This window comes from Crinia signifera, chromosome 1 (assembly GCF_055691185.1).
Source record: "Crinia signifera chromosome 1, ASM5569118v1, whole genome shotgun sequence".
In the NCBI taxonomy this organism is placed as follows: Eukaryota; Metazoa; Chordata; class Amphibia; order Anura; family Myobatrachidae; genus Crinia; species Crinia signifera.
The window spans coordinates 188,179,151-188,323,329 of NC_139217.1; the positions used below are offsets into that span (position 1 = coordinate 188,179,151).

The following is a 144,179-nucleotide window of genomic DNA, read 5'->3' on the forward strand; positions in this document are numbered from 1 at the left end:
GGTAAATTTACTAAGATTGGAGTTCTATTGAAAATGGTATGTTGATGATAGCAACCAATCAGATTCGATCTATTATCTTCCAGAAGGTGCTAAATAAATAAGATGTAGGGTGCAATGTAATAGGATGAAAGATTCAGAAAGTGAGAAATTTAGTTAGAAATCTCCAGTTTTTTTAAAGCGGCAACATTTACACTGCAAAATCAAACTGGTTTGGAGGAGCCTTTATTTATTTTGAAGGCATAATAAATCTGCCCCATTGTTTGGTAGTAGTGGGACCCCATGCTCCTACAGCAGGATATGGGGAATGTAGACCTTACTGTGAGTAGGACATTAAAGAGTGAGAGGGGAGGATACAGGTGAACATGTCCATCAATCCTGTAGAGGAGATGTGGCAATGGGGGGGGGGGGATGTTGCTGTAGGAGGAGAGGAGTAATGAAAAGGCAGAGACAAGGGAAAAGGGGAAAAGTCCCAAGGTGGAACCAAAAGTGAAAATAAGTGAATGAGATGAACAACAGGAAAGGGACAGCCAGGGAAGATGATGCAAGAGCTTAAAAATAGGATGAGGAGAAGGAACAAAGCATACTGTAAATAGAACACGAAAAAATCAACCAGGTCAGCTGCACCAAAATAGAACAGCGAGCCTGGGAGAATGCGATGCACAATGTGAGCCACTGCAGAATAAGTAGACACCTGAAAAAGAGAGCTCCAAATCAAATGTAACTATAAATGTAATGATTAATGGTTATTAATATACCGTATATACTCGAGTATAAGTCGACCCGAATATAAGCCGAGGCACCTAATTTTACCACAAAAAACTGGAAAAACTTATTGACCCGAGTATAAGCGTAGGGTGGGACATGCAGCAGCTACTGGTACATTTCCCTGTATAATAATACCAGGACACAACAGGCTGCTCCCACTGCCTAATAGCAGGACACCACAGGCTGCTCCCCCTGGGACACCACAGGCTGCTCCCCTGGGACACCACAGGCTGATCCCCCCTGCTCACCCCTGGGACACCACAGGCTTTTCAACCTGCCTTATAGCAGGACACCACAGGCTGCTCCCCCTGGGACACCACAGGCTGCTCCCCTGGGACACCACAGGATGATCCCCCCTGCTCACCCCTGGGACACCACAGGCTTTTCAACCTGCCTTATAGCAGGACACTACAGGCTGCTCCCCCCTGCTCACCCCTGGGACACCACCAAATTCAATTTTGACAAGAATACACTGTAATGTGCACATAGACGTGGTACACAGGAGCTGACAGATGCAGAAGCACAACAAGCACAGACACGTCCACACACACACCAGAAGCACATTCCTCTACTCATCCACTGAGCCCTGTCATTAGCAATATCACACTGGGCATTACCCAACACTTATTTGTTCTATAAAGTCTTATTACAGGCACACAGGAATATCACCACAGTGATGGCAGGCACACAGGTATATCACCACAGTGATTACAGGCACCCCCTGCAAGGGACACCGCACACGGAGGGGGGAGGGAGCAGCCGCCGCTTACCTTCTCCAGCGTCCGACTCCAGGGGGTTTGGGGTGCGCCGGTGACTGGCTCCATGGCCTCCGCCACTGCCCTGCCGTCCACTTCGCTGCCCGGCTCCACTTTGAACAAAGGCGCGGCTATGGCAACATGGCCGCCGGCCTCCTGCACTGAGGACATGTACAGTGCAGGAGGCCGGCGGCCATGTTGCCGGTAGCCGCGCCTATGTTCAAAGTGGAACCGGGCAGCGAAGTGTATGGCTGGACGCAGGGCAGACGCCACTGACTCGAGTATAAGTAGAGTGGGGACTTTTTCAGCTAAAACAAAGGCTGAAAAACTCGGCTTATACTCGAGTATATACGGTAGATTGTAAGCTCCACTGGGGCCGGGACTGATGTGAATGTTCAAATATTCTCTGTAAAGCGCTGCGGAATATGTATGCTCAATATAAGAAACTGTTAAATAATAAAAAATAATAACGGGGACTGTTGGGCATGGGTAACATAAACTCACATAAATTGTGTTCCAGTAATTCTCCTGCGAGCTTCAAAGGATGAAAAACAACGTTCCTATCTTACGAGGAGCGTTCCTCTTCTCCGCCTTAGGATAACTTTATGTGTGGTGACCACTGTGCATTCGTATCTTCTAAATCAAACGGGTGTTTGACCCTTCACCACACTCCAAACCAAGGAAAAGATACCATACATCCCTTGTAAGGGATTGGCGTCTCCTCTTCTCCGAGCGAAAATGTGTTTCTCAAATTCACTGATTATTCAGACACTTTTTTTTTCCACAATTTTTTCTCCATGTGCCAGAAGACCACATAGGAACATAATAGAACCAAATATAGTGTAATACAGTTTTTATTTGCTCACAATAATTAAAAGATGGGTCTGAATAACAAGTATAAAAAATCATAAAATATGTTTAGAAATTTCTCTATGTCAAAGATGGTTAGTGCGCCGTATATGGGAATTCAACAATTACCGGATGAGGTGGAGAACTTGATGGAAAAAGTTCTCAAACGTGCATGATATGTGAAGGTCCCGGAAACTTTCACCTCAGGCAAGAACACCAGAAGGTACCGGTAGGAGGTTCCCCAAGTCGGCGTCGTCAGGTAAGAACCAACGCGTTTCAACCGCCTGCTGCGGTCTTTATCAAGGATGTAAAGCTGTAGTATGTATCTCCCTATTTAAAAGAGTAAGTATCCAATCAAATGGGGGCACTGTTTAGCGCCAAAAAACTTTCCGGCGTATTCACCGGAAGTTGTCATCACTACTTCCGACCCACTTCCGTCATCTCAGGCAGGGCATCCGTGCCGCACTTCCGGTATTGTCTCAGACGTACGGGAATAATACAAAGCATGTATCTGTTGTGCTCTCTCAAATGGACGGTCATCCAAATTAAGTTGCAGAAGGTGCAGATGCTTATGATTCACGGTGTCCATTGCCATGATTGTAATGCGTGCGGATATATAATGTGCGGAGAGTGCAGGTGTTTCTGGATATAGTTTCCTCCAAGAAATACAGATATAGAATAAAAAAAGGAAATATAAAAGGGGCATAATTAAAATCCAGATACATTCAGAATAAATAAGTTACAACAATAAAAACATCGAGATATAATAAAAAAGACTATAGGAACCATTTGATCTCAAAGTCTTTGTTGAGACCATGCGGGTGTAAAGTATTAAGATTAAAAATACATTTCATCTCTTCTTTTGCCAGTTGAGATACTTTGTTCTTTTTTCTTGGGTCATCTTTAATTTCTTTGATGCCCAGGAATCTGACAATATGGTTCGAATTAGAATTATGAGCAATTTTAAATTGCTGAGACAGGCTGTGAGTGTCAAGACCTTTTTTAATATTGTTAAGATGTTCCGTTATACGGGTCTTAAGAGGTCTTGACGTGCGCCCTATATAAAAAAAGGTTACATGAACATTCAACATTCAAGAAAAATGAATTATTTTGTTCCATTCATCTTTAAATTTCTCGGTGGCTATTTCGAAGGACGCCTGTTTGTCAATAATCAAACCCTTGGGAATTATGTCGTGTGCTAAATACTTTTCACGTTACCCCACGGCCAATATTAATAAATTTGAGAGCTTTGTGGATGTACATAAATTTGTACGTAAATTATGTTTAAAAATGTTTTTTCTTAGTAACAAAAAAGATACTGAAATAGAAACTGAAGAACCAACTACATCCAGCTGCTTCAAACCTAAGTCAATCTTTTATCCATCCCACATTAAGGGTAATTTTATTGAAACTTTTAGTGCACTGGTGGTGGAAGACATAAAAAAAGTTTCCACAAAAAAACCCCAATATAATCTAACCAAAAAGGAAAGACAAGCCCTGAAAGACCTTAGTAACAATAAAGAGATAATTGTGAAGCCGGCCGATAAAGGCGGTGGTGTTGTGGTCCTAGATAAAAAATGGTATACTGATGAGGTTACTAAACATTTGGGAGATCAGGAAACCTACCTAAAAATTAGATCGGACCCCACCGTAAAAATACAAGAAAAAATGACAACATTACTCAATAAATACAAAAATATGGACATTATTAATGAAAAAGAATTTAAATTCCTCAACATCTCTGAACCCATGATACCAGTCATATATTTATTACCAAAAATCCATAAAAATCCCACCTGCCCTCCCGGACGTCCTATAGTGTCCGGAATAAATTCAGTTACCGCCAATTTATCAGAATTCACTGATCATTTTCTACAGCCCCTTGTTCAAACTAACCGCTCCCATTTAAAAGACACCTGCAGCCTTCTGAACCTTCTACCCACGGTCCAGTGGGAGACGGGATACTATCTAGTAACTGCAGATGTCAAATCCCTCTATTCTATAATCCGGCATGATAAAGGACTTAGAGCAACTACTAAATATCTGGAGAAAAGTGACCTGGACCCCCACCTGCAACATCTGCTTATAGAAAGTGTAGACCTCATTCTAAATAACAATTACTTCATGTTTGATGGTAATTTCTACACCTAGAAGGTAGGGACCGCGATGGGTACCAGGTTCGCTCCAAGCTATGCCAATATCTTCATGGGACTCTGGGAAGAGGAACATGTATGGAGTGGGCATGGTTTTGGGGCGGACCTGGTATCCTGGTCCAGATATATCGACGACATCGTCTTTATATGGAGAGGGAGTGAGCCCAATCTAAAAGCTTTTTGTGACCACTTGAATCAAAATAATGAAAATATTGAACTAACATTCAATATCAGTCAATCTAGCATTGATTTTTTAGACATCACAATATTTGATAACAATGGACACCTTGAAACAAAAACTTATACAAAACCCACCGACTGCCTTTCTTATATACAGAGAAACAGTTGTCACCACAACACCTGGCTAAATGCCATTCCAGGCGCCTTAGACGCAACTGTGCAGATACTTCTTCCTATATACAACAGGCAAATAAAATGGCAGAAAGATTTGTCCAAAGTGGCTATGCTACTGAGACTATCTCTCGAACCCTGAAAGAGACAGAAAAAATAGATAGGGAAACCCTCTTAGACCTAAACAAATACTAGATACATCACATGAAAATGAAGATTTTAAGTGGGCTTTTATAACTAGTTTTAATGCTCAACATAAAATCGTTGAAAAATCGTTCAGAAAAAACTGGAAAATTCTATTAAAGGATCCGATTATAGGCACCCATTTGCCAAAAGTACCAAAGTTTATTTATAAAAAAGCACCAAATATTAAAAACAAATTAGTAAGAAGTGCATTTAATACAGCAAATCCCAGTGGTAGAATTCGTACGAAGGGTTTCCACAGATGTGGTCTGTGCAGAGGTTGCCAGACGATCAAAAGCAGAGGCCACTCAAAAACTACTGAAGTAATAATAAATGGAAACACTTTCCCAATAGAAAACTTTATTACATGTAACACTCCCAATGTCGTTTACGCCATTGAATGTTCATGTAACCTTTTTTATATAGGGCGCACATCAAGACCTCTTAAGACCCGTATAACGGAACATCTTAACAATATTAAAAAAGGTCTTGACACTCACAGCCTGTCTCAGCATTTTAAAATTGCTCATAATTCTAATTCGAACCATATTGTCAGATTCCTGGGCATCAAAGAAATTAAAGATGACCCAAGAAAAAAGAACAAAGTATCTCAACTGGCAAAAGAAGAGATGAAATGTATTTTTAATCTTAATACTTTACACCCGCATGGTCTCAACAAAGACTTTGAGATCAAATGGTTCCTATAGTCTTTTTTATTATATCTTGATGTTTTTATTGTTGTAACTTATTTATTCTGAATGTATCTGGATTTTAATTATGCCCTTTTTATATTTCCTTTTTTTATTCTATATCTGTATTTCTTGGAGGAAACTATATCCAGAAACACCTGCACTCTCCGCACTTTATATATCCGCATGCATTACAATCATGGCAATGGACACCGTGAATCATAAGCATCTGCACCTTCTGCAACTTAATTTGGATGACCGTCCATTTGAAGTAGTGATGACAACTTCCGGTGAATACGCCGGAATTTTTTTTTGGCGCTAAACAGTGCCCCCATTTGATTGGATACTTACTCTTTTAAATAGGGAGAGACATACTACAGCTTTACATCCTTGATAAAGACCGCAGCAGGCGGTTGAAACGCGTTGGTTCTTACCTGACGACGCCGACTTGGGGAACCTCCTACCGGTACCTTCTGGTGTTCTTGCCTGAGGTGAAAGTTTCCGGGACCTTTACATATCATGCATGTTTGAGAACTTTTTCCATCAAGTTCTTCACCTCATCCGGTAATTGTTGAATTCCCATATACGGCGCACTAACCATCTTTGACATAGAGAAATTTCTAAACATATTTTATGATTTTTTATACTTGTTATTCAGACCCATCTTTTAATTATTGTGAGCAAATAAAAACTGTATTACACTATATTTGGTTCTATTATGTTCCTATGTGGTCTTCTGGCATACGGAGAAAAAATTGTGGAAAAAGAAAGTGTCTGAATAATCAGTGAATTTGAGAAACACATTTTCGCTCGGAGAAGAGGAGACGCCAATCCCTTACAAGGGATGTATGGTATCTTTTCCTTGGTTTGGAGTGTGGTGAAGGGTCAAACACCAGTTTGATTTAGAAGATACGAATGCACAGTGGTCACCACACATAAAGTTATCCTAAGGCAGAGAAGAGGAACGCTCCTTGTAAGATAGGAACGTTGTTTTTCATCCTTTGAAGCTCGCAGGAGAATTACTGGAACACAATTTATGTGTCTAGTACACATTACCATTTGACAGTTCTATTTTGTGGTATGGGGTTACCACACGTGTTCCTGTCTCACCTGCAGACCTACAGCGCTTAGATCCAGTCCACCGTCCCCCCATTTCCATAAACTCACATAAGACAGTAATAAATGAGGAATAGTGATAAATATGAACATGATGCAGTATAAGCCTGAAGCAGCAGGGAGTGAGCAGCACACTGTGTAGGTGAGCAGTTCCAGCAGTGACCTAGACCACTTTAGGGACTGCAGCCACAGGGCCTGTCTGAAGTATATAGGTGGTAGAATAAGTGTACATGTTCCAAGCACCCTCATCGGAAGAATCAATTGTGGGAAAGCTTTACCTAGAAACAATGTTAGGATCTTTAGCTGGAAAAATGTGGCAGAAAATTTTGGAGGAGCCAGAGGTGAATTATTCTTGGCCTCTGCAGCACACTGTGGTTATGAGTAAAAAGCACATCACCCTTAGTATTACAACACGCAAGCAAACATATAAGAAGCTTACCAAACTGTAGCTCTTATTTACTACATTCCTTACTAGCTGACCCACCCGCCGTTGCCCAGGAAAACCGTGGGTTTTTTTTAATTTCCAAAATTGCTTATTCTGTGCCAATACCCAAGATTGTAATTTGTTAAAACATCCACCATAATGTTAGAATGTGTTTGCATTGATACTCAATGACAGCAATTAAATTAGGTATGATGTTTTTGATTGAAACAAACCACTCCTGACTTGATAGTTTGTGTGTGTTGATGAATTCCACATTCTCTCCTAAGATTTAGCACCTATGATGTATTTTTTTGGGGTGTGTTCTGTGTGTTTGTGTGTGCTGCACTGTTTTTGTGTGAGTGTTTTAGTGTCTGTGGGTTTGTTGTACTGTGTGTGTGTTGTGTTATTTATGTGTGTGTGTTGTGTTGTGTCTATCTGTCCAATGTGTAAGTGTGGGAGGTGCGCTATAGATATGTGTGTAGTGTGCTGTGTGTAGTGTGCTGTGTGTACCTGTGCAATGCATACCTCCCAACATGACCCTCTCCAGGAGGGACACAATGCTCTGCTCCTGGCCTTCCCTGGTAATGTATGATTGCCATCACCTGTGTTGAAGCACCTTTCTTGTCAATTAACCTGTTCAACACAGGTAAGGTGACCAACTCATCCCTTTAATCCGGGACACATATTAATTACACAGGTTCTGTGGCAGTTTAAAACCAGGTGAAATGGAGTCTTGAGGTGTGGCAGTTTAAAACCAGGTGAAAGCCAGCCACAGAACCTGTGTCATTAATATGTGTCCCGGATTAAAGGAATGAGTTGGTCACCCTAAACACAGGTGTTGACAAACATACATTAAGAGGAAAGTGCAGGATCAGAGTATTGTGTCCCTCCTGGAGAGGGTTAGGTTGGGAGGTACTGTATGGCAATGTTTAAGTGTGTGTGTGTGTGTTTGTATGTATGTGTTATTTTTGGGTGTGTGTTATAGTGTATGTGGGTGTTTGTTGTACTGTGAGTGGTGTGTGATGAGTGTGTGTGTATGTGTACAATGTGTACATGTGTGATGTGTGTTATATGTATATCCCAAATTATTGCTAATTGTTTAAAGCCTCCACCATAATGTTAGAATGTGTTTGCATTCATACTCAATGACAGCATTGAAATCAGGGCCCTTATTCTGATTGATGCGTACTTTCCCGAATACTTTCGGATAGCGTGTTTCCGGCGTCTGCGCATGCGTGGGGAATGCAAGGCGCATGTGCCAAGCATTGACTCCGTACCTGTTCGTGCTAATCCCGTACAAAACTGTGCACTGCAATCAGTCTGGAAATATGGGCGTATTATGGGCGTCATGCGGAATGACACATGGGCGTAGTTTCAAAGTGGGCAAAACTGGGTGGAAACATGGGCGGACACGGGGGAGTACACTTATGTTGGGGGGCGTGCATTCGGATAGCACTCCGAATGCACGCGAACAAAACCGATAGAAATGTGCGGTGTCCATAAGCAAGTATTGCTTTGCGGAAACCACTCGGTCCTGCGGTAGGCGAACGGAACGCCTAATGACTACAAGCAGTAACAGCTGAACACAATACAATCGACTCCTTTACTCATTACTCACTAATGGCACGCTTGTCAGTGCTTTAATTGAAACCATTGCTGCTTCAAGGAACCTTTACTAAACACACACATATGCTGTACTTGTCACACACTTTTAAACTGCTAAGAATGGACATGACTGAATATTAATACTATCAATACACATGTGTATTCTACATGTACTAATTAAACCACACAATTTTGGTGAAATAAATAAATTTATTTAAATACATTTCCCAGACACTGACACTGTGAAGCAATAAAAAAGCAAAATAAATAAATACCAAAAAGCATGGCAGGAATGTACATAAATAAATTATAATCGAAAATAAATCTAATTGTACTCATTCATAACCACAGCAGAATCATTTGGAACACAAAGGGACTTAGCAACATCACTTCAAGTACAGCAGACAGTAATGGCAGGCAAAAGAGGGCAACAGGGGAACCAAAAATGACATTTGAAGCAAGGGCTAATCTGGTTACCCTCAGCACGTGATTGGACACAAGAAGCTGACACACACAGCACAATGAAAGAGTTGGGACCACATAACGGTGGAGATTAATGCAGCCACAAGTTCATTTGCGGCCACGTTTGCCCTTGGTAGGCTCCTTGGCCTGTGCAGCAGCTCTTCGGCCACGGACAGATGCTGGCCCAGGTGGAGCAGATGCTGGTGAGGGGGTGGATGGTCTACCCCTCCTGCCAGCAGGGAGTGTTGCTGGTGGTAATGCACCAGAAACGGATGACATTAGGACCCTATTGCTGTCAACTAGCTCCACCATAAGCTCATTATGGTGGAGGAGGAGATCATTTTGATGCGTGGCTTGCTCGGCCAGCACCTGAACACTTGCAGCCATGGCCTGATGCGCCTCAGCCATGGCCTGCATGCTCCCAGCGATGGACTGCTGGGTGCTGGCCAAGCTCGCCATGATCTCCTCTGTCCTACGCATCCGTTCTGATGCCAACTCTCCCTGCTGGTTAATGTCTCCAAGCATCTGGGCCAAGCTGGCATAATCGGCTTGGACCGATGCCTGCTGCTGCACAGGCCTACCACTGGGGCCAGGTGGCACGGACTCCTCCACCTCCTGAGAAGAGTCTTCACCAAACAGTGGGGTGTCTGTTGAAAATGATAAACACAATTAGGACACATTCTAAGATAATTACTTCCACAATCTTATGGCATGACAAATATTTACCTTCCACAAAAGACGCAAACACTTCAGCTGGGGCCTCGCTATCCATGGTGCTCACCCCCCTGACCTCCTCAACTGCAACACAGCACTCGGCCATCAACTCCAGGGGGGTGAACTGTAGGCGTGATGGCATGGGCCCGGCCCCAGATCTCTGGCTGTGTTCCCACCGCTTGGTCATCTTCCTCTTCAGGTTGGTTTTGAAGTCGTGCCACCTGCAATGTAAGTTGACATATTAATACATGTCACTCCAGATGTTTGCTGTTGCAGCCATTGCTATGTGCTACATATTACGACATGTGCTTAATGTCAAAAACATAACATTACATTCAACTATGATATCAACCCTTACAATACACATTCACACTCACCCTACTATAACTCTCAACTAAATAACATGTCAATCATGTCTGTGTATCGTACCAACCTCACCGGCCATTTGCCAAATCCATCTAAGCATGAATTCAAACATTACTTGTCTATTACTGGCCACATGTAACACAAAACAACTTGCCTCTTCTTGATGTGCTCCGCCTCACGAACTTGTGGCGCCACTTCATTAATCTCTGCAGTTATGTCTTCCCAAATCTTCCATCTGCGTGTGTGTGTCAGCCTCTCCGGTGGACACTCAATCCAATCACGTGCTCGCGGAACCAGGATGGCAAGCTCCTGTGCTTCATATGCCATATTTCTGGAACTTGGTTCCTCTGTTGCCCTCTTTTTCCCCTGGCCACGGCCATGGCCACGCCCACGGGCACGTGTCGCTGTACTTGAAGTGCTGGCCATGGTAGTATCTTGTGAAGTCCCCGGTTGTGTTCCAAATGATTCTGCTGAGGCTGCATATGAGGCAGCTGCAGGTTGCCCTGCTGTTGATGGGCCAGCTGCAGGTTGCCCTGCTGTTGATGGGCCAGCTGCAGGTTGCCCTGCTGTTGAAGGGCCAGCAGCCTCATCATTTCCCACTGCCTGCCTGTGCAGTGGCACATAGGAGGTGCTGGAGTCCATCCTGGAAAACAGTTGCTGCAACTCCTGGTCCACCTCAGATTGCGATCCAGACATGTTACCAGCAACTTTGTCACATTCTAATACACCTTTATATACTGTTTGTGTATCCTGTTTGGCGTACATCAGCGGCAGCTGCGTTCCGTGCGCGAGCGTAACGGCCGCCTGCGTACGGCGCGTTTTTTTCGCGCCGCATACGCCACGCCCATAGTTGCGGAAATTCCATTGTGTAAAACCTGGCGTAACTTCTACATTAAATATCGGTCACCAATTCTAACATTGCATAGAATCTTCTGATACACCTGTGAGTATCGCACAATATACATGCTATTTGGGATTGTTCATGACTACTGTGGTATTGTTGAGTTTGCTTGAAATCTAAAAGTAACCCAATCCCTTAGAAAATCCAGGCCACAAGTCATGCAATACTCATCAGTAATGTTATAGACAACACATGTGAGAGGCCTATAAATAGTGGATTGCTGCTTGAATCATTTGTCTCCAGATCTGTAGTTGTCAGGGTCTAAGGTAAGCTCTTCCATGGTCCTTGTAGATATGATATCCATTAACAATGTAAGTGTATTAATGTATGCACCATTGCCTCACTGACTACAGATTGTTGGGCCAGCAAAGGCTTTGTAGCATTATTGCAACATGTCACATGTTCACTATTTCACTCACAGGTGTTAAACCTGTGTGTGTCCATCTATTGCAGGACAACATGTCCCAGCAATAGGTGAAATGTCTCATAGTACATGATGTCGGCAACAAATGCAGACACCTATGATACTCAAGTAGTGTTTAGTAGTTAGATGTTGTAAGCATCTGTGTGTTTAGGACGGTGTGTATTGAGTTCATATTATTGTTACATCATTATAGAGTCAAATGGATATTCGTGACTTCACTGGGCGGCCATCTATTGTACGTATTGAAGCCTACAAATATATTTGTTGTCGGATATGGCCATTATGTGCATAGGTGCATCATTATTTATGTTCATTTATTTATAGGTTGCTGAAGCAATGATGGCTTTCATGGCTAGAAGGCTAAGGGCACTTGCGGCTCTCCCCACTCGTCGCCCAAGGAGGCCAGGACGTGCTAGAATCTATCGCACACGGGTGACTCTGTTTGGTATGCCCGATGATGAGGTACTTACTAGGTACCGGTTACCGCCACATGTCATTCTGGATCTTCTCTCGTTAATTGAGAGTGATCTGGAACCTCTTCACGGGATCACGACAGCAATTCCGCCTCACACACAGCTGCTGGCGGTGTTGCATTTCTGCGCCTCAGGATCATTCCAACAAGTAGTGGCAGTACTTGCTGGAATATCTCAGCCGGCCTTCTGCCGAATCCTGAGGCGTGTGACGTCGGCCATGTTTAGGCGCAAGGGGCACTTCATGGCCATGACATTTGCCACCGAGACACTTCGCAGAAGCCAGCAGGCCTTCCATCAAATTGCTGGCTTCCCTAATGTGATAGGGGCTGTGGATGGCACCCATGTACCATTTGTGCCTCCATCACGAAGTGAGAAGATATATAGGAACCGGAAATTGTTCCACTCACTCAACGTGATGGTGGTATGTGGCCCATCCATGGAAATTCTCGCCTTCAACTCGAAGTTTCCCGGAAGTGCCCATGACTCTCATGTTATCCGACAAACCGGGATTTGGCAAAGACTACAAGAGCTGGAAGGCCGTGATGCGTGGGTTCTGGGTGACTCCGGTTACCCATGTACGCCCTGGCTACTTACGCCGTACAGCTCCCCAGCACCGGGCCCACAGGAGGCATTCAATCGGGCGCATGTTGCCACCAGGCAAGTGGTGGAGCGCTCAATTGGCCTTTTAAAGGGTCGATTTAGAGTGCTCCACCGCACTGGTGGTGACTTACAGTATGCGCCTGAAATGGTGTCGAGGATCGTGGGCCTGTGTGTATGTTTTCATAACATTGCTGTGCGGCGTGAGATACCCTTTGATAAATGGGAGGTTCCATCTGAGCCGCAAGATCCGCCCATGCGCCCATCCCGCGCCCCTGAATGCCGGAGGGGATACCAGCTGCGGGACTCTGTGGTGCAAAGATTCTTCAGGTACATTTTATATAGTTGACCAGAACACACCAATTATTGTAAAAATCACCCCTTCAAATAAGTACAGTGTGTTAGTTGTCAGTCTTACAAAACGACAATTAGCCAGCCTGCCCTCCTAATGGCAAAGAAATAGGAGATATTTATCATATGTGCTTAGTTTTGGTGGAAGTACAATATAGGTGCTCATAATTATTCCTTGTGCAAGGGATCTTATGTGTTTGTTATATCTTCATTATTGTAGTTGATACTATCACTGATGTCTGGTGAGTACATTGATTTATTCTCTTTTTAACACATGTATGTTTGTTATGTGTTGATGTATGATTTGTTTGCAGATATATATATATATATATATATATATATATATATGATATTTGAATTTATTAACATGTTTAGACATTTCAAGTAGGAGCCAGGCAGGCAGGCAGGCAGGCAGGCAGCGCTGGTGTATAATGGTGGACTCAGGATACCTGCACGTATGTGTATGTGTCTTTTAAACATAAATGTACGCATACACATAGATGCATAGAGTAAGTAATGCGAAGTACAGCTATGCGTTGCCAAGCTATAGCACGCGTTGCTTGGCGGTGCGATGCGTTATTCGATTTGCAAAGTGCATACACACTGTGTTTTATATATATTAGATTTGTTCATTGCCATACATCAGCACTACCGTTTTTAAGGCATGCGAATTTTTCGCCATTTGTGTTGGCGCAGAGACGCTGTTCATGTAAAGATGAACAATAAAGTTATTAACACAAATAACTGTGATAAACCAATTACAGCACATGATTGGTTGATTGATGCCAGTGCTAACATGGCGGAGACACGCAGAGCAGAGCCATTTTCGCCTGCGGAGCTTCGGGCACTGGTCTCCGTCATGGAGACAAGGCTGGGCCGTGCAGGGCCCTTTATCACTAATGGGCAAAAGCGGCGAGCCTATGCTGCGGCAGGGCGCCGCATTTACGCCCGCACCCGGGTGCGGAGGAGCATCGCCCAATTAGAGAGGCGCTGGTCAGACCTCCGCAGGCGCCAGCCTGAGCTACTGCAGGAGATTAGGAGGGAAATAGCTGTTTGTGAGTATTTTCGCTATGAAATTTCGCACTTACATCATAGCATATATAAACAATAAAAATTGGAGAATGTTAAGTGGGTGTCCATGGGTTTAAAAGTCCATAGACTGTTATGTGTGCTTCTTCCTGGTTAACATGCAGTCATGTGCCTTTTATATATAATTACATAGCATTATTGATTCTGATGCATACAATGTGCCTGATGTAATATGTGTTAACCATTGATAAATGCAAGGGTTGTAATGATTTAACAAATTACTAACAATCACATAATAACTTAAATGTCAGATTTTTGAGTCCATTAACAGTAAGGAGCAACTTTCAAGCATCGTTTTCGATCATTATCACCCTTCCATGTATCTCTTGTTATGGCTTAATACATGTGCCCCAATGACCCTACATTGACAATGATGTTTGTTTTCTACCACACAGCATGAGCCCGAGCACGACAGGCACGGGAAGAGGCCGAGGCAGCCCAGGCCGAGGAGGAGGTGCCTGAGGAGATGCAACAGGCTGATGAGGAGGTGCCGGAGGTGGTGGAGGAGGAGGATGTGGTTGTGGAGGAGGAGGAGCAAGTGCAGGAGGAGGTGGTGGAGGAGGAGGATGTTGTTGTGGAGGAGGAGGAGCAAGTGCAGGAGGAGGTGGTGGAGGAGGAGTATGTTGTGGAGGAGGAGGAGGAGCAAGTGGTGGAGGAGGTGGTGGAGGAGGAGGAGGTGCCTGAGGAGGTGGTGGTGGAGGATGTGGAGGAGGTGTTGGTGGCGGAGGAGGATGTGGAGGAGGTGTTGGTGGCGGAGGAGGATGTGGAGGAGATGTTGGTGGCGGAGGAGGATGTGGAGGAGGTGGCTGAGGCGGTCAAGCCTATTGAGGAGGCCAGGATTGTCCAGGAGTCGGCCGATTCAGAGGGGGAGGAGGCATGTGAGGCGGTGGAGGCAGAACAGATCGGTATGTATACATAATGCATCATTCATCAATTAGTTGTACTGGTATTTGTTATGTAGCACTGGTGAGGATAAATTTTGTTACAATACTATTAATACATAACACAAAGTGGGTAGCTACAGATACAGGTACGGGTTAGATGGGGTGTCCAAGGCATCCCTTTCATCCAGGACACATCTTAATTACACAGGTTTGTGGGATGGCTTGGAGCTCCATTTTGACTGCCACATAACCGTTGTAGTTAAACAGGATCCTGGAGTAAAGGGATGAGTTTATCATTTTTGGATTAAATTCACCTGCTGCAAGCGTAGATTCTGTCCCATCATATAGCTGAATATAGGTTTGAGGTGAATGATATTTATAAACTATATGATGTATGCTATAAATGGAGTATGGCCAGGCCTGCCTTAGAATGGAGTCACAAGTTGTCAGTGTCCCTGGAGCCTCCTCTACCTAAACACCCCCTGTGGTTCAGATTGTTTTTTTCCCCTCACAGAATTGTAGGTTGGTTTAGACTGAATTATGATTTTGAGGATGTGTACTGTGCATTCCTGACATTTGCATAACTCCCATGCCACGAACCATCACTGAACTTAGACTGAGGAGATTGTGACAAGTTGTTATTGACGGAGGACATGACATGCTTGTCATTGGTTAGTCATGGGTGGGTTGTGAATCAGAAGAAACACTATGACTGTTAGGTCTTCTGCAGAGTAAAGGGTAGAGGGACAAAAACACAGTATTAATTAAATAAGTTTGCATGTATGTATATATGTTTGTGTCATATATATTTATCTATGTGTGTCTCTATCTCTCTACATATATATATATATATATATATAAATATATATACATACATGTCACCTTGCATTTCTTCGATTTATGTAGCAGTATGTGAAATGTATGCATGAATATCATGACTAATTTTTGCCCCTTTGACATGCCCACAGATGCCACAACACAAGAAGATGAGGGTGTTCGTGGGGCCCTCATGCGGATGGGCCACCATTTGCAGCTGCTAATTGCAGACCTGCAGGACCTTAGGGACTTGCTACTGTAATTTTATTTTTTTATTTTTTTATATTTAAATGTTTAAAAGTTGACTAAATAAATATTTTATGCAAGTTCGAAGTTGTTGGTTTTCTTTGCACATTAAACAGTATATGTGTAGATTGGTTATAATATTTTACACAGGGACAAATACAAACCATTGCACTTCAATTGATGTAAGGGTTAATGTGTGCAATGGATGTGTTAGGCATGGTTTTAAGTATATATTGGCATTTAATTGATTCCAATTACAAATAAACTTTTTTTTATGAGGATAGGTAATTGAATAAGTGGGTCATGTGATGTATTGCAGAATAGACATAATAGTGGGTAGTTTTGCGTAAATACACCGCTTCCGTGCGGACGCCCCGCTTGCCATCCATTCGGATGCGGTATCACCGTGCATACTCTGTAATACCGTGCAGAATCTGAGTGTGTCCACCGCACATGCATGGTTTGTATGTCGTCCATAAACACGCCCTGTTCTTAAAGAGTGAGTCCGTCCGAATGCGGAGGACACGTGGGCGTTTCTACGGACGATGGCCGCACGCTGCCGCACAGCGTGGCGTGCGGCCCGCACCGTAACAATTCGGGAATATCCGCACCGATCAGAATAAGGGCCCAGGTGTGGTGTTGTTCTTTTGTCATCTGTTTCCCAGATCATCAATCTTTTTCCCAGCTCATCAATCAAGGCAATTTGAACATTGGTGTTTTTAAAAATTAAGTGGAATATCACAAAAATGGGTCTGAGGAGCACACCAACTGGTCCAGTGGTAATTTGTTGCCGAATTTGTCTGAGTGCTACTGTATCACCACACTGCGACAGACACCCACACACATTTTAAAATTTATTATATAGACTAAGTAATCTCAAAAATAAACTTTAAAGTGGGCTAAATGGCAATACAGAATGCTCAATGTATTCATTATACAACAATCCAATTTATTTCATTGTGCTATAACTATTACAGTAACCTCATCATAGGAAATAATAGGACACCTGAAGCTTAGGAAGAAAATTAAATTTTTTGTCCCTATGCATTGCCAAAAATACAGTAGACCTGGCAAAGGTCCTACATCACAGGTAAGTGGTAACAGGTCCTAAGTGTACTATTGGTCATGTCTTCAGCTAATGGGTGTCGGATGACTCACCGATAGTGGGGATTCCGGTGGTTGTTTCTCCGACATCAATATCCGGTCAAGAACCCGACCCCATAGAGGAAGCAGTGCGGCAAGTGCAGTGAGCCCACAAGGGGATTGAATGTGCTCGCACCCCTTTCAGGCTCCTGAATCTGATGTTGGAAAAACAACCATTGGTATACCGTCTGTCGAAGGGTTATACCATACCCCCAGTTAAAAGACTGGCACATTCTGACTGTGCTTGTATTCTGAGCCTTAGAGGCCAGAAAGCATTTGAAATCTCACACTAAAAAAAGCACACATGTCCAGTGTACAGGGGCAGGGAATGTATATGTCACAAACCTGGCTATTCTTGTATCCTGTCAGATATCTTCCCTTTAGTCTGCAGCATTTCTGAGTTTCCCCAGTATTGCTCCCTACAGATTGCAGTAATGCTGCTAAGCTTCAGTGAGAGACTGTGTACTGCTGCTGCATTACTGATTGGACACCTGTGAGACCTCTGACCAGCTATTAACCATTTGGTTGTCTTTTTGCTGAAGCTGCTGGCTCTCCTATAAAGCCCAGTTGATTTCATACTGAGATGTTCCTGGTTTTGCAGCTACCACCTGGCCAGTTAACCAATCCATGCAAGGCAAGGGGGTTAAATATCCTGCTCAAGGAACAGGAAATTGCCTTGAGCAATGTCGCTGACCACCCCTGTTGCCTGGCACCCTGCTCTGTAACTTTGTTACCACCTGATACAATTCCTGGATTCTGCTTCCCTTATCCAGTGTCCTAACTGCCATTTTACCACAGCCGCTATCCGGTCATCTGCTGCTGTCTGCCAGCTGCAGCCACCATCTGCTCCACTGGGTCCAATCCAGCCACAGTACCCGCTACAGTACCTGCTAAACCACTCCACTGGGTTCAGCCTAGCTGCAGTACCTGTTACTTGCTTCACTGGGTCCATCCCAGCCACAGTACCTGCTACCTGCTTTACTGGGTCCAGCCCAGCCACACTACCTGCTGTCCCGCTACCATAGCTGTTTGTGGGTTGTCCAGCTCTATCTGGATTCCAGACGCTATTATCAAATCATCCACCACCTGGTTCTCCGCCACTACAAGCATATCAACCACTATCCAGATTCAGTCACTTTTAATGCATTATCTTCAACCCAGTTACCAGATACTTTAGTTGTGTTCCAGTGTCCCTGGATTATGTTACGTTGCCAAGTCGGCTATCCTGAGTTTCCTTAAGTTAGTTCCAGTGTCCCTGGATTCCGTTACGTTGCCAAGTTGGCTATCCTCAGTTTCCTTACATTAATTCCATAGTCCCTGGATCCTGTTACATTGCCAAGTCGGCCATCTTGAGTTATTGTTATTTTGGCATCCCTGGAATATAGTATCAGTCTGGGTTCTCAGAGTGGGATAGTCCAAGTACAACCAGAGAGTCCCAATTTGCTGTTAAGAATGACAGATGCTTCCTAGACTTCCTTTAGACTTTTGCAATTTTTTTCTCCAAAAATTCGCTCATTTTCTGAAAATTGCACATTTATTGGGATGCGATTTGCGCTGAAAATCACACACATTTTGCCACGAAAATGGCACATTTTGACCTGTCGATTTTTTTTCTCACACTTTTTTGCACCCAGATGTTTTCCCATTATAAAGTATACAACTCACAAATTTAATAGGGTGCGATATTTGGTAAACGTTACTAAAATACTCAAAAACAAAAATAGACCAGTTTCTGACTGGCGAATTTGACAGAACAATGCACAGATTGAGTTCTGTGTATGGTTCATGGTTCTGTGTAAAATGTAAACATTTTTTTTAAAAATGGCATGGGGTCCTGAGCATGATCAGTCCCAGGCTCAAAGAGCGGGTCCTGGTTGCCATTGTTGGAGATGATAGTACCATACTCCATTCCTGATCAGATATATCCCCAATATCTCTACTCCAATCCCTTCTGTTTTTATCTACGTGGGTATTTTTAAGCTTATTAACCAGCACTTTATATATTCCTAAGACCTTCATCCTATTGCTAGAAGCTAACATTCATTTAACCGGTGATTCTTGTAAATTAACGTCTCTACTCCCATAAGTAGCATTTAAACCATTCCTTAACTGAAGGAATCGGAAGAACATATTTCTATCCACATTATATTATTTTACCAGCTGATCAAATGACTTTACATTACCCCCTTCATATACCTGTCCTATATTTTCTATGCCAAATCTCCTCCAGCATACCTTGATTTAATTGATTCTCATACTATTATCTATCTTTTTCCCTCTAATGGCCCAACTTGGTGTTTCCGGGTCAACACCGTCATATTCCATTAATTTGTTTGCAATTTCCCAGATCTTTTTGCTTGCTTGATCAATGATTTATCGGTTTTACCTCCGGTGTTGTCTAATAAAATTTGTTTTGGGGAGTATCCCTCCTTGGCCTGGCTCACTAATTCCATTAGGTTTTTATCACCTTCTCCTGTGATCAATCCCCTTAGATGCCACAGTTGAGATGCCACATAATATAATTTAAAATGTGGGAGACCCAGTCCCTCCTACTTTTTACTTCTAATCAGGGTGTCTATTTTTATTTTCGCCCTTTTATTCCTCCAAATGAATGATGACATTATGCTATCTATCATTTTAAATATACTATTTGGAATGTACATAGGAGATTGATGAAATACATATAACATTTTGGGCAGAACCACCATTTTTATTAAGTTAATTCTACCTGTTATTGATAGAGGGAGTTTCACCCGGGTTTTTGATTTAAGCAAAGGTTCTACATTCATTTTGACAAAATCTTCTGTACTATTCGATATGTATACCCCTAGATATTTCATGCTGTCCACCCATTTTAATGTCCCTTCATGCACACTATTATGGGGACACCTCCCTCTAAAAGGTATAATACTGGATTTGCTCCAGTTGATTTTAACACCTTATACTTTCCCAAATTCTTCTAAGCTTGACAAGACTATTGGAATTTTAACCAATTAATCAACATGTCGTCAGCATACAATTATATTATTTGCTTATTTCTTCCCCCCTTCCCTTGACCCAGACCACTCAAAGCCGGGTTTTGTCTAAGTGCACACGCTAGGGGTTCTATTGCCAAGTTGAACAAAGCAGGGGACAATGAGAAACCCTGCCTTGTTCCTCTTGCCAACTCAAAGGTTTCCGTTACAAATCCATTCAACTGTATTCTGGCTCTAGGAGCACCATACAGGGTTTTTATCCAATTAATGAATTTCTCTAAGAACCCAAATCTTTTTAATACCGCCCATAAATACTCCCACTCTATACTATCATATGCTTTGGCTGCATCCAGCGATGTAATAGCTGACAGTTCTCCTTGCTGTTGTTCAATTTGTGTATTCACATAAAACCTTCCAATATTTATTGCAATAATTTTATTTCTATGGAACCCCGTTTGATCTGTATGAAAATTTTAAGAGTTACCCCCTCTAACCTATTGGCCAGCACCTTAGCCAACATTTTGGCATCTGTATTAATTAGCAAGATTGGTCTGTATGCTTCAGGTAGTCTAAGATCTTTATCCTCTTTTGGGATCAACAGAATAATGGCCTCACTCTTTGATTCTGGGAGTTTTCCATTTTGCATACTTTTATTAAGCATCTCTGTCAATTTGGGGGCCATTATATTACAAAATTTCTTATAAATTTCTGATTGTAATAGGTTGTTCTAATATATCTCTATCATCCCTACGTAGACTAGGTAACTCTATCCCTAACAGGTAGTTATCCATTTCCACAGATGTGTGTCCTAATGTGGACGCATCAAATTTTTTAAAATATTGTAGGAAGGCATTTGCAATTTCTGGCATGGTGTCTACCACATTCCCATCCCCCGCATCAATTTGTATTACGTTGTTTGGTATTCTATCTCCTCTAGCCAAGTGTGCCATATAACTACCAGGTCTATCATATGTTATATATTTATTATGAGCTAAGAACGATATTTGTGCCACAGCCTGTGTCTGGACTTCATCCATCCATTCTGCATAAGCCTTTAGCCATTCTTCTTTTGCTGCTTCTGTTCTATCTTGCCAATATTTACTTTCCAGTGCTTTGCTAGATCTCTCCATTTCCACACTTTTTTCCCTGGTCCACTTTTTAATCGGAGCAATTCTTTTAATCAGTGATCCCCTCATGATTGCCTTCCCTGCGTCCCACACTACCTCATATGGGGCGGATCCTTCATTATTATTAAAATATACCTCCAACTCCCTTATAACCTCCGACCCAGCACCCATCTGTTCCATCCATGATGGATGACATTTCCATAATTAATACCTTTATGTAGGTTTTCTTTAATATGGACCATGATAGGTGCGTGATTGGATATTCCCCGGGGCATATATTCCAATAGCTCAATTTGAGAAAATAGAGTTCCGTCCATAATGGCCATATCAATACGAGACAGTGAATCATAAGAATGGGAGTAGCATGAATAGGTCTGTGTCCTGGGGTGTCTCCCCACAACCAATCTCTCCATCCTTTATCCTCTATGAATTTATGTACTGCCCATAACCGTAAGGAGTTTGTATATTCTCCCGTGTTTACATGGGTTTACTACGGGTACTCCGGTTTCCTCCCACAATCCTGAAATATACTGGTAGGTTAATTGACTCCCACAAAATATGAACCCTAGAATGTATTTGTGTGTGACGTGTGCATGTACATGTGGTAGGGAATATAGGTTGTAAGCTCCACTGGGGCAGGGACTGATGTGAATATGTGTGCACTATATAAGAAACTGTTAATAAAATAATAAATAAAAAAATATACTTATGTTATGTACATACATACTTACATACATACATACTTACTTACATACATACTTACTTACATACATACTTACATAGACACACAATAGATGCAGGAAATAGAGCTATCGCACTAGGGACCTTATTCTGATCGGTGCGTACTTTCCCGAATTCCTACGGTGCTGTCCACACGCCACGCTGTGCGGTGGCGTGCGGACATCGTCCGTAGAAACGCCCACGGGTCCTCCGCATTCGGACGGACTCACTCTTTAAGAACAGGGCGTGTGTACGGACGACATACAAACCTTGCGTGTGCGGTGGACACGTACAGAATCTTGCACGGTCTTACCGCGTAAGCACGGTCTTACCACGTTAGAACGGACGGGAAGCTGGCCGTACGCACCGATGCAGAGTATTTTCGCTAAATACAACACTTTTTTACTGAGTACACACAGCGATCACATGACCCACTTAGGCAATTAGGCAACCTCATTAAAAAGGGATTGTTATCTATTTGAATCAATTAAATCCTAATATATACTGAACCACATTCCTAGTACATTCATTACACACATTAACCCTTACAGCATGTGAACCTAACATACATCTATATACACTATTTACATTTTGCTTATTTAAAAGATTTTAAACAAGTTACACATATACTTTCCCATTTTAAATAAACACACAGACAACTTCGAACTGTAATAAACAATTTATTTACAATACAATAATTATTGTTAATTGAAAAATAAATAAAAATTACATCTCCCCATCAACTAGCTGGTCTAATTCCACCAGCACCTGCCGCAAGTGGCCTCTTATACGTAAGAGGGCCCCCCGGAGACCCTCTTGTGCTTGGGCTGGCTCATCTGTGGACAAAATAAAAATTGAAAAATTACTAATGATATTCATGCATACATTTAACATAGTTATACCTAAATTTTAAACATGCACCGTGACAGGTGTGTGTGTATATATATATATACGAGGGGGGGGGGGGGGAGTGCGGCACTCGGGACTTAGATCCAAAAAGACGACAAGATCACACAAAGTGTTTTTCGTGACGTTTCAGCCGGTGAGGCTTTTATCAAACAGCTTACATAAAAGACAGTGTACACTCACCTCTATTAATAGAGCAGTCTCATGAGTTTGTGCGGGAACAGCGGCACCTAGGACTCCACCTCTTCTCGGCGGGTCTGTGTGACGTCACTGGTCAGGGAAGCCGTCGTCTTGGAAACAAGACAACGGAATGGGTGAATACATCATTATGATGTCTCTGTTAGCGTGCAAACACGTAACAAGTGCTGATTGCTAAAATCGTTATTTGTATAATGAAAAGATAATAAGTAAAAACATAGTGAACATGGGGCTAATAATGTGGCTGCTGTCTGTGCTCAAACTCATGTAACTCTTTACGCAAAAAACTGCATAATAATGGGCCAAAACATAAACAAAATTGACAGCATTAGCCTAGTTAAAGTGACAGTGCTTATAAATAATGATATATAGAAAAACAACAGTTACTATAAAAGTGAATACAATGTATAAAAAATTTGTTAAAAAGGAACAAGAATAGCTGATTTCCACCTGAAGAAACTTTGTATAGAACTGTTTCTTTATAATAGCCTAACTGGAGTGCCTAGATGTAAGCTTATACACTCCTATAGTTTAAAAATACGTTATAATACGGTGGATATGGAAAGGCTGCTACTAAACTCAATTACATGATGATCTCTAATAAGGACATTTCTATGATTATGAGCCCTGTGACAAAACAGTATTAAGTGGAGCTGCATGATTCCTACAATGACGTGATATTATAAAAAGCAATGCAAGCTCAGTTGCTCGTTAAGGCCCTTGGGGGCCAACGTGTTCAGTTTAAATATCCACCTGGCCTCTAGCTGGAGAAGTTTTCTACCTCTATCACCTCCCCGAGAAAGGGGGGGAATGTGGTCAATGATGGTATATCTAACCGAGGCCAAAGGATGTTGGAGTTGTGCAAAATGTCAGGCCAGCGGTTGGTCACTAGTACCTTTCTTAATTGCTGCCCGGATGTATATATAGACACATATATAACTATATATATATGACACATACATCTATACATACATGCATACATACTACATGGAAAGCCTGTTTTTTCCCCTCTACCCTTTACTCTGTAGAACACCTCACAGTCATAGTGCTCCTTCTCAATCCAAACCCACCCATGACTAAGCTCTGAGAAGCATGTCACGCGCTGCACCAATCCCAATTCTGCAAACAAAGTTCAGTGTCTGTTATATGATGGAGCGTGGCAGGGGAGTTAGTCAACTCTCAGGAATGCTCAGTACATTTGTGCAATCAAGCATGGCTTGCCTGCTGATGGTCTGCTCCATAAATCATTGTCATAATGCCAGTTAGGTGAAGCTGCAGCACTAACCCACTCCCATGCACAAAATCATTACTAAGACCAAATCAACACACAATTATGGTGCCAAACATACATGCAGACCGCAGGGGGTGGTTAGCTACAGGAGGGCCCAGGGGCACTGACCACTTGTTACTCCAGTGTAAGCCACGCCTGTCCATACTCCATTTATGCCATACTGAATCTAGTTTGGTCAAATTAATCACCTGTAAACTCTACTCACCTATATGAGGCTACAGATTGTACGCTTGCAGCAGGGACGTGTAACCCTTACATGAGCACGTCATCCCTTTCTTCCAGGATACAGATTAACTACACTGGTTCATTGACAATTAAAATCGACCTGAAAGCCATCCCCACAACCTGTGTCATTAATATGTGTCCTGGATAAAAGGGATGGTTTGCCCACCCTATCTAACCCCTAAGTGTGTCTGTTGCTACCCAGTTTGTTTTATCACTTTATAGTATTGAAAAACACAATTGAATCACCAGTGCTACATAGCAAATAGTAGATGACAAAAGGATAAATTAATCCTTATGTATACATACCAATTTCGGCCGCCGGGACGACCTCACAGGCCTCAACCTCCTCCTCTTCCTCAGGGGCCTCCTCTGGTGGCACCTCCTCCTCTGGTGACACCTCCTCCTCTGGTGGCAGCGCCTTCACAGCCCACCCCTCCTCCTCCACTTCCTCTGCCGATCCCGTGCTGTGTTTGGGAAAAAACAAAAAATTGCCAATTAGGGGTCATTTGTATTAAGCCTTATCAAGCTATAAATGCAAAGGTTATAAGTACAGATAATTGTACAGGCAAACAGCTCCTTAGTGGCCTTTACAAAACACAGCCTGTAACATGGCAGGTATGCTGTGACATTTGGCCCATTGCAAGCATCACAAACATTAATCCTCCCCACTAACATATTTTATGACCATTACAGGGTGTCAAACAGGAAGTAGCACACATATACTGTATGCCATGTTTAACTCATGATCAGGCTGGTGACCTTATTGGCTTAAATAATGTCATGTAAGCAATCAGGTACAAATGGACATTTAATGTATAAACACTCACATCTAGCAATACTGACCCTGATTTGCTGGAGCAAATCCGGCTGCCGACGCCTCAGGTCTGACCACCGCCGCTCCAGCTGAGCGATGGTCCGCCGCACCTGTGTGCGGGCGTATATGCGCCGGCGGGCCACCGCATAGGCATTCCGCTTCTGGCGGTTTGTGATAAATGGGCCCGCCCGCCCCAGCCTGGTCTCCATAACGGAGACCAGTGTCCTCAGCTCCGCAGCTGAAAACGGTGCTGCTCTGCCATAGGCCGCCATCTTAGCAATGGCACAACTCAAGCAATCATGTGCTGTCATTGGTTGATCAGAGTGATATTTGGTATTAACTTTATTGTTCATTTTTACACTAACAGCGTTTTTGCGCCCAAACAGACGGCTAACCCATTGCATCGCAAACCCACACTTGCTGTACCTTTGCATAGTTTAGCAGACCATGCCATTACTTACTATCTCCTAAACAGACAGTGTAAAATAAGATGGGAAACCATTACATATAATCTATTACATTCACCAAACATGGGTATAAGCAACAGGTGAAATAGTCTGCATCACTAGCCACTTACACCTAACTCAACACGGTACTAAACAGCTATTTTATATTGAAAGCTATGCAGCAGAAACATAGCAAATAGTGCCAGACCCTTTCCCAATATTAGGCCATGCTGCCATGTGTACACTTACCTTCTACTGGGCCATACTAGAGAGGTGGAATGAAAAGAAGCTAGCATCAAGGCTGAATTTGGAGAGCTTTCACATGTGATTTTGATGCTAGCACTGATTACTTGTGCCTAAGTGGTGGACTGGATTTACATATGGAATGGGTATTGTCATTTGTACTACATACCAAACAAGTGCACAGTACAGATGTACATTCACATATACATTTCATGTCTGACCTCAGTTTTATTGGGTCATTGGTGTACAAATCTGCATTTACCTACTAAATCAGACTTACTCAGTTTGCCAGGTTTTTTTCAAATAAATTTCCGCAGCTAGGGGCGAGGCCTATGCGCCGCACGGTTGATGCTGCCGTACGGAACGCGGCCGTACGGAACGCCGGGTGTCGCTGATGTACGCCAATTACAGAAATAGTATATAAAGGTGTGTTTGCCAAATGCAATGTTGTTGCACACATGTCTGCATCTATATCTGAGGAAGAGCAGGAGTGGAAGGACCTATTTGCACGCATGGACTCCAGCACCACCTATGTCCCCATCAACCCAGACCAGGCATTAGGGGAAGAGCAGCCAGATGGGCCATCGACATCAGGCCAATCGGCAGCTGGCCCATCTTCAGCCTCAGCAGAATCATTGGGAACACAGCAGGTGGCTTCCCAACAGAGTAGCCTGGTCAGCACTTCAAGTACAGCGACAGGTGGCCATGGCCGTGGCGGTGCCAGTGGCAGTGGCGGTGCCAGTGGTCGTGGCGGTGCCAGTGGTCGTGGCCGTGGCCGAAATAGGGCAACAGAGGAACCAACAACCAGAAACATGGCATTCGAAGCACAGGAGCTTGCCATCCTGGTGCCCCGGGCACGGGATTGGATCGAGTGTCCACAAGAAAAATTTGACACACACAAGGAGATGGAAGATCTGGGAGGACATAACGGCGGAGATTAATGCGGTGGCTCCACAAGTTTGTGAGACGGAGCATGTTAAGAAGAGGCAAGTTCATGTGTGTTACATTTGAGCAGTGCAAGAGCAGTAATGTTTACATTAGATATTAGACAGGGGCGGATCCAGGATAAAATGACAGGGGGGGCACCATGATAAAAAAGGGTTTGGGTGGGGGAGGTGCGGTCTTAATGGTGCCAGTGCACATGCTAAGAGAGCGGCAGGAGAGGGTGGGAATGGAATTAAAAATAGGCCCTGGCATTTAAAGTACGCAGGCCCACCGTGGCGACAAAAGTAAAGGATGTAGTTGTGCGCGCGCCAAAGGCGCGCTCCGGAAAAGGGTGTGTGGCCACTCAACAGGGGGCGTGTCAACACCATATAAAACTTCTACACATTATGCAACAAAATACTAGACCCCATTATACTTGCCCCTTACACATGATGCCAAATGGAATGAGCCAAAATTGACATAATGCCACATGGATTGAGCCAAAATTCAAATAATGCCACATGGATTGTGTCAAAATTCACATAATTCCACACGGATTGAGCCAAATGCAAAAAAATGCCCTACGGATTGAGCCAAAATTCACATAATGCCACATGGATTGAGCCAAAATTCACATAATGCCACACGGATTGAGCCAAAATTCACATAATGCCACACGGATTGGGAAAAAATTCACATAATGCCACACGGATTGAGCCAAAATTCACATAATGCCACATGGATTGAGCCAAAATTCACATAATGCCACACGGATTGAGACAAAATTCACATAATGCCACATGGATTGAGCCAGAATTCACATAATGCCACACAGATTAAGCCAAAATTCACAATACACTTCATAAACAGGGACAATGTCCACCAAAGGCTCGCATTAAATATTTAAACCATAATGTCCATTACACGTTAAGTTACACGCCATTATGTCCATTATGTGTTATGCCAAACACCATAATGCCTATTAAAAATTATGCTACATAAGTGCTGCTTCTCTACATGCTCATTGCCAAGGGTTCCATGCTCATTGCCAGAGGTTCCATGCTCGTTGCCATGTGGTATTACATGGTCATTGCCAAACGGGAATACATGCTCGTTGGAAATGGGGGACAGCCGCCGCCAGGCAGAAGTGATAGCCACTGACAGTGGCAGAGCCTGGCTGTATTCAGAGCACTGCAGGTCCCGGCTATTTGAAATAATACCCCTTTCACACCAGAAAATGCATTCCCAGGTTGGCCCCTTTTACACCAGCCTAGTCTCTGCATTTTCTGGTGTGAGGGGGAAAGAAAACCACCCCTCCCCCCTTTAACCAGTTATCTCATTTAACCGGCTATATCTTTGGAACCAACTGACCCATTTACATGAGACAAGTATTATATTGAAGAACTTTTGAGTGGGCTTTGAATGATTTTGGTTCAGTGAAACTGGAACGTTTGGTTCCAGAGTAATCTGCCCTCAAAGAACATGAACAGCCATGAAATTACATTTCAAAAATAAAAAAATCGGTTTACATGCAATATCTCTGGAACCGATTGACTGATTTGGACCAGCCTGGTATCATATTGAAGGCCCAGCGATTTGGAACTAAATGAAATCAACCACAAGCTTCTGTGATGCCATGGCGGGAACTGGCAGCCGTCGGAACCGGGTGGGGGTCGGAATTGCCGGGTCCCATATTATCCTATGGGGAAAAAACGTTACAGGTTTGCCAGGCGATATCTCCGGTTCCCGGGGGGCTAGAGACACGGGTCTGGGCTTGTTGGAAAGCCCTGGTCCTCAGCTACAAAATAAAAATGACAGGGGGGGCACGTGCCCGGGTGCCCCCCCCCCTGAATCCGTCACTGATATTAGATGGAGTTGGTCAATGGGCGGTCACGTTGCTTGGAGGCACAGACATGTTTGCCATGTCATTGAATTGATAGTTATTGTAGGCTGAGTGTGAGTGTATCTTCTAAGGGTTGGTTTTCAAATTTAATATAATGTAAGTTTGGTGTCATGAGGCACATGTATTATGTTGCAGATTGCAATGGGTGCTACAGCAAACATGAGGAGTGACATGTATTAATATGTAAACTTTGATTGCAGAGTAATCTGCCCGACTTCAAAATGAACCTCAAGAAGAAATTGACCCAGCGGTGGGAACACAGCCACACCTCTGGGGCTGGCCCCATGCCTGGAAAGCTGCAGCTCACCCCCCTGGAAGAGATGGCCGAGTGCTGCATTGCAGTCGAGGAGGTCCGGGGGGTGAGCACCATGGACAGCGAGTCCCCAGCGGAAGTCATGGCTTCTTTGCTTGAAGGTAATTATTTGCCATGCCATAAGTAGCTGGTTCTAATTTTGCATGGAATGTGTGGTAATTGGAATGTTCTCTTTCACCAGCATCCCCACCGCTTGGTCAAGAATCACTTGAGGAGGTTGAGGAGTCTGTGCCACCTGGCCCCAGTAGCAGGCCCGTGCAGCAGCAGCAGCCAATGTCCGCGGCTGAATTGGCCACGTGGGGGCATGTGCTTGGCAATATTCAGCAGCAGGGAGAGTCGGCATCAGAGCGGGTGGGACCGAGGAGGTGTTGCAGGGTTTGATCAGCAGCCAGCAGACTATCGCTGAGAGCCTGCAGGCTATGGCTGCCACCCAGCAATCAATTGCTGCTAGCCTGCAGGTGCTGGCTGATCAAGCCCTGCGGCAAAATGACCTCCTCCTCCGCCATAATGAGCCTAATGTCATCCGTTTCTGGTGCATTACCACCATCAGCACTCCCTGCTGCCAGAGGGGGAAGACGATCCACCCCCTCCCCAGCATGTGCTCCACCTGGCCCACCATCTGACCGTGGCCGCGGCCGTGGCAGAAGAGCTGCTGCACGTGGCAAGGAGCCTGCCAGGGGCAAACGTGCCCGCAAATGAACTTGTGTCCGCATTAATCTCCACCCTTATGTCTTCCTAAATCTTTCATTGAGCTGTGTGTGTCAGCTTCCTGTGTCCAATTCCGTGCCGAGGGTACCCACATTTGCCCTCGCTTCGATTGTCATGTTTGGTTCCCTGTTGCCCTGTTTCGGTTACCATTACTGTCTGCTGTACTTGAAGTGTTGGTGCTATACTTTTGTTGTGAAGCCACCTGATGTGTTCCTAATGATTCTGCTGTGGCTATGTATGTCAAGAATACATGGATTTTTTATCTATTATTTAATTCTCTTCCTGCTATACTACCTTTCATTTTGTTGCAATTTATAAATAATTTTATAAGTTCCTTTAATAAATGTTTTTTTGTTTCCCCCAAATGTGTGGTTTAATTGATACATGTAGAAGTGACATGTGTATTTGTATTATTAATATTATGTTGTGTCCATTATTTGCAGTGTAAAAGTGTGTGAAAAGTACAGCATATATGTGTGTGTTTAGTAATGTTCCATTTAAGCTGCAATGGTTCCAATTGAAGCAGTGACAAGCGTGTAATTAACAAGTAATGAGTAAAGTAGGTGATTGTATTGTGTTCAGCTGACATTGGTTGAGGTGCGTCCGTCCTGATTAGGCGTTCCGATTGCCTAGCGCATGACCGAGTGGTGTCCGCAAAGCAATACTTGCTTATGGACACCGCATATTTCTTGCCTTTTTGTTTGCGTGCATTTGGTGTGCTGTCTGAATGCACGCCCACCAAAATAAGTGCACTCCCCCGTGTCCGCCCATGTTTCCGCCCAGTTTAGCCCACTTTGAAACTACGCCCCTGTGTCATTCCGAATGACGCCCATAATACGCCCATATTTCCCGAGTGATTGCGGTGCACATTTCTGTACGGTATTAGTGAGTACAAGTACGTGGCGTTCCCCACGCATGCGCAGACGGCTAAAAAACGCACCAACCAGAATAAGGCCCTAGGTCTTATTGTTCATACTGTATAAAGATACAAGAGGCCCCTCCTTTATAATTATTCAGCATCCATCAATGCTTTTATTGAGGGGGTGCAACCCCAGACAAGGGTTGTAGGTACAGAAACACAAGAAAGAAAGAATGTCTGTTCGTGGCGCACTTGGGGTACAAGAATATAAAATGTAACTTTTAATACATTTCAATAAAATAGATTTTTTATTTTAAAAGGATACAGATTGTGTCAAGGAAAATAAAGTGTGATAAAATAAAATTAGGCTGTGTGTCGTTTAATTGTTTCAGAAAATGACACAATCTGGACCCCACAGGCTGATCCCCATGTATAATAACAGGACACAACAGGCTGTTCCCCCTGTATGATGTCAGAACGTCACAGGCTACTCCACCTGTATAATAACAGGACACCATAGGCTGCTCCCCCTGCACAATAACAGAACACCTCAGGCTGCTCCTCCTGTTCTCCCCCTGTACAAATGCTATTTACATGAGGCTGTGAAGCTGATTTGGGATGGACACCGAGGCTGCCTGCAGGCCTGCAGCCTCATCCCGACAGATGCCCCGCCCTCTGTAGCAGCTTGCTGCACAGTCTAGACAAGTTCTCAGTGCAGGAGGCCGGCGGTCATTTTCCTGAAGCCGCGGCTGTACCCTCCTGCAATGAGACAGGTCTTCAGTGCAGGAGGCCATGGCAATTTACCGAAGCCACGGCTATATCCTTAAAGCCGCGGCCAGTGCCACTGAACAGACAAGAGTCCCAGCCGTCGCCAGCGGCAAGCGGGAATCAAATTTGGCCCACCTGGCCATCGGCCCTTCTGGCAATTGCCCACAGCTTAGGGGGCCCATCTTCCCTCTCAAAGTAAAATGTGCTATATAAATGTGTCACCATTGGGTGGACAACATTGGGTGGACATAGGGGCCCATTAAATATCTTTGCTTTGGGGCCTACAAATACTACCACCCTGGGTAACCTCTATATTGTGCCCAAAACAACTGCCTCATCTGGTACTTTTGTGGGTGGGATTTGTAATCTATTAAGTTTACTGTATCAATAAAAAATAACTGAGATACCCCTGCATTGTGCTCATTGTATACGTTTTCCATGTGTTTGTTTTTCCGTGCTAAAACACTAAACTGCTCTGCAATGTTTTAAATTATGATTTTAAAGTGACTTTGAGTCTTTCTGGAGAAAAATGCAAAATAATTAATAAGAAGAAAAACAAGAATAATTATTGTTCTTAATCATGTTTTGAGCTTTAATATATCATTTATCAGTATACAGTAAGAAACATAAAATCAAACAAGGACATGCACAAACTAGTTCCAGTATTTAATCATTTACAGATGTTGGGAGCGGCCACACTGTTAAATTATATTTTTAGGTTGATTTTGCAAATTGCAGCTACAGCTACACCGAGGAGAAACTACTTTTTGACTGAATCGATATGGCCACAACTGGAAAGGTAAGAAATCCATGGTTTGGTGATTCACTAAAAAGGAATTGTAGACATTAAGAAAAGTAGCATTAGACAAAAAATGTTGTGTAGAGAAGTTGCTGTGAGAAAAAAAACCCATCAAGATAAATGCTGACAGGTTAGTGACAATCAGAAGCTCGGGGTGACTGTGTTCAGTTAAACATGTGAATATGTTGGGGTTGATTCCGTGGGTGCCGGACAGTTTCCTGACAGTCATTACCCCAACGTCGGGATCCCAACAGTCAAAACCCTGACACTCGGGGTCCCGACGGCCACCGGCTATTCTCCCTCGTGGGGGTCCACGACCCCCATAGAGGGAGAATAGAATAGGTTGCGAGCGTAACGAGCCACCGTGCCTGCAGCATGGCGAATGCAGCAAGCCCGCCAGGGTCTTTGTTGCGCTCGCCCTGCTGTCTGAGCCCGGCCAGTCGGGATCCCGACATCGGGTTAATGACAGTCAGGATCCCGACTGTAGGGACCATATACCACACCTGATTCAGTATGGTGTGCAAAGCAAAAAAACGACATCGTCCAAATCGACGGGTGTACACTGCTTTAAAATAAGCAGAGATTTAGATTTTAGAGGGAGTATCCAAACACAAATCTAACTAGCACTTTCAGAAGCTTTCTAGTATTTGTGGGCTTTGTGCACGGCATTTACCCTGCATGCAAATATAAATAAATATATCAATAAATAAATATATTCTACAACACTTGCACTCCTTGCACTGTAAAATGGTTTGCAGGTAAAAAGCTACTTACTTTGTTAACTTTGCTCCCAACTTAGTAAGCCCCTTTTTGTCTAACAAGCCTGCGACATTATTTATTTATCTTTATATAAAAGAATAGGTTTATTTGTTTGTGTGAGAATACATTCTACAGCTCTCAAGGTGATGCTGCCAAATCTGACACAGTTATTCGGTATGAGGAGCGATACTGCATTTACGCGAACTGTGACTAACAGCGGATATAAAAAGAAAAAAGAAAAAATAGTCTGCGCGTCCAAAAAGATGCTGCTGGGCACCCAGTAGTACCACCTACTACAAGATATATACTGGAAGAATAAATCGGGGTGGGAACCCTGCGCTTCCTATTGGGGTAAACAAACTTATTGAAAGGAGATGTTTTCCTTTCCGTAATCTTCTTTTGTAAGGGATAAGTCTTGTTCTTTAGCTTGAATTCTTCAATATGGGTCACCTCGGAAAAAGAAAAAAAAATCTAATGGTGCAGATTTTCCTGGATACTTAGTGCACACACGACATTGAATAACACAAAAGTGAGGGTACTTGTACCGTGTGTGGGCCTCTCCTTTAGGCCAAGAAATTAAGCATAGGTCTGGGGTCACTTGGAAGATTCAGGGGATAGTTTCCTTTTTAGGTCCTGTTTTCTCGTTTCCTCAGAAATATATAAGGGAAACACTCATAGCGTAATCAACCAATTTATTAATAAACACACAATATAAGATATAAAAACAAACAAACAAAGCCTGGTACCGTGTCTGGCCTTTCACAAGAGGCCGGTTTAGGAGCATATGGGGGGGGGTTCAGATGTAATAACCCGGGTGGACCCCTGCATAGGTTCTCCAAAAGCTGATCCCGGTGTATAGGTTTCCAGGCAGGTTCCCAGGTGCCTCAAAAAACACCAACGCGTTTCGACTGTCAGAAGTCTTCCTCAGGGTGTGGAACCTGGGAACCTGCCTGGAAACCTATACACCGGGATCAACTTTTGGAGAACCTATGCAGGGGTCTACCCGGGTTATTACATCTGACCCGTCCTGCCTGTCAGCCACTAGTGAACCGCATATAATATATGAGGTGTGCCGATATATACCTCGTATGAGAGATACAGTGTCTGACGTCAGACTTAGTGTCTTCTCTGCTGCCATCCAAGCCGGGTAAATGAGGCAAGTGCACATGTGAACACCTCACATCTTATTTCACAACGGCGAGGGAGATCTAGCCCTCACGTGTGCATGTCCCATTGCTATTAAAAAAGATATAATGAAATGTAATCGCTGTCAACTCAGAAAATTATTTAAGAATAAATATTGCACAAGCAAAATGTTAACATAAGGTACAAAAAGTACACAGTAAATAATAAAGTATTATGTGGGAAAAATAAATGACAAAACCACCAAAGTAAATTATTAGTAACCAAGAACAAATAACAGCAATACAAACATACACAATGGACCTTATTCAGGTCTGTCCATTAGAGGCACTTGTTTGCACGGGAACCAATGTTTCTTCTAGGTGCATGCGCACTTCTGCACATGTGCATGCACTTGCTGTGTGCAGCCATGGCGAACAGAAGAAACCTTGTGGGGGGGGGGGGGGACGTGGGGCAACGGGCTGCTTCATTACCATATGGAAATGCCCAGCATTTCATGGGCGTTCTCATGAGAACGCTTGGCCGTCTCATGGTAATGAGGTATGACGGACAAGCGGGGGGCGAGCAGCTAATATGCCAGACTACTTCCTCCCAAGCAGACACGTATCTGTACATATGCGAGAGCCTTCACCATCATTCAATGGTTGGTGACCATCGAATGATGGGGCGGATCCCAGCAGGCTGCAAATTGATGTTACTTTGTAATGCACAGCGTGCAAATTTGTCTTGCAAATAAGTGGCGGCCAGCCACCATTCCCAAGGCAGGGTTTTGTGGAATCAACAAGAATAACAAGAGTAACCCCCAATAAAACAGATACAGATGTGTCCAAGTACATCGTGGCTGCGTTGCGCATAAAGTGCGCTATGCAAATCGCGCATGAATCGCGCCTGCTCCTTGCGCTATAGTCCCGTTATAGATCGCGTTATTAATGTAACGTAATCTTGTAAATGTAACCTGCAATTACACTCATTGACCACCAGATGTCACTTTTCCCAAACAGTACATCGCATGCGTAAAAATCTCTTCTACAAAACAGTCAGGCTGCCACGACTTTACACTACAGATTTTGTCCTTACTTTACGGACAGAGTTCTTGTATTTTATTTGCAGCTGCAGTTACGTACGGTCATTTATGTAATTGGTATAGAAGCCATGCTAACCTTTGCTATTGCTGGATGACTACTTAAAACATTATTTGAGGACCTACAGTATCATACGGAGCATGTCATACAGTACGTACTGTACTTTACGGGGCATGTCTTGTATTGGACGTTGCTGTATATCACACACCAATGGAGCGAAGAAAATCACAGGTAACAGTGGCCTAGCAGGTAGAGGCACAGCTACACTATGACAGTAACTAGCCGTTCGATCCTCAGTTGGTTACAATTTATTTTCATTTTTTAAACGTACTTTTTTTTTTTTTTATCAATAGTTACAGTATTTGGTGCTTAGCTAATTCCTTCTGACTTTTCCACAAACAAAAATTCACAATGGCAGGCTGCCATGTACACGATAGTTAATACCCATACATACTGCGCTACAGAGAACGTTTTTTTTTTTGCAAAATAGATTTCGCTGTTCAGGTAAAAGTCCTTGCTTTGAGGACCGTGTTTCGGGATTAAATTCGCTTCTCCAGCTTTTCAAGGCTACACATGAGCATCTAACACTATCTGTATGTATGTTGTGAGAGGCAGAGAGGAGCTTGTATTAGGAGGAGATGCAGGTCCTGACATGCCACATGGAGTAGTCTGGGGTTGCTCCAAGGTAGGTAGCTCTTAGTTCAGATATACCAAGTAAGGAGCCATTATCATGTGGCTCCTTGCTGACTAATTGTAGACCCAATTTAGGGTAACGGTGGTGTGGGGTGCGGGGCTCCTGGACTGGTTGGGCTGGGTGGCTTTAATGCAGCATGCCCTTACATTCTATTAACACTTTTCCCTCACTAACATTATCTCTCTCTTATTTTAATTACATTTCATTTATCTCTCTCTTTATGTATAGCTTCGCCTTCCTATCACTAATTATTAACACTTAGTATATCACTGGCATGCTGCACTGGGCCTCCTAGCTTATGATAGTTTTTGGGGTGCCACACCCTGCACCTAGATATAGCGCTAGGGACCCCCAATATACAGAGAAGCCTTGACCCGGCTTGGGGGCATGTCATACACCTGCGCAGGTATATGTAACCAATATCTCTGAATTCTATTATCATGTAGTGTTCAAGATTGGTTACTATTACTATTCAGTGTGCTGGAGGAACCAATGTCAAGGCTACACATGTCCCTGGTTCAGAGTGCTACTGTGTGAACATAGAAGCCATGCTAACCTTTGCTAAACAATCAAGCTGCCACGACTTTACACTACAGATTTTGTCCTTACTTTACGACAGAGTTTTTGTATTTTATTTGCAGCCGCAGTTACTACGGTCATTTATGTAATTGGTACAGAAGCCATGCTAACCTTTGCTATTGCTGGATGACTACTTAAAACATTATTTGAGGACCGACAGTATCATACGGAGCATGTCATACAGTACGTACTGTACTTTACAGGGCATGTCTTGTATTGGACGTTGCTGTATATCACACACCAATGGAGCGAAGAAAATCACAGGTAACAGTGGCCTAGCGGGTAGAGGCACAGCTACACTATGACAGTAACTAGTGGTTCGATCCTCAGTTGGTTACAATTTATTTTCATTTTTTAAACGTACTTTTTTTTTTAAATCAATAGTTACAGTATTTGGTGCTTAGCTAATTCCTTCTGACTTTTCCACAAACAAAAATTCACAATGGCAGGCTGCCATGTACACAGTTATTGCCCATACATACTGCGATACAGACAACGTTTTTTTCCACAACAATAGATTTCTCAAAACTCAGACACAGACCGACACCTCAGACAATAAGATGTTGATTGCAGTCATACAAAATACAGTATGTTAATTGCAGTCTGCCTTCCTTTTGTTTCCCTGCTATTGTACATAATTCAAATGCACCTATCAGCATTTAGCCGTTAAGGTTTTCCTTTGTCTCTGCCAGCATAAATTCAGCTACAGACGCTAAAATTGTCAAACTACTGTATCCAGTTTGTTTTTCTGCATCTAAACCGTGTAGAACTGCTACGGATCGTCTCTTCATCTCTTGCCTGTATACAAGCATGAGATTGTACCTGTACACCTGGACTATTCATTCTGCTGAATCCAAAGTCAAGTTGTTGCTGCGTTCCTGTTTCTACCAAGCTTTACCATCATACTGCCTTCCGCAAGAACAGTACAGTATCTTCTCGCTGGAGCAGTAAGTACAGTACATTCATTTGTACATTTTGACTGATTGCTGCATTACAGTACACAGTAAGCAGCCAGGCTCCTACGAGGACAAAATGGTCCCTGCGCGGAAGCGCTCGGTTCCCACCTTGTCCCTGAATGAACCTGTTTCCCTTCATTCCCTACTGTTCAAATGCACCCGGTGCAGAATACTGTATACAATCGCCTGCTGTGTATGGATGGGCCAGAGATTAGCGATGAGATTAGCGTTAAGAATACTGTATTCAGATACTGCAAGCTGCCGCTATGGTTGATGTAATAGTGTAATTAACGGATTTGTTTGCAAAACTAGGCATTCCTTAATGGACTGTTTTGCAGACTCATTTCGCAGACTCAGTTACTGTATACAATAGTGATATCGTGATTTTTGATGGCTTCCATGTTCAGTACAGTGCAGCAGAGATAGCGCCATTTAGAATATTATACAGTGTGTTAATATTGCCTGGTGTGTATTGGCCAGAGATCTTCGACTAGCGATGACAATACTGTATTAGTGTAGGCTACTGCAGGCTGCTACTATGGGTATTGTCCATATAATCTGTGCTAAATACTAGATCACTCCATAATACTGTTGGTGTAATACTGTGAATAACGTAATTTTTCCTCAAACGAGGGGACCAGTGTTTTTCGCATATTAACGGACTATTTTGCAGGCTCAGTCAGTAGTAGGAGCACATGTGATATTGTGATTTTCAGCCATGTTGGGAATCGACATGGCTGCACAGTGCAGTAGAGAAAGCACCATTTAGAATATTGTACAGTGTGTTTACAACCTTCCGTGGTAAATTTGCTAGGGCAGGATCAACTACACAGAACGTCGGTTTTCCCTCCCCCTTACTGTACTGTAAAGCAAGGACTTTTACCTGAAGAGCGAAATCTATTTTGCAAAAAAAAAAAGTTCTCTGTAGCGCCGTATGTATGGGCAATAACTGTGTACATGGCAGCCTGCCATTGTGAATTTTTGTTTGTGGAAAAGTCAGAAGGAATTAGCTAAGCACCAAATACTGTAACTATTGATTTAAAAAAAAAAAGTAAGTTTAAAAAATGTAAATAAATTGTAACCAACTGAGGATCGAACCACTAGTTACTGTCATAGTGTAGCTGTGCCTCTACCCTCTAGGCCACTGTTACCTGTGATTTTCTTCGCTCCATTGGTGTGTGATATACAGCAACGTCCAATACAAGACATGCCCCGTAAAGTACAGTACGTACTGTATGACATGCTCCGTATGATACTGTAGGTCCTCAAATAATGTTTTAAGTAGTCATCCAGCAATAGCAAAGGTTAGCATGGCTTCTGTACCAATTACATAAATGACCGTACGTAACTGCGGCTGCGAATAAAATACAAAAACTCTGTCCGTAAAGTAAGGACAAAATTCGTAGTGTAAAGTCGTGGCAGCTTGACTGTTTAGCAAAGGTTAGCATGGCTTCTATGTTCACACAGTAGCACTCTGAACCAGGGACATGTGTAGCCTTGATAAGCTGGAGAAGCGAATTTAATCCCGAAACACGGTCCTCAAAGCAAGGACTTTTACCTGAAAAGCGAAATCTATTGTTGTGAAAAAAAAGTTCTCTGTAGCGCCGTAGTCTTAACGTGGAGCATAAGTCACCCTGTGGTTAAACTATGTATAACCTGGCGTGGTACATAACGCAGAACATAACGCAATATACAACTCGCGAGTCAGAGCCCTCAAAAGCGCGTTGTAAACCACGATGTACCTGGCCACATCTGTATGTTATTGGCATGTTTTCATTATATTTGTTACATTTTATTCACAGTGCCTTAAGCCTAATTCCATTTGTAACGCCTTTTGCCAGTTTTAAAATTAAGGTCATGGGGGAAATGTAATAGGATGAGAGATTCAGAGAGTGAGAGATTTGGTAAGAAATCTCCAGTTTTTCAAAAGAGGTAATCATTTACACTGCAAAATCCAACTGGTTTTGCAGTGTCAATGATTGCCACTTTAAAAAAAACCTGGAGATTTCTTACCAAATCTCTCACTCTCTGATTCTCTCATCCTATTACATTTCCCCCATATCTGAAACACACATAGGGGATGTGATCTTAGTGAGATTAACAATGTATATAATTCCTTATGGAGGTCCTTGGTGAGTTCCTGTACTGCAGTAAAAGCTGTGGGGTAAATTTACTAAGATGGGAGTTCTATTGAGGTATGTTTTTACAGGCAGACAAGCTGTGCAACTGCACAAAGTGTCCACATGGCTCATCTTCTGTCGCTATTGCTGCTGGGGTAGCCTCCCCCAGCTCACCTGCCGGCTGCTCGCAGACAAGCCTGGCTCCTCAGTCATGGGCATTACGGTACAGGACATAATGTGTAATGGGCATTACAGTGTGTGGCATAATGTGTAATGGGCATCACAGTGTGTAGCATAATGTGTAAAAGGCATTACGTTTAAACAGTGTATATTGAATTCAGTATCCAGTCATAGGCTTGAGGGGTGATCTGTGTGGCCTACTGGGTCACTGTGCAGGCCTTCATGTTTATATGTTACTGTGGGGCCTTTAGCCAGCAAATTTAAGCGTAGTAGTACAATGACCATTCCTGTGGTAACCAATGCTGGTCATGCAGGTTGAAAAAGTGGAGAGTAAGGTAGCTGCTAGGCCACATACTTTTTCCTGCTAGGACACATCCATTGTAAGTAGGTCACACCCATTGTAATTAGGCCACACCTTTTTTTGGGCATGCATTTGTGTGGCGTGTGCAGTTTCTTCAAAGTCAAATTGTCTAGGGGGATACTATTTTAACTGGGGCACTGGGAGCTGAATTTTCCAGAAACGGTCCTGGTTCTATTGAAGTTAGGAAGTTGCCCATTGCAACCAACCAGATTCTACTTTTGTTTTTTTAGCACATTCTATTTGGTTGCCCATAGCAACATCCCATCTTAAATATAACTCCCATCTTATATGGAGGAGTAGTGTACGGTCAGGAATCGGGTCCCTCTGGGGTTATATTTACTAAGATGGGAATTCTATTAAAGATGGGATGTTGCTATGGGCAACCAATCGGAATCTACTTCTTATTTTTTTTAGCATCTTCTAGAAGATAATAGATAGAATCTGACTGGTTACCCATAATAACATCCCATCTGAAATAGGACTTCCATCTTAGTAAAATAATCCCCTCTAATTCTTGCCGCTTGTTACGTGCGGAACCCGCTAATGCCTGTAGGATTACTGATTCTGCTTCCTCCACCCGTGTCAGTGTGGGGCAGGTGAATGCACATGTCTGAGAGTAGCTATCAGGGGATTGGTGGTCGGGCAAAAGCGTGAGGAGATGCTGAAGAGGTGGCAGACAGAACCGGAAGTGATGCAACGATGTTCATCTCCACGACAGTAGGAGACTTCTTCCTCTTCCTCCACCATTACCAATATTACTTTCAATATTACTTTTGAGTACCCTGAACCGGTCTGCAGCATACCCCCAGGTGTACAAGTTGCCCAGGTTGGGAACCACTGTTGTACACAATCCATACTAATACAACTTACAACTATACCACTAAATAAGGTCAATATCATACTGTATGTACCTCTGCAAAGTGAAGTTTCTACATTTACTCATCTCTACAAAATAAAATATATATTTTTTTTTTTAATGAAGTGATGGAAGTGATTTTGGAGAAAATAATATTGAAAACCATTCCATTATGCTAGAACCAATAGGGCAGGAATTCCCAGCCTTAGTTGGCCAGCCACCGCAACCTGCTTGGAAAAGGTCCAGACCGAGCCCTCTTTTTGCTGCGTCGACAAACCACATAGTCACTCGAAATGGAAATGCGACTGCAGTTTGAGCCTCTTGCATGCACACTGCGGCAGCCTTGCAGAAGTGGAAAAATTGCTTAACCCTTTGATTTATGTCAGCGCTGTTCAAAATATCCGCTAAAAATGCCAGTGTCACTCACATTTGTTTTATCAATTTAAATATAAAATGTTGCTTAAAAAAGATTATATTTCCTATATAACCTAAACGCTACAGGTCATTATGATGAATAAAAATGTTTCCTTGGCAATTTTCACAACTATTTTGACAAAGTCACTTGACACTCAGAGGGTTAATATCGATTTTCACACTTCTACGATTCATACTAAATTGGGCCCCCAATTAGTACATCAGTTATTTTGGTTTAACTGTGCAGAAGCCGGAATATCACTAAAGGTGCAGAATAGTTAGATATCAAGATACAGTATCAAGAAAGGGCGATCCTGGGATAAAAGCTGTACGCCAAGCTGCCAACACAGGGGATGTCACTTTGTACACAGAATACAGAAAAGGATAAGTATCTTTGCTACAGGTGTATAGGATAAACATTATTTTCAGTAAGATAAAAAAATATATATTTAATATAGAATTTCATAAAAAAACACAATTAAATATTATAAAATATTCATCCACATGGTCAGAATCCAATAATTGTTCAAAGTAGGTAAAATTTTTTCCTATTTTGCCCTAAAGGAGGTATGGCACTTGGTATGAGTGTGCTTGACAAGCACAGTCAAAAATTAGGGTGGTCAAACCCAATATATAGGCACAAAAAAAGGAAGGTACGACTGCGCTACAAAGTTGCAAACATGTGGCAATAAATAATATGTTTAATATACCGTACTAAATAAAGACAGTTTAAAAATTGTAATCAATAAACATGATAAAAAAATAGATATTGTGGTGTGCACTTATTTCTGCTGTTGCAAAGGATACATTTGAGAAATCAATAGTCCCCCTCTGAGTCCGCCAGTACTGCCAGTCCCTTTTGGTTGTGGTTCTGCAAATGAAAAGGGGGTAGGGATGGTGGTCCATTTGGAGTGTTGTGTTTGCCCTTTGAGGAGGTGGTGTACCTCCAAGAAGAGTTCCTTTTGCCGAGTTGAAGTGGACGCTCTACCGGCCCTTTATGGAGATGGCATACCTCCAAGAGGAATTATCTTGCTTCCGCAGAATAAATGGTACCCAGGAGACAATCTTGGTATTGGCAAGTGTCCCAGATGGTTGGGGTGACCTCATGCAGTAGGGGAGCATGGATGTGGTGCTCCCTTAAAAGGGGTATTGCATAAATGTTCTTCAGTGGGAGAGATGTGGATTCTCCAGGGTGCAAACAGCTTAGCACACACACACAATGACAACTTACGTGTTTCGCACCTGCTTGCAGCTTATTCAAAAGTGATTTGATCTAGTCAGTAATGGTGTTTATATACCTTTGTAATTAACATTATGTTGCACACATGGTACATCAATTAGTATGTGGGAACTTTAAATTTCTACTAAAACAATTACATAAATATATATATATATATATATTTATATTTAAAAATATGTAGGAGACAGACTTATTTGAAACTAGTACATATTTCTTAGAAAGCGCTATTCAATAAAAATATATAAAATTTATAGGAAAATATATAAACAATATATGTAAAAATCAACAATACAAATACTTAAAGAAATATTTAAAACCATAAACTAGTCATTAATGCGATTCTGCTGCATATATAGCTCAAAAGAAGGGGATCAAAGTCCGCATTTTGTAGAAATTTCAGATAACATAGCATGCAGAGTTTCCCTCAGAAATATTTGCCCAAGTACTGTAATTTAGCGTCCAATTTGATTCACAAGTGTAGCATATGTACTCCTCAGGGTAACCTGGTGATGTGTCCCAAATTCCCCATAAAGGGAGTCCATCCAGAGAAGTGTGCTGTCAGCTAGCACAATTGGTAGAAGTTACTAGGGCACAGTTAATACAAGCTTGTAAATGTGCTGCGGTTTTTCCAGCACAAATAGCGGTACCTCTCACCTGTCCCTGATCGGCGGCCCTCAGCCTGGTACCAGATGCATGTACCGCTGTGCGGTCAGAGAGTTTATGGAGGGATCTGGATATCAGCCGGCACCGGCTGCTGTGTAGTGGAGAGCCTTCATAAGCAGGCAGCTCAGGAGTCCAGCGTGACAGGTGAGGCTTAAAAAAGGAGATCGCCCAGCAAAGTCTGTGACAACCAGAAAGTGAATTTGCTGGCACCAGAACACAAAGTAAGGACCACACTCTACGCGTTTCTCCGCCCTAGGTCCTGGCGGTTTCCTTAGGAGGTTTCTCCTGCATCTAAATATGCAATATGCAATAGTTTAATCATAAACTACATGTATTATTTGAATTATTTGCATTCATGTTAATATAAAATTTATTTTGTCCAGGTAATCAAATGCCGGGCAGCAGTATCGTGGGAACTGCATAAACCCTTAAGCATTGAAGAGATAGAAGTTGCTCCTCCAAAGGCTCATGAAGTTCGTATAAAGGTGAAACAAACTTTCCTTTTAAAATTAATGTCTCAATAGTAGTTTATTTATGAAAGGGAGGTTCATAACAAACATGCAGCATCAGTGCCTGATTAACCAATAGGCTGACTAGGCTACAGCCTAGGGCTGGGGGGGGGGGGGATCTTACAGATGACAGCTGAGGAATAAAATGAAGGCCTCATTTATTCCATGCTTGTTAGCTATCACCTGTCCCAGCGTACTGTGGGTGGTAATGTTCTTATGGTGACTGCCAGATGGATGTGCAAATGTAACTTACTGGAGGAACCATTACTTTATGTTCATTGTGCTACAGTGCCAGCTGGGCAGCCTAAAGCCAAAGCCTCCTTCACACGCCACAAGCATTAGATCTTACATGCCAGTTGTATAACCTTCGTTACATTCACATGGGCAGTAGGACTGGTGAGTCCCTGAGTGATCATACACGTGTGTTTAGCAACATTACATGAGAGCTACATGTGTATTAGCCTAACACACCTGGAACCTTTAATCAGGCCCTGTGCATTATAAGGCTCTTTTACGCCATTTTCACATTATTTTAGTTTCACATCAATGTATGAAAGGGTTTTTGGAGCATTTTTTAAGAAAACCTGATCTGAACCATTTAATTTGCATTTGTTTAGTAAGCAGATCACATTTCCCATACTTATAATGAGGAAATGTGATACAACCAAATTTCACTAAAAATAAAATGTTAAAAAAAAATTGCATTGAGCCCTGTGATAATAATGCCAGATTCAGCTGACGAATCACAAGGCCCGATGAGCACTGTTTGAAAGTTGGGAGGTATATTATTGATAACAATAATTATAACTTGTGCAAAGACATAAACAGTGACATAACATGTTACTTGTAGTACTATGGTATGCGTTTTTACTGCCTCTACCTGACCATATTTTGATATTCTTTATTAATAGATACTATTTTCTGGAATATGTCGCACGGATGACCATGTAATAGAAGGGGCCATAGAAAACCAGAAGTTTCCAGTGATTTTAGGTCATGAAGCAGCTGGTATAGTAGAAAGTGTTGGTGAAGGAGTAACTACAGTCAAACCAGGTAAGAACAGCAATTGTAATAGGAAAATTCAATTGAATTTTGATAAAATCTTTATTGGGATCAAAGCAAATGAGAAGACCAAGTCAGTAACTGTAAACCTGTAACATGTAAAACCATGCTGACCTGCAGGTTGGGAGATGCAAAATGTTCACAGAGATTTAAATATGGGAGGGGAGTGTCCAAACTCAACTCTGCTGGCTGTGGATGTTTAGTTGCGGAAGCCTTCCGCAGCATGTCAGAGGACACATCTGTAAACATAAAGCTGTCCAGTATTTGTGGGCTACAGGGAAAAACAGCCAGTATTTACTAGAGATGTGAGCTTTGGATTCCATGAAAACAAAAACCACATGAATTTCCAGGTTATGAGTAGATCCAAGTCCCACATCAGATTTCCTCATATGTTTGCACTCAATATAAGTCCCTCCCTCATGCATACCTCCCAAATTTGGGAGCAGTGGAGTAGGGACATTTGTGCGTGCCTTTGTCATGCGCCCAAAAATAGGGGGCATGTTATCACATTCAGGGGCGTGGCCTGTGATTGTGGCACTCCTCTGTCTCAGCAGCGCAGCGGGTAGCGGCGGGACTCCCATCTGCCCCCCTTCCCAATGCAGGACACTGCCAGCCCTGGTTGGGACGCGGGACAGTCCCAAAAAAAGGTCTGTTCCGCAAAAATCAGGACAGTTTCACACAAAAGGCTGGAGTAAGAGGGTGTGGTGCTGGTTACAATGTGACTGTGATTAAGGGCTGTCACATACAGGGGTAGAGGTATTAACCAGTGATAAGGGAGAAGAAGTGAGCCAGAGGAGAAGTGGCCCATGGCAACCAATCAGCTGTTCTGTATAATTTTCTATTATGCAAATTACAGATGTTACTTCATTGCTGATTGGTTGACATGGGCCACTTCTCTGGCTCACTTCTCCTGCCTTATCATTTCTTAATACATCTATTCCACAGTGTCATGTGGCTGTGGGCTGCCACTGTGCTAGTGTCTGTCATCAGTGAAGAGCAGTTGTCTACAGTGTAAGGGCGAGATGTACTAAAGGGAAAATGCGGTAAAACCCCCGTTTTACCGCATTTTCCTATGTACTAAAACCCGTTCGCCACGTCACCGCAGGGCAGGGTATCACCACCTTTGGGTGGCGATACCCTATAGAAGCCTATGGGCTTCTTTTCGCCGCCCGCCGCGTCGCCGCAACCCCGCCGCCTCGCCGACCCCCCCTTTCCCCCCTCCCTTGGGCTTACCTTCTTGCAGGTCCTCCTGGACCCCGGAAGGTAAGCCCTTCCTCCCCCTAGCAACGCAGCCGGACGTCCTTCCGGCTGCAGGGGGAGGAGGAAGCGCCGGGGACAGCTTGCTTAGCTGTCCCCGGCGTGAGAAAGCTGCAGAAGCCGGCTGGGAGGTGACGGAGACCCCCCGCAGACCACAGTACAGGTATCGCGGGGGGCCTCCGTCACCGCATCGCGATGCCAGCCGCATATGTTAGTACATATGCGGCGGCATCGCGGCGGGGGGGGCGCGAAGGGCGGCGATGTATTTTAATACATCCCGCCCTAAATGTCAATAAACATTAAGGGCTATGGGCTACAGTGTCATTTTCAATAGAAAACTGTGGGCTACTGCACTGTCTTCAAGGAAGGGTTGTGGGCTACAGTATGACTGTCAGTGAAGATTAAGGCTGTGGACTACTGAGTCAATGTCATCAGTAAGGGTTGTGGGCTGCAACACTGTGACTGTCAGGGTTAGGCAAATCATTATTATTATAAAAAAAAAGTGTGTATTCAGGACAGTTAAAAATAATGTTCAGTAGGTGTTACTGTAATTTACTGCACTATGGTATGTGCTGCTTTCAGGCTCTGTGCAAAGGACAAGTTGGACCTTATTTCCCAGGCAGCTCCCCGGGAGGACTCAAGTACGATTAGGCACTTGATCTGCTAAGTTTTGCATGTGATAACTCGCTTGCGGGGACCTGCAAGCAGACGAAGCTGGGTGGGTGGACGTTGAAAGCAGGGCAGGGGGAACTGGGCTGCAGGATAATAAAAAAAACTTACAAATGAATGGGCAGCCACTGTTTGGCTGAGAAAGCTCTCAGCCAATCAGCGGCTGCTTTTGTATTTGCATGTTTTATTTTTAATTAAAAATCCTCCTGCATCCCCCCCGGCCGGCTCCCTCAGCCTGGATCTGGATCGGCGACAATGGGGGAAGCAGTGGGGACCCCTGCCAAGCTCCGTTGCCACGGGGCGTGCACGCGTCTTGTGCGCACGTGCCCCTGACAGTAGCCGGACGCTGGCGGGGGATGGCGGTAGAATCGCCATCCCCTGCAAAGATGTGCCTGGCTACATCTGTAACTCTGCTAACTGTGAAGAATCACTTCCTTCAATGTGTTTGAAATATCCTTTATTCTTACCTTAGGAGATGCCCACCTGTCCTTTTCATAGACCACATTGTAAACAGAGGACCTGACAGTTCTCTGTATTGATGCATTTGTAGATAGTAACAGAGGGGCAGATTTATTAAGCTCGGTGAAGTGATAAACTGTCTGGTTTTTATCACCGGCCAATCATCTCCTACCTGTCATTTTTCAAACCAAGCCTGTATACAGGTAGGAGCTGATTGGCCAGTGATAAAAACCAGACAGTTTATCACTTCACCGAGCTTAATAAATCTACCCAATAGTAACATAGTATTTACGGTGGAAAAAAGGCTTTAGTCCATCGAGTTTAATCTACATCAGGTGACTTGTAACTACTGACTTGAGTAAGTCATATCTATAGGATTCCCTTAGTGGCCAAAAAGGTATCCAGTTTTGATTTAATTCATTAACAGCAGTTGTTGTAACCACCCGCACCAGCAATGAGTTCCAGAATGTTACTGTTCTAATGGTGAAGAATCCTCTTCTTAATTCAGTAAAGAATTTATCTTCCTTGAGCCTCAGTACATGCACGTGTGTCCTAAGTTTAGACCTGTTAGTGAACAAATCATCTCCCGGTTCCATATGATTCCCAATCCAGTATTTGAACGTACTAATCATACCACCTCTCAACCTCCGTTTCTCCAGTGAAAACATATTCAGCCTGGTTAGCCTATCCTTGTATTCTAGTGATTTAAGACCTTTTACTAGCTTAGTCGCCCTTCTCTGTACCTGTTCCAATTAATTTATGTCCTTAACCCCTTCCCGACATATGACGTATATATACGTCATATGTCGGTTGGGGGTGAATCAAGCCAGCTCACGGAGTGAGCTGGCTTGATAGAGAGCAGGTAATGGCTGTATATTACAGCCATGTCCCTGCTCTCACGGCCACGAGCGGCGAGTTCGCCGATCGCGGCCGTTTAACCCTTTAAGCACCGCGGGCAAAGCGCCCGCAGTGCTTAAATAGCTGATCGGAGGGGGGGCGCCCCCCTCCGGCGCCGATCGGGGCCCCCCGCAGCGCGATCGGAGGGTGCCGATCGGTTGCCATGGTAGCCAGGGGTCTAATGTAGACCCCTGTGCTGTCCGTGTATTCATACCTATTACATCCTGCCTCAGGCAGGATGTAATAGGAAGTGAAAAAAATCACTACGTTCAGCCATAGAGCTCTATGGCTGAACCTAGTACAGGCGATCGCGCCCCCTAGTGGTCAAGTACACTAGGGGGCCTTGTAGTAAAAGTAAAAAAAAAAAAAAAATAAAGTTTAAAAATAAAAAAAAAATAATAAAATATTAAAAGTTCAAATCACCCCCCTTTCCCCATTTCCCAAATAAAAATAAATAAATAATAAAAAAAATAAACATATTTGGTATCGCCGCGTTCCTAAAAGTCCGATCTATTAAAATATAACATTAGTTATCCCGCACGGTTAAAGGCGTAAACGGAAAATAATCCCCAACGCCAAAACTACGCTTTTTGGTCGCATCGCCTACCCAAAAAAAAATAGCTAAAAGAGATCAGAAAGTCGCCCATATCCCATAATGGTATTAATTAAAAAGTACACTTCAGCCCGCAAAAAATGAGCCCTCACCCAGGTCCGTAGGTGGAAAAATAAAAAAGTTATAAGCCGCAGAACATGGCGACGCGACGCAAATTCGAAAAACCGTAACATTTTCTATTTTTTTTTTTAGTGGTAAAATGTAACGAAAACTATATAAGTTTGGTATCACCGGAATCGTAACGACCCATAGAATAAAGATAACCCATCATTTTAAACGAACTATGAACTCCAAAAAAACCGTAACCAGCGCAAAATTGTGGAATTGCGTTTTTTTTTTTTTTTACCCCACATTGAATTATTTCCTGATTCCCCAGAATATTATACGGTATAGTAAATGGTACCATTAGAAAGTACAACTTGTCCCGCAAAAAAAAAGCCCTCATGTGTCTATATAGCCGGAAAATTAAAAAAGTTACGCTTATTTGAACACAAGGAGGAAAAAAAAAAAAAAAATTACCTTAAAAGGCAATGTCGGGAAGGGGTTAAGGTGCGGTGCCCTGAACTGAACACAATATTCAAAGTATGGTCTCACCAATGACTTGTAAAGAGGCTCTATCTATTAACAATTAATAATAATAATAATAATAATAATAATAATAATAATAATATGGCCACATCTATATAAAAATATGAAGTGTTGAACTTGTTGTAAAATGCTGTTACTCTTTTTCTAGGAGATAAAGTAATCCCACTGGCTCTTCCTCAATGTGGAGAATGCAGAAGCTGTGTTGAACCGGAGAGCAATGTGTGCTACAAATCAGAGTTAGTATTATTTTCCATAATATACTGTATATAATTTCTGCTTGAGACAAAAGGTCCGATTCACACCTGTTCACAGGGCTGCAAACTCATAGCCCTAACAAGTATCAAATGACAGCACACGCGCACGATTCGTAGTGAGCATGCATAAGGCCATCCTGCAAACATGGCCAGCGATGGATTTTATTTTGCGGGCCTATCGCAAGCTTATTGACAGCCATCCCCAGCCATGCACACTGGCAGATTTTCACTCTATCCAGGTGGTGACTAACTGATCGCTGATTCAGGCCCAAATATCCCTTGGTTCAGTCATACCACCTTAATTCTACACTTTCTACTCATACAAAGTTAGTAGGTAAGGCTGAATAAAGACTTGCATCCATCTAGTTCAACCTAGGTTTGATAGTTTATCCCTTGTTGTATAGTATGTTCTGAAATTATTAAAGACAGATTATGATTACTATTTGTACCCATGGATGTTTTTAACCAATAAATGTTTATCCAACCTTAATTTGAACGTATTTATTGTCTCTGCCGACACCACATCCCCAGGAAGATTGTTCCAAAGTTTGACTGCTCTGACTGTAAAGAAGTTTTTCCTTCTAAGCCTAAGGGAACAAAAAATGTTTTCTTCTAATCTAAACTCATGCCCTCACGTCCTAGATTCCTGTCTAGCAGTAAAAAGGGTGTTTGACAGTTCCTTATACAGTATTGACCCCTGATATATTTGCAAGGGCGGATCCAGGATAAAATGACAGGGGGGGCACCATGATAAAAAAGGGTTTGGGTGGGGGAGGTGCGGTGTTAGTGGTGCCAGTGTACATGCCAAGAGAGCAGCAGGAGAGGGTGGGAATGGAATTAAAAATAGTCCCTGGCATTTAAAGTACGCAGGCCCACCATGGCGACAAGTGAAGGATGTAGTTGTGCGCGCGCCAAAGGCGCGCTCCGGAAAAGGGTGTGTGGCCACTCAACAGGGGGCGTGTCAACACCATATACAACTTCTACACATTATGCAACAAAATACTAGACCCCATTATACTTGCCCCTTACACACGATGCCAAATGGAATGAGCCAAAATTGACATAATGCCACATGGATTGAGCCAAAATTCACATAATGCCACATGGATTGAGCCAAAATTCAAATAATGCCACATGGATTGAGTCAAAATTTACATAGTAACACACACGGGTTGAGCCAAATTTCACATAATGCCACATGGATTGAGTCAAAATTTACATAATAACACACACACGGATTGAGCCAAAATTCAAATAATGTCACATGGATTGAGTCAAAATTTACATAATAACACACACACACGGATTGAGCCAAAATTCACATAATTCCAAATGGATTGTGTCAAAATTCACATAATGCCACACGGATTGAGCCAAATGCATAAAATGCCATACGGATTGAGCCAAAATTCACATAATGCCACATGGATTGAGCCAAAATTCACATAATGCCACACGGATTGAGCCAAAATTCACATAATGCCACACGGATTGGGAAAAAATTCACATAATGCCACACGGATTGAGCCAAAATTCCCATAATGCCACATGGATTGAGCCAAAATTCACATAATGCCACACAGATTAAGCTAAAATTCACAATACACTTCATAAACAGGGACATTGTCCACCAAAGGCTCGCATTAAACATTTACACCATAATGTCCATTACACTTTAAGTTACACGCCATTATGTCCATTATGTGTTATGCCAAACACCATAATGCCTATTAAAAATTATGCTACATAAGTGCTGCTTCTCTACATGCTCATTGCCAAGAGTTCCATGCTCATTGCCAGAGGTTCCATGCTCGTTGCCATGTGGGATTACATGCTCATTGCCAAGGGGGAATACATGCTCGTGGTAAATGGGGGACAGCCACCGCCAGGCAGAAGTGATAGCCACTGACAGTGGCAGAGCCTGGCTGTATTCAGAGCACTGCAGGTCCCGGCTATTTGAAATAATACCCCTTTCACACCAGAAAATGCATTCCCAGGTTGGCCCCTTTTACACCAGCCTAGTCCCTGCATTTTCTGGTGTGAGGGGGAGAGAAAACCACCCCTCCCCCCTTTAACCAGTTATTTCATTTAACCAGCTATATCTTTGGAACCAACTGACCCATTTACATTTATATTATATATATTATATTATATTGAATAACTTTTGAGTGGGCTTTGAATGATTTTGGTCCAGTGAAACTGGAACATTTGGTTCCAGAGTAATCTGCCCTCAAAGAACATGAACAGCCATGAAATTACAGTACATTTCAAAAATAAAAAAAATCGGTTTACACGCAATATCTCTGGAACCGATTGACCGATTTGGACCAGCCTGATATCATATTGATGGAATTTAATGAAACCAGCCTCAAGCTTCTGTGATGCCAGGGCAGGAACTGGCAGCCGTTGGAACCGGGTAGGGGTCAGAATTGACGGGTCCCATATTATCCTATGGGGAAAAAACGTTACAAGTTTGCCAGGTGATATCTCCGGTTCCCGGGGGGCTAGAGACACGGGGCTGGGCTTGTTGGAAAGCCCTGGTCCTCAGCTACAAATAAATAGGGGGGCACGTGCCCGGGTGCCCCCCCCTGAATCTGCCACTGTATATTTGTACATGTTGAGCATGTCCCCCCTTAAACGTTTCTTTTCTAGTGTAACTAGTCCCAAATTTCTCAATATCTCCTCATAGCTTAAATTATCCATTCCCCTAATTAGTTTTGTTTGTTGCTCTTCTTTGGATTTTTTTCTAATCCTGTGCTGTCCTTTTTATAGTGTGGGGCCCAGAATTGTACTCCATATTCAATATTGGGTCCTTGTCAGAAAAAAAGCCTTTAAGTTATAGGTCTGAAATTGTGACTGTTGATTGGTATGGCATCAGTTATTTGCAAAACAAAGAAAATACTGTGGGCCAGATTCTCTAAGCTTCAAAAGTGATCAAATCCAGAGTGATAAACAGGCAGCCAATCAGCTCTTACCTGCCATGTCCCAGACTGTGTTTGAAAAATGTCAGGGAGGAGATGATTGGCTGGCTGTTTATCACTTTCTATTTTATCACTTTTGAAGTTAAGAGAATCTGGCCCTGTATCTGGAAATGAATGTAAAATAATATTTTTATCTATAGTAATGTTAAAGCTTTGACAGCCATTTTATCATATGTGACCACAGGAGGCTCGTCTTTCCCTGACAAGGTTGCTTTTGACGTGACTAGTCATACATGTCCACTGGGTGGCTGCCAATCTAAGAAGGACCTTAGTCCATCTGCATTCTTGCTCCCTCTCCAGTACATGCCATGTAGCATATCACTACAGAGATGAGCAGTCCCCAAGGAAATGTATTTCATTCAGTCCCCTGGCTCACAGTGTCCATCCAGCAGCTGCAGAGAGCCACAGACACAAGGGAAATGTAAAGCTGTGATGTCGCAATATCCTGAGTTATAAAAATATTGCTTTTAAGAAACAAACATTCTTTAACATATTTTTTTAACCTAGTTCAATCAAAAAAAAAAAATATTGAGAGTTTTTGGGAAAAAAAATATTAGCCAAATAATCAAAATAATCGAAAGCTTATGGGGGTTACACTGAGCATAGAAAAATTAACATTTAACTTTGCACATGGGGCAGATATAAAATGTGCAGCAAGAATTAGATTTGGGTTCAGCATTTGGAGGCTACTTGCAAAAGCTATCAGTATTTACCATGCATGTGAAAAAATAAATGTACAGTGCAGTATTTGCACCTTTTGTATTGCAACATGGTTTGTCCAGGTGTACAGTTACAGTAAATCCATTTTTGCTGTACTCCCATCACAGAATCAGCCATAAGGAATCATTGCAATGGAATGGCTGAGGCCTTTATGGTCTTTTCAACCAGAGTGTAAGGTCAAGAACTTAAACTACTGTATGGAAAGGAAGAAACCCAGTGAGCTTAACTGGATTTTTGTGAATGTAATTTCTGAAGACATTGTCAGTTTTTATGATCATTATATACTGTATGTTATTGAGAGAGAGAAATGTTTGCAGAAGTTGCCTCTACTCTCATACAGGCTTGGGTTATTTAAGACTGCAGTTTTTGGGTGGTTTGAGACTGCACGCTGTTGGAAGCTCTCTATACTGGAATTTGTAAAAAATCAGATGAGAGATTGGCAGCCTGCACATATAAAATGAGATTATAACATTCCGACTTGCGGAATGCTGGGAGGTGTGATTTGACTGTGGATCTATGAATAATGGCCCCCAGGGGTTAAAGTGAGGGGGAACAGGGTGGAACTGACCACCTCTAATGGTAAGGTGGAACATTTTAATCTCCACATTGGCCCTGCAAAGTAATTCTCACAGAAAATTATTCTAGTTTGCAGGGGGATGCCAAAAACCCTACCACTGGCCCTGTCTCTGCCTAATGGGGGGAGTGGAGGGGGTAATTAGTTGGCATAGAGAAATGAGTTCCCCCACCTCTGCATGACCACTTTAAGCCCTGATGGCCCCTATACAATTTTCCGAGATATCGCATGCAGCCTCGCATATGACAGAACATATACAGTCTGTTAGCATACTATGTATCATATGCGACCCCCAGCAGATCTGATCCGATGCGCACGCGACCATGCATCAGATCGGAATCAGAGGTTCAGCACATATGATTTGGGCACTTTTCACCCGATTTCTCGGCCCGATCCGTCGTGATAAGGTGCCCAAATTGTATAGGTGTGTTGGCACCTTAACTCCCTCTTGCCCAATGCTAACCAGTGTAATATCTGTTTAGAATACTATGAATGTATCTGAAACAGTGGTTTTACTAATCTCAATAAGTTAATTGACACAATTCTTATGGACAAATGTACTTCTTAGTTTTAGCTGTGTGTTATGTAAATAATTATTACTTAAATAGAGAGTTGCTATTTAAGTGTTTAATATGTTTCTATGTTCATATTGTGAGAAACTGCCAGTATCTGCTCAGAAACCAAACATAATATCAAAATTGGACTTTAATAACACTTTTATTCTTAAACAGTGTGGGCAAGAATATTGGTTTGATGTCTGACAACACAAGCAGATTTACCTGCAAGGGACGGGTGATTTATCATTTCGTCGGCATCAGCACCTTCAGTGAATACACTGTGGTGGATGAAATATGTGTGGTGAAGATACGTAATGATGCACCCCTGGATAAAGTCTGTGTGCTTGGCTGTGGGTTTTCCACAGGATATGGATCTGCTGTTAAGGTGGCTAAGGTAAGTGCCATTGCGAATAATATTTAAATGGTAAGTGTTGAGCCTCATTTAGGACAAAAGGTTTTGGTAGACCACAGCATGAAAGAGATTTACATCTTGCAATTTCTAATAAAAGACAGCAATTGCAGCATCTGAATGCAGTATCTGGCAATGTCTTTAAGGCAGTGATAAACTACAAGATGAAAGTCTTTCAAAACAAATTTACATCTTATAAGCAATTTTAAATAGACACTTTTTACAGATGTCTCTGTACGCATTGCGGCATGTGAAACATTGAATGGTGCATGCACCTGCCATCTATTTCTATTGCATGTGTGACTTTCAGCTATAAAACACTGCAGAATGCAGCAAGAAATATACTGTATCTGTTCAGATGTGGTCAAGAAGCCAAAGCTGCATTGTTCCTTTTCAGTGGTGAAACTGGGGAACAATAAGTGCAGCAGTCACCCCCAAGTGAAGAGAGATGCCCACTTAGGCCATTGAAATAATCTCCACTACTGCATCATAACCCCGATGCAAATGCAAGAAACATTGACTCCCTCAGTGTCTTAGTGGCTGATCAAAATAGAAAGGGGGTAGGGTGGTAACCTGTGCGCACTATTTTACTCTAGGAATATCTGCAGCCCTCTGTTGCCAAATATAAGAGTAACACCGACTCTTAGATGGATATGGAAAAAGGAGGTATCGGTCAACAGGCTAGGCGCACGATATTTCCAAAGTGGATATGATAATGATCTGGACCCACAGTTGGGAATTTTTACCAGAACAAAGATTTATTGTACATAAAATTTACAATTAAAAGTGCAAATGCAAAAGACAGGTGATTTAAAGTGCAAGTGCAACAGCAGTACATTTGATGATTTCCAAAGTGACAATGCATAAATATTTCAAAGTGCATTAACAATGGATACGACAGGGAAATCTGATGTCTTATCTCACCATTCCAGGGAAGTGCGGTGGGCTAGGTGCTATAGATGGTGGGTCCCGGGTAGCAGGAATGAAAGCACCACCGCACAGGCTTTGGATGGGGATACACAGGTATAACAGCAGAGTCCTCCCGTCAGAGCGTTGGCATCCTCATAACATGTTTCGGAATCAGGTTCCTTCTTCAGATGTGGATGCCAACACACTGAAGGACAGGGTTTTTATACCCTAGGTAATTGGCTAATCCAAATCACCTGTACAGCACACCTCCGTTTTTCAGGAAGTGACGTTTTTTTTAAAAAAAGTGCACTACAGAATCTTTTCCCTGTTTGTGCATGGAATACAAGTCCTCCGCATTTTAGTTCCGCTTAGATGAAAACATGAATGGACAGAACATCAGAGGATGTTTGCGCAGCGTCTGTTATCGTTCAAACCGGAAGTCGCGTCACCGGATGTGACGTTTGCGTTCCAAGACGCTTCCTGTTTGCGTTCCACTGCGGCTTATTTCGCTCACGGATGACAATACATAATTTCCACACTAAAAATTGGCGATTCTTGTTTATATTGACACCGGTGACCTTGCATCCTTCAATATGATTTATTCGTGTGAGGAATCTTTCAGCTTTAATTGGATGTTTCTTGTGAATCTCAAGTCTCCATTTTGAAAGCTGGCAGGTCAGCAGATTTGAGCAAAACGTCCTCTATGGCCACATCTATAATCTAAGCCCTACTTCATTCAGGCTGAGTCCATCCCTTATGTGGCCATAATTAATGTGCAGATCCGACAAGTTCCATATAAAATGAATAAAAAGATAAAACAAAGAATTAAAATACTGATAATACATATAATAATACAGGCTAAAATCAAATTAATCTAAAAACCACTTTAGCTCGAAATCAATATTGAGACCATGTGGTGTGAGGGTATTTAAATTAAAAATCCAGCGCATTTCATTCTGGGCGAGAAGTTTCTCCACATTTTTCTCTTTCCAGGAGTTTTTTGCGACTTGGATTCCTAAGAACCTTTTAATATGTTTTTCATTACTATCGTGTTTTATTTTAAAGTGCTCTGACACTGAATGGCTCATCAGGCCTTTACGAATATTGTATATGTGTTCGGCAAGCCTCACTTTTAAGTTTCTGGAGGTCTTGCCAACATATACAAGGCCACAGGAGCACTCTAAAAAATAAATCACGTTTCGGGTATGACAGGTGATGAAATCCTTTATTTTGTAAGTTTTTTCATTAATCCTGAATTCAGTATATTTCCTCTCAATGTTGATTCTTGTGGTAGTTTTGCACATTGTGCACTCCCCACATCTATGAAAACCTACATTTCTAGTACTCGGGGGTTTTTCTATAAGCGCACTCCGTACTAATTGATTTTTTAGGGATTTGGCCCTCCTATAGATAAAAGATGGTCTTTTCGGTATTTTTTCACCAATCACAGGGTCATCCTGAAGGATTCTCCAGTTTCTCTTTATAATATTTTCTAATTTTTTATGATGACTCCCATATTGACTGATGAACGACCATTCTGTTTTATTGTCTTGGGCTACTTTATTTTTTTCTATTAACAAAGTGCTACGGTCAACTTTTTCTAATTCAACCAAGGCTCTGTCTAGATTTTGCTCTTGGTAACCTTTCTGTTTAAAACGATCTTTCATATCCCCAATTTCTTTTTGGAGAATAATTGGGTCTGCACAATTCCTTTTTAGCCTCTTAAATTGACCCAAAGGTATGTTCTCTAACCACCTTTTATGGTGCTCACTTTGTATGTCAATATAAGAGTTGGAGTCAGTGGCTTTTTTAAAAATTTTTGTGCATATATGATTATCTTTAATATAAATCGTGAGATCTAAAAAACAGATTTCTTCCTGACTTGTTGTAAAGGTCAGGTTAATATTAAAATCATTAGAATTAAGGCTTACACAGAATTCTTTAAGATCGTTTTGGTTTCCCCTCCAAATAAAAAAGATGTCATCTATGAACCGCCACCAGCACACCAGGCTCGCCCCTTCTGTTCTATGTGCATCAATGGTACTAAGTTCCCAATGAGCCATGAACAAGTTGGCATAACTAGGGGCGAACCTGGTGCCCATGGCGGTTCCCCTAATTTGTAGATAAAAGGTTCCATTAAAATAAAAGTAATTATTGGTTAAAATAAATTTAATACCCTCCAATAAAAAATCTTTTAAGTTCTGGGAGTATTCACTTCTATCAAGAAACCATGAAACTGCTGTTAAACCTTTTTCATTTTCAATCACAGTGTATAATGTGCTGACATCAGCAGTTGCTAAAAAACAGTCTGAACTCCATTGGCATGTGTTGAGTTTTCTCAACATATCTCCTGTGTCTTTTAAATGGGACATAGTCTTTACCACTAAAGGTTGAAGATAGGAGTCGATCATTTCAGACAGATTGGAGGTCAAACTATTGGTCCCCGTAATTATGGGTCGACCTGGGGGAGCAGTAAGGTGCTTATGCATTTTAGGTAATATGTAAATAGTGGGAGTGGAGGGTGCTTCAATATTTACATATTCCATTTCAATTTTTGTTATGCAGCCCTTTTCCATGGCCTTTTTTGTGAGTTCATGGAGTCCCTTAGTCATATTTTGTAGCGGATCGCTCCGCAATTTTTTATATGTGGTTTGATCCTCTAACTGACGATCAATCTCCGCAATATATTTCTCTTTACTAAGTAGGACCACCCCCCCGCCTTTGTCGCCGGGTTTAATAATGAGATCAGGATCTTTTTGGAGATTTTCAATAGCTAGTTGTTCTTTTCTTGTAACATTTTTCTTTTTACTACTGGTCAGTTTCTTTATTTCCTTAGTAACAATGGAATTAAAACTATCTATATTGTTTCCCTTTATATGTTTCGGGTAAAACTTGGATCTCCTTTTAAATTTAGAGGTAGGAATTTCTTCCACATTGATGGTCTCTGTTTCCTCTGTTTTTTTTAATTCGAAGAATTTTTTTATGGTGACCTTTCTTACGAATTTTTGGAGGTCCACATAAATTTCAAAGGGATTAACATTTGACGTAGGGGCAAACTTTAAGCCTTTTTGTAATACTTTTAATTCTGTATCCGTCAAAGTGTGATTACTTAAATTAAAAACCTTTCCCGGTTCATTTAAGGTAACAACAAGGGGAGGGGTGACCTTTTTATTCTTTTTCTTTACTTTTTCTTTAACTGCCCAACAAAAAAGTCCAGTGATGGCATTTTGTTGGGTGACACATGGGTGTGACCCGCACAACTTGCAATTGTATCACTACACTTTAGCAACATGCTTGATCACAGGTTTAAGGCATGACATTCTTTCCAACTGAAAGATAACTTCAGAGATGTAAACAGCTGATTCTTGCAGGGATGGAAGTTATAGACAGTGGTCTTCTGGTCTGCATCCATAGGCAGCACATAAACGTGTGGGTTGCTCTTTCCATCACAGCACAGAATCTGTAGCTCCCTAAAGCCCCCTAGCCTTATTATACCACATATCCCCCTATTCATTTTATCATTACAGTAATACAAATATTAATAATAATAATAATATATTTTGTACATTTTGACAGTTGACACTAAGGGGCAAATTTCCTAAGAATCGTGATTGATGTGAACTTGTTTACCCTAGACATTTCAGGAACTCGAGGGAGTTTTGTTTCGCAAATCTCGGAAAATTTACAAAAAATCGTGAATTCAAGAATCATGTTTTTCGATGGTGTATGAAATCGAGATTTCTCCTACATGTTCCCTGTGTTTGCCTATGGAAAAAAATCTCCCTCACATGAAGCACTGTACAGATCAGTGAGATCCGTGAAATGCTTCTGTGTGTAAATGTGTAGAAAGTGTTAAAAATATACATAAAAATGTATGGGTCCCTCCACCCCCACCCCCTAAGCCAGGGGTGGCCAAACCTGTCCTCAAGATCTACCAACGGTGCATGTTTTCCAGGCAACCTGTGGATCTATAGCAGGAATGAATGCAGCATGTTTGAAAATGTGACAGTTAGTAATGACTACAGCTGTGCAGCAGCTAGGTGATTTGGAAAACCTGGACCGTTGGTAGATCTCGAGGACCGGTTTGGCCTACCCTGCCCTAAGCATATCCAGCCCTGTTCTCTTAGAAGCAATCCTGCTTCTAAAAATAAAAAATAAAAAATGCGTCCATACAATCAGCTGAAAACTGACATACAGTATTACAGGGTGTGTTTTTAAAATCTCACTTATATAGCAGTTCATCGGTTGGTACTTTATCTCTCACTACTGTTTCATTCTCCAAGTCTTAATACAGTTAGCCCAACATGTGTATCTAGCTATCAGACAATGAAAAATATATTGAGAAACCTACAACTGCTTTATGTACTGTGCTTATATAAACTCTAATGAACGGTCTTGAATTTATTGTTGCAGGTTGAGGCTGGCTCCACATGTGCTGTGTTTGGATTGGGAGGCATTGGTCTTTCTGTAGTTATTGGATGTAAAGTAGCCGGAGCTTCCAGGATTATCGCTGTTGATGTAAATAGTGATAAGTTTGTGAAAGCTAAAGAGCTAGGAGCCACAGATTGTATCAACCCAAAGGACCACCAGAAGCCCATTCATGAAGTGCTACAAGAGATGACTAACGGGGGAGTTCATTATTCTTTTGAGTGCATTGGAAACACTGATGTCATGGTTAGTAACTGAAAGAAGAATTTCACATTTTATTTTAACAATAATTAAATCTCTTTAAGTCTCTTTTTGCTAATTTAAGTATTGACATTTAACTTTACACTGTGCTCTAGGAATACACTAGACATATATATAGATGTATCCTGATGAAATTCTAATAAGAATGAAACGTTAATTACCTCCATTAGCATTGTTGTTTATGTTTCACCGCGAGTGCCATGCTATTCTGCAACATACATACCATCCTTTCTGGCAGGGGCACCGGGTGCAGTTGTTATTGTTGTTGTTTTTTTTGATCTGCGTACCTTCCGCAATGTGCAGGCGCGATGACTCCACAACGCTCACGGACGGTTCTTTCCGTGCGAAAAAACCTGTCCGCAAGAGTACAGTCATTGTGGGCGGCATATGGGCGTGTTGAGGGGAGCGGCCGAAATAATGAGGGAAACTGGGCGTAAACATGGGCGTACACGGGGGTGTGCACAAAAAATGTATGGAGCTACTACTACTCAATCGGCGAAAGCACCGTGCATTTCGGACACAAAACAGGCGGCCGCCACCGCCACCTCCAGACCACCCCTACAGATAACGCATGAGAGCGGACGCACTTGCTCCACTTGTGGCACTGAAGAGGAAGATGCTGCCGGTTCATCAGGTGCTTCTGTTTCTTATAGGATCAAAATTGAAACCAATGTCACCATCACATACACAAACAATCTCTCTTACCACAAACAATGCATTACTGTGACTTACCATCAAAAGCAGCAGCAAAGACCTCCACCGGGAGCTCACTATCCATATTGGATACCTTCCTGACCTCGCCCACATCAATCACATCCAACGAGTCCTGCTCCAGGGGGGTATATTCCAAACTGGATGGGATAGGACCCCTCCCGGTGGACATGCTGTGGTTGTACCGGTCAGTCATCTTCCTCTTCAGTCCAGTTTTGAAGTCTGACCACCTACAAATTTATTCAAAAATAAATCAACATGAGATATGTGCACCACTGTGCTAGTGAACATCATTACTATGTTACATTTCCTTTTGTGGGTGATATTATTTTTTTTATGCATACGTTTGACACACACACATTAATGTCTCCATTATGAGGCATTTCAGTGTCTCATCTCATTCATTAGGCCTCTAAATGCACATACATATCTCACTATGCAGAAATGACAGCAGCCATGGGCAAATTATCCACCTCCACCTGTTGTGAAAATACACATCCCACCATAGCTTGACAGTGTTGATATTATGGATTAATTTAACTATGGGAAGGCATGCTGGGATGTGTAGTTTCTCAACAGCTACATGTGCACAGTTTGGACGTCCTTGTTTCAGTAGCATCATATGGAACATGTTACTACAACTCTTTTTCAACAACACACTTTCTGTTGTCCCATCACATACTTCACATGAGCAGAACTGTGCCCATAACCTCACATCACACCAATGGTGCATGTTTCATATATTAATGTGGGTTATTAGACATGGTTGTGTTCACATGTGTCATTGAAGTGTAGCACTATCTACAAACACACCTTTCTATTATTCTCAAAACATACATGTAACATATGTACACACATATGACATTATCAGGGGGAGAAACACACTTGCTTTTCTTTTCTTCACTGATGCCTAATCCCTTCCCACTGTTGACACCTGGTTCACTTCCTCTGTGATTTTCTCCCAAAGCTTTCTCCTTGCACTGCCAACCGGCTTCCTGGTAGCCAATTATATCCATTCTCGTGCTCTGGGCAATAAAATTCTCATTTCTGCCTCTTGAAATGCAGGGTTTCTCTTTTTGGTGGTGGTATCCTGCTCAGTACTCGGCCTAGATGGTGCAGGTCATTTTCTGGTGGCCCCAGTTCTCTCACCATGCAGCTGCTGGGTCACACATGTTTGGAGAGATGCAACCTCTTGTTCTGGCTGGTTGCTTGGCCCTTGTGGTGCTGGTGGCGTTGCAGCAGTGCCTGTTAGTGAGGGGCCCCCTTGCTCTTGGGCCCTCCTTCTCCACTCCTGCTCCCTCTGCCTCAAAGTTTAAAGCAGGGATTCTGCTCTTGCTCTTTGTAGGGCGTCCTCGGCTGTGAAATCATCTGAGCTAGACATGTTTTCAGCAATTATGGCCTGCATCTGACTGGATATTTATATGGTAAACTCCCGCCTTGAACAAGGGGGCGTATATTTTTCCCCGCAATGTAGTAGCTAATTTCCGCCGATATTTCCCGCCGATATTTCCCGCCGATAATTCCCACTTAAATTACGCAGGTCTCAACGCACCTGAGCATTCACCTGTACATGCACATACACAGGTTGTTGACCATTGGGTGCTACATGGTTAAATGTGTGCACATGTCACTCCAATGATGAGTGTTTTCAGGTGGTCTCTGTTGGAGTACGTGTATGCTTTGTTAAACAAATTTAAAAACATACCAACGTTACAATGCTTTCCTTACATTTGTTCTGAGTAATAATTTGTCATACACCAACATGTTGTATGTGCGTTGTTATCAGTGTATGTAATAGTACATGGTTGCGTGTATAATTTTTCGCACACTGTATATACAGTACGTGTCTCCCTACATTAAAAACATAATGTATGTTATGGTGTGCATATCGGAACGGTCCGTGAAAGTTTTGATTCGCATACATATTGGTAATGTAAGATGGATTAATAAAGTTAACAATAAAAAAATTACCTTTTCGTCCAATCAGCAACCACCAAAACTTATATATGTACCTGCAATTAATAACTGCGCCATTGCCAATATGCCAATATGTCTTCAGCAAGGAGCTGCTGGAGTTGGTCCAAGTCATGGACCAGCGCCTGGGGCCCAGGAGCCCATATGTGTCAAATGATGAGAAGTGGCAGGCGTATAACGCTGCCCGCCGCTTAATCTACGCCCGGACCGGCGTCCGCAGAAGCCTGGGGCAGGTGGAGTGGCGATGGTCTGACCTGTGGTGGCAGCCAGTGCTGCTAAGCACAATTCGGCGCCATATTGGGCGATGTAAGTATATATTTACAAATATGTCTGCGTTTATTAGCAATGATTTCTGTAGCTTTTATAAATATGTGCATGAGTATGTGGGTGTATATGGGTGTATGTGGGGGGTGTATGTGGGGTATATGGGGGTATATGGGTGTATATGGGGGGTATATGGGTGTATATGGGGGTATATGGGGGGTATATGGGTGTATATGGGTGTATATGGGGGGTATATGGGGGTATATGGGGGTATATGGGGGGTATATGGGGGTATATGGGGGGTATATGGGTGTATATGGGGGGTATATGGGGGTATATGGGGGGTATATGGGGGTATATGGGGGGTATATGGTGTGTATATGGGGGGTATATGTATACGGTCTGATTTTGTGTGTAGCATATCTATTGATTAGCATGATAAATGTATTAAATATATCTTAAATGTTATGAGCATGACTAATGTGATTTTTTCTTTCCCCATTTTCATGAAACCCAACCTTCAATTTCTATACCATCAACATTAACATTTCAGTACGCGCCAGGGCACGCATGGCAGCCCGGGAGGAGGCAGCCCGGGAGGAGGCAGCCCAACAGGAGGCAGCCCGGGAGGAGGCCGCCCAACAGGAGGCAGCCCGGGAGGAAGCAGCTCGGCAGGAGGCAGCCCGGCAGGAGGCCGAAATGCTCCAGGAAGAGGAGGAGGAAACATTGGGGCCTGCTGGTGCCCACCCCATCTCCACCTCACCTTCCACCAGCCACTCCCCTACCCCCACTGACTCCCCTACCTCCACCCACTCCCCTACCCCCACCCACTCCCCTACCCCCATCCCCTCCCCACCCCATTTCCAACCCCCCTACAACTCCCCACCCCCAACCCTTACCAATCCCCACTCCAACCCACTACCTCTATCCCAACTCCCATCCCATCCCCCTTGCTCCTGACCCCCCCATCCAGAACCACAGGACACCCATCCAGCGGAGACCAGGATGGCACAACTAGCCGTAAGTAAATAATGTGCCTAATGTTTACATACACATTTCTACACATAAACAATCACAACACCCACATATGTGTATCCAACATCATCATTAGTTGCAACATATCACTGCAGTGCGACCCTGAGGTGTGGCCTGTCCTCCTCCAGGAACAAGGGTCCCCTTGGTGTATTTTTTGAGTGTGGGCATGCCTCACCCCTTGAGTAATTGACATAAAAGTACATCCAATGACATATCCTACAGTAGTGGTGTTGAAGTTATGTAGGCCCAGCTGTTGTGTAAGTACACTTCCCAGCATGATGTGCAACATTCATTTATAGATTGGTTTGTTAATAGTGTGTGAGGCCATGCGGATGCATGCTTTTCTAACTTAGGTGTAGGCCTATAATTTGTACAGCAATGGCCAACATTTTACTAAGTAAGGAGTGGTTAAGCCACAACAATGACATTACCCTTAAATAGCACAGGTTAATTGTGAGGTTACAGGTGAGTCCACCAGCACAAACCTCCCAATTGTGATACAGCATACATTCATCCAAGAAGGAGGAATTTATTTCATGGTATGTAATATGTACAGTATGTTTGTGTAAACATAATAGTATTTAGTACCGTGTTTACAGCAGGCCCATCTTCAATGAAGTTGAAAAATGTATGTGGCCTTCACACTTAACTCACAACTTCTTATGATGTAAAAATACAACAAACATTTGTGTATATTATATATTAATGATAATGATTCTTTTCCTTCACTACAGACACTGAACAGCACCAGGTGGAGGTGGCCTACACGTTGGGTGAGATCCACTTCACCATGTTATACCTCCTAATCCTCTTTGCCCAACAGGAGGACCTGATTTAATTTTTATCCCCTTTATTATATTGTTATTAATAAAAGTTTAAGTACATTTAGAAGTTGTCTGTGTTTTTATTTTTAAACATGTTAGAGTGTTTGTAAGGGCAAGTACATACAGATGTGTCATGTCACTTAAATATGTCATGTAACGTGAAGGGTAACAAATGAATGTGGTCTGAATGTGTGGGTTGTATGGTTAAATAAAACAGAGTGTAAAAGCATGATTGTTTGTTGTTGTTACATTCAAACATCACACATAGGTATACATGTTAAAAATGAGGAACTAACTAATTATGGCCATAATTTAGTACATACACACAAACACCAACATAACTTTTTTTTTAAGTAAAAGCAATGTGGGGACACATAGATAGTGATTTGTGATTAGCCACATTTGAACATAATAAATATACATGTAAGGAGGGGTAAAATGTATTTTTATTAGGGTGTTCATTAAGGTAGACAATTGAGGTAATAGAAAACAATAATTGAATGACAATTAGAATAATTCATTTAATTGCCTTAATCATAGTTGAAAGGCTAGATTAGCAGGGCCATATATGTGAAGGGTATGCCAGCGTGCACGGACGTATGCTCACTCTCACAATCGGTGACATACGCTGAGTTTTCCATTGAAAACAGGCGAGACCCGTCCGTGCGCGGTGGCGTACGCTCAGATTGCCGCAAAATGTCGGTGGTAAAACGGACGAGAGACGTCCGTAAACGGTGGCGTACGCTCTGTTGTACGCCAGTTGTCGGTGTCTAAGAGGTGATCCGTCCGTGTACGGTGGCGTACGCTCAAGTGTACGCCACTCCCATTTGTCGGTGTTTGTGGCCGTCCGTTTGCGGATGTTTTGTGGGTGGACTTTCGCTCACCGTCCGCGTACGGGAAACGTACGCTGATACAGAACGTACATACGTTTGGACGCCTGAACCAGAATAAGGTCCATTGTCACAATAGACAGAACAAAGCTAATTACTGTAGTTATTGTGAGTTAAAATAAATCATCATAACATGACATGTTATTTACATTTCTTACAGTCATATACTACAATTTTCCGGGCTCAGCTGCGCTGCCGCAGCGGGCTGTCCCAGAAAATTTCCGGGCATACCACTTTTTGCATTAGGTGCCCGCCAGTGCTGCTCCACTGGAGCAGCACTGGCGCACTACCTTTAGGGGTCCCCCCGTCACCCCCCCCCCTCTCTCCTGTCGCCCCCACCCCCTCCGGTCCGGCGATCATACACTGCCGGAGCTCCCCTGCCGCCAGCCGCCAATCACTATTTGTATAAGTGACGTAGGCGGCAGGCTCGGGGATGGTCGGCGTGGCTCGGGGGGGACTCGGGAGAGTTCAGGCACCCGAGTCCTCCCGAGCCACCGCGAAACATCCCCGAGCCTGCCGCCTGTGTCATGACTGACAGGCGTCAGGGGGAAGCGGCGGCAGGGGAGCTAGTGGCGGCAGGGGAGCTAGCTCCGGCGTACTAACGCCGGAGCAGAGGTGAGGGGGGAGCGGCGGCTTCCCACTATCTGTGGTGGGTTTTGCTGGGGCAGGACAATCCTGCCCCAGTAGGTTTGTCCTGCCTCAGCAAAACCTACCACTCAAGTGGTTAACAGTGTGATGTTTTACATAACGTAATATTGAATACTGTTAGTTAGTGGTGGGGGGGGGGGGGGGGGTGGAGTGGTTTTCCCTGTACCACTGTGGGCCAGTCCATCCCTGGACTCATCTGTAAATCAATGTCCTGTCTCTTTCGCTTAGACACTGGAAAGGGAAAAGATCTATCAGGGAAATTCAATTGCTAGCAGGGAATGTAAAAATTCTGCAGCCACAGGGTTTTAACATTTAATTGCAGGACTAGAAATAAGATGTAAAGAAATCATCACAACAGTTTTTCATGCACACCCACAGCATGTCTGATTTATCCTAAAATCTTGTCTTGCATTGGCACCCCATCGGCACCCTAACTGAGGACTAATTCATTTCAAATTAGTCGGTAATTACTCAACTACTGAAGAGGTGTCTTCTCTCCTCCAGGGTCCGAATCTGGACTCCTGAGCAGCCGAGTGTATTTGGGTGTATTTTGTGTGTTTGTGAGCATGCATGAGTGTGACCCCACCCCCTCGCTGTGTAGTGTTGCGCGCACACACACACACACACACACACACATCTTCCAGTAGCCCCCACACCAGTGTAAAGGAGGGAAGACCACTGGGAGCTGCAGAGACAGGTGAGTATCATCTCACACAGCAGGGTTTTCAGCTTTGAAATCTGAAACTATTTTCTTTAAATTGGATAAGGTGGCCATTAGGAGTGTGCATACCCAAGGTAATCCAATTGAGAGCTGATGAGAGAGCTATGCAAAGTATATTGCTAAACCTTGCTCCCATTTCAAATCCCCCTTTGACTGTAACATACAAGGTATGATACTGTAGATGTATCACTGCATGCTTGGCTGCATTTAGTAATGCTTTATGCATGTATAATAGTGATTACATTTGGGAAATGCCATCAAACACCCAAAAACTGTCGTTTTTTAGAGTTTTTTTAACTGCATTTTTCCATAGAACATCCAGCATTTTTCTGGTACTCTATGATGTATTTAAATAAAACATGAAGGAAAATAAAAAATTATAGATCAAACAAACAAATAATGCAGTATTGTATTTAAATATGTATTCCCACCTCACACCCCACCTAACAAGTTCTCTGCTGGTGCTAATAATTAAAGAAGTATAACGGACTACTCTGAGATATTTTAGCGAGGACCTCGGGGAAAGACTATTAAGAAAAGTGTTCATTTTTTGCTGATGACACTAAATTGTGTAGGGTTATAAAATCAGACAATGACATTGTCACATTACAGAGTGACTTAAACAAACTGGAGTATTAAGGGAATAAATGGAAGATGAGGTTCAATTTAGATAAGTGTAAGGTCATGCACTTTGGGAACAGAAAAACCTACAAACTTAATGGAGTTGAGTTGGGTGAATTACTAGTAAAGATAGATTATGGGGTGCAAATTAATGGTACACGTCATAGTACTCATTGTCAAGAAGCAGTGGCCAAGGCAAACAAGATATTAGTTTGCATAAAAAGAGGCATTGAAGAAAGGGATGACACAGTGATACTGCCATTATATAAGTGCTAGGGCCAGATGCACTAGATGCTTCATAAAGTGAATGGAAAATGTAAAACAACCAGCCAATCAGCTCCTACCTGTCATCTTTCAAACCCAGCATGTAACATGGCAGTTAGGAGCTGATTGGCTGGTATTATTATTTATTTACAGTTACTTATATAACGCACACATATTCCGCAGCACTATACAGAGAATATTTGAACATTTATATCAGTAGTTTATCACTCTTACCTTTTTTGAAGCATAGTGCATTTGGCCATGTGTGAGGCCCTACCTAGAAATCTGTGCTCAGTTCTGGGCACCTCGCCATATAAAAGATATTGCAGAACTGGCGAGGGTTCAGGGAAGGGCGGCCAAATTGACTAAAGTTATAGTCCTTGGACTCCAATGAAAGGTTAGCCAAGTTAGGTATGTTCACACTTGAAAAAAAAGGCATTTAAGAGGGGATATGATCAACATATTCAAATACATTAAGGGACAATACACTTAACTGTCAGGTGATCTGTTTACTATGAGGTCTATCCATAGGACACGTGGGCACTCCCTGAAGTTAGAAGAAAGGGGATTTCTTAACCAACAAAGGAAATATTTTTTTTACAATCAGGGCAGTTAGGAATTGAAAAACATCTGGCCCAGAGGGGCAGATGTATTAATCCTTAACAAGAGATAAATGCAAGGGTGATAAAGAGAGATAAATGTCCAGCCAATCACCTCCTAAAGGCCCCCATACACTATGCGATTTGGTCCCGATTTCACCCGATTCAGATGGCAGGGAAATCAGGCCAAATCGCATGTCCAGACACCCGGTCCAACCCGATGCGCATCGGATCGGAGTCGGGAGGTCAGACCGGCTGCACATAAGATTTGCTAAATCTTTTGTGCAGCCGGGCAGGGGACGCCGGAGCTTTGCTCCGGGAAGGTGGAGGGAGCAGGGTGGCTGGGATGCTGCGGGGTGGATGTCGGGGGACGCTGATAGTAGGGCAGAGGCGGGGGACAGTAACGGAGAGCAGGGCAGGGGGAGCAGGAGCTGTCAGTGCTGGGGAAAAAAGCCCATACAATGAATGGGCAGCCTGTGATTGGCTGAGCGCTCTCTTAGTCAGTCAGCAATTGGCTGAGAGAGCGCTCAGCCAATCACAGGCTGCCCATTCATTGTATGGGCATTTTTTTTCTCAGCACTGACAGCTCCCGCCACCCCCTGTCCGGCTCTCCGTCACTGTCACTGTCCCCTGCAGCGTCCCCTGCACGCTGCCTCTGCCTTTCTAGCAGCGCTCCCCACCAGCAGCCCAGCAGTGTCCCGCAGCTCAAAGTTTTAAATAGGATTTTCTCCCGCCGCTCACCGCTACACCGGACCCTGCGACGAGCGGGAAAATAGTAAAAATCCTATTCAAAAGACTGGGCGGCCGCTGATTGGCTGAGAGCTCAGCCAATCAGCGGCCGCCCAGATTTTGAATAGGATTTTTTTTCTATGCTCCCGCCGCTGCTGACTTCTCACGGTGCCCCCTGCCACGGACCCTCTCCTGCAGCCCCCCCCGGGCACTGCTCTCCTGCTGCTCCCAGGGTTTACGGGTTACATGTGATAAATCGAGCCGATATATCACAAAAATGGCACATCGGGTGCCAAATCTTATCAAGCTCCCCCGGGGAGCTGCCGGGGAAGCTCAGGGGAAATCGGGGCTGACTTGCCCTTAGGACAAATCGCCCTAGTGTATGAGGGCCTTAACTATTATGTTACATGCAGCGTTTGAAAAAAGTCAGTAAGGAGCTGATTGGCTGGATGTTTATCTCTCTTTATCACCCTTGTATTAAACTCTTGTTAAGGCTTAATACATCTCTTATGAAACGTGTAGGTTAAACATTTAGGGATATACAGTAGTCCAAGAACCTGTGAATGGAGAAAATGCTTCCCTTGAAAAAAGGGTGAAATCTATGGTCACTTAAGAAATGTATTAAAATGACAAAATATTCTAAATGTATTTTAATTATTTTACACTGTGTAACGTTGCAGTTTTATGAGGGTGTCACACACTATTTCTATTAACAATATATGGACTTTTTATTACAAATAACAGGGGTGATTCTGGTTGGTTTGCCAAATCAAACTCCTTCGTTAATGGACAAAACCATGTGCACTGCAGGTGGGGCAGATGTAACATGTCCAGAGAAAGTTACATTTGGGTGAGTTATTTTGTTTATGTGCAGAGTGAATACTGGCTGCTTTATTCTTACACAGCCATTTAGATTTTAATTTGAACACACCCCACCCAAATGTAACTCTCTCTCTCTGCACATGTTACATCAGCCCCACCTGCAGTGCACATGGTTTTGTCCATTAAAGAAGGAGTTTGATTTGGCAAACCAACCAGAATCACCCCCAACATCTCATAATACTTCTTAAGTAAAATCAGACCTTCAGAACGCGTTTCTCCGCCTGTAATAGTGCTCGGCGGCTTCCTCAGTTTGAGGAAGCCGCTGAGCAGTATTACAGGTGGAGAAACACGTTTTTGAGCTCCAGCACACTGACCCCTGTTGGCGTATTAGCGCTTTTGGTCTTTCATATCGTGGCAGCACCAACTCACAGAATGTGTCCGGAGTACATCTCTGGTAATTGAATGGAAGGACTCCTACCTGCGAATACATTACAAGCTTGAGGAGATTCACTTTATCCATCCATAGCTGCTAACTATACGGATATCATATTGCCTGAATCAAAAGGAACTTATATATTTACATCTATGAATCCTATTTAACCCGAGCCATCACTAAGCCTTATTAACTCAGTATATTGCCAGCAGTTTATGTTATATGTTGTTTGTCTTGTATGTCTTTTTATTGTTATGAAGTGCACTTCTATATTATGTAATTAGTCATTTTAACCCCTTCACGACATTTGACGTATATATACGTCATGGTCGGGAAGTACTTCCCGACCGTTGACGTATATATACGTCATGGCTTAAAACGGTCACTGCGTCTAGAGACGCAGTGACAGAGTGACGATGTCTGCTGTCCCCGACAGCAGACATCCCTCCTCGCCGCCCGGGGGGGGCAGGGATGCCTCCCCCGGTCGGCGATCGCTGTGATTGGCTGTTCAAATCTGAACAGCCATTCACAGCGTTTCCTGTGTTACCGGCGGCTAAGCCGCTCGGTAACACAGGGATCGGTGGTGATCGGTGCTGTCAAGTACAGCACCGATCACCACCGATGTGCAGACCCCCCCTCGAACCCGCCGGGCACTCACCCGGCAGCAGCAGCAGCTCCCCCGAGTCCCCCGGCAGCAGGCAGCTCAGCGCAGCAGCGCTGCCCTCCTCCCCCCTCCCCCCCGCAGCAGCAGCAGCAGCATCAAGCTGCACAAATAATAAAATATAGTTAAATTAAATATAAGTACTGAATATATATATATATATATGTATATATATACACACACACATATATATATATATATATATATATATGTGTGTGTGTATATATATATGTATATATATATATATATATATACACACACACATATATATATATATATATATATATATATGTGTGTGTGTGTATATATGTATATATATATATATATATATACACACACACATACACACACACACACACACACACACACACACACATATATATATATATATATATATATATGAAGATATTCCCGACAAATGACGTATATATACGTCATGGTCGGGAGGTACTTCCCGACCGAAGACGTATATATACGTCATGGTTTTAAACTGTCACCGCGTCTATAGACGCGGTGACAGTTTGGAGATGTCTGCTGTCCCTGACAGCAGACATCCCCCTCACGGCGATCGCTGCGATTGGCTGTTCAAATGTGAACAGCCAATTGCAGCGTTTTCTGTGTTACCGGCGGCTAAGCCGCTCGGTAACACAGTGATCGGTGGTGATCGGTGCTGTTAAGTACAGCACTGATCACCACCGATCGCCAGCCCCCCCCCCTCCCACCCGGCAGCCCCCCTCCCTCCCACCCACCCGGCTGCCGCAGCGCCAGCACCCCTCCCACCCCCTCGCCAGCCCCCCTCCCAAAGCTGGTGACCAAAATGGGGTCACTTGTGGGGGGGTTCCACTGTATTGGTGCTTCGGGGGTCTTGCTAATGCGACATAGCACCCACCATTCATTCCACCACCAAATATCACTCCTTCCCTTCTGAGTCCTGCCATGCACCCAACTGGTATTTTTTGGTCACATGTGAGGCATTGCCGTACTCGGGAGAAATTGTGGCACAGATTTTGGGGTGCTTTGTCTCCTTCATTCCTTGTGAAAATGAAAAATTTTGAGCCAGAACTGCATTTTTCTGTAAAAAATTGAATTTTTTTACAGAAAAATGCAGTTCTGGCTCAAAATTTTTCATTTTCACAAGGAATGAAGGAGACAAAGCACCCCAAAATCTGTGCCCCAATTTCTCCCGAGTACGGCAATGCCTCACATGTGACCAAAAAATACCAGTTGGGTGCATGGCAGGACTCAGAAGGGAAGGAGTGATATTTGGATTTTGCAGCACAGATTCTGGTTGAATGACCCCCGAAGCACCCATACAGTGGAACCCCCCCACAAGTGACCCCATTTTGCAAACTACACCCTTCAGGGAATTCATCAAGGGGTATAGTGTACATTTCAAACCCCCAGGGGTTTCACCAATTTTGATACAACTGAGCTGTGAAAATGAAAAATTAATTTTTTTCATTTTCACTGCCCAGTTGTACCACAATTGGTGAAACCCCTGGGGGTTTGAAATGTACACTATACCCCTAGATGAATTCCCTGAAGGGTGTAGTTTGCAAAATGGGGTGACTTGTGGGGGAGGTTCCTAACTTTTAGCACTTATGGTGCCTAGAAACCTACATGGTGCCTAAAAAATAATCTCATAAAAAGGAGGCTCCAAAATCAAGTAGGTGCTCCTTCTATTATGAAGCCGGTGGTTTGGTCACCGTGCACACTAGGGCCACATATAGGATATTTATGAAAACCAAAGAATTAGGGGAATCAATTTTTAGTCACATTTCTCTAGTAAAATGTACTGTGTTCCTTAGAAAAATGTATTAAAATTGCAAATCTGCAAAAAAAATGAAATTTTGAAATTTCACCTACACTTTGTTTTAATTCCTGTGAAACACCTAAAGGGTTAACAAACTTCCAAAATGCTGTTTTGAATACTGTGAGGGGTGCAGTTTTTGAAATGGCATCATTTATGGGGGTGTCTCACATACAAGTCACTCAAAGTCACATCAGAACTGACCTGGTCCCTAAAAAAATCAGTGTTTGAAATTTTCTTGAAAATTTGAGAATTTGCTATTCATATTTGAAGCCTCCTAGTGTCCAAAAAAATGAAAAGGAGGTTGAAATAATGATTGCAACATAAAGTAGACATATGGTCTTTGTTAGTTATTAACTATTTTGAGTGGTATTTTTATTTGTCTCACAAGCAGAAAATGTGACATTTTGCAAATTGCTAAATTTTCCATTTTTTCACGACATTTTGGTATTTTTCACAAAAAAACACAGACTGTATCGACCAAAATTTACCACTAACTTGAAGTACAATGTGTCACGAGAAAACAATCTCAAAATCACTGGGATAAGTAAAAGCAAAAAAAAGTTATCCCCACTTAAGTGAGACATGTCAGATTTGAAAAAAAGGGCTCTGTCATGAAGGCACAAACTGGCTCTGTCATGAAGGGGTTAATAAATGTACCTTATAAACATTAGCCTTGAATGATTAATTATTTGTCCTGACAAGACTGCGCTTCTTAAGGTGACAGCGACCTGATTTGGCCGAAGTCACTTATCCTTCTTGTTGTACCCTAGAATGGACAAATAATTAAAATATTTTGATAACTCTCTTTACTCTTCCACAAAATCATCCATTAAATGAGTATTAACATTAGGTGAATGCTTAATTTAGATCAGTTCTGGTGTACATAGATTAGGGATGTGCGGGTTCAGATCCTAGAGATCCGAACCCCCACAATGATCCGAGGCTGGCTCTGAGGAGTTCGATGGGTCCATTTTCCGAGTCCAAAACGAGGCCGCATGTGATCTTCCCGCTGTCAGATTCTCGCGAGACTGCGAGATGTACACTTCCCGGCACTCAGCGCCATTTTCAAACATGCTTGTGATTTCAGACAGCACGGATGTGTCCGTGCTGTCTGCTGACGAGGGGAGGGAATCCTGCAGAGGGGGGGGGGGGGGGGCTGCCAAGGGGGGTGATTTATGCATAGAAGGGACTGCTATAGAGGGAGCTGCATTATTTTAATAAAATAAAAAAAATTAGACCAGGGGAGTTGTCCGTTTTTTAATGAAAAGAAAAGAAAGTGTTTCTTTTTTTATTTTTACTGCAAGGGCTGTTAAGTGTGCTGTATCAGTCCAGGGTGAGCCAAGTGTGCTCTATATTTTTTATGGGGTGTTGCTAAGTCTGCCGTATATTATTCCAGGTGTGCTGCTCTTTTTTTTAATTAAAAGAATAAAAGTTTTTCTTTTTCTACTGCAGGAATGTCGCCACGTCTGCCGTATAATTCCATATGTGCTGTGTCAGTCCAGGGGTTCCGCCATCTGTGCCGTATAATTCCATGTGTGCTGTATCAGTCCAGGGGTTCTGCCATCTGTGCCATATAATTCCATGTGTGCTGTGTCAGTCCAGGGGTTCCACCATCTGTGCTGTATAATACATTGTGTGCCATCATGTGTGCTGTATCAGGTCAGGGGCACCACCATCTGCGGTCGTATAATTCCTGGGGTAAGCCAAGTCTGCCGTATAATTCATGGGGTGCTGCCAAGTGTGCTGTATTAGTCCAGAGGTGATGCTAAGTGTGCCATATCAGTCCAGGGGTGATGCTAAGTGTGCCATATCAGTCCAGGGGTGCTACTAAGTGTGCCGCATCAGTCTAGTGTTTTTGCCACCCACTTGTGTCGCTAATCATAGTTATCCAGCAACCTTTTGGCCTAAAAACAATATTGTGAGGTGTGAGATGTTCAGAATAGACTGGAAATGAGTGGAGATGAATGCTATTGAGGTTAGTAATAATAGTTTAGGAGCAAAAAAAAAAAAAACCCGAAAAGTGGCCGGTGCACATCCCTAATATAGATATAGGGACTATTTTTCTTTAATTTTCAAAACATAATATTACACTGAAATTCTTTTTTCTTTTAACTTGTAATAATCTAACTTTTAGTTATGTAATAGTGTGCTCCACTGCTGGGACAGCATCCATGCTCCCAGCACCGGAGCTCCAGCAGCAGGCAGGGGAGATGGAGCTGTGTCCCCAGCGGGACGCAGCTCCAGCTAGTGCTGGGATCAAAGAACTGATCCCGGCGCTGCCAGTCAAGGCGGGGAGAGGTGACTGTTTGTAAGAGAGCCGCCGCCCCCGGCATTTGAACAATGACGCCCTTCTGGAGCCAATCACGGCTCTCAAATTGGCAGCTAATAGAAACCGGCCATGGCAAGCCAATCAGCGCTCACCGCGCCGTACTTGGCCCCGCCCCTGGCATCTGATGTCAGATGCCGCCGGGAGGCGAAGCAGGAGGAGGGACCCACGCCGGCGGAGCGCAGGAGCTCCTCGGCTGAAGAAGAAAGACGCAGCTGGAAGAAGAGGACAGCGGCGGCGAGGAGAAGAGCTCCGGTGGAGGAGGCCAGAAGACGCCGGGATCAACAAAGAAAATTTATGGTGCCTTCTGCAGGAGGAGAAGAAGTGGCGCCGCCGCTGGCCAGGACAGGCCAGCGGCAGAAGAAAGAATATGGCGGCCAGATACAGAGAGGCCAGCGGTCTCTCCCAACACCAGGTAGGCGGCCCTTGGACCACCTACCCCTACCCTAGACCACCAGGTATCGGGCACTAGGCCCGTGGGTACTTTCAGGCCCCTCCAGCCTGTGGGTATTCTAGTCGGGCCCTCTCGGCCCATGGGCAATTAATGGCTGGGCACTAGGCCCGTGGCCCCATCACCGGGCACAAGGCCCGAGGCCCCCCATAGCTCGGGGCTAATTAAATCAGGCCTCTAGGCCTGTGCCTCAATCAGGCATTAGGCCTGTGGCCACAGGAAGGCACTAGGCCTGAGCTGCAGATAGGGTCTGTAGGATCGTAAGTGGCTTTGGCATTAGGCCAAAGTCACTCTAGTGTGGATAGGCAGGTGTTAGGCCTGTGAGTGATATTCAGGGCCCTAGGCCTGCAGGTGAGTAGGGAAGGGCTCTAGGCCCCATATTGTGGTTTCCTGTGGGTAGTTGGGACTAGGAGGTGGTCGTGCTCCGCGGCAGTCCCCTCAGTTCACAAGTAGTTAACGGGAAGCTTTAGAGTGTGCATACGCTGGCCAGCTCTAGGTAGGAAGGGAGAATAACAGCAAAGGTTAGGCAGAGGGTCGAAAGGATTGTTGGCAAATTCTTGTACTGTATTGTATGCTGTTTTCCGTGCAGGGCATTCCTGTGTAGAATTGTTAGTATCGTTAGTTTGTGTTGCACCACACACACGTAGTTAGTTTGAGGGCTATGTGATGTAGTTACCCAGTTACGTGTCACACTAGTAAGCGTTAGGCCCTGCACAGTGTTTTTGTGTTGTCTCCTTAGAGGGACCTGTAAGGGGCGTTTTGGAGAAGGTACAAGACGGTAAGTGTCATCTTGTCTGTCCATCTGTGTGTGTGTGTTCCTGTCTGTTTCCCCTTCCCCTACATACTGGCTTAGGGACTTCACACGGACGTGTGAGTCCCCTATCTAAACACCTGGGTGCGCAAGTGCCTATAGGTGAAACTGGGTGGCTGAGGCTCCGGCCAATGATGACCATTCACCCAGCCGGTGAAGGTCATGGCCACCCATAACCCCCTCCACATTCAACTCCCTGTGAGTTGACGGTGGAAGCTTCTTAACCACCCTTTTGTCCTGACAGTACGGCGATGAATACCGGGAGAGGAATCCATCGAGAAGAAGATTCATCGTCAGGGCAGCCGAGAGGGGGGGGGGGGGGAGTGGGTACTAATTACCCGGGCCCAGGCTTGCTGGAGGGGCCAAGCAGGGGCCCTGGTCCGACCACCTCCCTTCCCCCTCCATCCCTCCCAGGCAGAAGCAGCAGCACACACCTTCAGCATGTGCTGTGCTGATAACAGGCTCAGCATGAGCGTCTCAGTGACAGCATGATAGCTCATGCTGAGCCTGCTGTCAGCACAGCACATGCTGTAGGTGTGTGCTGCTACTGAGTTTAGAGTTTTTAGAGTTTTCTTTCACCCCTGTAAACATTTTGGGGGCGTAGCCTAAATAAGGGAGGTGGTCACACCTCCCACACTTAGACCACACCCCCAACATTTTACCGGGGCCCGGCATTCCTCTCGGCTGCCCTGTCCATCGTGTCCGGGTGCCGGAGAATTCCAGGACCGTGATTTGGCACGGCCTGAAGGTGAGAGGGTGCGGCGCCAGGTAAGTGGTCCGACGACACCTGCACGGCAGCAGGCACCACACCGCACCGCCACAACACCCATCTCACAGTTATGCACCTAAAATAATATACCAATAAACAACATCTTCTTTGGCATTCAGAGTATGGCATTTCCCACAAATAATATTACAATTACAATCCAAGAGAACATGAAATGGATTTTTTTTTCCCAGCTGTGTTTATTTTACATGCAAAGCAAGGTAAAGTACACTTCTACAAAGCAGTGATAGCCAGGCTGTAGTCTGACATTTACATGTTACTGTGACACAAGTAAATGATTTGCAAATAGTAGAGTCATTTAAGGACATCCTTTACTATCTGCAAATAGTATTCAGCATGTCTTCCATGCTAGTGGAGATGACAGCCGATAAAAGATTTTTATATTAATGTGGATTGTGTAGTAAAGTCTTTCAGCAATAGTTCACACTTGTCTTTTTTGCTTGCTATGACTTCTTACTGACACCTATGTTATAGTCAAGGTACTGTAGGAGGTGGCAGTAATAAATAATAACAAACTCTACAGAATGTAGTTCATCTAACAAATGTTTACATTAATAAGCATTATTCTTATTTTATAGATAATATCTGTCACTCTGGAGTTGCATTGTGTGAGTTAAGGTGCCCATACACTATGCGATTTTGGGCCGATTTCAGCACTGGAGGCCGGCCAGTCATTTGACAGGTTATTAAAATTCTAATACTCGCCGCTGCCCATCCTGCTGAACACCCACTAGCGCTCAGCACCCATCCGCCTTCCTGCTTCTCTTCACCGCCCGCTGCAGCACTCGCACCCCGCCCTCCACCCCGCTTCTCCTCATCGCCCGGCGCAGCTCCCCAGTTTTACATGTGATAAGTCACATGTGATTTATTACATGTAAAAAATGGCACATCGAGTGCCAAATCACATCCTCCTGGGGAGCTGACGGCGGCTCACTGGAGAATTGGGACCAACTTGTCCTTAGGACAAGTCAGCCTAATGTATGGGGGTTATTAGACATGCATATCTCCCAACATAACCCATTCCGGGAGGGACACAATGCTCTGTTTCTGGACTTCCCTCTTAATACAGGTTGAGTATCCCTTATACAAAATGCTCGGGACCAGCAGAATTTTGGATAACGGATTATTCCGTATTTCGGAATATTTTAATATTTCAATGATGTTTTTTTAAGTATCTTGCATTTATGCTGTATAAACACATAAAATACACACATATATATTTTATTACCACATAAAATACACACAAATATATTTTATTTGTTCAAAAAACAAGGTTTCAAAACATGAAACAAAATTTGTGTACTATCTCAGATACTGAATTTGAATGGCAAGCAATCATTTTCTTGCACATATATAGTGCCAGTTACATGTCATGTCCTCAGTAGTGCTGTTACATATGTCCCCAGTGAGTTTTTATCTTCACTTTCTGGAATGTATGGTTTTCGGAATAATTCGGATAACGGATATTCGGATACGGGATACTCGACCTGTACTTGATTGCCATCACCTGTTTAAAAACAGGTTGATTGATAAGAAAGGTGGCCCTTATTCAGTTCTGATCACAGTAAAAATGTGTTCTCAAAATTAGCAAAACCATGTGCACTGCAGGTGGGGCAGATGTAACAGGTGAATAGAGAGTTACATTTGGGTGGGGTGTGTTGAAACTGAAATCTAAATTGCAGTGTAAAAATAATGCAGCCAGTTTTTACCCTGCACAGAAACAAAATAAGTCACACAAATCTAAAGGCCCCCATACATTAGTCCGACTTGTCCTAAGGACAAGTCGGACCTGATTTCCCCCTGCAGCTCCCCGGGAGGGGGACACACGATTTGGCACTTGATGTGCCAAGTTTTGCAAATGATACATCGCATGCGATGTATCATTTGCAACTCCCGGGGAGCTGCAATGTGGAGCGAGCAGGGGGGCCGGGGACATCGAGGTGGCGGGCGGGGGATGCTGCAAGGCGGCTGGGGGGACGGACACATGCTGCTAGTAGTGCGGACGCTACGGGGGACACAGGCGGCAGTAACATAGAGCCGGGCGGGGGGAGCCGGGAGCTGTCAGTACTGAAAAAAAACATACAATGAAAACAAACCATACAATGAATCGGCAGCCTGTGATTGGCTGAGCGCTCTCTCAGCCAATTGCTGACAGGCTGAGAGAGCGCTCAGCCAATCACAGGCTGCCCATTCATTGTATGGGCTTTTTTTTTTTCAGTGCTGACAGCTCCCGGCTCCCCCCGCCCGGCTCTATGTCACTGCCGCCTGTGTCCCCCGCAGCGTCCGCACTACTAGCGGCATGTCCCCCCCCCCTACCCGGACGGAAAATGACAGCTACCTGCTCCCCCTGCCGCCCCCCCTCCCTCGCCGGCGTCTCCCGCCCCCCTCCCTCGCCGGCGTCCTCAGAGTCCCCACGGCTGCACATAAGATTTATCTTATGTGCAGCCGGTCCGACTCTGACCCGATGCGCACGGGACCGCGCATCGGGTCGGACCGGGTGTCAAAACCTGCGATTTGGTCCGATTTCACTGCCCGATCCATCTGGATCGGGTGAAATCGGGGCCAAATCGCATAGTGTATGGCGGCCTTAACTCTCTCTGCATATGTTACATCTGCCCCACCTGCAGTGCACACGGTTTTGCCCATTTTGATAACAAATTTGTACTGCGATCAGATCTGAATAAGGGCTGGTGTTTCATCACAGGTGATGGTAATCCTACTGTACATTACACAGGAAGTTCAGGAACATAGCATTGTGTCCCTCCTGGAGATGGTCATGTTGGGAGGTATGCACATACTGCCTGTCCTGCAGGCCAGTTTTTCTTGTTGTACTTGTGTTGTGGAGCTGATGCATGGATTTCCCCAAGATGGATCTTGTCAGACTACTACAACTCATCCAGTCAGAGTGCTGCTTGCCCAGTTGACCCTGCGTAATCTGTGACCTGTCACTCCTATGTAAACCTTCCCTGTTTATTGACTGACTGACAGAGCAATCAATTACATTGCTAAACTGTAGTTTATTTTTGTAACATCACTATTCCTGACTCCATTTAGTAGGCAGACTACAGTTCTTAGTTAATTCAGTACCTTTCATTGCTGGTTCTCATGCCTGCAAAACCTTCCAAATCACGACCAGTTCATTATCCACAATATCAGCTAAATTTCTATTCTTCAACCTACAGATTATCTGTTTTTAATGTAAAGGGCCCCATACATCAGCAATTAATTGTGACAATTTTCAGATATGGAGATGATTGCCACAATAAATTTTAGATGTTTGGGCTCCCCTTTTGGCAATCCCAATCAAAATCGCCAATCGATTGCTTAATCAGGTTTTTAAACATGTTTAATAATCTGGTATTATCTGCAGATCTTTTTTTAGATGTGTGGGCATTCCCAATTCGTCTTCTTCATCTATTTACATTATGAACAGCTGAAATGACAATCGATTGGGGCAATTTCCAGATATGAAGATGCAATCTTTAGATGGAAAAATCTGCCGATCACTGAAATAAATCTGTAATGTGTGGGCAAATTCAGATAGATTGTAAAATCCATTTATCTGGCCCAAAAATCTCAATATCTGGAAATCCATAAATTGTGATTGCTGATGTATGGGGCCCATTAGTCAATAGAACAGATAATCTGCCCTGCAGGAGCAGGGCTGCAGCTGGCCAGGATGCAGACCCCCCTGAGCTGCCACCAATGCTGGTCCCTACTGCTCCAGATACCCGCTGCTGTCCCCACATGTGCAGTAGTGTCCTCAGTACTGTGCATGCACTAGCCCCCAGCTTCTATGGGATGTCTCACCAGTAGCCCATAGACGCTAAATCACAACCTTGGCACCTGTACACTGCAGATGACAGACATCGGAACCAGAGCTAATGCAGCATCAGCCTCGGTACTGGGCATGTGCTGAGCACAGATTCTATGGACTACAGCTGTTATAACCCATAGATGCTTCCCGGAGGGAGAAAACACATCCCAATGGGACTGCCTTGGGTGACTGGCAGGTTGGACTTCCAATAGGTAGTCACTGAAAGTCACAGTAAAGCCAGTGCAGTTTCACAGACTACATTGGGCTCCACTTATTCAGAGCACAGTGGTGGATTTTATCTGGGGGGGCTGCAGTCCTGCAGCCCATAGACAAATACCGCCACTGATGAGGACTGTGTAACTTACCAAAAGAGAATTGTAAGTTGCATGTACAGGAAAGGATGCAAATGCAGAAAAACAGATAAGGTCATTTTAATTGTATTTGAAAACTTTTAAAATTTGACCAGACAATTGGTACAAATAATGTATGTCCTTGTACATTCTTGGGTGCACCAAACGGGTATTGAAGTTGTGGCATGTTAATATCACATGTTGTGCGCTAAGACGCAAAAAGCTCCAGAAGGGGTCTGCAACACAATTCAAATATGGGAGCCACACCCACTGCCACCAACTACCATTCCAAACTGACTCACTGGCAGTTGGTGTGTCTCCCCTATTTGAATTTTGGATTGTGCTGCAGCCCCTCCTCAGCAGCCACTGATTGTAACCATGAGATACTGTATAAGTGATTTCTCCTGCATTGCAAGGATGATGAATGGGTGTATTATCTGTTTGAAAATGTTATATGATGTTAAAAAGGTCATTAAGTTACTTAACAGGTCTTATAAATCACCCACTGAGTGGAAACTTTGTACCAGGTAAGTCAGGCTCCTGAAAAGTAAACAGGCTAATGCTACTTTTCAACAGTGCTTTCGAGAATGCAGAAACACCTCCCATTTTTGGAATACGATACTTTCCAACTGGCCCTACTACAGTGGGACAGTCCTGCAAGTTGCACCGTGCGTCACAGTGTCCCACCGGCAAGGGGGTAGTTGGGGGGAACCAGCCATCACTACTGCTCTGCTTCTGCAGGATAGCAAAGAATGTTAAATAGATGCCGTGCACACTCTCATCTGTACAGTGCACTTCGGGCAGTGCTTTGTATGCTCCCAATTTGCCAAAAATGGGGCTCGCAGCACTAAGTCACGCTACTGGAAGCTGTGCCCCCTTTTCAGAAAGGCCCGGCAAGTCCCGGTTTGCTAACTAGTATGGAAGGGAGGTATGGAATGTATGGAGTTGGGAGGTATGGAATAAGGATTACTAGGCAGAGTTTTCCTAAATACCGAATACCCATGTTGTACCCTTTTCAGAGGTTACATTTTTTTCCCTTTTGACTTTAATGCTTAGTGGGTTCTACAGTTACTGTGGCAGCATGTTACCCTCTGCGGTTTATGTACAAACCACGATTCATGACATTGTCATTTGCTACTATTATTTCTGTTTGTTGCAAAAAGAATAAATATAGTGAGTATATAATAAATACATATGAGCATCATGATGTATGGCGATCTTAAAGACAGGCACCCTTGTTAATTTACTTATACATTTTTGTGTGTCATTTTGTTAGTTTAGTAACTGCTTTCTGTCAAGAAGTCATTGTCAGGATTCTAACTGCCAGTTTCCCAACTGCCGGTTGAAGGTTCACACGTATTGAACTCCCTGTGCAATGGGCATTTTTTGTGTTTTGGTTTTGGATCTGGATCTCCAGTCATGTTTTGGATCTGGATTGGCTTTGGAAAACCACCCTCATAATATTGTTTAGGCCAATAGGTTGCACCGAGGTAGCTGGATTACTATGCTAAGCTACAAAAGTGGGCGGCACAGACACTGGACTGATACGGCACACTTAGCATCACCCCTGGACTGACACGGCACACTTAGCAGCACCCATGGACTGATACGGCACACTTAGCATCACCCCTGGACTGATACGGCACACTTAGCATCACCCCTGAAATGGCACACTTGGCAGCATCCCATGAATTATATGGCAGACTTAGCTCACCCCAAGAATTATACGCCACAGATAGTGCCACCCCTGACCTGATACAGCACACATGGCGACACCCATGGAATTATATGGCACAGATAACAGGACCCCTGGACTCATACTGCATACGTGGAATTTATACAACACACACGGCGGCACTCCTGCAGCACTCCTTTAATATAAAAAAAAGGTCCACAGGAACTATCCGGCTGATCTAGCAGCACCCCAGAATCTACATGACACACTTGGCTCACCACAGAAATTATATGACACACTTGCTCACCCCAGAATTTATATGACACACTTGGATCACCCAAGAAAATATATGACACACTTGCTCACCCCATGAATTATACAGCACACATGCAGCTCTCCTGAAATTATATGGGACAGGTGCAGTTAAAAAAAGCCCTTCTTTTTATTCTTTTAATTAAAAAGGGCAACACCCCTGTAATTATACATGACACATGGCGGCACCTCACAGTGGCAAATGCAGGATTTTCAGAAGGGGGTTTCCAGAGGGGCAGAGCAAAGCACGGAGATGGACACTTAGGTGACCCAGTATATGCCGGGTCAGTTAAAGTATTATAGATAGACCAAATGTATATAAATAATAATAATTAAAAAAAATTGGTACTTGTTTCCTAGCACGGCCACAATCGCGGGCATCGTGTGCCTTAACTTTAAGGCACACGATGCCCGCGATGCCCGCGATTTCCTCATAGGCTTCAATGTTAAAATATTTTAACATTGAAGCCTATGCGCGTCCGACGCGATGCCCCCGATTTCTCCATAGGCTTCAATGTTAAAATATTTTAACATTAAAGCCTATGCGATGGACCCGATTTGTCCATAGGCTTCAATGTTAAAATATTTTAACATTGAAAATGAGTGCATTTAACATAGGTAAAAATGGGAAATGGCCCAATATGGGCCATTTCTCATTGGGTATGGCCCCGGCATATGTGTGTAAAAAATAATGGCCCCCCATTGTGACCGCCACCCCCACGATTGACGCGAACCCGAAGCGTGGCGAGCGCAGCGAGCCCGCGAGGGGCAGCGGTGCGCGTCCTCCGACCTTTTCATTCCCCTACCATCCACGTCGGCGTGGAGTTGAGAATATAAAGTGTGGTGAGCGTAGCGAGCCACCAAGCCCGAAGCGTGGCGAGCGCAGCGAGCCCCGCGAGGGGCCGCGGATACCTGTCAAGGCCACGAGGGGCGTCCCTCGCGGGCTTGACAGGTATCCGCGTCCCCTCGCGGGGCTCACTGCGCTCACCACGCTTCGGGCTCGGTGGCTCGCTACGCTCGCCACACTATATATTCTCAACTCCACGCCGACGTGGATAGTAGGGGAATGAAAAGGTCGGAGGACGCGCACCGCCGCCCCTCGCGGGCTCGCTGCGCTCGCCACGCTTCGGGTTCGCGTCAATCGTGGGGTTGGCGGCCACAATGGGGGGCCATTATTTTTTACACACATGCCGGGGCCATAGCCAATGAGAAATGGCCCATATTGGGCCATTTACCTTTTTTTTCTATGTGAAATGTACTCAGTTTCAATGTTAAAATAATTTAACATTGAAGCCTATGGAGACGCGATGGACCCGATTTCTCCATAGGCTTCAATGTTAAATTATTTTAACATTGAAGCCTATGGAGAAATCGGGTACATCGCGTCGGTCGCCTCGTGTGCGTTTTGGTATGCACCCGACGCGACCGACGTGATTTTTTCCGACACGACCACCACGATAGAAATCGTGGTGGCCGTGCTAGGAAACAAGTACCAAAAAATTATTATATATATATATATATATATATACATACACACACACACACATACATACATACACATATACACACACACACACACACACACACATATATATATATACACATATACACACACACACACACATATATATGTATGTATGTATATATATATATATATATATATATATATATACATCAACAGCAGGGTAGACCCCTGGGCATAGCAATGTATTGGGGCACCTACCGATCCTCCAGCGGTAGGGGTGGGGGAAGCTTTGATGTCCCCCGGGCGGTAGGGGGTATTATATCAACCGCTCAGCATGTAGGGCCTGGATCAGTAATTTCAACTAATTACCCCTTTACTGCACAGATGGTGGGAGATGGTATGGGAGAAGGGGGCATTGGGTTGAATGAAGGGGCCCTAATACATAACTTCCAGGGTGGTAGAGGATGTTTAATAGTGGTAATTTTCTGGTGGGAGGACAGCTTGCTTGACTGCAGATATCTCCAGTTCCCAGAAATAGATTTCGGTACTCTTTACTTAGAAGGGCGCCCATCTCGGCCATCTCGGGCATTGAATGCACTAAAAAATCAGGTGCGATGCGACAGACGAGATGCCCGAGATTTCCCATAGGGAACAATGTTAAATGTCTCAATTGACCCGATTTTCCTGTTCAATGCCTCAATTGACCCAATTTTTCCATAGGAAACAATGTTAAATGGGCCACAGAGGCCAAATAGGCACCCTGAAGTGAATAATGGCCACCCGAATTGTTAACGCCACCCCACGATCAACGTCAACCCGAAGCGCGGCGAGCGTAGCGAGCCCGCGAGGGGCGGCGGTACGCGTCCTACTACCTTTTCATACCCCCACTATCCACGTCGGCGTGGAGTTGAGAATAGAAAGTGTGGCGAGCGCAGCGAGCCACCGAGCCCGAAGCGTGGCTAGCGCAGCGAGCCCCGCGAGGGGACGCGGATACCTTCACAGGTATCCGCGTCCCCTCGCGGGCTTCACAGCTGTCCGCGTACCCTCGCGGGGCTCGCTGCGCTCGCCACGCTTCGGGCTCGGTGGCTCGCTGCGCTCGCCACACTTTCTATTCTCAACTCCACGCCGACGTGGATAGTGGGGGTATGAAAAGGTCGTAGGACGCGTACCGCCGCCGCTCGCCACGCATCGGGTTGACGTTGATCGTGGGGTGGCGTTAACAATTCGGGTGGCCATTATACACTTCAGGGTGCCTATTTGGCCTCTGTGGCCCATTTAACATTGTTTCCTATGGAAAAATCGGGTCAATTGAGGCATTGAACAGGAAAATTGGGTCAATTGAGACATTTAACATTGTTCCCTATGGGAAATCTCGGGCATCTCGTCGGTTGATCGCACCCGATTTTTTAGTGCATTCAATGCCCGAGATGCCCGAGATTTTTTACTAACGATGCCCAAGATCAAAATCGTGGGCGCCCTTCTAAGTAAAGAGTACCTAGATTTCTTAGATTTTAATGGAATTAAAAACTAGAGGATCCCACCTGCCAAATGGTATTGGGGACTAGGGGATCAGAGTTCAGGAGGCAGAGCAATCTGTCAATGAGGATATAAAACTACATACCAGGTGTGTGGAGCTGGAGCAGTAACCAGCTGCTCGAAGGCTGATATCTCTGGTTCTGGGAAGAGTAGAGAAAAGCTTCTAGTGTTCCTCAAAGGGGGAGAGTCCCAGCTTTTGGAATATACCCTCAGAAAAACTCTAGGTCAGACAGAACCTGAAATATCTGACTCAGGGCGGGATGTATCAATACTCGCATTTCTGTAGTGAAGTGGAGTCCTTTTTTTCGTGGTGTTTTCGCTGGCTTTTTGCGGAGTTTTCCGCGTTATGTATGATTTTTTCCATCTCTTCTTAGGTCTGCGGTAATGCAGACCTCTGTCGGAATCTTTTCAGGTTTTTTTTTTTTTTTTTTTGCGCATGCGCAGATGCGTCCTGCTGCTGGCTGGGTTTCCCCGGCTCGCAGCGCTCAGCTTTTTTTGACTTATCCCTTGTATTGCTGGCGAACTGCAGTTGTGACAGTTCAATTATTAAAGTATAATGTATTTCCAGTGTTGTATTTACCTTATTGGGTTGTGCTGTGGGATGTATTTTACTTGTTGTATGGGAGGCAAGATTGGTTCTGTTTGGAAGGTGTGAGGCACAGATCATCAGGGCTAGGCAAGAGGCAGTGTGCCTCACACCTCACTGCCTCTTGCCTAGCCCTGATGATCTGTGCCTCACACCTTCCAAAAAAGAACCAATCTTGCCTCCCATACAACAAGTAAAATACATCCCACAGCACAACCTGTTTTAATAAGGTAAATACAACACTGGAAATACATTATACTTTAATAATTGAACTGTCACAACTGCACTTCGCCAGCAATACAAGGCGAATTATATGTAAGAGAAGCTGAGCGCTGCGAGTGCTAATACATCACACAGCGCTTTAGCTACAATACTCTGCAATGGGAGGATCTTTCACGCCGGAAACTCCGCGATACTTCAACCCGGCTGAGTTTTTTCAACAACAGGAAACGAAAAATGTAATCATACATCACGCGAACAAGTGGCGAAAGCGAAAACGGGATGTCAACGCCACGGTAAGCGTTGATACATCCCGCCCTGGAAGAGCAATTAACAGGCTTGGATGGGGACCACTGTTTGAAGTCAGATATCTCCGGTTCCCCAGGGCCGATTTTTAAAATTCTTGTACCCATGGAAAGAGGAGACCCTCAGCTTTCAGCCTAGGCCCCGTAGACTCCTGGGGGGGTTTCTGGGTACTCAGAAACCCCCCCTGCGTGCGCTACTGCCCCTGGACTGATAATGTACACATGGGGCACCCCTGGAATTATATAGCACACATGGCAGCACCCCTGGAATTATTCTGCACACATGCAGCACCCCTGGACTGATAACAGCCCTTGGAGTAAAAAAGGTAAATTTTTTCTTTTAAATAAAAAAAGGGCAGCTCCCCTGGACTAGTACTGGACACTTAGCACCACCCCATAAATTATATGGCAGACTTGGCAGGCAGCTCCCCTGAAATTATATGGGACACTTGTAGTTAAAAAAAAAACCTCCGTGTGCTTTTAATTAAAAAAAGGTCAGCACCTCTGGAATAAAATATGACACATGGCGGCTCCCCTGAAATTATACAGCACACATGGCAGAACCTCTGGAATTATATATGAAACATAGCAGCACCCATGAAATTATAAGGTACGCATGGGGCACCCCTAGAATTATACATGATACATTGCAACACCCCGGGAATTATATCCTACACATGGCAACACCATGGAATTATACGGTACACACGGGGCACCCTTAGAATTATACATGATTAATGGAAGCACCCCTGGAATTATATACAACACATGGCAGCACCCCTGAAATTATACACAACATATGACAGCACCCCTGCAATGATATACAACACATGGCAGCACCCCTATAGTTATACACCACACATGGGCCCCCCCTGGAATGATATACGAGACATGGGGCACCCCTCGAATTATACAAGACACATGTCAGTACCCCTAAAATTATACACAACATATGGCAGCACCCCTGCAATTATGTAGGACACATGGCAGCACCCCTAGAGTTATATGGCACACAAGGAGCACCCCTGGAATGAAATATAATACATGGGACACCCCTGGGATTATACACGGCACACTGGGCAGCACAGGAGTACAAAAAAATATATATATTTATTTATTTTTTAAATACACAGCAATCCCCATATAGTAGCTCCCAGCCCCCTTAGTAGTGCCCCCATAATAGTACCATTTTAGTAATGCCCCTCTAACAGTTTCCTCCTTAGTAGTTGTCCCCATAGTAGTTTTACCCTTATAGTGTGTACACACGGTTCGATATGGCTTCCGATGTTGACGATATCGTCAACATCGGAAGCCATATCGCATACATATCGCATACTGATTGTATGCATTGTAAGGGCTTCCTAGCCCGATGCGCGCTCCCGTTTAAGGAGAAATCGGAGGGGAGATAGAGTGGGCAGCACACTCTATCTAGCACAAATCGCAAGCATATCGCATGCATCGTATGTGCCTTGCGATATGCTTAAGATGCGATGTGCTATACGATTTCCAGGGCCCTGTCAGTCATCCTGTTGTTAAGTCAAAATCGCTTAGTCAAAATCTTAAGCAAATCTTAAGGCACATAGGAAATCGCATAGTAAATCAAATAGGAAATCGCATAGCAAATTGTATGGTAAAAAGTCAAAATCTTAAGCATATCTTAAGGCATATCTTAAGGAGTAGAGAAAAAAAGGGAAAAGTAAAAATCGGACAAAACATCGAACCGTACATCGGATCGCACAGAACATCGAACCGTGTGTACACACTCTTAGTAGCTGTCCCCCATAGTAGATTCCCCCTCAGTAGTTGCTCCCTTAGTAGTTGTCCCCCATAGTAGTTATTCCCCTTAGGTGTCCCCTGTTGTAGCAGCCCCTCTTAGCCCCTCTCAGCCTCCATTACAACCAACATGTAGCAATCAAGTGTGGGAATGAAGATGGAGCCGATGTCCAAGACTTACAGTATATGTAGTGCGGGTTTCGTGAAAATCCGACAGCGGGAAAATTAAGTTTGGGTGAGACCCAAACGTACTTGCATCTGTGCTCGGATTGCAGAGTCCAGTAGCGTTTGGATTTGAAAAATCCGACCGTGCTCATCCCTATTTCATCTCATGCCCTTGATCATGTCTAGCATGTTTCTGATGGTGTATTTTTTACTACTCAATAAAAAAAAAAATAGACGTAAACCTAAATTGCAGTTTAAAAAATAAAGCTGTCCAGAAATGTGGGCTGCCTGAAAAAAAAAAAAACAGCCAGTTTTTACCATGAATGCATTACAATAATAAAAGAAAAAAAAAAACATTCTCCTAATCTCTTCATGTGTCTTTATCCAGGTTTCTGCACTTCTATCTAGTCACTTCAGCGCTGGTACTGCAGTGATCATTGGATTGGCTCATGCAGATGCAAAGCTCACTTTTGATCCAATGCTGCTTCTCACAGGACGTACTATAAAAGGTGCTCTACTTGGAGGTATGTAAAGGTGTCTATTGCAACGGACAAAATGTTTTTGTTTTTGTTTTTTTGAAGTTAACAAGTGACTGTACTGACCTTTTCACAGCAAATATGATAGAGATCTAACACAAGATAGCACATACTGTCCATTTTGCTATTTTGCATCACATACACAAAGTGGGCCGACACGGGGTGGAACTGCGTTCCATCAGTTTAAATTTGAGGTGGAATGGTTCCTCCTCCGTCCCCCCACTGACATCCCACCAACCAACAGCAGCTGAGCTCCTCACTTAAAATGTAATGTTTGGAGGCATGGCCACGTCCCTGTAAAAGAATTGAAGAGGGAGAGAGATTACAAGCTGCTGCAGTTGTCTCTCCCCAGCTCAGCACATGGCACTGAGCAGCATGTGCTGAGCTGGGGTGAGAGTCTGTGCTGCAGCTGCAGCCCATCATCTCTCTCCCCACTGTCTGGCTCCCAGCAAAGGGGTTTGGGGAGCAGGGGTTGATTGTTCCCTCCAGCAGGGGTTGATTGTTAAATATATTAAGGTTAAATAATCAAGGCCTATCAATTGTGGTAAAGCCAAATTTTGGCTGTGGCTCCTCTATTTGCAATAATATCGTAATAACAAATAGCATCTTTACCAAAAATGACCACACATACACTTGTGTTTGGCATAAAATAATTGGTACGTTTCTCGGCGGCAGTTACGTAGTCAGCGTAGCGTCCCTGTCAGTATCAGCGTCGTGTTCCCGCAGCCAACGTAGTCAGTATGTTCGCGGCTAGTTGGAGCTTACGTAGTTAGCATAGTCAGTCAGTGTTACACAGTTAGCGTAGTCAGTCAGCGCTTATTACATTTTGTGGAAACCATTGACCATTTTAACCTGCCTGACATGACAGGTGTGAATGTGTTCCTGAAACCCCTTACTATCCACATCAGCCCAAAGCATGGCGAGGGGCCTCATTACGCGTCCTCCCAACCTGTTCATACATCCACTATTCATGTAGGCATGGAGTTGATTTTAAAAAGTGTGGTGAGCGCAGTGTGCCATTGAGCCCAAAGTGTGGCGAGCGCAGCGAGCCCTGCAAGGGGACGCGGATTACTTTACATGTATTCCGCAGCCCCTCGCGGGGCTTGCTGCACTTGCCACACTTTATAAAATCAACTCCATGCCGACGTGGATAGTGGGGGTATGAACAGGTAGGGAGGACGCGTAAAGCGGCCCCTCGCCACGCTTCGGGCTGACATGGATAGTGGTGGTTTGAAAAGGAGGCTTTTGCCAGTATGTAACATGGAACACTGTCAAATGTGTCCTTTATTGTGCATGAGACGAACTTGCGCCTGCATCCCCCTTTGTGTGCTACCAAACTACTAACACTGTCTACCTGAAGCGTATACTGGCAGGGTTGCCTTACCCTGCAGCAAGAATTACTGAGACGCACAATCGTCTGAGATGCTCGTGTGTCTCAGGCAGATAGAGCGCCTCTCCGCTGGCACCTGCATGATCGCCTCTCCGCTGGTGTTCGCCAGCGCAAGGGATCTGTTGGTTTACCGGCGCTGTGTGAGAGGTGCTCGCTAGGATTGCCAGGGATGCCGGGGACAGTACTGCAGAGACAGTACGGTGACTACGCTGCCTGATTGGGACACTACGCTGACTACGCTAGGCAGACGTTGGACTACGCTGACAACGTAGCTTAGCCTACGCTGAAAACGTAGCATAGCCTGTCGCCGTGAAACTACACAAGTACCATATATTTTGTTAAACTGGAAAAAGATGACTGGAAAGGTGCCGACAAAAAGCATTGATCGATCCGCGGCACATTCAAATAACACCAAAAGCAGCCAGTTAAGACTGTTAGGACTCCCTCTTGGGTTGTGGCACTAGCATACCCTGGTCAGTGTTCCATAACCATGGCTGGATTAAGGGCCTAATGAGCCTGGAGCTGTAAATGTTCAAGGGTCATTATAAAAAGTGGAGGGGTGAGGCTAATGGCATGTAGAGCCCATGCACTATAAGCCCCATTGTCTCCTAAATATGGTCAAAAATTGCATAATTTTGTATAGGACAATACAAATGCATTTTTAATACTTATGATTTATGTCCAACTATGTGGCTAGCTGGTGTTTGGTGATCATCATGCTGTCATGGTGATGGGACTGTTTTTATATTGAGGCCTGGAGCTTGCATCCCATTGTTAATCTGTCCCTTTCCACAATCACCACCTATGCCACATTCATATATTTAAGATAATACTTTTTTGCCAACACAAAGCTGCTCATGAATACTGCAGCACCCCTCCTAACACAATGTTCACAAAATACAAAACAATTCCATCAAGAAGAAACACAAACCCTCCTCGCACAAATGTACACCGGTGAAGCTACGCTTATTCAAACCTTAAATGAGGATGCTGTATAACACAACATCCAAAGAGCAAGACAGACAGAAATTGAAGCATGTATCATTATGCAGACACCTTTGCTCTGGGCCCTATACACTCAATAAGGTGTATCTCCAATCCAAGCTCCCACACCAGGCCAATGTCCTTCAGCTTAGAAAAACCCATCTTGACCTGCAGGGGCGGATCCAGACCAAAATGACAGGGGGGGCACATTAAATGTTTGGGGGAGAGGAGGGGGTGGGGTTATAACGGGAGTGGGTGTGTCCAAATATGTTAGGGGGTGTGGCCAAGTGCGCTGAAAGTTAGGTGTATTTGTGGTTGATGTACACTGCTGGAGAGGGAAAAGAAAAAAAGTGACTTTTTACACATTTAAAAAAAAAAAATACACGCATACACACAGAACATAGGAATTTCTTAGTAGAGTAATAGTTATATATCCAAGACCCTGAAAAGTAATGTTCCCAATATTTTTTGAAGGATCAATGACATAATTGACAAAAATGACTTTGAAACGATTTATTTTCAAAAATGTATATACAGCATACACAGACACATACCTTTCTTTGCAGAAGTACAATAAATGTTTCCTTTGACAAAATTTAAAATCAACATAATATTGAATGCTGCAAATAATGCTACTTTTAGTAGACACAGCAGAGAGGAGTGTATATATAAATAAAACAGACATTACTATAAAGGTGCATACACCCTGTACAATTTTTTTGATCAATTTTGTTCCGAAGGGACAAATTGTTAAAAAAAAAGCATTTAAAAAAAAAATAAAAATAGTACATTGTGTATGCACCATAAGTGAACATATGAAAAGACCATAATCATGTGAAGCTAGGAAAGTGATGATCATAACATACATTTTTCTATAGCCAAGAACCACCATTTTATCTTATATGTATAATAAAATAAAAGGGTTCCTGTTTTGCAGACTGCTGGAAAAAATGCTACAGTATATGTTAGTGACGCAGAGTATTTGCAGACAGCAGTGTTACATTATATAACTCCAAAAAATTACAAGTATTTTAAAATTGAAAAAGTGTTCTTGTGAAACTAGGAAAGTGATGACACCAATTATTTTTCATTCAGGCACATGTAACATGCCAGTAAACAGCTGTGATCATAGTAAAGAAGATTGCAAAATAAAGAAAAAAAAATGTCCAATGCACAGCAGATACAAACGGAATAAATATTTATTAGAATATAGAATATTATTAATAGAAGTGTATGTTAATATCTTCCAAATAAAGAATTACGGGGGTATTCAATGTTAGGGGAACAACTGTCGAGCAAGCTCGACAGTTGTGCCCCTGTCCCATTCTCGCTTTGCTCGACGTTTGGGATTCGTGTCTGCGAGTTGAGGCCTTAAATAGACGAGCTCCGGACGGGAGCTCGGCTATTTTTGGCTTTTACCGGCAGAACGAGCCCGACAGCTTGTGAATAGGGCCCTGCAGCCATCTCCCTCCTCAGGATATGGCTGCTGGAGCTCGACTTGCATTGAATATCCCCCTTAATCTGTTATTGCAATGTGGTAGTAATCCAGCAACACATGTAAATATCATATGGCAAGGAGTGGGAGCATGCACTCTGTCATCTTAGGACTGTCAGCGTACTATGGCACTTGCACTTCTGAACCAAAATCCTCAAATTATATCTAGCACTAGATTAGGATTATGCTAGTACACTAAGGTGTACATTAACCAAAGCATATTAAATAGTTTAGTTGTAGATAAACTTTCCTGAATGATCTACTATATGAATAATCTAAGAAATCATCTACTCTAAAAAGATATATTATTAATACCACTATGAGGGACACCTTTATGAATAATAAAATTTCTGGCACAAGAGGGTGATAAAATGAGACCTGCATTGAATGCATGCAAGGCTGGTTACACACTAGAGCGACGGGCAATCTTGCAGATGGGCTGGGCCCGGGATGATTTCTGTTCGCCCAGGGCCATGCAAGATTGTCTGTATAAACAAAGCATAGTGACGAGTGACAGAATGAAACAGTGTCATAACTAGAAAGTTTGCTCTACCAAGCCAAATCCATCACACACACATTCCCAAATGTACAGGCTCCAACCTCCATCACATACCTTCCCCAATCTACATGCTCCAAACTCCATCACATACCTAAGGTATGTGATGGAGGTTACAGCATGTAGAGTGGGGACGGTATGTGTGGAGGTTAGCAGCATGTAGAGTGGGGAAGGTATGTGATGGAGGTTAGCAGCATGTAGAGTGGGGAAGGTATGTGATGGAGGTTAGCAGCATGTAGAGTGGGGAAGGTATGTGATGGAGGTTAGCAGCATGTAGAGTGGGGAAGGTATGTGATGGAGGTTAGCAGCATGTAGAGTGGGGAAGGTATGTGATGGAGGTTAGCAGCATGTAGAGTGGGGAAGGTATGTGATGGAGGTTAGCAGCATGTAGAGTGGGGAAGGTATGTGATGGAAGTTACAGCATGTAGTGTGGGGAAGGTATGTGATGGAGGTTAGCAGCATGTAGAGTGGGGAAGGTATGTGATGGAGGTTACAGCATGTAGAGTGGGGACGGTATGTGTGGAGGTTAGCAGCATGTAGAGTGGGGAAGGTATGTGATGGAGGTTAGCAGCATGTAGTGTGGGGAAGGTATGTGATGGAGGTTAGCAGCATGTAGAGTGGGGAAGGTATGTGATGGAGGTTACAGCATGTAGAGTGGGGACGGTATGTGTGGAGGTTAGCAGCATGTAGAGTGGGGAAGGTATGTGATGGAGGTTAGCAGCATGTAGAGTGGGGAAGGTATGTGATGGAGGTTAGCAGCATGTAGAGTGGGGAAGGAATGTGATGGAGGTTAGCAGCATGTAGAGTGGGGAAGGTATGTGATGGAGGTTAGCAGCATGTAGAGTGGGGAAGGTATGTGATGGAGGTTAGCAGCATGTAGAGTGGGGAAGGAAGTGATGGAGGTTAGCAGCATGTAGAGTGGGGAAGGTACGTGATGGAGGTTAGCAGCATGTAGAGTGGGGAAGGTACGTGATGGAGGTTAGCAGCATGTAGAGTGGGGAAGGTATGTGATGGAGGTTAGCAGCATGTAGAGTGGGGAAGGTATGTGATGGAGGTTAGCAGCATGTAGAGTGGGGAAGGTATGTGATGGAGGTTACAGCATGTAGAGTGGGGAAGGTATGTGATGGAGGTTACAGTATGTAGAGTGGGGAAGGTATGTGATGGAGGTTACAGCCTGTAGAGTGGGGAAGGTATGTGATGGAGGTTACAGCATGTAGAGTGGGGAAGGTATGTGATGGAGGTTAGCAGCATGTAGAGTGGGGAAGGTATGTGATGGAGGTTAGCAGCATGTAGAGTGGGGAAGGTATGTGATGGAGGTTAGCAGCATGTAGAGTGGGGAAGGTATGTGATGGAGGTTACAGCATGTAGAGTGGGGAAGGTATGTGATGGAGGTTACAGTATGTAGAGTGGGGAAGGTATGTGATGGAGGTTACAGCCTGTAGAGTGGGGAAGGTATGTGATGGAGGTTACAGCCTGTAGATTGGGGAAGGTATCATACACTCTAATACAAAGCAAAGTGAACCCCACCCTCCTAAAGCAACACAACTCAATTAATACAGCCCACAAAGGAGTACACTCCTCAAGAAAAAAGTGCATTGCTCCGGCCACACACACACAGTTACTGACTGTACAGCACAAAGTGGAGGTGAACAGCATACATAAATAATATGACAAGAAAACCCCCAAACACAGCAGCAACCCCCCCAACAGCAGCATAACCTCCAACCACACACACACACCCATACAGCAGCATAACCCCCCCCCCCCCACACACACACACACACAGCAGCATAACCCCCCCCCCAAAAGCAGGCGCAGCATACCAAAAAAAAAACATGTCTTACTGTTATGTTTTTAAAGAGAGAGACAGAATTGGGCGGCACATGAGAAAGCCAAATTACAGACAGGCCGCGGCTCAGCAGCCAAACGGCCAGGGACAGTGGGGGACTACTTGGAAAAGTAGATGAGTGACTGTCAGTCAGTCACTCATCCAAGTCCCGGCTGTGACAGCACCGCAGCCAGCCAAACGGGCGGGGACTGGGGACAGCAGGGAGACAACAGGGCAGGGTGGAACGTTCACGCAGGGCAGGGCTGGAGGCCTGGAGCTGGACGGTCACGCAGGGCACTGAGGGAAAGACGGTCGCGCAACAGCAGATGCGCCGCTGCGCTCACAGTGACACTCACACAAAACTCTCCGGCTGAGAGACTCTGCGACGACGTCCTCCACCGTCTGGCGGGAAGGCGACGTCCGCGGATTGGCTCCTCTGCCCTGCACAGGTCAGGTGTAGGGCAGGCCAATCAGTTGTTCAGGAAGGGCGGGCTTACAGGCTGACTGGCAGCCAGCCCGGCCCTTCTACTGTTATATATATATACAGCGTCCGGGGCAGCTGTATAAATCGATTAAAAATGATTTAAAATAGTTAAAAAAAAAAAAAATCCACTAAACGACAGGGGGGGCACGTGCCCGGGTGCCCCCCCCCTAAATCCGCCACTGTTGACCTGCAAAATCAAATTTACCATGGACTTATAACAAAAATCACCGGGTAACTTGGAACTTATCAGTTAAAGTTTCGAAATACTTGAGCCGGACTGGATCAGGTGAACATAGAACAGGGCTTGGAAGCACTTGAGCCAGACTGGTTCTGGTGAACTTGTATTTTATTGTATTGTATTGTATTATGTGTTATGAAGTTTATATTTTCAACCAGTGCAGTTTTTAAGTATAGGTTTGGGTCACCTAAAACAAACTCTGCAAGAACAAAATGCTACGCAACCAACACCATGAACTCAACAAACCACAACACAAACCCATACTAAAATAATAGAAAATGGCGGGGGGGGGGGGTCGATTGAGCGGCCCATTGGATGGTAAAACACATCCTTAAAACAGAAAATAAAATAAAAATTATTGCGCTCAAATTCTCACTAGATGTGCATGATAATGCCATAGTTTCTGGTGAAAAAAATACTTGCTCTATATAGTCCATGCTACATACATCCCTTAAAAGGGATAGAAATACTCCTCCAATGTTCTCTCCGCACCAGATGATCATCAATGATCCAATTAGAAAAGTTAACAATAAAAATATCTGCTTCACATTAGTATAAAAACAATAAGATCCAACTTCCTGCAAAACATTACACACAGGGGCCCTGATTCTGATCGTCGCATTGACTGGCGTGTTCTCAAGGGGGACCGGTTATTCACTTATGCACATTTGCATGTGCCTTTGGAGATATGCATAGGTGGGGGTGGGCTGGCTGCACCAAGGAAAATGCTGGGCATCCCCATGCAAATGCAGGCGAGCAGCTACCTTCCAGGGGCGGGTGGCTGACATCACAGGACATCAGCTGTCTGCCCAGTTCTTGGCAATTGTAGGCCAGCTGAGACTGACAAATTATTCGATGATCGGTGACAATTGAATGATTTATGCAAAACAATCATTCAGTGCGGCTGGGATATTTCCTGAGCAGTGGGGGGCGGGCATTCGCACATCTGGCGGGTGGCGTTAGAAGGCTCGCTAAGCAGCAAAATACCACTGCTTAGAAATACAACCAGAATGACCCCCAGAACTCAAAAGACCAATTGATTGAATTTGGGGACACATAACAGCCCCAGGACACAGGCACAGAAGACAAAGCCCAGGAAAATTTTAATAGATTTATTGCAAGCAGAAGAGCATATTCCAGCATACAGTACCCCTGACTCCCCCATGCGCCGATAACCAGGAAGTTATAAAAATAATGAGCCACGTCAGGGTGACCCTTGGCATAATACAAACCACAGCCCAAAGGCAACACATTTCCACAAAAAAGCTTCACAAAATAAAAACCCATGAATTGAAAAACCTACATGTATAATGGTAGCAGCATGTAAGCCACTTTAATGTCAATATAGCCAAGAAAACCCCTTGAACTTTCCAAATATACCATAGCCAGGGCATCCTGAAAAGATAAATAAACCTGAATTAACAGGGCCAATGGCATCAATGGAGGGAGAATATAATAGTGTGCTGAGCGTAGCTAGGTACCATGCCTGAAGCATGTTGACCTAATGCTTGTGTCGACATTTTGACCCTGTCAACCATAGGCATGTTGATATTTTGTCTGTGTCAAACCTTAGGCCTGTTGACCTTCGGTGGTTAACCCAATGTATATCGAAATGAATTTGGTCGACCCAATGACCCATACCCTCTTTCTTGTACCGGTACTTTCTTACTCCTCAGGTAATATTACATAAACCTTTAATCCTTATAAACTGACCATATGCACAACATTAGTTTCAATATGCTTCTCCTAATGTTCCTAATTCCCAAACTAGACTCACGTACTACTTACCTACTCCTTATCTCATCGTTATATTAGTCTTATAACACTCTGCTCACAGTAATATCCATCTATATAATCCCTCCCATATTAATCACCATCTATTCACAGTTACACTTCCCCGCCCATTTATCTGTACTATTATATACTACTGTATAAACTGTGTAACAGTTTGCAATAACTTTAGATATCAATGTCTCAATGGGCCTTATTTTGGTTCATTCTTTCTGACAAAATCCTTCTTAGATGGGCAAAACCATGTGCACTGCAGGTGGGGCAGGTGTTACTTGTGCAGAGAGAATTAGATTTGGGTGGGGTTTTACTTCAAAGTGAGATCTATATTGCAGTGTAAAAATAAAGCAGTCAGTATTTTCCCTGCACAGAAACAAAATTACTCACCCAAATCTAATTCTCTCTGCACATGTTACATCTGCCCCCCCTGCAGTGCACATGGTTTTGTCCATCTAAGAAGGATTTTGTCAGAAAGAATGAACCAAAATAAGGCCCAATAAGTCACCAGGCCTCAGTGTGATACAGATTCACTTTTATACATCATACGTATGAACATTTTGTGGGTTAACCATCAATAGTCACCATCAACTGCCAGTGAGTCCAGGACAGTGATTCTTTGGGTGGCATTTGGTGTGGCTCCCCTTTTTGAATATTGGACTGTGCTGCAGTCCCACCTCTGCAACTGCCACTTGCAGGGAAGTCCAGAAACAGAACATTTTATACCTAATGGAATGGGTCATGTTGGAGGGTATGCAATCAAGCATATCATGTTTATGCACAATGATGGCCATCTTGTCTGTGGTAAAAGACATGTAGCAAGCCAATCAAGGAAGGGGTGGAGTTTAGTAAAAAAAAAAATAGGGCATTTGTTGCAACCAATATCAGACAACATTTGTTTCTCTGCCATTAGTGGCAAAATGGTTGTTCCCCATCAAATGGCCAATGGTCATCCCCAGGTGTCTCTCCTCCTCTGCTCATCTAAAGCTTCTCTCTAATACTCCTCTAACGTAACTCTTTCTGGTCTGCTATAGGATTTATGCCCTAGTTCACTCGCAGTTGATGCTTTACATCTGAGTTCTCTCTTCCTGTCATATCTGCTACAACAACATCCTGTACAATAGGAGTGGCTATGCATTTCTGCCCCCTTTTTTGTTTTTGTCGTATAATGGACTATCTTTTGCATTTTTATTGATGTCACAAGTTAATTGGTGTTACTTAAAAAAATGTAATCTGCTCTGTGAACAATTTTTCTTTCAGCTTCACAAACTCATTTGTATTATTTTATTTATAGGTTATAAGAGTAAAGATAGTCTTCCTCAACTAGTTTCAGAGCTGATGGAAGGCAAGTTTGCGGTGGATACACTGCTCTCTCACAGATTGCCTTTTATTGAAATAAACAAAGGATTTGATCTTTTGCACAAAGGAGAAAGGTATGTTTTAGCAATGTGCGCCAACCCCTGTGCATTGGTTTTGGATCTGTATTTGTCTTCATGTTTTGGTTTTGAAAAGCCACCCTCACATTTTCATTTTTATTATTTTTGTTTTGGATCGTTATATAAAGCTAAATCATGTCATGTTGACATGTTTTGTGTTCCCACAGTATTATTTACCTCAAAACCACTAATTTCCAGTTAATTTTGACCACCAACTCATTCACAATATTGTTCACCAACATTGGGAAAAGGCTGACTAAACTAATCAACAGAGCAGGGGAACAAATTAACAGCAATTTCAAATCCTATGGGCCTGATTCAGACCTGATTGCAAATGCAAAATCTTTCTCAAATGGACAAAACCATGGGCCTTATTCTGGTCTGTGCGGACTGAGCCGAATATGCGGGCAGGACCGTGCGTCCTAAACCCCGCCTTTCGTACGGATCGCTCACTCCGTCCGAATGCGGTAAGAAGCTGTCCGAACGGACCGCAAGTGGATTTCTCATGAATACACCTCCTCCATCTCAGGGAACCTCCCCCATCATTCGATGGTCCCAGACCATCGAATGCAGGACCGAGTGGTCAGGCAGCTCCCGCAACCTCAGACCACACGGGCATTTCTCCGTGCAAAAGCAGGGATCTGGGCGGGCAGCTGACATCCGGCAATGTCATATGTCCGCCCCCTGCACGTGCATCACGTCCGCATTACCATACGTACGCCCAGCGTTTTCATGGGAACGCCCATGAAACGCGGGGCGTATGCATATGTTAATGAGCCCAAACAGCCCTTCACGCCCCTCTCCACCCCCTGTTCGTAGTGTACACATTTCATGCGGAATTTGGACGTGCGTCCCGTTCGCACATGCGCAGAGACGCCTCTGCACATACGCAGACACTAAACATCGGCGGACCGACCGCACGCGGACATTACCGCACCAACCAGAATAAGGGCCCATGTGCAGTGTAGGTGGGGCTGATGTAACCTGTGCAGAGAGAGTTACATTTGGGTGAGTTATTTTGTTTATGTGCAGGGTAAATACTGGCTGCTTTGTTTTTACACTGCAATTTCAATTTCAGTTTTAACACAACCCACCCAAATATAACTCTCTCTGCAAATGTTACATTAGCCCCACCTGGATTCCTGAGAAGTGATGAGATTTATTAATTTATTTATTTATTCATTTAGCATACAAATAAAGACAATAATCTATTTTGCAGCTATACGGGCAAAAGACCATAAAACAATAGTACAGCATTAATAGCTAACAATGCATTGATTAATTTAGAATACAAAATTAGAATCTGTTTTGCAGCCACTAAGACAAAAGACAATAAAAACATTATTAGTAACCAAGTATTGACCATGGCTGACATAACTGATTCATTTATTTATTGATATATTTAGAATAAAAAAATCAATCACAAAAATCATGTTATCTTGGTCAGTGACATAAGTTTGCACCAGCTTCCCAGAGGCAAGAGAATTGTGTGTGCCTCCTATATTTGATATATATTTTCAGTATATATAAAATATAGTTTTAATACTGTATATTTCACATTTTCATCCGGTTATGTACAAAGAACAAGAGTGTACAGTGACTTACCTAAATACCTGGGGGCTGTCCATGTTGCTGCATGCCTTATATCCAGGCATGAAAAATGATGTCACCCATTTGTGACATATATATATATATATATATATATATATATATATATATATATATATATATATATATATATATATAAATTTACGCAGCCTGGGGACCAGGACAGGAATCAGACCAGCACTCACGTGGTTCAGGGGTGCCAAAAACTGGAAGGCATCCAGTTAAAACAGCTGTTGGGTCAGCCATGTTGCACTTGTTGCTCTGTATAATGCTTTGAATTACCAATACATTTTTTTTTCACTTAACCACATGAGTGCTGGTCTGATTCCTGTAGTGGTCCACAGGCTGGATAAGTACTATTTAGCATTAATTGTTTGGACCCTGCATCGCAACTTTTCTTCACACTTGAGTGCCGTTTTGTTCATCCCCTTCGGTTGTCGCCGTCTCCCCGCATCCCCCCCCCCCCATAACCCTGCTTGTCTTCCTGAAGCGAGTGACTGGGACGCACGTGCATGTGAGACGCATGTGCATCCCAGTCCGATGGAGCACCTCTCTGCCAGCGGGGACATTCTGGTGGGCCCTGGAGCTGGCTGAGAGGCACTCCATCTGTATGTGTGTGTGTGTGTGTGTGTGTGTATAACAGATACACAGATAGATAACACAGATACATAGATAGATACATAGGGGCAGATGTACTAACCCCCCCCCCCCCCCTTTGCGCTTCTGAAATAACGTCCCGCTTATCCTGCATAACGAGGAGAAGCGGGCACTCGTTACTGGGGAGATGTATTAACATCCCCCATGCCGATAAGGAGAGCCGTTATCCCCAGCGTTAACGGCTCTCCTTATCGGCTCCCTCGCCGCCCCGCACATGCGCACTCGCCGTCGCCCCCCCCGCCCGGCTTACTGGGCATGCACGAGATCTCGCAAAAACCGCGAGATCTCCAGCGCAGCCCGAGCCAGAAGCAGGGCTAGCGTTGTCCCCACAGTGGGGGATAGGACAACGCTAGCCCTGAGCTGGCGAAGCGGCCGGGGCGAATTAACGCCTTGAAGGCTGTTAATACATCGCCCCGGCCGCTAATCCCTGGGGGGGATTGCAGGGACAGCCCCGCCGAGCGTAACTCGGCGGGCTGTCACTAGCGCACGTTAGGTGCACTAGTAATACATTAGGGATAGACGTAATCCCCCCCAGTTAACCAGCGTTAAGTGCATTTTTGCACTTAACGCTGGTTGATACATCTGCCCCATAGATACTGGGCCGGCTCGAGGCCTACTAACACACATGCATCAACTGTGCTCCATTATACATATGCCACACACAGTGAAGCCCAATACACATATGCCACACACTGCGATGCCCATTACATATTACTATATGCCACATAGGTGTCACTTACCTACATGCGCATTGCTAGGGGGTTCTTGCTCGATACCAGGGGTTACATGCTCGATGCTGGGGCTTGATGCTAAATGTCAAGGGGGTTTCATGCTTGTTGCCAAGGGGAAATAGACACTCATTGCCAAAGAAGGGGGGGGGGGGGTGAATTACTCATTGCCAAGAGGGAGTGAATTGATCATTGCCAAGGGAGAGTTAAAAACTTGTTGCCAAGGGGAATTGCTCATTGCCAAGGGGGACTGAATAACTCATTACCAAGGGGATTTAATTGCTCATTGCCAAGGGGGAGCGTATTGCTCATTGCCAAGGGGGAGTTAAAAACTTGTTGCCAAGGGGGACTGAATTGCTCATTGCCAACGGGGACCGAATAACTCATTACCAAGGGGATTTAATTGCTTATTGCCAAGGGGGAGTGAAATGCTGCCGCTCCTCACTGCAAATAAGAGCGCAGCCACCCGCACACAATATAAAGCTGTGTGAAGCCGGGAAGGGAGCGCTGGGCTGCCCAGCAGTATACTGAAAGCAAGTCCACCGCTACTTTGGACGCTCTTGCTGGACCGTGAGCCAATGGGAGCTACCACTGCCTGCACACACTGTCCCATAGCCACACACGCTCACTGTCTCCATAGCCGCACACGCACGCTGCTCATATAGCTGCACACATTCTATCCCAAGTCTCTTACACACACACACACACACACGCACACACACACAGGATGCCAGCATCAGTATTGTGAATGCCAGAAACCCTTACTGACCTCAACTTTACATTGCACTCTACTGTGTTTTCCTCTTATGCAACTTTACAGCAGGCACAAATCGCTTTAAAACGTATTCTGTTTAGACAGAGATGTTTGGCTTATGTAATACTTCAGTGTTATCGTTCTTTCCCTATATAAGTATAATAGCTGTACTGCACACTTTTGGACCAATTTGGTTTTTAAGCTGACCTCTTCCCCATAAAGCGATGCCTTAGTGCTTTTTAAACAATCTAAATAATGAGGGTTTACAGGTAATATTCTAACAGTTTTACCAAATATGATGTCAGCTGCACCTCTCAGGCAATGTAATTAGTAGTTAGCACTTTCTGGACCAGATGTACTGAGCGTGAGAAGTGATAAAATGAAGAGTGATAAAGTAGCAGACAATCAGCTTCCAACTGTCATGTCATAGGCTGGGTTTGAAAAATGACAGGAGCTGTTTGGTTGGTTGTTTATCACTTGCCATTTTATGACTTTTCAAGGCTTAGTACATCTCGCCCTCTGTCACCACTTTCCCACCCCCCTACTTTTCCTGCACTGCAAACTGTGCTCCTAGAGGGAATCTTCCAAATTGAACAAGGGTGAGAGTTAGCTTGAAATATTGAGAGATGAAATTGCAAACTTTCACTTTTCAAGCTTAGTACATCTGGTCTTTTAAGATTTCATAATCCCATCTAATCAGGAGCGCTTTTAGACTATGTAAATGCATACTTGCCTACTTTTGACAACTATTTTCAGGAAGAATATAGTTGGAAATAGAATTTTGCATAGTGCCCCATTGAGGGGTCGTGTCATGCTCCTCCCAAAGGGCGTGTCTAGTTCCACATATGGAGAGATTGTGAAAAGAGATTGTGAACGTGGCACCTAGAAGCGTGGGTGTGTACTGCTACATTTGAGAGGAATCTTGTAAAATTACTTATATACAAATGTAAATGAGCTACTATACTTGCTAAAGTGCTGGGAAATGGTGCAGATGATTCAATGTAAATGTATCTATCTCTCATTCCTTTTTCCCCAAAAAAATGTAACAGTGTAATATGGGCTAGGTGAAATGAGGGAGATTGCTAGACTATTGAGGGAGAGAGGGAGATTGCTGCTATTTCAGGGAGTCTCCTGCAAAATGCAGGAGAGTAGGCACCGACAGTATGTGTAAATGTCAGGCTCTAGTAAATGCTGCCAGTGCTTCATGCAAAGATACTGGCTCAGGTGCAAAAGGTGCAAAATCAAGTACAAAGATATCAAATATTAGTAATTGCCATATAGCTTTTTGTTTTTCTTCCCAGTTTGCTTGCTGCACAGCCAACTCCTATATAATTTTGCAAACTCAATCATTCTTTGCATGTAGAGTTAAGCATAATGTTGACATGAGAGCTGAACTGAATCACAGCCAGAGCCAGACAAGGTGTTTAAACATGTTGGTTAAGCATCTCTTTTTGCACTTATCCTTCGGCACTATGCACATAATCCTGGGAGTATTGTTTTACAGCAGCTGCTCGATCTGGGAATTCTTAACCTATAAGTGGGAAAATACATTCATATGAAGAGACTCTTTACACTTTTAAGAAGTTAAGAGCTAATAATGCACCCTTTAATTAAAGTAGTTATCCGCTGCTGCTGCTGCTTAGCCAAGCTGCTTGTTATTCTGAACCAGAAATGACTCACTGGAAAAAAGAGCTAGTTTAGACAGGATCCCAATACCTTAAATGACTCCTAAACTCTCCATCATACAGCATGAGGATGAAAACACATGCGGGATGTGGCTTAGGGAGTTGTAATTAAGATACTGGATCAGTGCAGTTCCTGTTTCCTTAAAATAACAGTCACAACTGCGAAGTGAGACAGAGCAGTGTGTCCCAGTGGTTCTGTTTCTCTAACCCAAAACCTTGACATGTTTGTTTACTATGTGGAGGATCTGGGACACATGCTACTATGAGCTGTTATATAATACACATGTTGTGATAGACTGGTGTAGAATATTACCGATGGAAAACTGCATAACATTAGATAAATGCCAGAAAAACATATACTGTAGTTAATATGTGAAACGTTCCAGAGCAGAATACAGCCAAGTCATGGATATCACGTTTGACAAGCTTGATAATTACATCTGAAGATAAAAAGCACAGAGAGGCATTCAAGCTGTTTGCATTTTTTCTGTACACCATAGATCTGCAAACATTTAAAGAGTTGCGGTCTATTGAAGAATGGATTGTAGGAATACAAAAGTTGTATTCTTAAAGATTGAGGGCCTAATTCAGACTTGATCACAGGACAAATTTTTTCTTAAATGAGCAAAACCATGTGCACTGCAGGTGGAGCATATACAAGAAACTGTGAATAAATAAATAAATAAGAGAGAGTTAACCCCTTCATGACAGAGCCAGTTTTTGCCTTCCTGACAGAGCCCTTTTTTTCAAATCTGGCATGTATCACTTAAGTGGGGATAACTTTTTTTTGCTTTTACTTATCCCAGTGATTTTGAGATTGTTTTCTCGTGACACATTGTACTTCAAGTTAGTGGTAAATTTTCGTCGATACAGTCTGTGTTTTTTTGTGAAAAATACCAAAATGTCGTAAAAAAATGGAAAATTTTGCGATTTGCAAAATGTTAAATTTTCTGCTTGTGAGACAAATAATCTTACCACTCAAAATAGTGAATAACTAACATAGACCATATGTCTACTTTATGTTGCCATCATTATTTCAACCTCATTTTCATTTTTTTGGACACTAGGAGGCTTAAAATATGAATAGCAAATTCTCAAATTTTCAAGAAAATTTCAAACTCTGATTTTTTTAGGGACCAGGTCAGTTATGATGTGACTTTGAGTGACTTGTATGTGAGACACCCCCATAAATGATGCCATTTCAAAAACTGCACCCCTCACAGTATTCAAAACAGCATTTTGGAAGTTTGTTAACCCTTTAGGTGTTTCACAGGAATTAAAAGAAAGTGTAGGTGAAATTTCGAAATTTCATTTTTTTTGCAGATTTGCAATTTTAATACATTTTTCTAAGGAACACAGTAGATTTTACTAGAGAAATGTGACTAAAAATTGATTCCCCCAATTCTTTGGTTTTCATAAATATCCTATATGTGGCCCTAGTGTGCACGGTGACCAAACCACAGGCTTCATAATAGAAGGAGCACCTACTTGATTTTGGAGCCTCCTTTTTATGAGATTATTTTTTAGGCACCATGTAGGTTTCTAGGCACCATAAGATGCTAAAAGTTAGGTACCCCCCCACAAGTGACCCCATTTTGCAAACTACACCCTTCAGGGAATTCATCTAGGGGTATAGTGTACATTTCAAACCCTCAGGGGTTTCACCAATTGTGGTACAACTGGGCAGTGAAAATTAAAAAAATTAATTTTTCATTTTCACAGCTCAGTTGTATCAAAATTGGTGAAACCCCGGGGGGTTTGAAATGTACACTATACCCCTTGATGAATTCCCTGAAGGGTGTAGTTTGCAAAATGTGGTCACTTGTGGGGGGGTTCCACTGTATGGGTGTTTTGGGGGTCATTCAACCAGAATCTGTGCTGCAAAATCCAAAAATCACTCCTTCCCTTCTGAGTCCTGCCATGCACCCAACTGGTATTTTTTGGTCACACATGAGGCATTGCCGTACTCGGGAGAAATTGGGGCACAGATTTTGGGGTGCTTTGTCTCCTTCATTCCTTGTGAAAATGAAAAATTTTGAGCCAGATCTGCATTTTTGTGTAAAAAAATGTAATTTTTTATAGAAAAATGCAGTTCTGGCTCAAAAATTTTTATTTTCACAAGGAATGAAGGAGACAAAGCACCCCAAAATCTGTGCCCCAATTTCTCCCGAGTATGGCAATGCCTCACGTGTGACCAAAAAATACCAGTTGGGTGCATGGCAGGACTCAGAAGGGAAGGAGTGATTTTTGGTGGTGGAATGAATGGTGGGTGCTATGTCGCATTAGCAAGACCCCCGAAGCACCAATACAGTGGAACCCCCCCACAAGTGACCCCATTTTAGTCACCAGCTTTGGGAGGGGGGCTGGCGCTGCGGCTGGCGGGGGGTGGGAGGGGTGCTGGTGCTGCGGCAGCCGGGTGGGTGGGAGGGAGGGGGGCTGCCAGGTGGGAGGGGGGGGGGGCTGGCGATCGGTGGTAATCGGTGCGGTATATACACACACACACACACACACACACATATATATATATATATGTGTGTATATATATATATATATATATATATATACAAATATATATACACACACATATATATATATATATGTGTGTGTATATATATATATTGATGCTGCTGCTGCTGCGGGGGGGAGGGGGGAGGAGGGCAGCGCTGCGTGCGCTCCAGACGCTCTGGGGGAGCCGGGGGAGCTGCTGCTGCTGCCGGGTGAGTGCCCGGCGGGTTCGAGGGGGGGCTGCACATCGGTGGTGATCGGTGCTGTACTTGACAGCACCGATCACCAGTGAATCCCTGTGTTACCGAGCGGCTTAGCCGCCGGTAACACAGGAAACGCTGTGAATGGCTGTTCAGATTTGAACAGCCAATCACAGCGATCGCCGACCGGGGGGGGCACCCCTGCCCCCCCTGGGCGGCGAGGGGGGATGTCTGCTGTCAGGGACAGCAGACATCACCTAACTGTCACTGCGTCTCTAGACGCAGTGACAGTTAGAAGTCATGACGTATATATACGTCATGTGTCGGGAAGTTCTTCCCGACCATGACGTATATATACGTCAAATGTCGTGAAGGGGTTAAGGCCCATACACACTGGGCGATTATGCCCACACTGCAATTTCTAATTCAGTTTGAACACACCCCACCCAAATCTAACTCTTTAATCTAACTCTCTCTGCACATTTTTGCATAGTTTGGAAAGTAGGCGGTCACTCAACAGCACTGAATGATACATAACAGGTTTGGAAAATTATGCTGCAATATAACATCGATGCAGTGAAAACAAACAAAAGAAAAATGCACCTGGGTATACTTATGGTAGAAACAATAAATTATAAGACCCATTTAAATTAATTTTCTTTACACTAACAATACTAGAAGACAGTTGTACTTGAACACTAGAGGGCATTAGAGTTATATAGAAATCATACTTACTGTACTTTGAATGGCTGACCTCTAGGAGGGGTGGCACTCCTAATCAATACCCACTAGTGGCAGGCCTGTGATTTTAATCCAGGAGGGATACCCTCTCTCCTGATAGCTAGGAGAACTCCCTTAAATTGCAAAGTCTCCCTGAAGTTATGGGTGGGTTTAATGTGGTGCAACTCTGGAGGATTCTGGACAAACTTAGAGTTTACAAGGCATGGTTTTGCCTTTAAATGACTGCCAATTTATAAAAAACACCTAGTTCGGCCGGCATCCCACCGACCTGCCAGACTCGCACCACACCACATTACATCCCATCCAATGAGAGACAAGTATTTTTTTTTCTGGATAAAAAAAAAAATTCTATATACTGCTGTGTGAATGGCTTTAAACTGATTTGTTATTTGTTCTCTTATTTACAGCATACGCACAGTGCTGCAATTCTAATCGCCTCGTGCTTGCAGCTGATATTTCTGTTGCTGATTATTCGGAGTTTGAAATGAAGAAACAATTGAACATTGAATCATTTTTCTTTTCTTCAATTTGTATAAAGATATTAAATGAAATGTGTTAACAAAAATTTGACAGTATGGTGTGAACTGCAGTGAGTTGTATACAAGTCCTACAATTTAACTTTTTCTAGCAAGTATTTGCTTCACTACACTTTGCATCAATTTAGATTTGCCACTGAAATTGCTTGCTGCACTATAATCCCATTGTAAAGAGCACTAATTTATTCAAAGTTCATTTATTCATTACATTATAGAGACACTATGCTGAGACTTTGCAGAAAGGACAAAGAACAAGGGTTTATTTTGGTGTGTACACACGTTAGATGTGCCTTAAGATCCTATCCACGATCTGATCAGATAGGATCGTGGATAGGATCTTAAGGCACATCCGATTTGCATCCTATCTTGACTATATAGTGCAGATCTGCACTATATAGACAAGGCAGCCAAGACTTTCTGGCTTCCGATACGTGAACGCGCATCGGGATCGGATCGGGATCGCAAGGGTTAAAACCCTTGCGATCTGCATCCGATGTTGATCCGATGCCGATCCGATGTTGACTATATCGTCAACATCGGAAAGGAAATCGGACCGTGTGTACACAGCATTTAGCTACAATATTTACAATACATGGCATTGTGTGTCAATACCCCTGGATAAATAAAAACCCCTATACCCCATACACACGGTGCGATTCTGACTAGCTTTCCATTAGACTTTGATTATATAGTAAAAATCGAAACAAAATTGAATAGACATCGAACAGTTTTCAGCAGCATTTGATGCCACTTCGATCCTAAAGTCCTTTGGCATCGAAATCGAATAGAAACATAGACTGTGCAGGCAAGACTGTATATTACAGATCTGTACTATATAGTCGTTTTGCTTGCCATGCGATTTGATCCCGATTCAATCAGGATCAAATAGGCAAACGCACCGTTAAAATGTATATTAAAATAAATTAGCTTTTACACTTTTCAGCAATGAAAATATATGTAACAATAATGTAAAATGCAAAACACAAGGATTGTATCCTAGGTTCCATCAAATAAGACTTAATAGATTTAAATAGTGAGCATCAGAAAATTGCTTTTGCAGATAATCATGTTTTGGCGTATTGGAAGAAATTAATTTCTGTTTTATGATTATGAGATTTATTCATGATTTTAAACGATGTTTAAATTTCAGATGTATTTCTAAATAAGATTGCAATTTTAAAAGATTCCATTTTATAAGCCACAAAAATCTACAACAGTCTCCCAAAATGTGCACACATTATTCTTTACAAATAGTTATTTGCACCATTTCTGCATAGTCACAACCTGAAAATATAGAAATATATTAATAGTTATCACTGCATGTAATGACGTATTTTTTTAAATAACGTTATAATGATAAATTGCATCAATGTTTCCACAAATAATTTTGGAGAAATTAAACAAAGAAGTAACTAATCAGCTATTTCCATTCATACATATTTGCATGTAAAATAGAGAAATCTGGATGAGTGTAATATAATTAATGTACTTTAAATCGCTTAATATACAGTAATTCATTATTAGTTATTAGAGGTTACATTAATTCATGTCTTATAATATGCTTTGTTTGATTTTTTTTCTTATTTGTAAACTGTTTAGATATTACTATGGGGACATATTATATGTATAGACAGGGGCGGATTGGGGATTAAAAGCAGCCCGGGAAATAATTTTAAGCAGCCCCGGGGGGGGCGGGTACCTTTTGCGCGCCGGAGGCGCGCCCAAATTTTTTCGGAGGCGTGGCCTAGTGATATGGGGGTGTGGCCTATATCAACGAGGTCACACCCCATTTTTGCCGCTGTGGGGGCATGGCTAGTAGCTCTCTCTGACAGGGGCGGATTGGCCCTATCAGTGTTACATAGCCATGGATACCCATTACCATCCTTGAATAGGAGAAACACTACTTCCTGGTTTGGGTCCCTGCCACACACTGCACATGCTCAGTTTGCAAAAAGGTAGCCCGCAAGTTACTATAGGACTGTGGTCTCCAACCTTTTTTGATGCGGGAGCTACTCGCAACAAAATAAACCACCCGAAAAGCTACTAAAATAAAAAAAAATCAGCATAATATCCAAAAATGCCCTTTACACATTATGCCACACACCGTAATGCCCCTGACACATTATGCCACGCACTGCAATGTCCAATATGTCACAAACATACCTCCCAACACTGGAGGCAGAAGAGAAGAGGCATCTGCGCCCAAAATTAGAGGGTTCACCTACTACCATGGAACTCCTGCGAGGCTACATGGGGTTGTGATACACATATGCCTCCAATAGTGCAGTGCCAGATACACATATGCCCCCAAAAGTGCCAGATACACATATGACCCCAATAGTGCCAGATACACATATGACCCCAATAGTGCAGTCCGTGATGCCCATTATACATTTGCCACAGACGATGCTTATTATATAAATGCCCCACAACATGATGCTCCATTATACATATGCCACACACTGTGATGCCCATTATACATATGCCCCACAACGTGATGCTCCATTATACATATGCCCCACAACGTGATGCTCCATTATACATATGCCCCACAACGTGATGCTCCATTATACATATGCCCCGCACCGTGATGCCCATTACACATATGCCATACACCGTGATGCTCCGTTATACATATGCCCCACACCGTGATGCTCCGTTATACATGTGCCACACACCGTTATGCTCCATTATACATATGCTGCACAATGTGATGCCCATTATACATATGCCACACCGTGATGCCCATTATACATATGCCCCACACCGTGATACTCCATTATACATATGCTGCACAATGTGATGCCCATTATACATATGCCACACCGTGATGCCCATTATACGTATGCCCCACACCGTGATGCTCCATTACACATATGCCACACACCGTGAAGCTCCGTTATACATATGCCCCACACCGTGATGCTCCGTTATACATGTGCCACACACCGTTATGTTCCATTATACATATGCTGCACAATAGGATGCCCATTATACATATGCCACACCGTGATGCCCATTATACATATGCCCCACACCGTGATACTCCATTATACATATGCTGCACAACGTGATGCCCATTATACATATGCCACACCGTGATGCCCATTATACATATGCCCCACACCGTGATGCTCCATTACACATATGCCACACACCGTGATGCTCCGTTATACATATGCCCCACACCGTGATGCTCCGTTATACATGTGCTACACACCGTTATGCTCCATTATACATATGCTGCACAATGTGATGCCCATTATACATATGCCACACCGTGATGCCCATTATACATATGCCCCACAACGTGATGCTCCATTACACATATGCCCCACAACGTGATGCTCCATTACACATATGCCACACACCGTGATGCTCCATTACACATATGCCACACACCGTGATGCTCCGTTATACATATGCCCCACACCGTGATGCTCCGTTATACATGTGCCACACACCGTTAAGCTCCATTATACATATGCCACACCGTGATGCTCCAATATACATATGCCACACCGTGATGCCCATTATACATATGCCACACCGTGATGCCCATTATACATATGCCCCACACCGTGATGCTCCATTATACATATGCCATACATCGTGATGCTCCGTTATACATGTGCCACACACCGTTATGCTCCATTATACATATGCCATACACCGTGATGCTCCGTTATACATATGCCATACACCGTGATGCTCCGTTATACATATGCCATACACCGTGATGCTCCGTTATACATATGCCACACACAGGATGCCCATTATACATATGCCACACGCACATGATGCCCATTATACATATGCTGCACACCCTGATGGTCCATTATTCATGTGGCACACACCGTGATGCTCCATTAAACATATGCCACATACAGGATGCCCATGATACATATGCCACACGCACATGATGCCCAAGCAGTGCGTCCTTGTGCCCCCCCCCCGCACCCCCTTCCCTGTGTATATATATATGTGCACACACATATATATACACACACACACACACATATATATTTATACACACACACGCACACACATATATATTTATACACACACACATATAAATAAATATACATATAGAAACGGCACAGCAGACAGACTATTATCATTGATTTTCATACATTACTGACTGTGTGCTCATCTGCTGCGTAATCTTCTGTTTTTCAGCGCTGCCCAGCGCCGCCCACAGCCGCCCATCAGACGGATCCCCAGTCCTGTGCGCTGCATGCTGCCTGCTGGGGATCACGTCACCAGCCACCAGCCGACAGCCGGCGTCTTCAGCCGGCCACCTACTCCGACTCCGAGTACCGCGGGAGAGGCTGTGTGCATGCGCACCAGCCCTCCCGCGGCCATTTTAAGTTTGGGGAGCCAGGGCTGGCTGCGGGCGGCCATGTTTAGTGAGGTCATACAGTAATAGAGCTGCGGCCGCGGCCGCTAACCGCATAGATGGCGGTCCGCGGCCCAGCAGGGAGGATGTGCGGCCGCATTTGAAGTTATATCAGCCGGCCCACCAGGAAAATACCCGGTTTCCCGGTGGGCCAATCCGCCCCTGTGTATAGAAATGTTGTTATGGTGGCTTACACTCAGCTTTATGTTTTTTTCTGTTCATAGCAACTGATAATCTGGTAAAAACAACTTTAAACTTGTTTTGAATTGCTGAATTCTATCTACAGTATGTAATCACAACTATGGAATCCCACTGCATGTACAGTATTTAGATCATGTATAGTAGGTGCATCATTCCTCGTATTTCTGTCAAAATAGGCATTCTGATTAAAAGTTGTTAATGCATTTCTAAATATTATTTGTATTACAAATCTTTGTTTCTAAAAAAATATACCCATAGCAATCCTTTACTTTTGTCAAATGTTAATGTTCTCTTGTTTCTGCTCTAAGATTAGCCATATGGGCTACGAGAAGTAAGAAGTTTCTTATGATATATTTGAGAGATTACATTTATCGTGACCATTGCTTAAGGGTGTGATACTCTGACCATGTACACGCTGCCTTTACCTTTTGAGATACTCTGGTTACATCTTCTTAAATTCATTGATTGGTATTACTCCATCTTTACAATATGGGTATTTTGCCCTTATTGTTAACAATAAATAAATAAACAAACTAAACAATGCATTGTAGCTTTCTTTTTGATCTGTTTAAAATCTCCTCCAGAGGGATTCCTATAATATATGGTGACCCTCAAATAGATTACACAAGGATCAAAAGAAACCTTTATGGGCACCATCTCCCTCCAGTAAATATACATGGGTGTATTGTCTACAACATTTACGTGATAAATAATGGAAATTAGATTGTCTTAACTCTGAAAGGAATCTACACATCATGGGGCAGATTGTGGTTCACACACTGTGAACTGAATTCGGCCCCTTCCTTGATGGGCATCACTTGCCGGACAGTTTGCAGAGGGGAGGGATGGGGCGGACAGGGACGGTGGTGGCGATGGGCCATAAGAACTTGCAGCATTTCATGGGCGTCATCATGAAAACACTGGGTGTTAGCATGGGTATACAGACGGGCCAATGCTTGTTTTTTTTTCATTTCTTATGTATATAAAATGGATGGCATCATTAAAAGCTGTTGAAAAATCGGAACACCTACAATAAGGGTATGGATCATAGGGTCGACAAGACGAAGATCGACCCTGCACCTAGATATAGCGCTAGGGACCCCCAATATACAGAGAAGCCTTGACGTGGCTTGGGGGCATATCATACACATGCGCAGGTATATGTGACCAATATCTCTGAATTCTATTATCATGTAGTGTTCAAGATTGGTTGCTAAAACTATTCAGTGTGCCGGGGGAACCAATGTCTTGTTACCGACATGCATTAGGTCAACCACTGAAGGTCGACATGCATCAATGTAGGGCATGAAATACCACCTGTCCACACATGTCGGCTCAAATGACGACTGTTGACTTTCCCCATGTCAAAGGAATGCATGTGTCTACCTAATGACCCTGTCGACCTAACCACATATTGACATTCAGACATGTTGACCTTCAGTGGACGACCCAATGCATGTAGTCCTTCCTCTTGTTGACCCAGTGACCGTATACCCTACCATAAGAACTTTATGTATTGCTGGAACAATCCATGGCACATAAGAGGTCCTATTTTTTCCTATTTAGGTTTCTACTTATGTCACTATTGAACACAATGTGGAAAGGAGATATAACCACAAGTATGAAGGGAAGAGAAATTGACAAGGAGAGCTGCTTGATCACAACATTCATCTGAAAAAAAATGCTCCTCATTTTCTTTATTATTATTATTATTATTATTATTATTATTATTATTATTATTATTATTATCTTTATTATTATCATTATTATTATTATTATTATTATTATTATTATAATTATTATTAGGTTTCTTATTACATACACATGGCAATCACCCATCTATATGTTTGTACAATGCAAACCATTGTAGTAAATCTATTAAAAATATTGTTGATTTGTCCAGTGGTACCGAAAGGTGAGCGGGAGTATTAATTACCCTGATTTTTTATGGAGGAGGCCAATGGGGCCCCCATTACCTCGCAGCAGCAGCTCTTCTCAACCCAGAACATGCTGCTGTGTGCATGGCTGCAGTATGACCAGGGAGGTGCTTAAAGTGCTAGTTTTTTCTGTATTTTATTCTAATGGTTAATGGCCACACCTCCCATGTATAGACCACACCCCCTAAAAAGTACCTTGGCCCTTCCAGGCTCTCTAGTGGGTTTGTCCTACCAATAGAGATATGGCAGTTAATGATTCTGAGTTGGGAACAAAGCAAAAAAAGTGCAAAACCATGTTGCACTCTGGGTGGTGCAAATTTAAATTGTGTGGAGATTTAGAATGTGATAGATAAAAGCCTATATTCAAAAACAGACAATATTCACTTTATTCCCAACTCAGATCCATATCCCAATGGTCAGCATCATCATGGACTGACAATTACTGGGGTTAGGGTTGGTCACCAGAGGGAGGGTTAGGTTTAGGCTATGGGGTGGGGGTGTTTAGAGTTAGGCTCTGTACAGCAGTTCAAAATTCAAATGGGGGGGGGCACACCAACTTGCCACCCCTAATGCCTCAAAACATAACCAGCAGTTGCTGCCACTCATTAGGATTACAGGGTAAAATATTCATAGGGATCCATCAGGGTGTGGCTGTTGGCATTCTGACCACTGGAATTTCAATTGCCAGAATATCAATGCCATTCCATCTAATCTGCGTAATATGCAGTTTTTAAAAATCAGCAAATAAAATGAGACATACTTCAAACATATTACACAGATGAAATAAGGGTGATTTACTATCGGTGTTTACATGAAATGCAATATTTTTTGCAAAGTCTATAACAACACCAAATATTGTATCTTGAGACGTAGCTGGAATCAACTTTTATTCTAGAAATGCCAACACCAGGAGTTGTGGTATCTTTGGTCCTAGCAATATACAGTACATTCAGTTGTATCATTATTTTATTGCAAAAAAATGTAAAGACATCTGTTGGTTAATTTATATTTATACATGAAAGTAGTGAGTCTAATATAACTGTTTGAGCCAGCATAAGAAATATATAATTGACTGTCATCAGCACTACTGTGCTATATTATATGCAAAGGTTAGCATATATAAATTAGTAAAGTTTTTGGAAGAAATATTTCCAGAAGAAACTTAAAAACATTTATCACTTAAAGTTGTCCTAAACCTTTTGAGAAGAGAACCAGTAAGGCAAATGCATTCTCCAAGTCTACCTCGGAGAGTTTTACAATCTACTACAAATTCAATAAGAATCAAGTAACACAAGCACAGTATGCTTTTTAGCATATTGATTTAACCTAAAACCATTCCCAGATCCTCATTGTGTCTCCTGCTTCATCACATCTCCCTTCTTCATATTGTAAAGTTAGTAGAGGGTTTAAAGGTGCAGGTAGTGCACCGATCTATCACACCTCGGTCTAGATTTAAGTTTTGAGCTATTTTATACCAGAGTATTTTCAGTTCTAGCCAGTTCATTCATCATGGTGCAGTTATATTCTCTGTCTTGATATGTATCCCTGTGATTTTCTTTATTGATCATTCTGAATTTTATCTTAGCAGCATCTCTGCTGATATGTACTGAAATATTTATAGAATTCAATGACAAGATATCCCCTCCCTCCCAGAAAAAAACCCTCAAAATAAACACTTAGTAGGGCTCTCCGGTGAAATCAGAATGATTTTTTTTTTAAAAAACCAGGGGGCCGTCACTCCCCACTGTACCCCCAGCAGAGGACCAGTGCCCAGATCCCACTGGCCTGCATCAGAAGGGATCCCCTGCCTTTCCCCAGCTTGGCCGTATAGCCCAGTCAAGAGTAACCCAATACACCTCACTTCAGTGCTTCTGGAAGAGGAACCCGGGAACTGTTCGCCTATTCCTGTGCACAGACCGGGTCTTAGACTCGGGTTCAGGGCAATAATTAGGCACTGGTACTATGATTGACATGGTGTAGTAGAGTAAGTTAGTATTTACTTGGAAAGTCCAGAGTAACCATGATGTTGTTTGCCCATGTAAGTTTTATCTATTGTAGTCAAATGTATGTTTAAAACGCTTATTCCCACCGAAGTGTGCTAAGTAGGGTACCCCTGCTGTACTGTTTACCTAAGATTCACAAAAATCTGCTTTCCCCGCCTGGTAGACCGATAATCTCGGTGCGCCAATCACTCTACAGCAATGTGTCTGCCTTTCTGGACTTTTTTCTTCAACCTGCAGTCCAGAATAAACCCACATATCTACAAGACACCACGGCTCTACTCAATAAATTGAACATGTTCCAGACCATCCCAGTGGGTACTTGGTTGGTGACATTAGATATTAGTAGTCTATATACCAGTATCCCGCACTCAGGAGGAATTGAAGCATCCAGAAAACTGCTGGACAATCACTCCTCATACGAAGGTCCCCCTATCGAACTGATGATGAAACTATTGTACCTCATCCTCAACCAAAATTTCTTCCTATTCAATGGTCAATACTACCAACAATGCACAGGCTGTGCTGTGGGATCCCCGGTAGCGCCGTCATATGCTAATGCCTACATGGCTGACATTAAAAAAACTTTGTTCTTCGACAGCAACCTGGGTATGAAAATTTCTTTCTATACCCGCTACATAGACGATGTCTTACTGTTCTGGACAGGGACACAATGTGAATTCAAAGAAGCCCTTGCATCCATCAACCTCATGGATTGTCCAATAAAATTTACATTTGACATGAGTCTATGTTCGATAAATTACCTTGATGTCTGCATCTCCATCGTGAATGGGACCTTGACCACAGCTATTTATTCCAAAAAAACTGACCGCAACACCCTGTTGCTTGCCCAAAGCCACCATCCCCCAGCCCTCAAGAGAGGTCTCCCCTTCTCACAACTTTTAAGAGTTAAAAGGATCACCAGCTCCGAGATTACCCTCAATCATGACCTCAACATGATGGAAAACAAATTCTATGAGAGAGGCTACTCCAAAGAGACACTGAAAGGGGCAAGAGCTAAATTGGACCTCATATCCAGAGAGGACACCCTACAGAAGAGAAGGTCGAAGGAATTTCCACCCGATACCTTAGGCTGGGTGCGTTCATACAATACTGCTGATGATCACATCCACAACACAGCACGCAACTTGTGGCCTGCGATACAACAAGACAAGGATCTGAAAACCTTGAAAAATACCAGACTGATGTCATGCTTCACAAGGGGTAGGAATATCAGAGACATGGTCGTCCGGACGGACATTTCGAAGAGATTACCCTCTGGCACCCAACAGAAACCTGCTGGATGTTACCGCTGCACGGGATGCACGACATGCAGCGCGATGATAGCATGTAAGACCTTCAATCATCCACATACTGGTCGGAAAATCCCTATCAAGCATGTACTCACCTGTTCTTCTACGTACGTTGTGTACCTTATCACCTGTCCCTGCGGTCTTGGTTACGTTGGGAAAACGATCAGAACTTTTAAAGAAAGAATTGCCCTCCACCGGACTGCCATTCGAGCAGCGCTAACTAACAAGACTGTCGAACAACCTGTAGCAAAACATTTCGTGTCTGCTAAACACAATCTGGCGAATTTACGCTATACCATCATTGACCACGTCCCCGATGATCTACGCGGCAGAGATAGGGGCAAACGCCTGTTACAGATTGAAACCCAATGGATCTTTAAGCTGGACACAGTTAACCCCAGAGGACTGAATGAACAATTGTCGTTTAGTATGTTCTTATAATCCTGGGTCCTTCATCTGTTACCTTGCTTTGTCATTTATATTTACTACATTTCTGTGTTATAATTTTTGGCTTCTGCGTACTTTGTACCCTCCCCTCTTGTTTCCCACTTTTGTCCTCATCTGCTTTCACCCTCCTATATCTTGCTCTCCTCACTGAGTGTAATTTAACACTGTTGGCATGTTTCCTTTAGGTGCTCAGACATCGCTCCCACGGAACAGATGCTTCTGACCTACCACCTCTGTCTCCTAGCAACGGACGCTTTCCAGGGAACCCCGTGTGAGATCAGCTGTCTGGTCCCGGTTACGTGACCAACCAGGAAGCTCCGTACTGTGAGTAGTGTGTGACGGGCAGAACATCGTGAGGTGGGATCCGGTGCACATCTATATATGTAAGTACTTTGTTCATTGTAATTTGTTCTCTCCTTGACAACGGATTAAACTCCGAAACGTTGGAAACTACTGCTGTAGTCTGACTGCTTTTTGTGAAAACCCGAGTGTGTGCCACTGTCACCCATGTCTATATATATATATATATATATATATATATATATATATATATATATAGTACTCAAAAGGGGGAGGGGGGATTTGGAATCCTTTTGCACTGTTTGGAACTTAGTGTTCTCAGAGGGAGATCCCCAATTACCGTTACATTTAGTATACAATTATTTGATTTGAGGGTGCCGCCATAGTCAATGAATATAGTACAATAAAGAAAAAGAGGAAAGATTTTCTCTTTGCTGGCACACTAGTGAGAAAGAGTTTATTTAAAACATACCTTTTTTAATTTGCAATAAAAGTTATATTTATTTGGTAATAAAACACGTGAAATATTGAAAAACTTGTGTTAAAATAAGTATTACAGTACATTGGGTTAATTAAGCTGTGTGTGTCATTTGTGTTTTAATAGAATTATTTTGTGATAGTTTATTAGACGATGTAAACCCTCGCGTCTCTAGAAGGAGATAGTTGAAATAGAAGAAACGTTTATTCAAATCCACAATTCCTATTATTTGTGGCTTGGAATCTTCTTTCTATATCACACAGTTGCAGATAAATATAATGCGTCTAAATATCTTCAGGGTGCCTGAATTGATGGTCTTTTGCTAGTACACATCTCTCAGTAAGTTTAACTGGCTGCCGGTATCTAACAATGTAGTGCCTTTAGATAATTGATTGATATTTGTATTGTCCCAGTTAGCAGCCAGTTCATGTACATTGTATTTGTATATGTTTATTATACGTGCCGCTGAGTTTGAATGCTTTTTTGTCACGTATTTGTATTGTTGTAGGGTCACCTAGCAACCCGACCAGAAGTCCTGGCATGCCGTGCGGCATGCGTCGCAGGAGTGTGACGTCACGCGGACCGGAGACACGGTGGGTAGCGGACGATTCAATCACGGTGACAGTAGGTGATATAAGTATGTATTTTTGTATGTGATGTTTGGTTAGCATTACTGCCTCACAGCGCTGAGGTCATGGGTTCATTACCAACCATGGCTCTAACTTTGTGGAGTTTGTATATTATCCCCGTGTTTGCATGGGTTTACTCCAGGTACTCCGGTTTCCTCCCACAATCCAAAAATATACTGGTAGGTTAATTGGCTTCCAACAAAATTAACCCTAGAATGTCTGTGTGCTCGTGTACATGTGGTAGGGAATATAGATTGTAAGTTCCACTGGTGCAGGGACTGATGTGAATGTTCAACTATACTCTGTAAAGCGCTGCATAATATGTATGCACTATGTAAGTTAAACTGTTAATAAATAAATAACAAATATATATATATATATATATATATATATATATATATATATATATATACACTTAACATCGGCACTCACCTTTCCTAGTTTTGGGGTGCCCTATGGCTTGTGACCACATTGTTTAAACAGACATTGTAGGGGCTCTGTACACACAAAATTAACTGATAATAAATAGTGGATATTTGGTTCATGAATTGATCAATGCATTTAAGCCTGCAGCCCCCTTCAAGGGACCCCACTTTTCTGCAGGTCCTAACACTATCGCTGAAAATGGCTACAATATTATTATCAGTTAATTTAGTGTGTGCAGAGCCCCTACAATGTCCATATATATATATATATATATATATATATATATATATATATATATATATATATATATATATATATATATATGGTGAACAGACCCTTGTGTCGCGCCACAGAATTTATGGTCAATTTATACGGGGCTGCCCTACTCACTGAATCCCCTGTTGGATGGGGGATAGGGGGGAAAATATGGAGAGCAATAGTGGGTTGGCGCCCCTAATGTTTATCACTCCAATTAGATCAACCAAGCCTTAGTCAATATAAATCTAGCACATAGGAAAACAGTCCATTCAATCTTTAAATATTTATTAAAAAGTATTTTCTTTCCACACAGTGGTAATAGTTATTCCAGATCTTTGTACATGTCATTGATACATCTCTGGTACATGGAAACAGCAGAAGAAAGTACCTTTCTCTGTTTTCTCTCCACACAAAGATGATGTTGTCTATGTACCGCCACCAGGACACCAGGTTTGCCCCATATGGGTGGTGGGATCAGATGTATTCAGTCTCCCACTCACCCATAAATATGTTGGCATAAAGGGCAAACCTGCTCCCCATGGTGGTTCCCCTTTTCTGTACATAGAAATCCTCTTTGAATATAAAGTAGTTATTATACAAAATACGTTTTATTCCCTCAATTAAGAAGTCTTGGAGTTTTTTGTCCATATCTGAACATGATAATGCTTTTTTGTTGCCTCTACACCTTGTCCATGATCTATAATGGTGTAAAGTGATCCAATGTCGGCTGTGACCAGATAAAGGTCATCTTGCCACTTTATAGTCTGGAGGAATTTAAAGACGTCGGTAGTGTCCTAAAAGTGAGAGGGTTTTTTAAAAAAACCAAAGGTTGCAGATGTACATCAATAAACATTGAAAGATTTGACGTTACAGAGTTCACCTCTGAAATTATGGGACTATCGGGGGGACACAGGGGTTTTTTGTGTACTTTTGGAAGTATATACAGTAGATTGTCCGATTAATTGGGCAATATATATATTGAGAAATTTACTTTCTTCCTCTGTTACTACCCCTTTTTTGTTGTATTTATCCGTAAGGGTTTTTAAGCGGGTGATTGTTTTTTTAGTTGGATCACGTCTTAACATTTTATATGTATCCTTATGGGAGAGTTGTTTGTAAATGTCTCCTTCATAGTCCTTCTTATTTAGAAGGACTATTCCACCCTCTCTATCAGTGGGGCTGATAACAAGAATGTTACCGTCCACTAAAGATTTTAAACCCTTCCGTTCTTTGTAGGTGAGGTTTTGTCTATCCTTTTTTTAATTTAATTTATGGATAACATCCCTTCTACCATGGAAAAACTTTTTAAGTGTTAAGACATACGATGGTATGTGATGCGATATCGCGTGATGTTGTACAATGTCATACAATTTAAAAATTGTATGGCATTGTATATGGCATACAATGCCATACAATGCAATGGGATGCGATGAAAAATTGTATAAGCACCCTAATGGGTGCTTACCATGTTAAATGCACCCTAATAGGGTGCTTACAATGTTAAATGCACCCCCACGCCACCCCCCACTATAAATGTGAACCCGAAGCGTGGCGAGCGCAGTGAGCCCGCGAGGGGCGGCGGTACGCGTCCTACCACCTTTTCATACCCACACTATCCACGTCGGCGTGGAGATGATTTTATAAAGTGTGGCGAGCGCAGCGAGACACCTAGCCCGAAGCGTGGCGAGTGCACGCCACGCTTCGGGCTCGGTGGCTCGCTGCGCTCGCCACACTTTATGGAATCAACTCCACGCCGACGTAGATAGTGGGGGTATGAAAAGTTGTAGGACGCATTTCAACCACCTGCCCCTCGCATTTCAACCACCGCCCCTCACGGGCTCGCTGCGCTCGCCACGCTTCGTGTTCACATTTATACTGTGTGAAGGGGGTCTTACAGCGGCGGCCGAATAACACAGCGCTTCAAATGCCGGGTAATTCCTGTGTTATTCAGCAGCCGCTGTCTGAAAGGTATATTAGGCACCTCTTTTGAAGCAAAAGAAAATTAATTGATTAATTATGTTTTAATATTTTCATAATTTTGACATGTGTGCCTCTGCTAAGAAATTTGTCTGTTTGGCTGCTGTTGCAACAAAACGTCCCCCGTATTAGATGCAGAATATCCACATATATATCTATAGATTGTAAGCTTGCGAGCAGGGCCCTCATACCTTTGACTGTCTGTAAATACTCAGTCGGTTGTATAACTGTCTCCTGTTGTAAAGCACAACGTAATATGCTGCGCTATATAATAAACTATTTATACATACAGTATATAGATATATATACACACACACACACACAGTATGCATATATATATATACTGGAGATGTAACGGATGCAGGGTAGAGGAAAGCTGGAGAACTGAAGTTGGCTCTTATACAGGACACACAAATTAGCTTGAGACAGCACTTGAAACAGTCCATATGTAAATTCCAAAGAGAGTGCTGTGCATGCACACATTTTTGTTGCTAGCCTTAATGTGCTTCTAGGGGCTGCAGCCATTGCAGTCTCTAGAAGACAAAATGATTGTGCACCTGTGCAAGTTTAATTTTCTCTTCCATCCCTAGAATTCAGAGTGTTAATTAGGTAGGCTGCAGGCAACTGATACCATAAGGCGCATACACACTGTGCGATTTTGGCTATATAGTATATATAAAAGTTATCAAAAATTGCACAATGTGTATACAGCGTACGATGCCATTGCTCACCCCGTGTGATCAGCATCACAACAAAAAATACACTGTGACTATACAGTCCAGTGCTGGGGTAGCCAACTCCAGTCCTTGAGAGCTACCAACAGTTAAGGTTTTCCAGGTCTCCTCAGAGAATCACAAGTAATTAGCTCCACCTGTGGATCTTTTAAAATGTGTTATGCCCCTTTCAGACCGCACTTTAAAAACGGTATATTGCCGTTTTTTTACCGTTTTAAAACGGTAATGTGTGCGGTCTGAAAGGTGCAGGACCACTTAACCGGTTAGAAAAAAACGTTTTTTCTAACCGGTTAAAATGCAGGGTCCTACCCGTTTCAGAACCTGTATTTTAGGCTCAAAATCGGTTCTGAAACGGTATTTAGGACCCAGCCAATGAGCTGGGTCAGGGGTTCCCAAACTTTTTTGACTCACGGCACCCTGAAGCATCAGAAATATTTTCGCGGCACCCCTAGGCTAAATGTTTCTCATTGAGAAAGTCAGAAACAAATATTAAATAAAATAAATTGTGTTTATATCTCATCCTTAGGATCAGTTATGTTGTAATGGACAAAATGTACTTCTGTTTGTCCATAATTTGACTATTATATTGGATATAAATAACTTGAATTGGTCCTGGACCATCAACTCAGGGCACCCCTGCAAGTCCCCCAAGGCACCCCAGGGTGCCACGGCACACAGTTTGGGAACCACTGAGCTGGGTCCTAAATTCAGCACAGTGAATACTTAATGAGCGCTCATTAAGTATTCACAGCACTGGAGCCCCCCCCGCGCGTGTCGACACCCCCCCGCGCACGTGTCGACGCCCCCCGCGCGTGTCGACGCCCCCCCCCGCGTGTCGGCGCCCCCCCCCGTGTCGACTTACCCCGTGCCGGTATCTCCGTTGTGGTTCCCGGCACTGCAGCTCAGTATGCTCGGAAAGCACTTATGAAAAAAGTGTCTTTCAGAAAATGGGTGCCCCCATACGAAAGACAGTTTTTTTAAACTGGGTTTCCTATGGGGCAGCCATTTTCTGGAAGACACTTTTTTCATAAGTGCTTTCCGAGCATACTGAGCTGCAGTGCACAACGGAGGTACCGGCACGGGGTAAGTCGACACGGGGGGGGGGGGGCGCCGACACGCAGGGGGGTGGGGGGGGGTGGGGTTGGGGCGTCGACATGCGCGGGGGGCGTCGACATGCGCGGGGGGCGTCGACATGCTCTCGGTCGACACGCGCGAGGGGGGGGGAGCTGCACGGAGGGGAGGGCTGAAGGCTGCACTGGCTTTGACCCTGCATTTGGAAAGTTTCCAAAAACGGGTCTGCCAGTGTCAAAAAATCGGCACTTAAACGGTAATATACCGTTTAAGTGCTGCGGTGTGAAAGGGGTTTTATCTGGCAGACCCGTTTTTGGAAACGTTTCCAAATACAGGGTCAAAGCCAGTTATGCGGTCTGAAAGCAGCATTAGTGTGTAACGAGTACACCTGTGCAGCAGCTAGGTTGTCTGGAAATTGTGAACTGTTGGAAGCTCTCGAGGACTGTAGTTGGCTACCCCTGGTCTAGTGTTCTAGTATAGTCAAATCATCCATAGTTAAAACGTCAAATAAATATATTTAAAATCTTAAGTAATTATACTTATTATATAGAATATATGGTTCTGGGCTCCAGGGATTTCAAGGGAAATCGTATAGTCAAAGTTGTACAGACCCAAAATCTTTCCGTTTGTTCTATTGTTCCATTCCGTCCATTGAGTTCCACTCTATGGACAGTAAGACAAAATGTTACATTCTTATCAGGACTTATCTTATTATCATCTTGTCAGTCGGCGTATTGTTGTAAATTATCAGCTTACATATATTAAGTTCCCAGAAGAGTTAAAAATGATTTATGAAACACATCCCCACCCTTGCATACTATTTTAATAAATAATTTATTAACACTATATAAGGAACTATATCTTTTGAATTTACATTTATAACATGAAATAGGGCTTGAAAGGATCAATTTTGTCTTGGTACTGTACTTTTGAGAGTCTTCGCTAATTTTTTAAATGTTCCATTAATGCCTACATACCTAGTGCCTACATGTTTGATTACAGTATTTATTTTATGACATTGTTTAATAATAGAGGGTACATGCTAATTCATGTCCAAAGCATGGGCACTATACTGTATAAACAATAAATAATAGTAGCAAAACCAAGTATAGAAAAATGTAAGAAAGCTAAATCACCAGCCATCTCACTAGAACAGTGATCTTGAGTACTAATACATATTGAATTGATATTCAGTGTAATAATAATGCAAATATTTTTTTTATGATTCCGCATATAAAAATAAAAAAGCAAAATCCTCCTCCTATTCGGCAATCACCATGTCACATACTACACATTTCATGATATTGCCCTATTGGTCTGAATCATGTGTTTGTGTCATAGAACACAGATGATAGAACACAGATGTTGGCAAATTACATCAGCGCTGCCACTCACTTCCGGGGTCATTAAGAGTTGAATCTATGAATTTTGATATACAGTAATGAATATTTTGAATTAAATAGGGGTGGAGAACTGAAATTAGAAAATACATTTAGGTTAATATGTGTAACCTTTACATTTAATACATCCTCTAAACTATGTTGTACAATCCCAGGCAAGCCCTCTTGCTGTGTTTTGAAGACGCTCCCCAACTTTCTAGTGAAGGACACCTTGAGGCAGTCATAATTTTAAAGTCATAAATCTTTACATACTATAATATTATAATGCACACTCATCTATTTCCAACTTATCTGATTTTTATGTCTAAATACCTGTCTTTATTGTGACTCAGTTTCTGCTGTCAGGTATATTACAATATGCTCTATTTTTTTACATTCTGGACCTTCTTAGAATTTAGCCATGTTCTGACTGTTTACGGTTTATTGTAATCTGACCTGGGAAGAAGTGGGACAATTGCGCTCAGTCAAGTTATATGCTCACAGTCTTGAATTAAAATAGTATTGCCCTTTGCTGTATATCTCGTTTAGAGTATGGTACTTGTGTATTTTGGCGGCGCCCCCGATCTCCATCGCGCAATGTTTTAATCGCATCGCATGCCTTGCACCCGATGGCATGCGATGCGATGCGACGTGATTTTTGCCCCCTATGCGATGAAAGATTGTATAAGCACCCTAAAGGGTGCTTTTAAGCACCCTAATGGTTGCTTACAATGTTAAATGCACACCCACGCCACCCCCCCCCCACTATAAACGTGAACCCGAAGCGTGGCGAGCACAGCGAGCCCGCGAGGGGCGGCGGTACGCGTCCTCCGACCTTTTCATACCCCCACTATCCACGTCGGTGTGGAGTTGAGAATAGAAAGTGCCCGAAGCGTGGCGAGCGCAGCGAGCCCCGCGAGGGAACGCGGATTCCTTAACAGGTATCGGAGTCCCCTCGCGGCCTTCACAGGTATCCGCGTCCCCTCGCGGGGCTCACTGCGATCGGCACGCTTCGGGCTCGGTGGCTTGCTGCGCTCGCCACACTTTCTATTCTCAACTCCACGCCGACGTGGATAGTGGGGGTATGAAAAGGTCAGAGGACGCGTACCGCCGCCCCTCGTGGGCTCGCTGCGCACGCCACGCTTCGGGTTGACGTTTATAGTGGGGGGGTGGCGTGGGGGTGCATTTAACATTGTAAGCACCCATTAGGGTGCTTATACAATGTTTAATCGCATCGCATCACATTGTATGGCATTGTATGCCATATACAATGTCATACAATTTAAAAATTGTATGGCATTGTACAATATTGCGCGATATCGCGTCGCATCGCATACCATCGCATGCCTTATGGTATGCGATGCGATGGGCGCCGCCAAACTACACAAGTACCCAGAGTATTTATTGCCGGTATTACAATACTCACCAGTGGTGGGATGTACTAAGCTTTGAAAAGTGATAAACTGGAGAGTGATAAACCATCAACCAATCTGCTCCCGACTGTCATTTTTTACACAGCCTGTAACGTGTCAATTAGGAGCTGATTGGCTGGTTGTTTATCACTCTCCACTTTATTACTTTTGAAGCTTAGTACATCTGGTCCTAGGACATGTAACAAAAAAACAGCATTTAACTCATTTTTTAAATGGTGAATCCCCGCAGAGTATACATGATCCCACGCCTTGATAAAATTTTGTTTATATGGGCAAATCAAATGGTGTACCAAACACATGTGCCATTTTGGAAGAGCAGAATGTTGCTGGTTTTCCTTTGTACCGCATAGAGGTGAACAGGAGAATATCCATGTTGGCCTTACATAATAGGTGCATAGGTACACAGCCAAATGTTATGGGATGTTTGCCATTAATTCAATAGTCCCCTTTGCGCTGTTTGATCATTAACATTGCTCTTTGCTGCTATCACAACAGTGTGATATAATAATGAATAACCAACCTATTTACCTTGACCTTGTCAGATCCTCAATTCTATTTACTTTCTATATTGGCAGAGAAGAGATGTTGGCTATATTTACAGTATGTACTTTGGATACTTAAGAATGATTTGATAGATGAATACTGATGTGCAGAAACATATTGAAAAGGTAAGACGTTGATTTGGCGGCGCTTGTGTTTGCCATAATTGTACGTGCACAATTGAATATACTATTACAATAATGAAATAATAAACAAGAGCGGGTCACACCCTAACCCTTCAAATAGTTTGGCAGACTTTACAAATGTGTGGAGAAAACTGTGTGATCCGCTAAGACAAAGATGAATCATTTGTTGTTTTTTCACAGTTTTGAATAGGTACCAGAGGAGTAACGTTTCCCAGAGATTTAATAAAAGAATGTTATACAAAAAAGGAAATGTGGCTCATTTAAGGGTAAATGTATCTTGCCTCAGCAAGTACCTGTACATCGGGAAAGGACTAGAGCACTCATACCATAATGCGCATGAGCAGATCTCCGGACAAATTGTATAAAAAGCGTCCCCTGGCTGTTGCATGACACTGCTGGCTGTTGGAGCCCGACGCTGGTTTCAAGATTCAGAAGACCCCAACTCTTTTGTCCCCCATATTTATGGAGCCAAGACCGGTTCAAGAGCCCAGTGCCGATTTTTAAAAATACGTGGGCACCCCATAAATGTTTCCCCCTGAATTTGGGAAACCAGGACCAGCTCATTGATCCCTGGGCTTGCTATGCTCATTATATTTCTATTTTTAAACACTTTTTTGGACAGAACCATGCACAGATTGCGTGTGCATGAAGTGTCCAATGAAATGCACCATAGTGCAAAAAATTACTGTACTGTTCAGTATTTTAGATAGACACTTTACTCTAAAAATACTATGGCATAGACATGCGTCTCATTACGCTATTTATAGTAGGCTATGGGGATATGTGAGTGAGTATACAGTAACAACTATGGAGCTATTGATGGCATAGGTAACACTTGTGTAAGGGCACTGCTGTCTGTGCCTTTCATTACGCTACACTAATTAAACACAGAATTATGCTACAGTATGAATGACATACTGTACGGGCAGGCCAGACTCAAGCACGGAGCGGGTTAACAAAATGGCTTCTGAGCATGAACCAAGGCTTTATGGATGCCCACATCTATGCAGCGAGCAACGTCATAGATTTTACATGTCTAAGTGGAATGCTGAAGGTGCGTCTCATTACACTATTTAAACAAAAAGGGGCTGCTGACAAAGGCACAGATGTTGCAATGGTGAACCAGCAGCTTCGGTCCTCTACCGACACTGCTGTCCAGGTTTGGGTGTACCTGCTGTGAAACAGGGAGCTGAGCACCTAGCAGGAGCTGACCCACTAGAGAGCAGAATTCCTCACTGTCACCTCCCCGCATTCCAGCGATGGCTCCCTGGCTGCCGAGTACTAAGTAGCACTCGAGTACTCAATAGCACTTTGTGTACTAAGTTGCATGAACAGCTTTTATTGTACTCTGCTGTAACAGTTACAGCTATAGATTACAGATAGAGCCAGGCTCATCTTGACTAAGTTTCTGGGTACTTGTGGAGTATCACGGCTCCCATCGCATGCCATCGCATGCCATATGTAGTGGCATGAGATGGCATGCGATGAGATGCGATTTTTACCATTTTTAGCTATTTTTAGCAAAAATCGCATGCAATCGCATCGCATGCAATCGCATCGCGTGCGATGCGATCGCATGCGTTTTTGCACTGAAATGCATCCAAATGCATGGAAATGTGTTGCAAACATGTTAAATGCCCCCAAATGTCATTTTTCAGAGTGTACCACCCCCACTATCAACGCCAACCCGAAGCGTGGCGAGCGCAGCGAGCCCGCGAGGGGCGGCGGTACGCGTCCTACAACCTTTTCATACCCCCACTATCCACGTCGGCGTGGAGTTGAGAATAGAAAGTGTGGCGAGCGCAGCGAGCCACCGTGCCCGAAGCGAGGGGACGCGGATACCTGTGAAGGTATCCGCGTCCCCTCGCCATGCTTCGGGCTCGGTGGCTCGCTGCGCTCGCCACACTTTCTATTCTCGACTCCACTCTCGACGTGGATAGTGGGGGTATGAAAAGGTCGTAGGACGCGTACCGCCGCCCCACGCGGGCTCGCTGCGCTCGCCACGCTTCGGGTTGGCGTTGATAGTGGGTGTGGTACACTCTGAAAAATGACATTTGGGGGCATTTAACATGTTTGCAACACATTTCCATGCATTTGGATGCATTTCAGCGCAAAATCGCATGTGATCGCATCGCATCGCATGCCATTTTTTAGCATACGATGGACATCGTGGGAGCCGTGATACTCCACAAGTACCAGTTTCTGCACCTAGGCAGCTGCAATACAATATTGTTCTCAGCTGCAATACAATAGCGAGAATAATACAGCAAGCAGATTAAAATGGGATTAGTGTGACTGGTCTTTCTCAGTTAATCCTATTAAAGGCCAAGAACAAAGAGGCTACATCACCTATAAGTATAATAGGGATATGTTAATGCTCATCCCTAAATTATTGGATGCCAAAACACTGTGCTTAGCACCTCTATAGAGTTTTTTCCTATTTGGGTACTAAGTAGCACTTGCATGCTCAATAGCACTTTGTGTACTAAGTAGCACAAACAGCTATTATTGTACAGTTACAGCTATAAGTGATATCTTTATAAGTATAATGGGGAGAGATAAAAAGCTCCTACCTAAATTCCTGGATGCAAAAACACTGTGTTTAGCCTCTCTATACCGTATTTCCTATTTTCCTATTTGCGGTACTCAGTAGTAATGAACTAGGTGGACAAATGGAGGGGACCCTACCTACAGTTGCTTGCAGTTTACCTTCCTGATGTTATATAAACTACTGCTTTCTCCTCTTTCATGTGGTACCAATCTCAAGTCTCAAGGACACATAGAGATATCAGGGTGCAAAATATAGACACTTTTTCCCCCATTGACTAGAATGGACCCATTAATTCAGACCCACTCTGGGTTCTGACGCTTGCAGATAGCCTTTTGGGGGTCTCCGAAACGTACAGTTCATATTCTCTGGTGGATAAACATCTCCGCTTCCATAAGAATCCAGTTCTGAGCCGATTGGACAACCCAAACCAGAGAAATCAAGCTTTAAGATCATTTTAATGTATCCATAGAGTTAAGCTACAGCAATTCTATATTACTGTAGCATGCTTTTACACCAATGCTACTGACTCTGTAACAAATGCTGTGCTTCTTAGGAATGGAGTCGCACAAAAACGCTTTTATGGAGAAAAAATGTTTTTGTGTGTGCTTAGTTTTATTAAATATTACTTTCATAAATGTTTAAATAAAAAAAAAATGACAGTAATCGAACACAGGTTTCAAGTGTGTAGGGTGGCGCAGTTGTCTACTACTAAGTAACTTGGTGGTGAGAGTGCTCCCATTCAGAGGCAGCCGTAGCAGCCGTAGCACCTGTCCAGAAACATGAGTTGCTACAGCATCTCAGACACTCCCATTGTGGATTAGTATGGACGGTACGGTATTCAGCCCACACCAACCTCCCGCCTCCCTTCCCTGGGAGACTTTTCATGGAGAATGCTATGGAAGAGGCTGATTCAGTCGAGGAAAGGTGCTATACAGACACCGTGGGTGAAATTTATTAGGATGAGAGATTCAGAAAGTGAGAGATTTGGTAAGAAATCTCCAGGTTTTTTTAAAGCAGCAATCATTTACACTGCAAAATCAAACTGGTTTTGCAGTGTAAATGGTTGCCGCTATTAAAAAACTGGAGATTTCTTACCAAATCTCTCACTTTTTGAATCTCTCATCCTATTAAATTTCACTCCGTGTGTGTAATGCATAGTACTAAACATTACACTGCATGCTCTATGCATGCTCTATGGTACTTGCGCATGGAGTCACACTAAAACGCGACTCATATGTGCTGTATAGTTCCATCGATATATCAATCTGCTGCTAGATTGGTGGTGCATTAGCCACCCAATGGTGGCGCATGGGAGCGCAAGAAGGAAAGTGGATCACCAACACCTTTGTCATGGCGAGATGGCGGAAACAATGAGAGGCGCTCCATCTGTACATCATAAGTTCCATTCAAGTTTCTGCAAGTCTTATAGAACCTGTACTGGAAGACCCAGTTAGAGGGTGACAACCTAGAAGTCAGGCACAGCCGAACCCAAACTCCCTTGCGGGAGTCACTGGTGGAAACTGTCAGCGTTAGATTCCATGCCTTTTTGCTGGGTCCACACCAACTCCCTGGTACTAGTGAGTCACCTTGTTCTACTTAAATGCAGGAACTATATTAAACTGTCTAGTTTAGCTTCCCTTCTATGCTCTGATACCAAGCTGGGAACACAAGCTAATCAAGTTCCAGTTTTTTTTTTTTTTACTCTGATTTATTTATAGATGTTCAATATATCAATACCTTCCGTGTGTATGGGTTTGTTTGATTGTATGTATTTATGTATTGCAGGTACTATTTGAATTATAATTATTATGCGCATAATTAATTGCATATTTCATTCTCACTACCCTAACATTTCATATACTGTATGCACCATATACTAATTCAATACCATATATGCACCACAAACACCTGTAGTATTCCATATATGTACTGTATACTCAAAATGTTTCCATATACCAGTGGTTCCCACACTGTGTGCCATGGCACCCTGGGGTGGCTTGGTGTAATTGCAGGGATGTCTTGGATTGGTGGTACAAAACCAATCAAAAAAATGTATGGTCAATATGATAAGCAAAACCAGTGCATGTGGCGGAAAATCATAATAAATGTGGACAAAAATACAGTAAGTAAATCTTGTCCCTAATTACATAATTGAATCTATGGATGCCATAGAAATACAATTCACTTCATTTAATATATTTTCTGAGTTTCTCAGAAAGTAACTTTTGGCCTAGGTGTGCCATGAAAAGAATTGTGATACACTAGGGCAGTGATCCTCAAATGCTGTCCTCAAGGCACACCAACAGTCTAGCACAGTGACGGCTAACCTTGACACTCCAGCTGTTGTTGAACTACACATCACAGCATGCCCTACTACAGTTTTACTATTTGGCCATGCTAAAACTGATGCAGGGCATGCACGGTTAGCCACCACTGGTCTAGCATTTGTTCATGGACTTCCCTGGTAATGTAGGATTGCCATCACCTGTGGTGAAACAACTTTCTTATTAGATAACCTGTTCAAAACAGGTGACAGCAATCATAAGTAAGAGGAAAGTCCAGGAGTAGAGTTGTTTGTCCGTCCTGGCATGGGTCATGTTGGGAGGTATGGTCTAGGTCTGGGGTAGCCAACTCCAGTCCTCGAGAGCTACCAACATTTAATGTTTTCCAGATCTCCTCACAGAATCACAAGTGAAGTAAAGTAATTAGCTCCACCTGTGGATCTTTAAAAATGTGTTAGTGAGTAACGAGTGCACCTTTGCAGCAGCTAGAATGTCTGGAAAATGTGAACTGTTGGTAGCTCTCGAGGACTGGAGTTGGCTACCACTGGTCTAGGTTTTATGGCTATCAGGACTTAGGCACAGGTGAATAAATTGTACCTCAATCAGCTTGATTATACCATCTGTAAATAAGGATAGCCATAAAACCTGTACTGGTGGTGTGCCTTGAAGATTGCGGTTGAGGACCACTGTTCTACATACCTCCCAAAATGATCCTCTCCAGGAGGGACACTCTGCTCTGCTCCTGGACTTCCCTCTTAATTTATGATTGCCATCACCTGTGGTGAAACGCCTCTCTTCTCAATTACCTATCTCACCACAGGTGATGGCAATCCTACATTACCATGGAAGTCCAGGAACAGAGCATTGTGTCCCTCCTGGCATGGGTCATGTTGGGAGGTATGGTTCTAGGGTGCCATGATTCCAAAGAGTTTGGGAACCACTGCCATTTCTAGCATATCTCACATACTGTATACACAGTCTGATCTTAAAATCCTGGATGCCTACATAAAATAATTCACCTATCGCATGCTTGGTGCAGCAGATCCATCTGAATTTGAAGTCCACTTTTTTATATGCACTAATCAAAACAAGGAGTATCTCTAACTACTGTATGGGTGACATTTAATAGGATGCAATTTTTTCATATGACCAGAACTTAGGCCCGCCCACCAGCCAATCATGGTCAGGGATTTCCCGATGGCGGACCATGATTGGCTGGTGTGCAGGCTTAAGTCCCGGATGGAGGGGGGTGGAGCCCCAGAAGTAAACAGAACACCAGATCGTCACTTCAGCAGTGCAGGGGTCCTTGAGAAGTATCGAAGATGTCTGGTGAGTATGTTTTGCTTCAGCAGGTACCCCCACATGGATACTACTGGAGAAGGGGCCGGATGCTTTGTGGCAACATAGGTAAGTATTGGATGAATGGGCTCGGTGTAATAAAGTTTTACTGTCAGTGTGTGTGTGTATTTATTTAACTATTTGTACTATTGTGAGACTACAAGTCCCAGTGGGCCCTTTATTGCCCCGCATGCTGGGACTTGTGGTTCTCCAAGTACCTTAATGTGGTGCAGGCTTGCTGGGACTCATAGTTCCCCAGCAAAACACAATAGTTTTTTTTCTAATTTGACACCATTTATCAGCCCGATGCCTACCGCCCAGGGGCATCGGGGACAGCCCCGGGCTTCATCATGGGCAGGTAAGTTCTGGAGGGGGGACCCCTTCTTTGGGGGGGTCCCCACTCTCAAGGACCCCTGCCCATGCTGACCGGTCAGAGGGATGATGCGTGATAGTGGATGAACAGGAGTTCAGCAGCAGTGACCATGTGGGCATAATCAATCCATACATCATTGTGAGGCAGAACAGTGCTGCTGTGCAAGTGTACACTGATGATGAGAGATATGGGGTGACATTCTATGGATTGAGATAAATGCGCATGTTTTTTTAGCGCACCACATCGCCGCTATTCGCCCTTTTTGAAATCGCATTTTTAAGTAATAATTCGCATATTTAATGTGATGCGCTTTGGAGGCTGAAAAGTGCGAAGTGGTGCGATTTGCGGCGAAGTTGTGCGATTTTAAGTAACAAAAAAGTGCGATTTCTTCCGCCGGTCATGTGCGAATTTTGGACCAATCGTAGTGCGATTTACAAATCTGTCTCTGCATGACTAAGAACCCCCCAACCTATTGGCCCACCTCTGTCCCCTCCATTATGCATCACACCCCCTATATAAAGGGGCATTGGCGCCATTTCACTCTTTGATAGGAAGTAAGGAGCATGGAGAGGAGCAGTGGCAGTGTGAGTAGAGGAAGAGGTGTTGGTAGCAGAGTGAGGAGTGGCAGAGGGAGCAGTGGCAGAGTGAGGAGTGGCAGAGGAACCAGTGGCAGAGGGAGCAGTGGCAGAGGGAGCAGTGGCAGAGGGAGCAGTGGCAGCAGCCAGCCAAGTGGGAGAGCCAGCAGTGTGGCAGGCAGCATGGCCACAGCAAGGCCAGCCCCAGACCAGGCCCTGGCCGTCCAGCCCCAGCAGGAGGAGGTGGAGAATCCGCTGGCATCCCCATCCTATAGCCAAGACCTTGACCATACCCCACAGCAGCTGCAGGAGGGCCACATGTCAGAGGTGGAGGAAGATGGAGGTGTGGAGGAAGAAGACACTGGCATGGAGGAGGAGGGGTACATGGCTGGAGTAGAAAATGAGGAGGAGGTAGAAGCTGGCCGCCCAAAAAGTGGCCGAAAGGTCAGATTCTCCTACGAGGAAAATGCTGCACTTGTCCGGGCTATCATGCCTGTATTTCACCGCTTACTTGGGAAAACTCACCACAAGACCACTGCACAGCGCAAAAGGGCTATCTGGAAGGACATCACCCAGGCGGTGAACGCTGTAAGTCAGCACAAGCACCTGGTGAGAAATGTTAAGAAGAGATTCAATGACATCAAAAGGCAGCTGAAAAGTAAAATGGCCATGGAGTTGGAGGAGGCCACCAAGACTGGCAGAGGAAGCCCCACCACTGTGTGCTACACATCGTATGAGGTGAAGTTGAAGCGCATCATACCCCCTGAGGTCCTGCCTGGCATGCACGTGGCGGATACCGATAGGTCGCAAACGCCATCCAGAGCTGGTAAGAGTGACCACATGCAATCTTAAACAAACATGCCAATGTTTTCTAACTGTATTCTTCACTTGAATTGTTTTGCTAAGTAAAGTGCTGCTGTGGAACTACATAGCCCAGCAAGGTCATGCACAAGAAATTGCCTGCTCCTACTTTCAAATTGCTCATAATGCTGGGCCTTGTAGTTCCACAACTGCTCATATTGATGAACACTGTAACATTCTTTCTAGCAGCCTACCATGTATGTGGCCAAAAACACATAGGTGTACTGGTGGTTTAGCTGCCATGCCTACATACCACAGATTATCCAATAGTTGTCATGTGTACAATAGTTTAATAATAATCTAACAAAATAATCTGAAAAAAAATAATAATAATGTGGGGAATAAATAATGCAGTCCTTATCCAAAGGAAGTATTGTCCATTATTGTCATTTGAATGCATGTTTGCTGAAAATGCTTATCCATTGCAAGGTACATAATGGCTGCCCATCTTTCCTTGCACAGATTGTCCATCCCGAAGTGCTGCGGCATCCAAGACAAGAAGGCCCGTTGCTGCTGAATCTGTGGAAGCAGGTAAATGAACAAAAAACACGCCATTACACATACAGTACACACACCCATGTCACATCAACAATATCTCACACTACATTCATCTCCTGCTGCTGCATTGCAACGGAAATTAATGTAATCTGAGCTAGGCATGTGACTTATTATTAATGTCAATGTTACATGCTGTATCGGGGTACATGTGTAAGTACATAACATCCCTAGGTATGTGCGTCCAGCATCTCAAGCCCTTTCTAAAACAGTACAGAAGAGAGTCTGGCCTATATATGCATCAGTACTTACCTCTTCATCTGTATCCACAGGTACTATACAACTAGGGACAGATCAAACAGATTCTTCAATGATGGTGTTAGACGAAATGGACATCATTCTTGAACCCGTGGAGACCTTTGCGGCAGAGGAGGAAATACAGACCTCATCACAGAGTGATCTTCCCCCAAGTGGGGTGTCTCCCAACCCACCCCCACCCACAAACACACCCCATACAGCAGCTTCTGCTTCCCAAGTAGCTAACTCCTTGGTCAATTTCAAGGACAAACAAATCGAATTCATGGCCTCCCAAAGCCTGCAAATAGGTAACATCCAGGGGTACATGCGTGACACGTTTCTTCAATTACGAAAAATTGCACGTAGTGTACGGGTAGGTGTAGGCACTCATGTGCGCATTGCTAATAGTATTGACACCCGTTTTGCAGATCTAACTTCTGCTGTAAGGGAACAGAATAGCCATATTGGCAGCCTTGCGCAAAGTATAGCTGCACTAAGCCAATCATGCACAGCGCAGACCAATGCCTTAATAGGTATGCAGGCCCAACTACAGCAGCTGGAAGCCAATGTCGGAGGTGGCGCAGCATCAACTCTCAGTAGTGTATCTAGCACCCCAATAAGTGGCTCCCCCACTTCCCCACCCCGTCGGAGTATTAGGACCCGTGGTGGGCTGGGTGCAGGTTCTAGAAGTGGTGTAGGGTTGCCTGATGCTGGGAGAAGATAGCTCATATTTTTGATAGTTTTGTAATATGCAATACATCTTGTTATATTCCCCGACAGTTTTTATGTTTCACTTGCAAAAATGCAGATTGCTTCTGAGATAGTAGACTGCAGTAAAAATGTCAAACCGCATACCATTGTGTCTGTGTATTATTTTTAAAACAATTGTTGGTGAATTATTACATAGTGTAATGGTATATGACAATGGGATTGCTCTAAAGTAGTGTGGGGTAACTCCTGGCCCGTCAAAGGTTGTGGAACTACATATTCCAGCAAGCTCTGACACTCATGGTTTGGACTGTAATGGTTATAGTGTGTCAGGGCATGCTGGCACGTGTAGTTCCACAACACCAGTGAGCCATGTTTTCCAGCAAACGTAATTCATTCATGTATCAAATGTACTTACAAGCTTGATACCAGCAAGGGATAGGTCAGCACCACCAGCTGCATCCGTTGGGCTCTGTGTATTAGGCTAAATGTGGGTGGAAACAGATGGTATTGGTAAATAATTTGTTTATGAGTACACTTACAGCACAGGTACATTTTGGAGTACAGGGCACATGTGCTTACCAGAAAAGTAACGGCTGATGATGTGTGTGCGCACCAGATTCCCCCTCTGCGTACCCCTCACTACCCGAGGTGTGGTAGGTTGGGCTTCCTGCACGAATGCTGCATGTTCCTCCTCCACATAGGCATGTTGGGACAGGGCTATGTTGTGCAACATGCAGCAAGCCTGGATGATCATCACTACTTTGGCAGGGTGGTAAAGCCGCGTACCCGATGACCTGTCCAAACACCGGAATCGACTCTTCAAAACGCCAAATGTGCGCTCCACCACATTGCGGGTTGCAATATGGGCTTCATTATACCGGTGCTGTGCAGGGCCCTCTGGGGAGCACAAAGGTGTCATGAGCCAGGAAACACACCCATATCCTGAGTCACCTAAAACACAGATACTGTAGGAAGTGATTGCCTTATATGGTAAGGTATGTGTTTCTTTCAAACAGGACACACTGTTAGAAGAACATTATGCTTGTGAAACAGGAAACACACACATTAGAGCAGGTACAAATAAGGACAGACAGGGTAATATGTAAAAAGGTACTTACCTAGTAGCCAGCCCTCTGGCATTTGGTGGTCGGTAAATCGGTTCCAGAGGGCTGAGTGTCTCAGAATATAGGCATCATGGCAGTTCCCAGGAAAGCCTGCAACAATACTCAGGATTTTCAGGTGAGCATTGGATACAACCTGTACGTTCAGGGAGTGCCGCCCACGCCTATTGACGTAGACGTGGCCCTGCACGTGTGGTGCCCTAATCCCAATGTGTGTGCAGTCTATAGCTCCCAGCACGCGAGGGAATGCTGAGAGTCTATAGAAAGCCAACTTGTGGTCCTGCCACTCCAACTCAGAACTGGGGAATCTGATGTATGTCCGCCACAACTTGTTTAAAGCAAGTAACACTTGAGTAAAATGCTTAGAGAAAGTGGCCTGTGATACCCCCAAGGACCATGAGGTCACTGACTGAGTGGAGCCTGTGGCCAAATAGTAGAGGGCACACATTAATTTGTGCAGCCCAGACACTGCATAGTTGGCTCCCCCAAAAGGGTCCAAATCATCTCTCACCTGCTCATATAAGTCCAACAGGTTAATGCGGTTCAGCCTAAACATCCCCACAACCTGTTGAGTCCAGGTACAGCCGAGCACGATACATACGTGGGATACGCAGTAGTCGGGGGGCTACCTGGATCTGGTGTGCAGCTTCCTCCCTCCTGCGCAGCTCCTCCAAATGGGCCACATCACAGATAAGTAACTCCAAACCACTCTGCAAAATCTCCATGTCTCAAACCCTCACAGGTGTCCTTAATGATGTTGGGGTTTATGTAGGGGTGTTTCTGAGTGAAAATGAGGGCACCTGTGCAGAAATTAACCATGTGTGCACTTGACCAAAGTGAGTTCTGGACCAAATCGCCAAACAGAACCTGGTCTGAAATAAGTGCGATTATTAGACCCCTAAAAAGTGCGATTTGCGAAAACGCATTGCATTAAATAAGCGATTTGTATACTTTTCTGTACGAAAACATTTGGATGCGATATAAATGCGATTTCATCTCGCACTTTTGGTCCGCATGCGTTAACGCACATAATATGCGATTTCAGTCCCTTAGCGCATCCTATTAAATAGGCGATTTGACGGAAAAATGCGATATCGCCATTTTGTTTACTAATTAACGCCAAAAAACAGAAATCTCATCCCATAGAATGTCAACCATGAAATCAAGCATAGAAAAAGGTGCGGTCCTCGCACAGAAGTGCCTAAACAGTATCTTTGCATAGCTTCCTGCATACATTGCAGAAGAGGCATGGATCATAGGATCAACAGTTAAAGTCGATAGTGTCTAGGTTGACCCCAAAATGTCAACATGCACAAGGTCAAAATTGGAAAAAGGTCGGCACAAGCAGAAGGTCGACAGAAATCGTCCACATGGGTTTTCCACTTTTTTGGTGCCAATTTGAGCAGGTGGACACACAATGAGTGTACTGGTTACCCTGACATGAGTCGCTTAGTTTGTCACACTTCAAACTGGGTGTCTTCCGCTACCACTGCCCTAGCATGTGTGGCAACCCACTTCAGATGCCCCTGAGCTTCTAACGGGCTGGAAACAGCAGCCAATATTGCCTGCAGTTTGTGCAGGCACAGAAAGGGTTAAAACAACCCAGCCAGCGCTCAGACCTAGCAGCCATCCTCACCTTTGCCTTGCGAGGGGAAGCCTGGTTCCATGGGGATTGGCTGGCTGAGGGAGCGCGAAGCTGGGAGGTCAGAGGTCAGCTGAGAGCCGCAGCGTGACGGGGAGAACAGCAGCAGGCTGGCACGTGCAGAGAGAGGAGACAATGAGCAGCCAAAAACCCAGCAGCGTGAGCTGGACAGTGGGTGCAGCCCGGAGAGCCACAGAGAGAGGAGAGCGGGCGCGTGTGAGGGGTCCCGGCTGGTGATAGATAGCGGGCACAAAGAGAGAGAGACGGTCCACTGGGATCAAGGAAGCCGCTGCCCGCGCACAGACGCAGGCTGCTGCGGTGATTGACAGCGGCGCACAGCGGGTTCAGCAGCTAACTAGTGCCGGTGAGATATATTGACAGCACCGGAGGACAGGCCAAGCACAGAGCCGCATAGCAGGAGTCGCTACCGGCCGGAGCCGGCAGCAGCAGCAGAAGTAAGGTACTGGAGCGCTCTATACCCCACCCAGCCTGTACCCATATTGCCCCATCACAGATCCCCCAAGTCACCCCCAGCTACAGGGACATTGTGTTGTTCCATTGCTGTCCTGAAAGCCCTGAACCAGGCATCCAGTGAGACTCCTTGCTGAAAGAGCTTTATAAAAGAGAGTATGCCTGAAGCATGTCTTTTTGCCTTTAAATACAAGAGGTTACCCTAGGTAATGGGAACCTGCTTGTCCCTCTTTGAATGAGGACCGTTTTATTGATATCTCTAAAAGTAGTGTGCACACTAAGTTAGGGCCTAATTCGCTATTGAGGACTTGTTCTGCGTGGGACCTTTATTCACCCTCAGGGACTGTGTTGCATCCGGGACTACAGTTGAGCATGCATATGTTTCCAGTGTAGCGCCATCTGGCGGACATATTGTGACATAGTGTAATATGTGCCGTAGTGTTCTAATGAGGTAATATTATTCTTTCATATTGTGATTGCTGTGATGTCATTTATTGCATAGTTGTTCTCTCCTTAATCTGGCCATTGAGTATTTACTGCTTTAATTATTGAATGATATAAAGGGGGAAATTTACTAAAGAAAATTTGTAAAAACATAGGTGTATTTGTATCCAGAAATACACTTATTTTTGACATTTACTATCCCGAAAATACGGCAATTCGTATTCGTATTGATGTGCTATCTATACGAATACCAATTGGCGTATTTTCAGAATAGTAAATGTCAAAAATAAGTGTATTTCTGGATACAAATACACCTATTTTTTACAAATTTCCTTTAGTAAATTTCCCCCAAAGTGTCTGTTTGGCATGTTGAAACCTTTTCATTGCTGTTCATATATGTGTAAATGCACTGCAGCAACCGGTACAGGTATCTTCTTTCTAAATAAATATTTGTTGCTGCTAAACGTAATAGTATTGTCTTCTGTGGGTCTCCTTGGGTTGTCCTATCCCCTGCCACAGGTTTTTTCCAGAAAGAAGCCGTGAAGATCGGAAGCCGGCAGGTCCAGATTAAGGTACGCCATCTTGCACCACACCGTTGCAGGGGCACTGTCACACATGCTTTACGGTTCCCAACTATAGCCTGTGTGGATGGTAAAGTATGAAAATGGGGAAAAAAATGGAAAAATCTTTAAAAACTTATGTCAACCTTTTCATGTGTTGACCATGACCATTTCAACCTTTTGCTTGTGTCAACATATTGCCCACATCGACCGAATGCATGTCGACCAATAATGGTTGATCTATTTACCTAATGTATTGTAAGCTAGTGAGCAGGGCCCTCCTACCTC

At 43.6% G+C, this 144,179-nt stretch overlaps 1 protein-coding gene across 1 annotated transcript; it reads left to right on the forward strand.

Annotated features, from left to right (window-relative positions):
• Positions 1-32,507: 32,507 nt before the first annotated feature.
• Positions 32,508-115,368, forward strand: LOC146065551 (alcohol dehydrogenase 1-like). The gene is made up of 9 exons (XM_083179052.1): positions 32,508-32,575; positions 44,006-44,107; positions 45,043-45,184; positions 49,825-49,912; positions 54,937-55,156; positions 60,494-60,754; positions 90,745-90,880; positions 100,947-101,085; positions 110,374-115,368. Exons 1-9 carry the CDS (start codon positions 32,558-32,560, stop codon positions 110,396-110,398), a joined length of 1,131 nt encoding a protein of 376 aa, XP_083035178.1. The 5' UTR covers positions 32,508-32,557; the 3' UTR covers positions 110,399-115,368.
• Positions 115,369-144,179: the final 28,811 nt, after the last annotated feature.

Excerpts from the sequence above, each read along its gene's own strand:
- LOC146065551 (XM_083179052.1), top strand. Across the intron at positions 60,755-90,744 it reads TTGGAAACACTGATGTCATG|GTTTCTGCACTTCTATCTAG; the intron begins GTTAGTAACTGA and ends GTCTTTATCCAG. Across the intron at positions 90,881-100,946 it reads AAAAGGTGCTCTACTTGGAG|GTTATAAGAGTAAAGATAGT; the intron begins GTATGTAAAGGT and ends TTTTATTTATAG.